Source organism: Lepisma saccharinum, chromosome 25 (assembly GCF_977018435.1).
Source record: "Lepisma saccharinum chromosome 25, izLepSacc3.1, whole genome shotgun sequence".
In the NCBI taxonomy this organism is placed as follows: domain Eukaryota; kingdom Metazoa; phylum Arthropoda; class Insecta; order Zygentoma; family Lepismatidae; genus Lepisma; species Lepisma saccharinum.
This window is the reverse complement of record NC_139253.1, coordinates 18,671,959-18,816,137: the sequence shown is the minus strand read 5'-3', so window position 1 is coordinate 18,816,137 and position 144,179 is coordinate 18,671,959. Positions and strand designations below refer to the sequence as shown.

General features: G+C 39.0%; 1 protein-coding gene across 1 annotated transcript; it reads right to left on the bottom strand.

Moving 5' to 3' along the window:
- Positions 1-36,045: 36,045 nt before the first annotated feature.
- LOC145978608 (uncharacterized) lies at positions 36,046-120,642 on the bottom strand. Its single transcript, XM_083111330.1, has 8 exons — positions 120,335-120,642; positions 86,498-86,554; positions 70,139-70,213; positions 58,135-58,347; positions 48,527-48,736; positions 47,231-47,434; positions 44,563-44,869; positions 36,046-38,909 (listed from the first exon to the last, which is right to left on the bottom strand). Exons 1-8 carry the CDS (start codon positions 120,455-120,457, stop codon positions 38,695-38,697), a joined length of 1,404 nt encoding a protein of 467 aa, XP_082967456.1. The 5' UTR covers positions 120,458-120,642; the 3' UTR covers positions 36,046-38,694.
- Positions 120,643-144,179: the final 23,537 nt, after the last annotated feature.

Sequence of the window (144,179 nt, the reverse complement as noted above, 5' to 3'; positions counted from 1 at the left end):
TCCGCGAAAATGTAATGCGGCATTTTTGCGGACCTCGTGAAAAACCAATATGCCGGAAAAGTATCGGCTGGTATCGGTAGATGAATTCCAACCGATACTTTCCCACACCGATACCACTGGTATCGGCTCAGCTCTAGTTTTCATCAGTTTGAGATTTCGTGATCAAGTGGTCAGTGTTCCGCTACGAAACGATGGGGTCTTCGGTTCGAGTCTTTTCTAAGGTATGGAGATTTCATTGCATTTGTTGCCTTGTCTATTTCATCAGGTCATCATTGATCCTGGAAGATTTTTCATTGTTGCGATTAAGCTAGAGTGCAATAAAAGAGATAAAATAACAATAAACGAGAAAAACAATTAGTTTCATATTGATACAGTTTTTTTATATATAATTGCAACTGAACCACAACTGACCGGTGAAAATTTCTAAAAGAGCTATAAGATTCAAATAGTCTTAATATGAAGAGCTCTCTCGTCATAATTATAATACTTATGTAAAGATGATAATAATTTTACTAGTACTATTTTATTACAATAGAAATTGATATGAGTGACTCACTTATCGTGGAAATTTAAGATTTAATTTCTTTAGATGACCTGATTGCAATGGAAAATATTTATTAATTATTTCATTAATCATATTATTATTTTTTGTGCAGAATATACGTAGGTTGTAAATTTAATAGTGGCAACTATTTATTCTCAAATGTTACAAAAGAGATACCTCTGTGAAACTTTTACAGCCCTTCGATGTAGTCACCTGCATTGTATACAAGCGTTGCCAGCAATGTGCAAGGCATAGTATTTCTGTAGCAGTGCCTGTTGATGGTTTGAATGGAGCGGTCTATTGCCTGTTGAATCTCTGGAACAATTCGGAAGCTTCAACTTAGGGATCAAATCAAAGTCACAGGGACTGGTAGAGCATCTGCGAGCCCCATCAAGCTAACAAATCAGCCACAGGTTGCGCTACATGCGCGAGCATTGTCCTGCAAAATGATGGGAGGACTCAGCAGAAAGCGTCCCCTCTTCTTTTGCAACGTAGGTCGCAGATTATGTTCTAAAAATGAACAGTAATACTGCGAATTTACGGTCTATCCTGGAGGTACGGCGAGAATCACAAGAACTTGAACATTAGTGGAGTCCTGACCTGACTACACAACTTTAGACCGCCAACTTCAACGATACTCTATTCCTCTAGTCACTGCGCATGCGCCTAGTGTTGGAAGGAAGAGTCCATTTACTGGGAGGTAGCTTAGGTATCAAACTAACGTGTGGTATAAGTGAGAAGCACCAGTTCTGTTTCATGGCGCATATACAGCAGTTTGGCACTATTAAATTTCCAACCCATATTATTTAGCGTCCTGCGCCATTTTTGGCTAATCGTGACTGTAAGGTCGAGTGACGATTAGGTGAAATTGCTGAAGGGACACTCACAAAGAACACCGATGTCCAACTTCAGGGGGCAAGATCAAAGATCGACAGCATAACTTTATTAGTTTTGACATGGAAGTTTATACTGCATAATAATTAAGAATTTAAGATTCTGGGTACTACTTTGAGTAACGTTTGATGCAACTTAAGATAGATAAGAACACTAGTGAATGCCAGAACCTGCATTATAATGATTGGATCATAGAGACTTCTTTGTCTCTCTGTGTTCCTCTCTTTTCGTTTTAACTTTATTTCTCTCGATCTCCCTCTTTACTATGACCACCCATATGTATCAGATACATCACAGTTACGTATGAGTAACGTAAATTGTAATATTACAGACAAATTGCGTGTGGTATGAATCTTATTACCTTTGAATTTCTTGTTTATTTTCTATTTGATCTTTTCTTCTGTCTTTTTTTACCATTATTCACTTTCCCGCCTCCATTGCATTCATCTTTTTCTTGTTCTCTTGAACCTACGAAGTAAATAGAAGACTTTACGTCTCCTTTGTTTTCTTTCTTCTTCCTTTCCTTTATTTATCTAGTTTCCTTTCCCTCCTTTATTGAAGCCTCTTGCACTATAATACCACTCTTAACTGACAAATAACCAACAGTGTAAGATATGATTGACTCATCAGGGACAATCTTTGACGGGGTGGGTCGAGAATATAAAAAGAATCCTCCCCTCGCAATGATTCTTCTTCGTTCTACAAAGCTGATTCAGCCAGCAACCCCCCCCCCCCCTCTCAGTCCTTCCCATTTTGATCGATTCCCCAAGATCTTATCTAGAGTTGATGTGTGCACCTGTCCCCTGGCAGGGTACGACCTTACCCGAATCACTGAACACTTCTGCTGTGTTGGGGTGATGGTGGGGTAGCGGGGGGTGATGGGGACGGCCCTTACTGGCTCAAGGAAACTGATCGAATCTGAGATGAAACTCAATTTATCCACAAATGAAGCTCATCTGTGCCTGCTTCTACGCGACCTGCATCACTCATCGGGGTGTTTCATTAAAGTGAGGGGGAGCTCGTAGTATGCTATCAAGAAATTGCTTACAGAGGGAAAACTCTCACGCTAGAACTCTGCTGGCTATTACCGGATCTTTGATGTAATTGTAATCTCCCATATTTCTTGACTTCGACAATCGCCAGGGTGAATTTGTGCAGGTGAGTCCATCAGAGATATTCAACGAAAGCGCATAGATGACATCATCACGTGTAGGCTTTGCAATCAAAGGTCCGTCAGAATTCAAGAAGTTGTTTTTTGTAGAATAAACACGCAGAGAAATAAAGGGAGAGATAGGAATAGAAATCGAGAAAGGCAACAAGGTGAGAGAAGAAAGGAAGAAATAAAGTGAATAACAGAGACAGAAAGAGAAAAAACAGCGAGAGAAAGAATAGGCAATACAGTGAGAGGGAGGTAGAGAATGAGATAAAAACAACAGAAATGGAAATGAAAGAACCTCGAGAACAAAGAGAAAGAAGGAAACAAATTAGAGAGAGAAATAAGAACATAAAGAGAGAGAGAGAGAGAGACAATCAAAAAATGGGGAAGTATTAATAAGATTAGAAAGAATCAACAAGAGAGGGCATGAGTAAAATGGAATAGGGAAAGAAATAATACAAATACCAACAAAATATACACAGAAAAAGAGAAGTGATACAAATAAAATAAAGAATAAGTAAACTTTTTTTCTTACTCTAAGGGAGGGGGGTCCACTCACCCTCTCTCTTGATTCTCCTTGAGGATGTCGATGAGAATAATGATACAATAATACTGTTTGATGTACCATAATCTCCACACATGTTTTGATCTACATTGAATTGTGTTTGGAAAAAACCTTAGTTGGGAAAGACAGTCACTCCAGGATACTTGTTTTGCACAAATCTATTTGTATTTCTCGTATATTTTGTCACTCTTCTGTCACTTTTGTGGCGAAACGTGGCGATGAGAATTAGTGGTATCGCCTCGATAGCCGATCATGTTAGATTCATCGTCGATGTTAACGGAAGTGACAGAGAAGCTAAATAAGAAAAATACGAGAATGGGTGGTGATTATATTATATTGGTGGACACTCAGAAAGTAACACCCGCATGTCTAGGGCACTCACGATTAGTTGATGCCACAGTTTCTTCAGGGATTGAAGTGTAATGCTAATGAAGAACGCGGACTGCAGAGAAGACGCTCTAGTGCGATTGACCTGCCATCTACAATTAAAGTAAGAGTGACATTAGCTCTGGGAAGCTCGGAAGCCATTCAGACTGACCTACTGGATATCTTGAGAAAATAAACCGAACAAATACAAAAGGTTAATTCAGAATATAACTTATAATACTGGAACTGAAACAAAACAAGTATCTCACTCCCAATCTAAGACTTGTAAATGAGTGTCAGAAGGATTTATAATGGAGCGTCTTGTAGAAAACAATGCACGATTCTTTGTTATCTGGCGAAGCGGCGTGTAGACTTTTATCGTGCTTTCAATTACGGCTAACTAAAGAGATGTTCTTTTTTTGTTTTAAGAAAGAAGAAGGAACACATGTGTTTCGGTATAGCCATTGAAAGGAAACTGTAACTTACAGAAACTGTCAAAGTTTTCCTGAGAATTCGTGTAAAAGAGAAATTATACCCGCTGATTGGGAACAACTGAATGTTTCCGGGCAAGCGTACTGGGGTGAGTTTGGGAGAGGAAAAAATAACAGCTGGCAAGAACCAAACTGGATTGTTTCGTGGACTGCGTCTTCTGCAACATGGGCCTCCTTCCGTTTTGGTCTCCTGGGGGATAATCCAGGAACTTCCCTGTCGCTCCAGAAGCTCCGAGAGGTCAAGATCCAGATGGGATGAGCTTCCGGGACAAGGGAAACCTACGTCATCAAGTCTTTGCAGAATCCTTCCTGATCTTCTCCGAGACTTCGGGGACACGATTTGAGTTTCAGAGTTCTGTGAATCCTCCCTCCTGTACCTCTTCTTTCCAATGTTGGCAGGAGAAGCGATAGTATTTTAGGGCACTTTTATTCTCCGAATTGAAAAGTCTCTGGCTGCCCTTTGTCTGCTAGGGAGGGCCTCTACACATGCAGTAGGGATTCAGTTATTTTGTACTCCCATCTCTACTAAATTGATTGATAAAGTGATTGAACCCATACAGAAAGGATCTATGAGATTTTTATGTTTTAAAAAGCATCAAATATCGCCAATGATACTTACAGTACCATACCGGATTTGATTTTATAAGCCTTTCAAATAGGCGCGAAATTTTTCAGAAAATAAAGTTTCTGTACATGGCCGTATGTAAGTGGAGGGTTTAACAGGTCCTCAAACCCCTCTCACTATCTTAGAAAATATTTTGCTATAATTACATAATCAAATCAACAATTAAACATTTCATTATATTATCTGAAAGAATTTTGAAAAATGCAATTGTAGTGTATGTAACGGATGGTCATTGTTCATTCAGAACAAGTTGTTTTCTTCACAAACTAAGCATGTTTCAGAATTTGTCATGGGAAAAATATCCTGTAATTGACAATAAAAAAATGAAAATATAAGTATGAATGCACTCATCCAATAAACATAGTGAAGACGAAAAATGTTTTTAATATAATATCAGGTATTGGAGAAAGAGAGAGAGAGAGAGAGAGAGAGAGAGAGTTAGAAGGAGAGGAGAAGAACAATTGATAAATGTACAATGAGACACTTTGATAGGAAATATATTATTGATTGCAAACTGCTTCATGATAATAATAATGAGTAAACCATATACAAATATAATCCTTAATATCAACCCAATAGCTACATGTAATACTATTATTATTAACGGTCTATAACTATTAAAATTTTACTATCTTCGTGTTTGAGGGTGGAAGAAGAGAGAGATGGTGAGAGGGAGGGTGTTAGGTGTGTGCGTGGGTGTACAAGTTGTAAAGCGTGATTGGAGACTTGTCTCTGCTCAGGGTGAATAAATAACAACGGGGGATACGTCCCAATAATGGATGGATTGATTGATTGAGTTGGTGTTTTAAGTCCACTTTAAGGCTAATCGGGACTGGACCTACAGTTTAAAGTGAGATCCGAACCACTATGTGCCTCCACCTAGTATCGAACCCGAGACCCCACCCAATAATGGAAAGGAATTATATATACAGGGTTATCCATTTGGGTATGGATAAAATAAAACATTAATAGAAACGTAAATGTGATGGTAGGAAAATTTTCGTGTTGGTGTTTTCGTGCGTGAAACATGGGAGTTTTGCTGTAGTGTGTTGGCAACAATGAAGTTTGAACTGATTATTGTTAAAATGGCGTTTACGAACCAGCAACGGGCTAAATGTGTCCTTTGGTATGCTAAGTGTGAGAGTGGGGTTTTCGTTAAATACACTGTCTAATCACAGAAACCCACAGACATTGATGATTTGAAACTCAAAATCACACAGGCTTTCGACAGAATCATCCCAGAGATGTTACACCAGGCGTGGAATGAATTAAATCACCGTCATGAGTTGTGCAGAGTTCGTAATGGAGGCCATGTAGAAAACTGAAAACTGTACAAAACTGTTAGTAGTGTATACAAATAAAAACTCCCACCTTTCTGTTTTTTTTAATACAATATTTCAGGTAATTACATTTGACCAAAAAAAATTCACATCCATTTTATTTTATCTATACCCAAACGGATCACCTTGTATATTGTTGTATTATATAGAATGTCTCCCTCTCCCTCATTAATTGAAAGGTAACGACGCTTTTGTGACCTTCAGCACACTACGAATCAATTCTTTATGGCCACAAGATATAATTTTATCTAAACATTGACAAAATCGGTGAAGCGCTTGGTTGATTTTATCACTGCAAAGGCAAAGTCGAAGACTTTTTTTTATGTCCACTTTATACGGATAATAGGGCTACGGCGTAGCCAAATAGTTAGCTTTCTCGCCTTTGATGTAAGCGGTTCCGGGTTCTATTGCCGGTGGGAGTCTCCGATATGTCGGTGTTGGCCCAGCGTCGTGAGGGTAATTGGGGAGCTCCTTTAAAAAGAAGAAGTATCGAGCTGCGATGTGGATAGACAGAAAACCCGTAGCAAGTTCACATAAGAATGGTTGTGGCTCAGGTAAAATCGTAAATTCCAGACTATTTCACTCGCTGGCAACCTTGTTAATCCTCTGATGAGAGGAGATGAAGAGCAACAAATAAGTCGCGCGCCAACCCTGATTTACGACCCCCCTAGGGATGACAGAGAATTCCCCGAAGAGGTCAGTCGCTGGAAGAGATTCAGCCACACGCCTGCCTCTCATTCGTCACTGTCGGCCGGTCAAAGGTCAACGGCGTCGGGGAACATACCACAACTGGCGGGCAGGAAGCGAGGGATGCGGTCAATTTACTCGCCCCACCGAAAGGAAAACCTTCCCGGCTGCTTGTGGTGTGTTCATCACTTCCGCCTCTTTCCCTGGGTTTCCAGGTATACGTGTACACTTGAAAAAGTTTGAAGACACCAATTACGAGTGCAAGAAATGGTGGTGTGTTGAGGGGGCGAAGGTGAGAAAGTGAGAGTACCAGATCATCAATTTGTAATGTTCGTTAATATTTATTTGAACACAACATTCGAATGCCCAATTACAGTGTTCTATATTTTATGATAAACATAAAACATGTCAATGCTAAAGTACATTGTAAATGTGCACAACAGAAAGTATAGTTACTAAAAACAATACATTATAATAATAATACAAGTTGTATTGAAAGAGTAACATAAAATATCAGACTACCCAATACACGAATACAAAATTTCAAATATTACTTTGTACAAATTTTATCTTTACACTCAATGTTTCAGATCTGAACCACCACGTACAAAACAAATTAAGAAGATAAAGTAATATAATGCATTATAATTTACATAAAATATGAATTAATAGTAAAAATCAATGATGGAAGATATAACTTCAAGATATAACCTAGGGTCTTGTCTTGATTACATTATGAATCACAGTGAATTAAAATTAAAATTTCTTTCGAGACTGAAGACCCCCATTCGTTCTGAGTATTTGAATGAGTTAATATTTAAAACAAATCTTTCCATAAATTATTAATTAACATTAGCATAATTTTACAGTTCCTGTTTATTCATTTATATTCATATCTAAGAGCAAGAATTTACAGTATTCAATATGTCAGGAAATACACTAATTTATGTTGTTGATAAAGTACCCGAAGTTTGTAAATAACTGATACTATTCAAAGTGGATATATTAAATTGAATAAAAACTACGAAATAAATAAATATATATTTACAAAAATTTGACTACATTTTCAGTCAACACTTATTCTTCCACACTTTGAATAGCTTTTTCTTTAGGCTTGGCAGGCATGTGGAATATGTCTATTTTGGTTCCCTTTCGGAGCATTTATTGTAAAGTTCACACATTCTCCCGATAGGTGATTTATTTATAATTAGAGCCCGGAAGTTTGGCAAAATGCCTCTTTTTATCTACTGCATATATTGATAAAATTTTTCCGGATATACGTTTCTTATGTTGTTTCGAATGTTTTAGAAGCCTTTTCATTTTGCCTATTTTGCTTATTTGGGACCCCACTGCCTATTTTTAATTATAATGCCTCTTTTTTTTGCCTTTTTCAATGAAATTTGACATTTTTTTTAAAAAAAATGTGTATATAAATTATTTTTCTCCCAAAAGACGTTGTTGGCATTTATTTTTCTTCCGTTTATTATGTGAATAATTTTCGCCTTATTTAAGTAATATTGAACTCATGCATGTTTCAACATTGCTGAAGGAGAAAAGTGTGAGAAAAATGTATTTCATGCTCAGTTAGGATATTGCCTTTCGGTTAACATTTCCTTGTGCATGATTGACTGCTGAAGTGGACAGGGTGATTTCGAACACAAAGAAGATATTTCTGAAATCTCCCTCTCGAACCCGAAAATTTAAGGAAGTTGCATCTGAGCTTAGTTTACCTCCGCAACCAGTCTTGACCAGATGGGGAACCTGGATATCAGAAGCTATATATTATGCTAACAACCTTGAAAAAAATAGTGAGGTGATAGATGCTCTTCCAGAAAATGAAGCGGCTTCATTTCGTGAAGTGAAAAAACTCCTGTGCTATTCAAGTTTATTTTTGCACATTATGGTGCATTGTCAGAGACAATTACAATTATAGCATCCATGAAAATCTTCGAGGAATCTATGCAGCAGATGATGGAAGTGCCAGGAGAAAAGGGGTCAGCTGTTGCGGAAAAGTGCAAACGGGTAGTGAGTGCAAATAAGGACTTGAAACAATTGAAACAATTTGTGATATTCTAAAAGGTGAAAATGCTGTTACCAAAATGAGTCCAGCTACATTAGCTTGTTTTATGTATGCTCCAATAACTTCTGTCGAAGTAGAAATATTATTTTCTATTATGAAAAACATTCTCTCTGATAGACGACTATCAATGAATGATGAGAACTTAAAAAAACACCTTGTAGTTATGTGCAAGCAAGACGGAGAAAATTGAAATGCTCTTCCCAATGTAGATCTTAACATTTTGCCAGAAATTATAGATAAAAGTAAGCGACTTCCAAATGTGCCTTTTTTCGGTTTATTTTGCCTTTTTTTTTCATTTTTTGTGCCTATTTTTCACATTATAAATGCCTTTTTGCCTGCCTATTTTAACGAAAATAAATGCCTGAACTTCCGGGCTCTATTTATAATGCTTGATATTGTGGTGCTGCAGTGGAAGGAGACCTCCTTTGGGGCTTGTCTTGGCGATAGGAACCCGCATGTGTATTTGCTCTAGTAAATGTTGTACCTGAATGCTATTGTTCATAATTTTGTACAAGAAACAGAGCAGCTGCATCTTCCTTATTTTGCTAAGAGAAGACAGGTTGCATAGGAAAGTGTATGATTCGTATCTATTTCTTTGTTTATTAAGGTTATTAATGTATCAACAGAAATTAATTAGCAATGTAAAGGTGATGGAATGGAAGCTGTAGGTTATTTACATTAAATATAACGTTAACTTCCAATAGAGAAAACGTATTTGCATATATAAATCGTCCTATGAGTTCAAGCCCAACGGTGGTTATCAGAAGGCCCTAATTCACACACACACACGCATATGTTGTTACGTACCCAATAGGACCAAGTAATGTAAATAGTTTGCCAAAGAGGAATAGAGATGGCAGCACCAGGCGTGAAAGATTAAGAATTAGCATAATATATGTGAATAACCTTATTAAATAAGAACAAAGCAAATTGGAAAGATGAAAACAATAGAATATATGATAAAAGGACAAAGAATAAGTATAAAAGAAATAAATTAATGTATATACTTGATAAATCAGGCTAGTTATCATATGTAAATTGATGAGAAAACTAAAGAAGTCAAAGCACTGCTACAAATTTGTGTCTAAATTAAACATTATCAGTGATCGGTTAGTTCGTATGTACTTTCCAGCCTGATCATTACCAGTGCGTACTTGGAGATCGGTTAGTTCATTGAACTCTCCAGCCTAATTATTGCCTATTTTTGTGGGAGCAGGAAAAGGTTTATTATCCATTTTGCCTTGACTCATCTCCCTCAACAGGTCGCTAGGTGCCGTGGCTTGCCGCGAGTTGATAACTTCCTGGAGATGAGGCCTTGCTCGAATAAAAGGTTTATTACCCTATTTTTTGTGTCTTTGAACATATATTGAATCTGTCTGATTTGATTTACCTTTCCAATAGTGGAAAGGAGACACACATTTGTAGCAGTGCTTTGACTTCTTTAGTTTTCTCATCAATTTACGTATGATCACTAGTCTGATTTATCAAGTATATACAATAATTTATTTCTTTTATATTTGTTCTTTGTCTTCTTATAATATATTCTATTGTTTGTCATCTTTCCAATTTGATTTGTTCTTATTTAATAAGGTTATTCACATATATTATGTTAATTCTTAATCTTTCACGCCTGGTGCTGCCATCTCTATTCCTCTTTGGCAAACTATTTACATTACTTGGTGCTATTGGGTACGTAACAATGTATGAAAATAGTTTATTATAATATTATTATGTAAAAATTGATGTCTTTAAACTATAAAATACTACAGGTGGTTTTATTAAGTATTGGTTAAATTTTTGTTTTCTATATTTATATCACTGAGATATTCATAGTAATATTTGTCTCGCATTCGGGTTTATTGCTATATAATGCTACGTACGTCTGTGTACACAATCAGAGATCAACATTCTTCTTTTGATTGATTGATTGGTTTAAAATTGGTGAGTGCGTCCGCACATACCCTATCTTAAAAAGCATTCTTTTTCCTGTGTGATCCGTTCAACATTATCATTATTAAAGTATATTTGAATGCAAAACTAATTGCTATCTTAGATGCCATAACAAAGGATATCTCTCCCCTCGGAAAATGTTAGTGTGTAGTAGGACAAGATCGGGGAGAGAAAACCGTATTCGTATGGCTTATCCGGATTTCAAATTACCCTATATCCTTTTTGAATGCAACGATTAATCCAGATTATCATAATATTCGCATATTCTGAACATTATCCGGACCCCAATATCCATTGTCTGTGATGGATATGTGTGAAAATATGTTTATCGGATGAACGAATCGTTCGGATAACAGAATCTTTGAGAATCAATACCTTCTATTTACGATCATTGAGGGTTATTCTAACCAATCAGGATATCCGGATTTCTGGAACCCGAATAAAGAATTGTCCGAAATTTTAATCGGATTTGGCCAACCCGGTGTGTCGATTGCAATGGGAGTGTTTACTTTCAAAAATGCCCGTGGAAGTGGAACGTCATTGAAAACGTTCTAAAATTCCTGTATTGTGTATTCCTTTGTTGGTGCACATGCCAGATGAAAGTAAAACTGAAGAGGCAATACAAGAAGCAAGATGTTGTTTTCAAGATAGGTTGCATGGCGTATATGGGAAGAGTTTAACGGATTGAAACACCTCTCACTGGTTTAGTAAACATTTTACACTAATTGTGTAGCCAAATGAACAACATCTCAAAACACCATTCGTTGAAAAGGTTCAGTGTTTGGAAGTAACTATATAGTTACAAGTAACTCAGTTACAAGTAACAGTTACTTTTTTGAGAAAATGTAACTGTAATTAGTTACTTTTAAAAGTGAGTTACTTTTTACGATAGAAGTAACGTTTTAACAGTTACTTTGACAGTTACTTTGCGACACTTAAATTGTTAATTTTGGACTCAAAGTGAGCCGGAATTTAGTTTCAGCTGTGATATAAAAACCCATTCTTTGATACATTAATTCTTGCAAACAATAGATGAAGAGGAAAAGAGAAAGTTGTTGTACTAAATATATCTCCTGGCGGTGGTCAGTCGGTAGGCTCCAGCCAGGTGCCAGGAATTTAAAGGTTTATCCTAATGTTTCATCTTTCGTTTGGTAGACCTGAATTCCAAAGCGATGTACACGCCTCGGAAGAGGGGTGGATTTCCCAAAAGCGAGAAGATAAGCCTCTAGGAGGAAAATTCTTTCCTATTGCTGACAGTTTGCAATTGTCAGTTGTGCGCTGTGAAGTGTCTCTTGTTTCTGTAGTTTGTTCCTCTGTGGTGTTCCTTTGTGATGACCTTATAACATCCCCCTTCTGTAAGCAGCATCCGATAGTTTTTTTCTTTGCTATAATTTCGGATTAAGCTGAAAAGGGACGTACTGCAATATTTCAGTGTTTTTACGATAGAATTCAACGATACTGGTAGTATGAACGAAACTGAAGACGACGAGAGCTAGCAAATGCGCATATGAATGGAAAACTGTTTCCACGTGATTTCATATATATCTCAGTTCCTAATAATTTAAAAATGGAAGTAAAAATATTTCCGGTTAGAATTCGCTTATTTATGATTTTGCAGCATTTCTGGACATTTTGAAAAAAGTCATATATTTTGGTAAGTGCTATTCGTTTAAGATTTAACTGAGAACCCATTTTCTTGCAAAACAGATACGACAGATCTCACCATTATTATTGATACAACAATGAATTACAACACTCAAGTGGCAAACGAAAGAATCAGGAAGACCCTAGCCATCATTCTCGCTTGTTTATGTAATCGTCTCAGAGAGAACTGAAGGGGTAAGTTTGAAATGCCATTTTCATCTTCATTGATAACGCACAATTATAGGCTACTACATTCTAGTTCATAAACATTTGAAATTGTACAACAAATTTATTTCTCTCTGGCATACCCTTTATGCGAAACAGACCTCCCTTCTTAGAATATATTCTACGTGAGTGATATCTATCTCTTTCTATACAGTTTCTAGAATTCCCCCACTCCAACCTCCGTGGCGGAGTTGTTAGCACAACGCACTATATGTCAGGAGTCCCGGATTCTAGTTCGCTTCGGACATGGATGTTTGTGTTTGTTCCAATGAGAATACAGAAAACAGAAAATTGACATACGTGAAAACTGAGAAAATGTTAGTAACGGGGGATATTACCGCATAGTGGTATTCTTTAAAAAAAATAATTAAAAAAGTCGTTTGGGTGCCTGACTACCATGCGAGAGACTCCGGGTTAGATCCTCGGCGGGGGAGAACAGAGATTTTTTCCACCTGTTGAAGCGGCTTCAGGGCCCACCCAAAATCGTATAAAGTGGGTACTGAAGGAAACTCTGGGGGTTAAAGGATATCAGGAACATGGTGCTCATCACATCACCCCCACCTTCGGCCATGATCAAGAAAGTGTGGGGCTCTAACTCTACACCCTCTATACGCCTTCATGGCGTCGCGCAAAGCACAGGAGAGCACTTTATTTTGTAATAAATATAAATATACCAAGACTTATATTATGTACCAGTAACGTAAGTAAAATACATGTTAGTCTTCACAAAATATTTTATTACATACGTACAATTAATGATCGATTTGCGTAAGTTTGTTGCAAGAATTTTTTCAGCAGAAAGTAACTTTAAAAGTAACTTACAGTTACTTTTGAAGTACGTATAACTGTAACTGAGTTACTTTTTAAAATGAATAACTGTAACTGTTACTTTTTTAACTTTCCGAACACTGCAAAAGTTATATTAATATCAGAACACACACACACATACAGACAAAAGGGCTTCCCCGGGCGATGGCGCAGTGGTATCGTCATTACCTTGTAATCAAGATATCCCGGGTTCGATAACCAGTGGAGGTTCATAGTGGCTCGACTTCGGATCCCACTTTAAACTGTAGGTCCAGTCCCGATTAGCCTATCTGTGCATAAAGTGGACTTAAAACAACTCAACTCACAGACAAAAGTAGGTTTTTAAAAGCCTAACTCTAATAAAGTTAAACGCAATAACAATATTGTTATGGTGTAATGTAGGCCTATGTGAAGTTAATATTTATATCAAAATTGTTTGAATTGAAAATTTTAATGGATATCAACTAAACTTATTTATTTTAAATACGCTACGACGTCAGGAGTCCTGGGTTCGAATCCCGACTTTGGGTAAACCCATGTTCCTTTATGAGTGTCCCTTCATCAATTTCATCATAGCGATCGTTACCCATCCTCATCGTCGCGAATAGCTGAAAGTGTCTGAAAAGCGACGTTAAATAATAAGAATGAATGAATCAATCAATCACTTTATTAATAAACAAATAGTTTCAAATAAATTTTTAACTATTAAACTGTACCATTTGTATGTACGGCCATGATAAATTTTAATTTTTTAGGGGTTTCAAGTTGAAACTGTGAATATGCTTTTCACTAAATCCCTAACAACAAATCCTGAATTTACAGTCTCTGCAATAAAAGGAAGACAACTAGATCCTGAAATCCTGGCTTCCCTGGAGGAAGTTTTCATTGAAAATTTGCTATTATAAATCACCTGCCGTAGGGTTAGGCAACACACACAACGCATTGCCGGAAGATAGTATTTCAGGGACTAAGGGCAACATTTTTTATTGCCGGTGACTCTACAAATATCGAAATATACATATATTTCCCAGCTCTTGGACTCTGAGCCAGTTCATTATTGAACAGAGCAGCAAAATAGAAAAGATTTAAAAACGGCAAATAAGTTTTAGGTAGAGAAGGAAATTTTAATCAAGACGTCGAACACTTCATCTTCCGAGTCCCTAAAGTTAATTGGCCGGCGAAGTTTTTCCCCCCTGACATTTTTTTGTGAAGGGCTAAGTCTGCCAAAGCTCTTCATCTGTTCTCCGTCAAGCGGGGCCCGTTGACGTATGGCGAGAAGTGCGGGGTTAGGGCCGGTGGGCGTCCCTGCACCAGGTCGACCATAAAATCCCCGAGAGCTAATTGGTTCCTCCGGAGATGGTCCAGATGGCGCGGATGCTGGGGAGGCAAAGGTCAAAACGTCCACGACCGCAATAAATTCCATCGTGGCATTACGAATGTGCTGCTTCATTTCTGATCTGGAGCGACCCGAAGCCGTTCAAAAGGAAATATTTGTTCTCTCCTTACTCAAATTTCACTCTCAAGGTCCATCTAGTTACTGCTCCATATTTACTGTCTTTCAATATGTTACTGTCCCTGAAGTATAAGCATTCCCACCTCCTGGTTTGTAAAAGTGGATATCACACAGGGAGGAGCAGGATACGCTATAAAATATTGCCAATTAACATTTGTAATTTTCATTTCAAAAGTTGTTCAATGATAAAAGATGGTACTTTTTTAATCATATCGTCACTCATCCTCATCATCACGATTAGCGAAAAAGGACAGAAAGGCGAAGTGAAGTAATCTAAATCAATTAATCAATCTTGTACGTTTCAAATCAAAATTAAATAAACAACCACCCTAATGCTTTACGTATATTTTTAGATTTTCGTGGCTCTACAGGAGCGACCTCATTAGAGAAAAGTTCATTTCTCTTGTTTCCAAACTGTTCGTTGTATCTTTATATCATTAGCAGAGACCGGATTTTAAAGGGAAAAAATCCTCTATAATGTACAAGAAAAAGGGAAAATTATTGCCAAAAAAAGGACCATAGTATTTTTTGCACAAATACTATTTTAAATGAAAGCGCAATATATATCATTCGTATATAAAAAGGGATACATTAAATTTCGTATTAATATATCCTTTTTTTATATATATTAATGGTATATATTGTGCTTTCATTTTAAATAATAGTTTTAGTGGAGTGCAAAAATATACTATAGTCCTTTTTCATTTAATTTTTTTAAGGTACCATCCGTTTCGATGAAATCTTCCTTGCAGCAGCTTACCACATTCCATAGTTTGCTGCCACTTGCACCCGACTTCGCCATTTCACTGACACTCAATACTGTCGCCACTGTCACACAGTTAAGTTAAAACTATTCTAAAATCCTTCACAATAAAAGTCTAAATCTAGCAGATAAGTACACTTTCAACCCAACAGGCGTGTCACTTACAATGCGTGCGTTTGTTGCTGCGTAAGCCCAGATTGGATTGTTGTAACAATCGCTGCAACGCACTACTAACACTCGTGGAGTGAAGGTAAGGTACTTGTAGAAGGCGCTTTTTCTTTCTTTCCTCAATACTGCACCAAATAGACAATTGTTGAATGTTTAGTTCAGGGATAAAACAGTCGTACAATATTTTTGATATCTTGTCAATAAAAGGGACCAAGGGAAATGTTTTTTTAAAAAAATCTAGTCAATAAAGGGATCAGAAAGGAAAATGTATTTAAAAAAGGGGGAATGTGGGCGGAAAAGGGAAAAAAAGAGAAATGAAAGGCATGTAATCTTGTTGGTGGAACATAATTATCAACACTGTTGTTATTTATTCCATGATCTGCGTTGAAAAATGAGAAAGGACTTCCCTTTAAAATCCGGTCTATAATCATTAGGTTTGTCACGACAATGGAAAGATATAATAATGATGGAAGAAAATAATAAACATCCTTTACCTGCTCGGCATTTGGACCTAGTATTCCATTTTCACCCTGTGCATGTTATTTCCTGTAGACCAAGGAGTAGTGGTATATATTGTTTATACACATAAAAACTATGTGAACATTGGTTAGAATTGACTTCCGCAGGAGAGTCGTCCCTGCATCCCTGGTCTCCTTCCGATATCTAAACTTCAGTCTGGTTCTCGTATCGGTTTCGGCGGGGAAGTCCGGATCTCGTCTTGATTGATTGATTGGTTTGGTGTTTTAAGTTCATTTTATGCACAGTAAGGCTAATTGAGACTGGACCTACAGTTTAAAGTGGAATCCGAACCACTACGTGCCTCCATCGGGTATCGAACCCGGGAGGCCTTGATTACAACGTGACGAATCTACCAGGATCTCGTCTTGGGTCTCATAAAGTCGCAGAATGCATGCTAATTTAATAAAAATTTGGACGAGAGGACACTCTTGGATAGAAAGGCTATAAGAGAGAGAGAGAGAGAGAGAGAGAGAGAGAGAGATAGCAAGAGCGTATATTCTAGGCTAGCTAGGCTCTCTGCAAAGCCTAGAGAATAAAATACAGGAGGAAAATCGATCAGAAATTGTAAATAAAATTATTCATATCAGTGAAATGATGACGGTGATTCTGGAGTTGGCAACTAGATTTCTTGTGAGTTGGTAACCTGATTTTTTATGACTTGGCAACCGATTTCCTATGAGTTGGCAACCTGATTTCCTATGAGTTGGCAACCTGATTTCCTATGAGTTGGCAACCTGATGTCCCATGAGTTTGTAACATGATTTCATATGAGTTGGTAACCTGATTTCATATGAGTTGGCAACCTGATTTCTTAGGAGTTGGTAAACTAATTTCTATTCATAGCCTAGGACCACGTGACATAGTGAGATTGCCCAGATCTTGGACTCAGTATACGCCACTGAGAGAGAGAGAGAGAGAGAGAGAGAAAAGGGGACGTGAGAGAGATATTTTATCTCTCTCTATTTCTCTCTCTCTCTATTTCTCTCTCTCTCTTTATTTCTCTCTCTCTCTCTCTATTTATTTCTCTCTATCGTTTTCCTTCTCTCTCTCTCTCTTTCTCCCCCTCCCCTCCCCTCAGTCTCATCCGGATTTTACTGAACTTCGTCTTGATTTTTATGTAGTAATATCTCGAAACCAAGCAGCGAAGGCGCCAGAAAAAGAATAAGGTTGAAAGCAAGTTGGTTTCTGTGTTGGTTTCTCAATGTTCGACTAAACATCATGCAAACTGTGCATTAAAAAGGCAATTAACCTTGTTTTTCTTGTTTGCCGTTGAGATCCCATCCCTTAAATCTGGGGGTGGAACAACGATTCGATTTCAGGTCTTTGGTTCAAATCACGAGTCGCTTTATTATCCAGACAGATAACTCTGAAGTAGTAGAGAAGTTTTAATCTGAAAAGAAGAAAGATGAGCAATGGAAGAGAGAAAAAAGGCAACGTTACCAAAACAGAAAACAGGAGAAAAGTGTTAAAAATCTTGGCACGAGCTCTTTCTTCCCCTTCAAGAGATTTCCACCGAGAGAGAGCAAAAGTTAACAGAGTAGAAAAAAAAAAATTCTTCCCCTCCAGGACAGATTGCAGAGCCCTCTTCTTTATTACTTTATGAATATTGGTTGTAGAACCCCCTACAAAGTTCGTGCTGTGGCGAAGGGAAAAGAGAGATGAGATGTTTAATCCGAATATTAACCAAAGGCAGAGAGTCCTTTGTCTTTCTTCTTGATCAGGTTAGGTATTTTGCTCCCCTTCTCTCTGCGCGGGGAGATTTTGCTTTGTCTATTGAAGCGAAAAACCAACAAAGAGGGAAGAATATAATTTCCCTCAAGAATTCTCCCGCTGCCGCTACCTCGAGGCACGAGTACGGAGGAAGATAAAGACTGGGCATCAAATTACGAAACAATTGGTTTTTCATCGATCAGACCTTTTCTTATTTCCGCTTTTGCAAGCGCGGAAAGTGCCTCGTTTCCAACTTTGAGTTATATTTGCGGGAGTGGAGTGGGTGTCGTGATTATGGGACGCATGGAAAGATTGAATTGAGAACAGTTTGGGGATATTGGAATTGCTGCTGGAAAGAAGAAAACACAATAAATGAGAGTAGCAGACGCACAGAAAAAAGGAAAACGTTGAAAAAAGTGAATAACGTCAAAGAGAGCATAAAAGGTAGAGTCGAATTACTTTCGGAACATCTCCAGCGGACTACGCGAGTCTGTCTAGTGAACCTAGTGGGCGTGTAGAGCCTGAGCAGGGGCTTAGCGATAGGTTCTGGGTTGAGATGACGTCAGTGGCTCGCTTCGTTCAATGGCTGCTTCGAGAGTTGAGACTCGTTCCGAAGCTTCAAATGCATAACAGCCAAAGATGTTATGGAAATAATCTCCCTCTAACGTAAGATTGCTTCAGTAACAAGAAATACTACAAGGGAGAGGAGAATTCAATAATAACAGGCTTCTCCGATTAAGTAGTGTGTAGTATCGTCGTCGCCTTGTAATCAAGGAGTCCCGGTTTTGATACCCGGTAGTTCGGATCCCACTTTAAACAGTAGGTCCATTCCCGATTAGCCTATCGGTGCATAAAGTTGACCTAAAACAAAACTCAATTTAAGAATAGAATAGCAGGCCTGAGGGACAATACGAGAAGAAGAAGGGTGTGACAAGCAGAATAGAAGAATCGCTGCACCGGAAGGACAATAATAAATGGTAGATGCGAGCAAGGCGAACAAAATCTAAACTTAACAGAAAGACAATTCCCTTCGGTAAAATCAAAGATAGAGAAATGAAGTAAATTTTGAAACAGCTGAACCCATTACATCTGGGACGATCCCCATAAGTTTCTCCATGCATTTTATAAAAAAATGGATCTCAGGTATTCAACGCAGTGTCGCACATATGAAAATTTTAATTTAAAATAGAAGTACTAATGCCAAAACGTTTGTTTTCGTTAAGTATAATTTATGTCAAAGTCGAGGATAAAAAAGAACGTCTTTCTGAAGGATTTTGTTACACCAAGAATGCAACGCGTAAGCGAAGGTTTAATAATACCCACCAATGAAATTGTTCCTTTACGTTGTGTTTTTAACCTCTTGTGACAAATGTTCAATTCTCCAATTTAGTCTTCCGGGTTTTTTACGGAGAAACTCTTGTATAATTTTGAATAATTTCGTTAAGTTACATCATGTCACTCACTCTCTAGCCTTCTTGAACCCGAAGGTTCATGGCTGCAGCAACACAAGCCTTCCATCTGTCCCTATCCTGAGCAAGATCTATATACTCTTATCCATCCCTACCGATTTCCTTTAGGTCCATCTCAACATTAACCCTCCATCTTCGTCTTGGTCTTCCTACTGGTCTCTTACCATCAGGTTTCCCAACAACAAGCCTATAAACTCTTCTTTCCTCTCCCATTTGTGCCACATGGCCTTCTCACCTAAGTCTTCTCGATTTAATCATCCTATTAATATTTGGACATGAATACAAATTATGTACTTCTAAATTATGTAACCTTCTCCACTCACCTGTCTCCTCATCCTTTTTAGGCACAAATATTCTCCTAAGGATCTTATTTTCAAATACTCTGAATTTATGTTCCTCTTTCAATGTAAGGGACCAAGTTTCGCATCCATGTAATGTTGCAGGCAAAATTACTGTTTTGTATATTTTAACTTTTAGTTTCTTAGATATTAAACGAGAAGATAAAAGTTTATGAAGAGAGAAGTAACATGCATTTCCTGAATTAGGCCTGCTTTTTATTTCCTTTTTAATATGATTTTCATTTGTTTGAATTTGGAAACTGGTTCAAACGAGTTGTTATCAATAATTAGATTTTGATTATTACCTAACACTTGGTTTCGGCCCGTAAGCATATATTTAGTTTTCTCTTTGCTAACTTCTAAACCTATCTCTTTAGCTGCTTTGAAAATTATTTTAGCATTATTCGTAATTGTATTTACATTATGTGCATATGCTAACAGCTGAGTCACACCATTTAATTTTAATCATTCGTTAGTTTCTTTTACCTTCCTAACAGCGTATTCTAAGGCAAATTAAAGAGCAATGGAGATCATGCATCTCTTTGTTTTAACCCATCATGAATTGTAAATTTGTCAGACATATTAATATCCACGCGAATTTTACTTGTTTCACTAGTGCATACTTTTTATCATATTAACAAGCTTCTTAGGTATTCCAAACTCGACTAATATATTATATAATTTATCTCTTTTGACTGAATCATATGCTTTTCTAAAATCAATGAATAGCTGATGTACATTTTGATTATATTCCCACTTTTTCTCAAGTGTCTGTCTGATGTAAAATATTTGATCTGTTGTTGATCTGTTACGTTTAAATCCACATTGATAATCACCTATAATTTCATTAGCATATGGGGTTAATCTTGCTAAAAGAATGTTAGATAATATTTTATATGTTGTTGAGAGTAGAGAAATTCCAAGGTAATTAAACACAGGAACAATTCTTTCCACTGTTGAGGGATTTCTTCTTTATTCCATATGAAACAAATTAATTTATGAATTTGACATATTAACGAATTCCCACCATATTCAATTAACTCAGCCGGTATTAAATCAATGCCAGGTGCTTTGTTATTCTTTAGCCTTTTAATAGCATCTTTAACTTCAGTTAAGTTAGATTTCTGGAACTAAAGGTTCCGCTGTGTGTATTTCATTTACTTCTGATTTATCTCCTACATGAACATTTAAAAGGTCATTAAAGTAGTTCTTCCATCTATTTAGAATATCGCTTTAGTCAGCCAAAAAAAAAAATGGAAGTTACATCATGTACGTTATTTAATCAGCGACAGTTGTGCGAGATTTTACCCTACGGGGGGGGGGGGGGGTTAGGGCACCCGCAATAGTCCATGAATTCGAACGGAAGGCTGTAGAAAAACTACAAAATGTCATAGAGTAGCTTACTTCAATAAGCAGAAATGTTTAAAATACCAGTTATTCTGACATCCGCTTGAAATATCTGCCCCCATTTTTAATCTAGTGATTCCCAGCTGTATTAAAAACATCCCTAAAATATACTTAGAATGATTCTTTGTATAGAGAAAACTTCTTTCATAACAACGAAGAAAGTTTTTGCATGCAGTAATTTCTTCTAATCAACATACTGAATGTTTTCTATATTACAGCACAAGTTCATTTTTTTCTTTCTTATATTAATTTTTAGACGTGCATTTGTAATTATTATGTATTTTAAACTTCAATATATGTTAAAGTTTATGTTCGATAACGTTTGTTTTCTGTCTATGTTAAATTGTATAACGTTTATGTGCTTTGCAACATTGGTAACCAAAGTAACAGTTGTGGAAGGTTGTGATAAAATATTGCTCTCAAAAAGTGATTTGCTGAATTTGCTTTCCTAGAAATATTCAGGTAACTGTAAAATTAGGTACATAATCAGCTAATAGAAGTTTAGCTTCACATTCACAAATCCTGGAAAGGAAATATCCTTCAGCGTAATAAAAGTACACGCATAATTAATCATGGACGATAACAGCACAGCATGTGCAAGGAAAATACACATTTCAAATTTCTGATTTTAATATCCAGCCAGCTAAACAAATCGAAATTCCCAGCTCAGGTTGTTTATAAAGTTCGACCGGGTGCCCAAGCTATGTGTGTGCATCTGGGTGATCCCAGTCTTCATCCAGTTGTGCATCTTTCTTCACGAATGTGCAGCATATTTCCTGTGCATTAAGATTCCATCAAGTTCATCCTTTAGAAGGAAAAAGCCTGGAGTCATCCGAGTTTCGGCAGATGTGCAAGGGCAGAGGAATTCTTGTGCGCGTTCAAATGAGACTCATTACTCACATTCTTTCTTCCTCGCCGGCTTTAATTGGACGTTTTAAGGCAGGAACTTTGCAGCTAGTGACATATTGATTGCTGGTGTTTCGTCTTTAATTGCTGCATTTCTTATCATCGTTTCCTATCTTCCACATTTCGCGGCGGGTCCATTATAGTGGTTGTTGAAAAATCTAGCTTTTGTGCGAGTGTTTAACGGTTTAGCAAATGCCATTGTCCGTAGAGGTTCAAACATGCATGTTAAGAATGATAATACTTAAGTACTGATCACAGTATAAATCCTAATGCAGCACTAAGTCAAATAAAAAAGTACAAAATTTCACAGATAAAATATTGAACACATGGAATAGTACACCTATAGTTAGCAAGAGCAACATATATTTCATTACACTTTCACATTGAACAATGTAGTTATAACTGATTGGTTCTCATGTTCCGTTTGGGTATTTTATAACTTGTGTTGCTTAATAAATACTCACTATACTGCATATGCCAAGACAATACCTTATGTGCAGTGGGATCCATGAGTATTACTGTGCAAATTGTCCATCACCATGTTCGTGCACTTTATTTGACCCAATAAGAGCTTCAAGAATTGAAAGAAAACTCAAAACAAGATGTTGACAAATTCTGCACCAGCATACATTAAAATGTGTCGCTTAAAAACACATAGGATGTAAGAGAAAAATTAATGAAAATAGTCATGGACAATTTGCACGGTAATACTCGTGGATCCCACTGTACTTTAAACTCTTCTTTCCTGTAAGTTGACAGATTTAACTGTGGTAGTGATATTTATAGTAATTATTTTTCAAGAAGTAAAAGAAGTTGTAGTGAAAATACAGTGTTTCTGAACACTTGAAAATTTAGGAGCTGTATTTAACTCTACATATTGTTGTATGATAGAGTTTACTCAGACCCGATTGGGTAAAATTGCTTTGAAAAGGGCCACAAAATGTTTTAATATTGTTCAAATCTTTGCTCAACAATATAGAAATTATACTCTGATATGACATGGCCTGTAAAAGTTATAACTGAAATTCTGTATGGGCTATGGGGGCCTAACTGTATAAATCGTGGTCTGAGTGTTTACTGTAGTCACTGAGAACCTTAGGTATTGTATGGTTGTGCTTCAAGTTCATTATATTAAGTTGAACTACCCCGCAATCAAAGGAAAAAGTTATTAAATTTTAAATCACATGAATGCAGTGGGTTTCATGCTATACTATGTTATTTTATCACGTGCTGTGTCTTCTCTCTTCTGTTTTCACGAGGAAAGATCGTTACAAATTTGAACCATTCTCTGTAAGACAAAAAAAAATCCATTGTAAGAAGGGAGGGAAGTTTCCCTCAATGTCTGTGTTTTCACTTGCGTCGTCTTGTATACTGCGAAGACAAGAGTATTAAAACAAAAAAAATATATATTTTAAAGAAATAAGTATAGCTCTGAGTTTCATTTCTCACTGATAGTTCACAGAAGTCTTTTTTCCCCACATAAATACTTCGTAAATTAAAACTTTACAGACTTTGTATTTATACCCTGATCGTTGTTCAATATATTGTATGTATAACCATATGCAAGGTTTTTTGAGTGAAAAAAGGGAAAGTTTAGTTGGTTTGCCACCAGATGGCTTTGGATAGGAAGAAGGTGCGTGGTTAGGAAGTACTGGAGGTCTGAGGAAAGCGAGCCTCCAGTGGGAACTTCACTTCCCTCTGATTAGCACGTTGAGTTCTTTTGAGTGTAAAAAAGGGACATACTCGGAATGGAACAAAGATCAGGGAGTAGCGGTTTTGTTTTTTAAGTTATTTTATGTAGTGTATTTAGTTGGGTTATTTTAGTTAAAGCACTGCACACTTGGTTCCATTCTGAGATAGGTCCTTTGAGGAAAAATGAATATTAAAATTGGTATTAAAATTAAATTACTATAATTCCTTTTGGTTAAATATATTATCGGGAAGTCGTTGGGACTTAGTAAGAAATACATCATAATGTAAAGATTTAATTGTATAATTTGCTTTCTGTAAATTCGTATTTTTGTTACTTCAATTATTGCATGTCAATTGGGGTTTATATTCTTTTCGTTACCATTTATGTTGTCTCAAGCCCTTCAGGCATAATGTTAAAACCTCTTTACAATCAAGCCATTACGTATTTTACCTCAAAACCTACAACTTTGTGGATTATGCCTTCCAGCTTACAACCAACTTTGGTTGTAAGCCTTGTGTCCTACTTTAAAGGACAATATTTCTAAAGTAAATAATTCTAAAGAACGTGCAATAAGAAGCTGGTCATACACGCAACCCCATGAATCTCATATTGGGTATACAGATTTTGGTCCTTAGAATTGTTTTGGATTTTAGCTTCATGATCAAGATTTGATCTCTTAGTTTAAAAAGACCTCTGAAAAGAGCCTCTTTCTCTCCGTCCCTTCTCCCAACATATTTTTGTTAGTGTGTTTGTTCAGTAATACAATGTAGCGCGTAGTTTTTCTTTATTAATTGCTGCATTCGATTTAAATAAAAGAGTTCCATGCATAGACTATTTTATGTGGGAATGCCTAAAGGGGAGTTTCGGTTGCCTTCCTGGAAAATGTCATCCCAATTGTTGTAACTTGATGTTCGTTTTTCACGGAAACTATTCGGTGTATGAAGATGAAATTAAGCATTACAGTCTCCGAGGGTTCGTTATCACTTTAGCGTAGGTTTTCGTATCATTGTGACAATAAGTGTGGAGGAACTCTGTGCGATTTATACAGTAAAAAGCATCTTATTTACTACGTGATTACTGATTATTATAGTAAACAATATCCCATTGTCTTAGTTGATTGATTGATTTGACTTTTATTTTTCTGCAACTTTTGGCTTACCGCGAAGATGGAGATGATATGATGAAATTGATGAGGAACACTAACACTCACAAAGATCTCCCGTCCCGGGATTCGAATCCGGGACCTCTGGCACCATAACGCTAAGCTGTCCGCCTCGGAAGTTGGCCTCGCATTAGAGAGAGTGGAGCATCTCAAATGAAATTAAATTCCTTACTTTTTAAACACGAATATTAATTTCATTTTGTGGTAGTTTCTACATTTTTAATTTTTTTTGACACTCTTGGTGCGCTGCGCAAGTAGTGTTGCCCACGTAACGAGACGGGACAGGCTTTTAAAAATTCGAGACGAGACGAGATTGACCATGTGTCATAAGACAAACGAATATTTTCGAGACGAGACAGCATTTCCACGAGACGAGACAGGCCAAAGTCTCGTCTCATGGGCATCACTATGCGCAAGCCTATTTTCCCATGTAGCATCAGGTTTTCTTTTCATATTAGGTGCGTTGTATTTAGAAAGTCTGTATTTTCTTAAGGATAAGAAAAGGAATTAAATAAAATGGTCAGTAAAAAGAGACGCACGGAAAGACATCAAAGAAACTCTCGGTTACGATCCGTAGCAAGACTAACATGGCGTTTCCTGCGCCATCTATTCACTCGGCGGAGGTCTAAAACAACACAGGAAATCGGCGTTGTCTTTGCCTTCTCGGTCTTCTATTTAAACCTGCACGCATACACAGAGATCGCATGGCAGACAAGGCTGCCTTCTGTATCCACACGGATTCGATTAGACATGCTCACATCAAATTGGCCGGTGAGGGGCTATATAAATGATTTGCTAACGAATATCTTGGCGCAGGGACTGGAAATTTTTTCCCTGATTATTCATGATCCAGCTTTACTCTGCTGTTTTTCATGCGTTATATGCTACAAATGTTGTTAAAGGGAACGAATATCCTACGTTCAATAAGCGATAGTCGTAGTGTAGGTTTTTAGCATATTTCTTCTCACTGCAACTTACCGTATTATTAATGTACAGTCACCAGCAATAAAATACTCGCTTCCATGCAAAGCGTTATGTGTGTTGCCTAACTCCAAGGCAACTTCTACCACCGCCGTAGATTTAGACAACGCATGGAACGCCTTGCAGGGAAGCGAGTAGGATGTCTTATTTCCATTGCTGTAGTCTGTACCTTGTAAATCAAAATAAACATCTTCCTTCTTATCTCCACAGTGCCATGAACAGGGGAAAACTTTACCTTTTTTACGATCTTTAACCAAGGTATGCTTACAATGGATGCCTGGCCACCTCCTAACGTGTCCTAAAAAAATGTAGAAACTACCATTAACATAATGGAAATAATAACCGTGTTAAAAGAGTAAAGAATTTCGTTTCATTTGAAATGTACCTAATAGTTTCTGTGAAAAACGAACATGAAGTTACGACAATTAGGCTAACATTGTTCAGATATGCAATTGAAACACCCCTTAACACCCCCCCCCAAATAAATTTGTCTGTGCAAGTCTGTAAGACATAGTAAAATTTATCAAGCTGATGTCACCGTGCTAAAAGTTCTCCGTGCCATGAAAGCACATTTAGGGGAGTGTAGTACATTCGGAAAGTTGGTAGAGAGGGAGTGGAGACTTGTTTAGTTTACCAGCGTTACCGGTATTTTTTCCTCTTTTCGTTTTTCTTTATTAATTATCAGTGCTTATTGTCTATATCTTTCTCATATATAACGCTGGATTTGAATGGTGAGGATACAGCTCCATATTAACATTGCATGATACATCGCAATATTTCTTATGACTAGCAATAATCTACAAGTTTCAAATCCATTCCAGTGAAATTATAGTTTATAAAGAGTTTGCACTGCTTCACGTATTGTCTTGTTTTAATAAGTTAATTTGGAATTATCCGCCTTTTAGCGAAGAAAAATTAAAAGGCATACTGTTGAGGAACCTGATGATGCGTCTCCTTCCGGCTTCTGACAGTGGAAAATCAGTGACTCATTTTACAGTCACAGTGACTACTATGAGAATTAAAGTAGTATATTGATATAAATAAATTAGATTTCATACTTATGTTTGTCATACATTATTGCTTTACTTTTATTGAGCATATATTGTTACTGGTGTAGATCTGTTTATTAATCATCTCTTGAAAGAAAAAGAGAGAGAGAGAGAGAGAGAGAGAGAGAGAGAGAGAGAGAGCATTCAGCACTCACAAACACACGCAGAAACAGACATTATCCTTCGTTCTTTGTGTGTTTTCTGTATTATCTTTAGTAAAGTAAGTTTTTATTATATTTTAAGTTAAAACTAATTACTTATGTTTGTTGTTATTACAAAAACTCTCCCTGCACTTGAAATTTTCATTGGAGGAATTTTTTAGAACACGATTGTTGTGGGTGTGAAATCCTCCTGTTCCCACAGGATTTCACACTCTGGGTTGGGGAGGGGGAGGTCTTTAGTATCAGTGATTCACCTCGTCAGTACAATAGAAACAAGCATAATAAAAATGCAATAGTATTTGGGTATTAGTTTTGTATAGAAAAGTAATAATGCCTTTTAAATTTCTTTCAATTTTTGGCCATGTTAAAATACAATTGAAATCGCCAGAACGAGTGTATAAAATAACCATCCTTATTATCAGCGTCGTTACCTTTCAATTGAGGGGTTGACATGCCGTGTAATTCACCAATACGTTACGTATACATAACATAATACATTTTTGGTAGTAATGTTACGGGCTGCTAATTTAATAACTAACTAATTAACTCAATTAACTCAACTGAACTGAGCTTAGCAACGCAACAACGAAGAATCGCTCGGCTCACCTGCTGGGCGAATTAAACATTACATGAAATATAATACGGTCAGGATAAGTGCCTAACAGTCGGAGTTACCGAGAATAAACCTAGGAGGATTTGATTTTAAATACCTGAAATGACGTTACAAAATACAACGGTGTTTCTGAATATACACATATATTAAAGCACAGATAAATAGACATTACATCTTGCCCTCTTTCACTCGATCTCACATTCATTCTCTCATTCTATGGCATATTGCGACAATATGACAAATACAAAGGTTAGATTACTTACTACTTTGACCATACTCTTGCTCTGTCTTGGCTACATTGCCTTTTACAATTTATCGTTTAGGATTTTAAGTATATAGTGAATAATTGTTCCTTGTGCGAACCCCTTCTATCTTTTCTGAAGGTATAAATATATTCAATGAACTATTGTTTGCTGTTAACATAAACTCTCATCTTTAAATTGACTATTCCGCCGGAAAACAGATGTCTAGGGTTGCCATAGCACTGATTTAAGTTATGCAATGATTTGATTCACGCAGATTCGCGGTAGATAGTCGTCATCTCTCTCACACACGCGCATGGTAGGATCTTACCTTCGCTGCATTCCCTCTGACCTGGGTTGGGTGAAAGTGGTCCTACAGTTCTGGAAGACATCCGCACTCCAGGGTTGCACTTCGCGGTTATCCTGGTTGGCGAAAGTGGATCAGTCGGCAGCTCCATCTGGCATCATCGGATCCTGGCTTCACTCGTTCACTTCGCAGGGACGTCCAGGACGGTACCCGTACACTGTCGACTCCATACGACAACTTGCGCAATAATAGGTCAGTTCTTCGCGGTCACTCGTAAGTACAGATACGTGACTTGGGCGACGAGACGAACATACGCGATTAGCCATTCGCGGTTTCACATGGATATCAAATGTTATCAACTTTCACTACTTTAGACGTTGTTTCGGACGATTGACACAGGTGGACGTGTCTGGCGTTATTCTCACATAACCACACGTATGTGCACGGATGCGTTGACGGCGAGGGGGAGAAGGACTCCCTGGTTCTACTTTGCTCTACTCCATGGCTCTGAAACACTCATGCCCGGTTCGCTCAACCATCTTTAAAACGTTCTTAACGAGTTGATAGTTAACGCATCACTAAAATCTTAGCAGCCTGTTAAACTTTTAATGTTCGCTCAAGCGATTTTACAGGCCCGTTAACTAACGACATGTTAGAGACATTTTGCTTTGATGCCTTGCTATTCTCATACTTTGATACAAGAAATGCAACGTTTTCATTGGTTGCACCGTGGACAGTAGACTGTGCGTAAGCGGAATTGGGCTTTTTTGTATGAAATCCCAGGAACAAAAATAAATAAAGTAACGTGTAACACATACATATATGTTTAAGAAATGAATGTTAGTTAGGTATTTACGTCCGCACACCGAAAATGTTATGTATTAGGATTAACAGTTACATTGTAATATCTTAAGTTAGATTTAAATGAGTGCCTACCGACTGGAAATACAAGATCATAAATATATAAATAAAAACTACTGTTCTAGGTTAGGGTTATCTGTTTGAAGTTTGATAAATTTAATTATATTAAAATGACATTGCAAAAGAGGCCTAAAGGTGGAAATGAACGTGTGTTTCCTATAATAATTTTCCTCAACAAAAGAGAACATTTCACGAAATGTACGCCATGCATAACTTAACTTACTGTGCCATGGCAATTAAATATGTAAATATTGCAACAAGTCACTTCTATTGGCATTGATGTGAATGTGGCATTGCAAACAAGAAATCTACTGTTTCCAAATATTCACTGACAAAAAAAGAAGGCACGTAAAATGTTTATCAGTATGATTACCGTTCATGCATATGCACAAGGGACGTTTCTGAATAGTTGTGTTTTTGTTTCGTACAAATATTTTTCAAAGAAAAAATATACGTATATAATACAATACGATATTTTATATTTTGATTTATCATAAATGGTAAAAAGGACAAGTACACTGTTAGACAGTATCCTCACCACTTATACGAACGTACCGTGCAAAGAATAATTTCCGAATGCGTGGTAGTGTGTTTTACAAACAAATATGCATACTTTTACAATGTCCATGCACGTACCTACATAACCAGAAACAGCTTAGGATTAAGCTTTTTTCTTAATGAAACATACATGTACTTTACATTATGTTTGGTTATTCATTATGTGATGAAATTGTAGTCATTCAGAAAATGTCCCTTGTACATGGAATGGTTGATTAATATGATATTTTACATTTGATTTATCATAACTGGTAAAAAAAAAAACAGTGCACTGTTAGACAGTACCATTACCACTTGTACGTATGTACAAGGAAAAATTTCCGAATGGATGGTAGTGTGTTTTTCAAACAAATATGTATACTCTTACAATTTCCATGCACGAAACGACAACACCTTTTAACTGCTTAGGACCTGAAGCTTTTTTCCTTAATGAAACATACATGTGTAGTACGGTTCTTTACAATATGTTCGGTTATTCATTATGTGATGAAATTGTAGTCATTTAGAAAATGTACCTTGTACATGGAACGGTTGATTAATATGATATTTTACATTTAATTTATCATTACTTGTAAAACATATAACAAGTGCACTGAGACAATATCATTACCACTTGTACGTATGTACAAGGAATAATTTCCGAATGGATGGTAGTGTGTTTTATGTCACTGCACAATGTCAAAATGTTACAATGTCCATGCACGAAACTATATACTTGAAACTGCTTAGGACCTCAAGCTTTTTTTCTTAATGAAACAACATATGTAAGCTATATTACGCGATGAGATGGTAGTCGTTCGTAAATGTACCTTGTACATGTAACGGTTATTTATTTTTTTTTCAATTTTTAAGTGCTCTTTCAGTTTGTTATGAATACGATTTAATTTCTATTTGCACCGTTATATGTCAGCCCATTTTCAATATACTGCATAATAATTGTTTTGATTTTGTGATTATATTAAGACTCACGTTATATTAAACAACATGTTTTATTCTACAGTACTTACGTACAGCTACGTGCTAAATAAGTAAATAGGTTAGGCAGGTTTTCTTTATTTCTGTACTTGGTTAGGTTAGGCTGGTGAGGTTTGGTGCTTTTAGCATCTCCAGTTTGCTACAGCTGTCCCTAGCCGCTTGTGATTTAGAATATAGAATGATGAACATTTACGTCGAGCATTCTCGTCACTGCAAAATCATTTTTTCCATTATGTTAATTGGAGTAGGTGGAAATTAATTTGAAAAGTTCGAAAGAACAATTCCCTACTACTTTGAAAGATTGCAGGCTACATTGTGTAATGTCACAAATTTATTTGACATTAAATGAGAGTACAGGACGTGTATTGTCTATTTCTAGGACAGTTGCTTCATTTTAATTTTATCTCTTACGTTTTCCAGTTTAAAAAGCAACATAAAATTGGAATGGTAGTTATAAGCAGACATAAGCATAACACAAGAAACCACGACTTTCTCCAGTTTCTATGTGATCCACTGGAAAACGGCGTGGACGACGACACCGAATATTTTGGTGAATGACTTCACCTTATACAAATTGAAATATGTAAAAGGAGGTTACATTATTTTAAAAAGTCATGCAATATTTTGTGTTTATGGTTACAGTGCATTGAAGGTGGAAGCCCAATATGCATTTTAAAAACATCAAGTTCGTATAATTAACTATAAGCATATATTTTTGGCTCGACAGGCAAAATTAATAAAATTTGAATAATGTGTGATGATCACGATGCCATTATTGACAAAACTTAAAAAGTACATTGATACGATATTTCTCATTTAACTTACATGTGATTTCTGATTTGCAGTACGAATTTATAATATGAAATACGAAATGGGAAAATTATTTTTGCTGTAGAAAGAAATCGAACTAGTGTGTTTTGCGACGGTATGCAAATAATGTGTTCAGATCGGTTTGGGACAACCTTTCAACACAACAGCTGGCATACGCAATTTCGCCATCTTATTTCCGACACAGCACAACGCGCTGTTAAACACTTTAATGAAGCAAAAGAGTGCCTTTAGATTTAACGACGACATTAGAGGTCTGTTAGCCTTAACGAAGGTTGGAAAAATGCCTCAATGTGCTAATGTAGCGTTAACTTGATTTAACGCTTCTTTAAAATTTAACGCGCGTTGAGCGAACCGGGCATCACTCGAGTAAAAACAAATCCAGACCTCGCAGCTAGGTCGCGCGTAGCTCACAGTCCGGTGGCGATTGTAGGCAAAACTGTGTCTCGCTATTCCAAATCATCCCTTTTATTCCAGATTTGAACGTGGTGACGCGCTACCCTCTATGATCAGGTGCTTGTTTATTGTTTCTGGTGCTTTGACCGTTGTCCTCCTATATTGGTCAATGCTCACTCCGGTCCTTAACCCCTGGTAGCAGCCCCTCGCGCAGAGATTAGGCTAACTCTTCCTCTTTTGTATTCGACACGTTCAGAGAGGCCAACTCAGTAGGGTTCCGTCTTTCTTTCAATTCAGCGATGAATCTTTAATAATTCATAACTCCCGTATTTCTGTTCTGATTAGGCTCAAATCTTGGAATCAGTACTTTCATGATGTGTTCTTCCGCTGGTTGAAATCTCATCCAATTCGGTCCATTGGTTTAGAAGTTGCATTTTTCTTGTTATTCCCATAAGAATGCATGTAAATCCGAATTCGGGCGAAAAACGGTGGTTGAGCAAGCTAGTGCTGGCTAAGACAGTTCGCTAGACACCTGTATTCGCGACGGATATTAATATTACCAATTGCAATTAATTCCTACTAACGGGCAATTAGATTAATTACTTGTCACTCAGTATTTGACCGTTATAGTAATTGCTGCTACAACTGTTTGAAGCATTGCCATTAGCTGGTAGCTTTTGGGGGTAGTAATAATCTGTGGTGGTTAGGTTAGGCTTGTTGGGTTTGGTTCTCTTAGAAGAAGAAGAAGAAGACGAAAATGGTTGTAGCAGCAATACCGACCTACATTTTTAGTATTGGGGAAGCGTCCCCCTGTCCGCCGGGTAACGACACCCTTGATCTTTGTTCTCTTAAAGTTAATTTATTTTGATTGATTGATTGATTGATTTAGTTTATTTTACTTCGCGTTTTGTGCCTCTTGGCTAATTTGCGAAGATGGGGATGAGTGATGAAATTGATGAATGGACATTCACAAACAACTAAGCCCGACCGGGATTCGAACCCGGGACCCTTGGCATCGCAGCGCGATGTGCTAACCACTCGGCCACAGGGTCGGGCTAATTTATTTTAGTTAAAAACATTGTTCATATTTATAGACGGGAATTCAATTCTGATAAGGTGATGAGTGCTCTACCAAATGTCATTTACGTGCCTATTTCTTGAATTCAAGATTTTCTGTTCGGATTTAGTAATATAAAAATACTATAAGAGCACAAAATCAGGAGTAAATTGTGTTAGTCGTAGTAGATGAACCTGAGTCCAGTAATATGTATTACGAAACTAATTGCTGTATTTCAAACTCCTTAAACCTAAATTTTTGTGTGTTTGTTTCTATGGAATAACTGCAATTTCAATTTTGCGGCTCTTGCTATCTTGTATTCGAATGCTTCTTTTTAAAAACAATCAAGTAAAATATTGATGCTTCACCGGGCCATTCGCTTTTCGTGAATTCTGGAGATTGTGGCCTTGACACCAAGGAAGCGTTAACTAATGCCACCTGGTGATCGGAATTGACTTTGATGGTTGTTGGTCTTGCTCACGTAATCTGTGAAGGTTGGAGGTTCGTGGTCGGACGTGAAACCTCTCCCGGGACACTAAAAAAATCGTTGTGAGGAAGAGGGGGAAGGAGTAGTGATCGTTTTCACAGGCGGCGTTTTTCTTACGTTTTTCGGCGGAGGAAAACCGCAACACGCAGTTGTCGATAATCACGCCATCTTGTGGCTTTTCCTTTCGTGGTTCCTGCCTTCTTTCCTTCAGTATTTCTTCACGAATGCTGCGAAACTTGTTCACTCTTCATTTCCCTTCCTTTTTGACGAAAGGTTTCACTGGTTTATCTGAAGAAGTGGCAGCCGAGACTGCAGGGTGTTACCAAAGTACTCTTCATTATTCGATGTTTGGCAAGAGAAATGTACATGTTTGTTGCTCATGCATCTTACGCGTCTCTGTTATGTTCAACGTGTAAGCAGAATCACAGTACGAATAGGATCAAGAAATGCTTTATTGTGAGATCCTTTCACAATGTTTGAATCCGAGATGATGACTTTTGTAGCAGTGAGTTGGTGCAAATGTAACAGAGTTTATTTCACCTGTGAAATTTGAAAAATACTGTTATGATTGAGCTGTATAATATGTATAATCATGATTTAATCAAGCTGTGAAGAAGAACAAATATGTTCATTAGTCCGTTGTTTGTCTGTTTGTCAAGACAGAGTTGAATTAGTTTTTCCTTGGGCGCCATGCTGTGTCAGTGTTGAAGAATTATTAAGCCACGTTTTGTGTTTATGCACAGTATGTATCACTTCGCCTATCCATGTTTCACTTGTACATCGGCTTCCCTAACCCTCGGGACGTTTCAAATACTTTCAACCAAGTTGCTTTGATTTCAAGTAACATTTTGAATATATGTCTTTCTTTTGACAGGCACCACTTAATTTTACTGGCTCCAGCCTCCTCTAGCGTCAGTTTAGAGAACTAATCTATAGCATGCATGCAAACAACCTTGGCCTTGCTCTCACCACCCAATTAACAACCAAATAGTTTTAATTACATTAAAGACACTTTGTAAATATACAAAAGAAATCGAATATAGTTCGTTTAAGTGGAGCCACGGGCTGAGTTTTTTCTTGCGGTGACAGATAGGCCATTTCAAAGCGAAACATTTCGGATGTGTAATGAGAAGCCATTAAGCACCTAGCGAAACCGTAACAGGAGTGGGAAGAAAGTGGCTCGTTACAGACTACATTATCGCTGGTTGACAGGAAACCTTAACCAAGAAATATGCAATAATACTTGAACTTGGCTCTTGCTAAAAGGCATATGCTATTGGAGTTGTTTTCGCAAGTAATTAAGACTGAGCGAAGCAGCTGAATCAACAAATATCGCTCCACACTCGCTACACCCGATGACAGCGCTCGCCGTGGTAAAGTTATAAACTAAATGAACAACGCCAAGTTTACAGTTAGATCTTAATAATGAGCCAGCCTTGCTTACTTATGGATCCTAACGTCTGCAGCCACCGCAGACATCTGTAATCAGAGTGGAGAAGTCCAGTGGCTTGTCTAGAATTTTCCATTTGAGGTGTGTAAATGAAGTTCGTATTTAGTTGGATGTAAAAGTATATTTAGCCCTATGTGAAAAAATTGAGGGGGGTGTTAAAGGAGTGAATGTGGATAAATCACTGGAGAAATATCTTTTTGTTATTGGTCAACTTGGAGGTATAGTCAGAAGCATTTAGCCTTGAGATGGAATTTTCGAAACAGGCTCTGAAATTATTTCGATTCACAGCCATTACTGGAAGATAACCCAAATAACGGTAAAACATCAAGGAGTGATACATCATGCTGGATGTATTTTTTAAAAGAAATTTCAGCACGTTTCAAGAATTCGCAACATTAAATTTCCCCTGAATGCAACATACAATGCTAAACATACTTTAGCGATGGAAATGTTAAATTATCGTCAATGGATCGTATATTTAAGGTCAAGCGAGAGGAACTTCACATAAATTCATGTACAGTGAGGGACATATCTAGGTTGTAACGAACACATTGACATTCAATTGATTCGATCCAATCAGAAGTGTCCATGACTACAAAGACCTGTCATCTCACTAGACTGCCATATTTCTATTATAAGGTTGTGAAAGCAAGATGATGGGTACAAGTATGTATCCATCTGTGAATTTTACATGTTCGACTCCTAGTAGCACTAAACGTGAAAGCTATTGGGCATGTATTACTTTAATATGCAGTGTTTTTCTCACATACGAAAATAGCAAATGGCTTAGACCATTCTAACTGATTCAGCATATCTTCTTGTCGTACTAGTACGGTTTATTCCTACCCTAAATATCCGGTGGACATTCTTTGTATGTTATCTCTAGTTTCTAGGTAAAAAATACTCAGAACTTCAAATCACGTGCTGTAAATATTCAACAGGACAGGACACAAGATAAGTGAATACCGAATAATGAAACAAACTACATATTATTATCATGACATTTAAGTTACCTTTATTTACAACTTAGTTTGATACAAAAATAACTTACACAATATTTATGTACAACTATATATAACATATTTACATAAATGTAATCAAGAGAGGCAATTGCGTTATAACCAATCACACATTTGGACACATACACAAACTCCCACATTTATACCAAATATTCATTCCAAGTTATTTCTACTAAATTACTAACGATTTTAATAGTTTGACTGTAATTTGATTTGTTAATATAATATTTCGTAGTCATATACAACAATAATGCCATCCACATAACAACAATTATATCATTCACATAACTACATCAAAATATTTTTTCAAACCAATTACTATCTGGCTAAGTACAACACATCTAAGCATTCTTGCTTGAGCAAGTCAGGAATTATGTTGACTGATTTTCTTTCAGCCTTCTTTTGAAAAATCTATTTTCGTAAAAGCAAGGCACAATTAAAATGACGCATTCAATTTTAGAAAATACTAAGAAACTTATATCACGTAAAAATTACCAACACTCATTCTAAGTTCTTTCATACTATAAAGGTCTAAACATAATCCTGCAGTAGTTCATAGAAATATCACACAACAGTACAATACAAAACCGAAGAGTAATGCTTGAGAATTTATTGTTATTAATACTGAAAAACCTTCTATTACATTCTCCTATCACTTTATCAAACATTAAACAACAATATGATAATGATGATTTCTGCAAATCTGTATGAATGAAAAATTATCTTTTCTTGACGTGTAACATTACAATTATTTAATGTTTAACATGAAAGTACTTGTATTAAAATTTTGACTTCAAATAACTTTTGGCAAACGAGGTACACATAATTTGAATAAGTTGTAAAGAATTTACAATACGACAAATAAGTTATATATTACATATTTTCAGAAAATGTTAAACCTCAAGTTAATTTTACAATGTAACAAACACATCAATATTGTAGAATAAATTTTAAGTGGTTGCACATATACTACCAGAAATGATTTATACAAGTAAAAAGAAATCACGATGTCTAAAACAATAATCTCTTAGTTCATATTCAATTTTGGTAATATATTAAAAAGGTTACAGTCAGTACTTTCTTTCATGAAGATTATATTTTGTGTGGTGTGAGGTAAATTTCTTTGCTTCGCTTTCAGCAAATGTGCTTGTAGGTATGAATGTTTGCCCATTGTTGATGGGTTTCTGAAAAATGGACGAGTCCTAATTTGACTATACATTCAGCAAAACAAGATGAAATGAAAATTTAGATAGGGGACAGAACCTACCATATTTCTGCAGAAGAATGAACAACAATTAATGCACAGCGTACTCTTCTTTCAAACCGAAATGCAATTATTCTTTGTACCTGTAATAAATAGCCAACCATTCAACTTCCGAATTCAACCCAAGAGTAGTCGAAAACAGTTTAATGTTTATTGTATTCCGTAACAATGGTCCAGGGTTAAGCTTGTATAACTTGGCCAAAATATTTTATGAAGGGCATCATTATATAGCAGCATGTCAATTCTTTGTATTTTAGTTTCAACGTGAAGTTCGATGGAGCTCCATTTCTGGGTCACTATATTTTAAATTTAAGCGACTATAAATAATATTTTCCCAGTTTAAGAGTTTCATCCAGTATGGTATTTTAATAATTTCCTGTGTGAGGACCTCGACATTACGAAGTTGTATATACATCCCGTCCCCCAAAATACCAATAATTAACAACCTGAGGGGTTATCCACACTTCAAATACCATGCTGGTTTTATCTGTCCCAGAGTGAGACAAACGAATTATCGCCACGTATCTCCAAGGCATCGACTAGCATTTACGTAGCCAGAACCGCCTGGCGGTTGTTTGTAGAGCAAGCTGACTCCATTCCTCGAACTTTATGAAAAGCCCCCGCAGAAGAATTGCAGATTGTGCTCTTGAATATGTGTCTGAACTAGTGCGTTTCAGACAAAGAGAATAGTGATCTGAAAGCAGGTTCTACCAGCTGTTGAATGAAATTATATGAAGTAATAACATAACCACTGATATTGTTTCGTATAGTTTAGCTGCCAGAGTGTAATAAAAGTATTACTTGATGCGAAGAAAGAACTATTGAAAGTCTGTCTGTAGGTGTATCGTGAATCACAATAGGCCTAGTATTATTATTCTTGCCTCTTTTTAACTCAACTTTAACACACCAACGCGAGCTTATAACATTACACACAAGCTATCTGTAAAGCTAGAGGTCAAATACACTTATGGAAGTGGTGGGATTGTTTTATATGACCTAGACAGGTCACGTGACGTATTTATATATATATATGTATAATACATGCATATGCGCCGCTCCTTTACAAGCAAAGGATTTTTACTCAATGTACCTCATAAACTTACTACATGACTTCAACACTATATTAGCAGCCTTGTTTATCACGTTGGTTGACATTGACTATACAACAGTCCTATTTACACACGTCATCAGTTCTGGAACACATGGTTTAGCAATGCTGACTACATTTCGCGCCACTGGTGCGGCGTGACCAATGTTCGAGTCCAGCGTGCGTGGACATTTCGCAGCTACGATGTCCTCCGTGGCATTGTAGGCGGCGACACTATCGCCGTGGGCTTAGGAACTTCGGGGGCTGACTTGTTGCGTCACACTTGAACCTCGTTCCTAGCGCCACGTTCGGCTTGTTTCAGAAACGACGCTGTGTATGCATCGGATTGGCTGAGTTCTTGAAATGCATTCGTGCGGCCGCCTATATCCGACACGCCTTCATCCGCTGTAAATGTCCTATTTATCCCACCAGATGAATTTCCGGCCGTCCCTCCGTTCTTGTCCGTCACAACCGTTACGATTGGCTGAAAACCTGCAACAAAAGACAAGCGAAATTACTCCGTGCACACAAAGGGTGGGAAACGGGTATGCAAATTTGTCCATCAGTGGGGAACGCAAGGTCGAGAAGCCTCGACTGTCTTAAACCTTTTGTTCACAACCTGTCATGAAGACACAATGAATAATTCAACAGCTTCCCAACACAACTCAGTTTGAAACGATAAGAAAAACAAACACATTAGCAACTGGATTGAATACCAGAAATACTGGTTGTCAGTCGAGGGATCAGGACCCATCTACATTCGAGATGCTTGGTCTGCCCCCGAACTGTGGATTTTTCAACTCAATCATTGCCTCTTCGTGTGACACCATATTAGACTCCTATAAAGTAGTGGGCACCGTGGAACCATGAAAGACTCTGAACACTGTTAATTCAATCATTCGATCATCACTGGAGTTTTATCGTTCTAGCATACATGCCAAGACACTTAAATGTTCAGTTAGCAGGGATGAAAAGTTGTTTATGGCCTCGTTACAAAACTACGTGCTACTGCTACAAGGATACGTGAGTGAAAAACCTATGACCTGATTTCATGATTAGGTTTAAGCCGTTCACTATACACTAAGGATATCAATGTGTTTCGGCCGTCGAGATTAGTCAAAGTAGGGTCCCGGGTTCTTTTGTGGCTGTCCCTTCATCATATCATCACTCATCCTCATCTTCGCGATCAGCTAAAACTGGCAGAAGTAGAATAAACCAAATCAAAAGTCAACGTAGGGACATAGTGTGAAAATATGGTATATTCCTGGGCATGTGAAATACTTGCTTCCATGCAAGGCGTTACGTGCGTTGCCTAACTGTACGGCGAAAAGTCGATTTTAATAGCAATTTTCAATGGAAACTTCTGACACCGCCGTAGAGTTAGGCAACATACCGGGTGACCAGAATTAAAGTTACCCAACTCAGAGCCCTCTGTAGCCTGTTTGAGGCATTGTAGAACTCTGAAATTTGGCGAATCCACTATGCAGACAATGGGGAAGAGGATGGCGATAAAAAAAGTTCAATTTTCGGCCACCAGGTTGAAATGTGGCGCCGTACTTCCATGATGGGTTGTAATAATGACGTAAACTGCTCCAATTGGTTATGGATTTGCCTTTACCTTGCAATCTTGCAATAAACGAGAGATTATTTTCTTGTCACTTCCAGCCACTTAGAAATGTCTTTCTAATTAATAACTCGGCTAAATCACTTAACGTGAGTGCTGAACAAAAGTTCGCAAGTGATCACCATGCCATCAAATAAGAAAGAACGTGCATTGCTGGTGAAGCTGTTTTATCAGAACGGTAGTAATAGTGCAGCTGCACTGCGAGTTTATCGTCATGCGAAAGGACTTCGAAAGGGGCCCATGACGACGCATGGGTTAAGAAAGATGATTAAGAAATTTGAAGAGACTGGAGATCTGCTGTGCTACGCTTCCAACAGGTCATTCACTTCTGGCACGCATATTGAACACTGCTGTACTGGCAGAAACCAACAATAAAGATTTGTACACCTGACTTATGTTTTTCAATATTCATTATTACAGCGCCACATTTCAACCTGGTGGCGGAAAATTGAACTATTTTATTTTCATCGCCATCCTCTTCCCCATGGTGTGCATAGTGGATTCACCAAATTTCAGAGTTCCACGATGCCTCAAACAGGCTACAGAGGGCTCTGAGTTTGGTAACTTTAATTCTGGCAACCCGGTACATAAAGTTTTGCAGGGAAGCTAGTGTTTCAGGATATTGGCGTCCCACTTTTATTGCCGGTGACTGTAGGCCTACATGTAATTGTACTCTTAGATAGGGATGGTATCACAACAAGACGAGACTTGTAAATGCCGATCGCATTCTCGGTCTAGTCTCGATTTACAAGAGGCGGCCTCCGTGGTGGTGGTTAGCGCAGCACGCTACGACGCTATGAGTACCGGGTTAGAATCCCGGCCTGGGTATGGGTGTTCTTTGTGAGTGTCCCTCACTAAATGACAAGTTGACAAAACACCTGCAAATAACAACAACGCTTGTCAACTTGTCATTTAGTTTTTCATCAGATATAAAAAATTCGTTATTTTATTTACAGGTGTCCCTCAACGTTTGTTCACACATTGCTGCGAGCAGGCATATTTTAATAACTATTGTTTGTTCAGCTGACCAGTTTCGTTTCCTGTTATTTCGACAGTGTGTCGTGTTGCTCGCGAATTGTATTACAACCCACAGTAAACAGAAAGTTAGGTTTGCTTTCAGGGCTCATTGTTTATGCTAATTGCGTTTTTTACCCTGCTGGTACCATAAAAGTTCTTCCGGGCATGTTCGCATGCGTCGAGGTGAAAAACTTTGGCGTGTTCTGAAACGTCTCTCTTTTTGGTCGCGTGATTTCTTTACGAAACGATGCCCCTTCTTGCCTGAGGCATCGCGCTGCTAAGGGTTGAGTGGTAGCTGCTGGACGGTACGGATTATACCACGAGCGCATGCAGCGTTGCCAAATTTCATTTTACTTTAAATTGTTTCACGTTTTTGATTGCTTATCGAAGTGAACTATAGTGTGTTTCCATTATGGACCCATAAAAGGGACGCTGTGAAACTCGTCCTGGGGTCGACAAATGATTGTGCATCTAAACTTTTCACGTAAAACTGAACAGGGATTCGAATCAAAGCTACCCGACCCGTTCTTGTTTAACGTTCGAAATATGTATGGAGGAAATATGGCGAATTCAGTAGAAATTAAGACAATTTATATATATTTTTAACGAAATTACATTGTACTGCTTATTTTTATAGACATCAAAAGAGTGGAATTTGAGACAGTTTTTTGCTTAAAAAATGCTAGGGGTTTTGTAATAAACTGCAAATGCTATTAATCTTACATTTTATGATTTAAATCACTACCAAACTGAAACATTTTAAATCACTGCCAAAGTGAAACATAACACGTAAGCTTATGTCTTTCCTGCAGTGTCATTTTCTCTTTGAACTGAGGTACAATTTGTCAAGTTCCTGTTTCGAGCACTGATTCGAAATAAGGAGTGTCTGCTTCGATTCATAGTGGTTCAGAATCTTCTAGTCATATCAAGTGAAGCTACCAAAAGAATGCCACGACGCATCTCAAATGTAGAGACATACATACAGTATATTTAATAGCGAAGAATCTAATTGCCTTTGCAAAGGTAACTGTGCACTCATGGTATATCGGCCACTTCATATTTTGAATACGTGCAAAAGTATTGTGTAGCTTAACGTAAGTGCTGCATCGGGAACGAGACTTTGCCGAGACTTCAGATTCACGAGTTAATGTTCCGAGCAAATAATTTTCCCGGAAATATATATTTGTTTCCAATAACAATTTAATTAATTTACACTTTTTATGTTGTCCAGGTATTTATTATCGAAAACTTACGGAGCAACGAAAACTACTAAATTAAAAATATCTGGAGCACAGAGAATTCTCTTCAGAATAGTGTAGGAGGATATCTGCGTGGTTTTTCGCATTTCCGAACGTTACTGCTGAAAAAATATCATCGTCTTGCATTGTATATAATTTCTACCACACGCAGTATATGAACACACCTGTATAAACCTGCCTTGGAGAAGCCTAAATTTTTCAGAGCCCCCACCCCCATCCCGTTCCCCCGGCAATAAATCTCGCAGACGATATTTTCACACTCATTAAGGGCTATAGGGCACCATAACCATATTTCATCTTTGTAGGCCTTCAAAGAGAACGACTGCTTGAAACTCCTCGCAGAATACCGAAAGAGATATGACAATTACTTCGTCCGAAAATGACATGTCCCGTAAAGGCCGAGGTCCCTTGTCGCCGTGCGTAAATTGCCTGCACGGGAAAAAGGGGACATTGTTTCGGTGCCGAACCGCTAGGTGGCATTGTTGCAGTTCGTCAAGTAAAGTGGACAGGGCACTCGGGGAATTAAATGCGAAAATTAGCTACCTCAAAATTGATTTGTGCACGCCCGTTTGAGTGGAAAAGGGTTGAAGGTCCATTGCTTTGTAAGTACTCTGACAGGTCGTCAGCAACACGGGCGACATCTGTTTTGGTAACGGGTGTTTCTGTGCGAATCGAAACGTAGAGGGCAGGCAGATCTCTCATATCAAGGCGCATCAGGTATTTGAGGGCTCGGGGAACCAAGTGCTCAGCAAAAACTAAGATACAGCTGCTGCAGATGAAATCTGCGGTAGTTCTAATGTCTGTGGGCGTACGCAGGGAGGGAGCTGATGGGGCTACAGCTCCTCCAGGAATTTTGATAAAATAAAACTTTTCGAATGAAAGCAGTAAAAATCTCATGCAAGCCAAAGCGATACAGACAAAAAAACATGTAACATAACCACAGATTACCATTTTTGTCTTTCAACGTATTTTCAAACAAAGGTTACAAGCGGTATAACGCAGCTTTACAATTCCGACCCCATCCAAAATAAAATATCGTGCATATCCTAGTGTTTGCATGTAATAATAACGAACTGGATTTTAGTTGAAGAATCTGATTCGTACACGTGTAATATTTCTATGAATGCGAAAATTAATGTGATATTTGGTACAGTGATCGCTAAGATACTAATGAGGATATTGAACTAACTGGAATTTCCTAAGATTTTGATTTTGTTGAGTAATCATCAGTAAAAGCTCATTATAGCGCTTAGAAAGGTTGTACTGCAATACTGCAGTGTGCCTATCTTTCTCTTCCTTTCTTTCAAGGAAAAGAGCTATTACAACGAAAGTTATTTTTATAATCATTGAAAGTGAGGATGGTATCGAGAGGGAACAGTGTCTCGGTGTTGTCTCGTTCTTAGTGTCGTTTTGATTTATAAACACCCGTCTAGGTGTGGAAGAGCAAGTCTCGTCACTTGTAAAAATATTGGCCTGTAAAAATCGAGACGGACACGAGACTTATCGTGACGGATATCGGATAATTTTTCATCCGTATTTCAGATATTCGGATATCGGATAATTTTTCTATGCGGATTGTCCGAGTGTGCGTATATCCAAATATACACATTTACGGATTATCCGAGTATCCGTTATCCATTGCACTGGAAATGGATAATTTGAAATCTGGATATCCGTTATGGCCATCCATACATCTACTAACGCCAGCGCTGCTGAGGGTTTCACCGCACAATAGAACCTGCAGTAAAAGCAGCTGTCTATGCGAGTGCCACTACGTTTATTTCAGTCGCTCTAGCCTGCTTGGCGGTCAAGTAATCTTTGTCTCTTCGCTGAGCACAGCAACGTTTTGTTAAATGAAAGCCCATTGCAATCACTAAACGCACGGCCATGAAAACAGACGGCTGGGCAGAATCGCGCTGTTGCCACATATGTGAAAAGCAAAGCGAGAGCGGGACAAAAGTTGCTGGTTCCGCGCACTGTGTGGCAACGTCAACCGGGCTGCGTTGCCTAGTTCGAGCGTCAGACCGACCTCTCTCCGGGCACTTTTGTGCCATCTCGGACCCTTTCGAGCAAATACTGTCAGTTTGTATCGCATGGATTACAAAGACCAACTCTGCAACGAGATCTTTCATTCTCTTAAACCTTCGAACACACGGAGTTCTGCTCCGACGTGGCAACAGCGCGAACTTCTGCCACGCGCCTAATTTCATGGTCGTGCGTTTAGTCAAGGCAGAAATGTACTCACCTGCTGTATTGGAGTTATCGACTAGCTTCTTGACCGAGGTGACCGTTCCCCTGAGTAGGGACGAGTGCCTTGTGATGATCGACTTCCGGCAGTGCCAGGCGATGGCCCCTGCGAGGACCACGAAGAGCATGATGGCCGCCCCCGTCCCGGCCAGGAAGTCCACCTTCTGCCCCCTCTGGTAACTCCCCACCACGGAGCTCGCGGGGGACATCCTGGCCTCGAACGCGACCTGCGGGGCCTTGTGGGTGTCCAGGATCAGGGGCACGCTCCTTTCCGGGGGGCCTGGGGTCCTCGATACCAGCTCCACCTGTAGAGAAAAAATAGAATCGTTAGCAGTGTCGGATATCATTCACATGTAAAGATTGGGAACATTTGTTTAGAAGTACCAAATAATTTAGTGGAAGTTACCAAAATATGGTAGAGGCTACCATGTATTTTTGTTATTGTTTAACCATACGTTTTTAATAACTTTTTTGTGTTCACTCTTTTAGTCTTTCAGCTTTGTATTTGTATATTAGTTCTTCCAGTGGCTGCCCAACGATTATTTATTGTTTTAGCGTTTACTATTTTTTTCAAACTTGTTGGCGGAATAGTTAGGTGAAGGAAATGGAAAGGAGAATTCCTATTGTGAGAGTCAATAAGAATATTATCTTTTTGGGCTTGTGAGCATTAGAAAGAGAAGGATATGTGAGATATGAGCCCACTAGCTTAATTAGCTTATCAGTTTGTATTTTGGTGTGGAGCAAGTTTTATTTCTTTCAAACACAGTGTAATAAGAACGTGTTAATTTTCATTTATGTTTTACCATATCTTAGTAGCCGATTTTCAGGCATCTTATTTATATGTAAGTTATAATTGTGGATTAATATTCGTATTACTTTATACTGCTATGGTGCTCTATAATTAAGACCTCTTTTTAAAACAATATAAAATATTTCAACATTGTCTTTAATCCTATTTAATTTTGGAAGTATTTGTCTCTAACTTAAAGTAATTGCCTTCCTTAATATGCAATTTTAATAGTCTACTTATTGAGTGCAGAAAGAATAGAAGTAAATATATATTATAGAGAGTCTTATTAGGGAGAAAATTTTCGTGTAACTATTTCTAATTATAGTTTAATTTTATTATAATAAATTTTGTACCTCTCTTTTTAAGTATAATTAAGGCGCGGTATGGCGTCCGGGGTTCTGGGATAGAATCCCGACCTGGGCATGTGTGTTCTTTGTGAGTGTCCCTTTATGAATTCCATCATATCATCGCTCATCCTCATCGTCGCCAGTAGCCAAAAGTGGCACAAAAGTAACGTCAAATAACACAAATGAAAGCAAAGCAACTCGCGACAGACAGAGGACCTATGACTCGTTGCGCTACCAAACCTACAGAGCACTATGTCGGTAGATCCACATCCCAAAACAGACAAAACCAAGAAGAGAGATATGTTACCAGCATCAGCTAGATAGCAAGAACGCAGATGGGAGATTTACGTTTAGCAAATGAGAAACGTAAGCCTAAACCGCCGAAGGTGGAAAACTTCTGCACGTCATTTCGACCGAAAAAGCCTCCCCCCTCCACCACGGCTGATAGAATCCTCGGCCCACCTTTCCCTCCACCCCGTCCCGGCAACAATTTTTCTATTTCGAAAAGTTCGGTTCACCGCGGAAATCCCTCCCTAATCTTGGTCCGCTTCAGTGGCACCAAACGAACTGGAAAATCGTTCCACTTGGGACCTGGAGCTAGCAGAAGTCTTCACGGCGCTACGTGACGGCTGGAAAAAGCCTTCCTTCCCTTTTCCAAGAAAAGTTCAACAATGTTCAGAAGATGTTGAGATACTGTGTTCATATGGTCCGATATCGGCACCTTCACGCAAGGGAAATTTAGTAAAAATATCCGAGCAACGCCTTTCTACATTTCAACACAACCGATCACATGACACAGAAGAAAAAATCGTACCAGACATCATGCAAAATGCCCACGATCAACCGCAACATTTCTTATATATATACATTTAAGGCAGTGAATATAAAAAATGATGTCATTAACATGAACAAAACTTACAACATAACGGAAAAGAAAAATTAAATTAATTGTATTAGGCAAAAAGGCATATTCCAATAAAATCGAAGGTAAATTGTAGAATGAATGTATCAAAGCAAAACACAGAAATACAATGAAAACAAAAACAGAAGAAAATGTGGATGTTACATGAAAAAAGAAAAGTGAAAATATGTTTAAAATTGCGAAGAGAAAGGAAAACAGGTAACACAAAAGTACATTAAGACAATATAAATGAACCATTCTTTGTGAAAACTATTCAACGCGATATTTGTTTGGGTTTGAGGATAATTCCTGCTCTGGGTACTGTATGATTTCATTCTTTTAGGACTTGGGGGGGGGGGGGCTGTTTGCCGATATTTCGAAAGATATTCTCCTTTCCCCACTGGAAGTGTTGCAAATACCACACTGACAAGAAATCATTACAATTTTAGATCTGAGTATTAGGTGCACTGTCCTCCTCCGTGGCCGTCTTCAGTCTCCGGGTTCCCGGGAGATAGGCCTGTACGGGCTGTAGAGCCACGGGTTATATTATTATTTATTACGATTAGGTGTACTACTTGTGCACTACTCAATTTATAACTAAACTATTAAGAAGCAATGCGTCACCTACCTGTATGTGGTAGATGGTGTCTGGCCACAGCGAGAGGGTAACGCTGGTTGAGTCTGTGAAGAGGTTTCCTTTGAGGCCTCCTCCGTCCACCTCCCACGTGACCAGATACACGCCCCTGTGCACCCGGGGTTCCCACGCGACCTCCGCTATCACCAGCACTCTTTGGTGAATCAGGGAGACTTCTCTGAGCCGCCACGGATCATCCTGCAAGCAGAAACAACAAACTATAAGCAGAAATATACACACAAAGCTTGGAATTAAACTTACACAACTACCCTTTCATGGTGAGCAAGTTTGTTCCGGGATTCAAATCAATGATGTCTGATTCTATAACACGAGCAACGTTTTAGGCACTTTATAAGACTAATCAAGACTGGCTATCGGTTGAAGAGGCGTCCGAAACTCCAAATCTCTGAAGTGAAGCTCCGATAACCATAAGACCGTAAGGAACAACGTGGAGTATCATTCGCCTTATTTAATAGTCATTATTATTATTACCCGGGCTTCATTTCTAAACGCTGAGAATTTACATGCAGGTGTGTTTCAAATACGTCACAAACTGTTGCATTGTGGCTGCGGATGGGACTAACACAGACATTCTTGATTTAAAACAAACGCGCAGTTGGTGCAGATGTAAAACAGTATTTGCAAACGACAGATAAAATTGGCCGCAAACATGGCGGCTGTGCGCATTCTGACGTCACATGAAACACACCTATTGACACTTCATGTATAACTCTCATGTTCCTAACAATATCCTCTTTCAATTTAAATTTTATTTTTTAATTACAAAAGATTATGAATGAAAATATTCCAACAATGTATCCGCGAGAGTATGGAGAAATCTGCTGCACTAGAAACAAAAAGAAGCTATTTTTTTTATATAATTATTTAACTTGAGAGGGTGCAAATATAAATGTATCATCGCGATGATTGTAAATTAACTGCGTTTGGAAGATACTACATATATCTGTTCGTGTCTATCTGTAAGTAACGTATTTGACAAATGCATAACATTTTCAAAGCTCTTTTAATCATTGTGGGGTTTTGTATAATTTTTGTGTTCATGATTATTAAATTATAAAATTAGTGGGAAGTGCTAAATAGAGTAATAGAAGAGGTTTGGAAAACTCGTAAGATGAAGGAAAGCATGACGTGGAAAGTGATTGTGAAAAACGATGAGAAGAAACTTAAAAAAACTGGAGCAATGGCTAAGTGTTCCTTCCAACTTGTCCCGCACCTTTGATAGATACTTGTCCAAAACGTATATTAGGCTAATTTTCTACCCAGACTCACCTGTGATGGAGGCTTCCCAGTCGTAGCGATGCCCTGACTTGGCTCCTGAGGGACTCGCTGCCCTTTAGCTTCGTTCCTTTTGACGTCGGTGAGCGAGGGCTTCTGGAGGGGGCTGTAGATGGTGACAAGCCCTGAAGGGTCGACGACCAAGACACGGATATCCGAGAGCCCTATGAGTTTATCCTGCAGCCGAGCCTCCAGGTCTACAGTCTGAAAGAAGAAAACATCCCTTTAGAACCTATGCCAAACGATAAAAAGACCTAGTTACCAACTCCGATACCATTACACATGAATGTTCATTGCGATACAACGCAAACCTTAATGCTGCTTTAGCTGCACTCTTAGGTCGTCCTAATATTAATTTATGGAGAAAGAGGAGACGTGTTTGGCCCTTTACGGGCAGGGCTGTAGTCAGGTATCGTATACCTTCTGCTCAACAAAAACAAATAAATAATCAAATTGTTGCTTTTTCTGTTAATTTTTTCGCTTTTTAATACAAGTATTTCCCCCAAGGTTTTTTTTTTATTTTTAGTGCAATTAGCAGTTTTATTATTACATTTATTAGCAGTATACAAACTGTAATTCACAAAAACATTATCAACAAGAAAATAAAATACAATAACATGATGTGCTATATCCCTTATGTTTAAATGCAATCATAAAAATGCACGTTTCAATTTTTTTAATTTTAAAAACAATTATGTAATTATTCTTTTATGACAATTATGGGTACATCATCATCATCAACATCAATATTCTACCAAAAATGACATGTTTTGTAGAAGTTAACACATTTAATAGTAACATAATCCAAAGTTAATGGAAACATAGCCTCCACTTAATGTTTCATGATCTGAAAATTTTGGGACTATAACACTGGTTACGAGAAACACGCCATAGAAGGTGCTTGGAACAGCCAATCAGACAAATATGACAAAACTAAAGAAATCCGAACAAAATCTCACATCAGAGGCTACATACACCCTGTCTCGGAAATCTTTGGAGCAAGGCAGCGCATAACGATAGAGAAGAGGAGAAATCGAGTGGGTGTAGCAGAGAAGTGCGCGATGCCGCAAACTGTTGGTAACTTCAGCCGTAGCCGCTGTTTGCTCTCCATGCACTGACCCCTTTTCGCGCGTTCATTTGTCGAACCCTCTCGACTATTGCGCAAATTGTTTCCGTTCGCTTGCTCCGGAGGTTCCCGGGACAGAATGTAGTAAACGCAAAGAGAGTAGCTAAACATAATGCCAACCAATCGAAAATTAAAAATACTCGTACCTAAGGTACCAATCATTCGATTTTGAAAATATATTTATTGATTGATTGGTTTGCTTTATTATACTTCGCTTTTTGTGCCACTTTTGGCAAATTTGCGAAGATGGGAATGAGTGATGAAATTGATGAATGGACACTTACAAACAGCCATGCCCAGGCCGGTATTCGAACCCGGGACCCCTAGCGTCGTGGCGCTGAAAATGTATTTCTTTGAATTCAAGCTTCAGTTTATCGTATCGTGACTTCATAATATAATGTGACAACAGTACATGACTCATTTGCTATGTACGTAACTTCATATATGAGATCGGCCAGTTTTTTAAGAAGATTCATAGCAGTTTAGTTCCGAAAGTTTAGTTTTTAAAGTAAACAACCAAATTCTTGTTTCGACGGCTGCCAGTAATTCTCGAGATATTGGCATTTATGCACGAACACTATGTATTCCGTACATTAATGTGGTACATTTGGTTGTACGTTTTGATGATTATGAGTAATTCGCACATTGCAGACATCAAAGACGGAACATTTAGCAAGCTATTCCCTAGTTTGAAATCGCTCCCTAGATGTCACTCTTGTTCCTCCAACATCTTGGGACTAAATTGTTAGTCTCATTAGAGCTGCAATTCTCAGAACAGTTTGAAGAAAGTAGCTGTAAGACGAACCAAGGTGTGAAGTCGCTTGCATACATTTTAAGTGCTTAATCACCCTCTCATGGCGGACGAAATTGCTTGACTTGGCTCACGCCTGTGCTCTAATATCTTAATCTTCATTGCCTGAAGACAGGCGAAGCTGCTATTCTGCACGGAAGATGAAAACCAGTGGCGACGCCGGACTTCTCGATATGAGGTAGGTCACGTCTGCAAATAAAATTTTACATATTTACATTGTTGACACGTGATCCAAACAAATATTCATCGTTATGTATGACATTCGGTTTATTTTTATCGTGAAATTTGCCTATTTTGACATGGTACGATTTCGACGCCGCTCCTAATAGAGACGAAAATGTGTCACGTGCTCAGATCAATTAGGGAGTAACTTAATACGTTGCTGAAATTATATGTTTAATCTTTACGGTATTTCTTTACTTCGCGTAAACTAGATAAATCTGAACTGGACGACTTATTTACGAGAACAAAAAAAAAGTGCTTTGTTGTGTTGTTTTTTAAAACTTGTGCACTGGAAAACACAGATGTGGTAATTGTGTAAGAGTAGCGGTAACATAACTCGTTACTTTTGTAAAATTGTAACATAGTTACTTTTCAGATAACAACTAACGAAATAAAGTTAGTTTTCTGTACGTTTTTATAATAATAACAACAGAAACATGATGATAATTTTCATACATACATTTGCTGCGAGCAAATGTTTTCCGTGACGCAATTTTTTCAGGTAGGTAAAAAGAAAAGTTTACTTTGGGTGTTGAGTGTATTGAAAGTGTGAGCTTTCATACGAATTCTGTACCACGTATATTCGTTTATCGAGAGTACAGACACATACGATCTCTACCAGAAAACCGTGCAGCTGATTGTTACGATGGCAGCGCCTCTAGCGTCAATTTTGTACTGTGCAAAGGGAAAAAAATACATGTGGATTTATTCCCTATGCGTGCAGCATGATAAATAAACAAAACTTGATTCGCACACGAGCAGCACCTGGGCAAGATTCACCTGCAACCACCTGTTTCTCTCCCACGTGCCCCCAAGCGGAGCTCCCCGTTTCAATCCCCTTGCACCCTGCAATCTCGGATGTTTGTGAACTGCAGCATTGATTTTGCCACTTGAACTGTCCATCTGCGCAATGCGTAGCAAAAAATTACTCCCTTTGCGCACGGTAACCGACGTATGGCCTCATGCAAGGCATCAGCGTTTCCGACCGAGATAATGTTTACTTGGCTCAAGCTTTGAAAATGATTTGCAAGTAAATATCGGGGTAACTCCATATACATTGAGTGTAAGAAGAATAATATTTATTTATTTATTCCTTGTTTTGGATGGCGAAGTTAAGGCACAAGCCTTTTCTTCCACTTACCATCTCTACTTTACATTTTTATGAATTGATTTTTATAGCTAACTGTTTGTGAAATATATAAAAACTAAAAACATTAAGATACCAGAAAAAATAAAAAATAAAAACAGAAAAATATATACACACTAAGAAAAGTAAAAAAAAAAATACACGTAAAACATAAACACACACATAACAAACATACTGAAATTACAGGAAAAAGTCAGTGGGTGTTGGTCCTGCAAGTTTACAGGAAGGTTTCATTTTATTTCCCTGTCTTCATTTCAGTACTGGTAAGGTGACTCCAGAAGATGATTTCTTAATTTTGATTTGAATTGGCCGAGGGAAGAAGAGTTTCTTATGTCATTTGGGGAGGTCGTTCCACGCTCTGGTGGCAGTGACCGTGAAGGATTTTCCATAAAACGTTGTCCTGTGGGAGGAGATGGTCAGCAGAGAGTTGTCTCGCGAACGGGTGGCAAAGTTGTGTGCTCCGGTTAGCGGTTGAAATCGGGATAGGAGGGCTCTCGTGAGTTTACTACTGTGTGGAGCGCTGTAAGAGCGTGGAAGCGGCGCCAAGTTGAAAGGCCGAACCAGCCTAGGTCCTTGAAAGCCGCGGTAAGGTGATCAAAATATTTCATATTATAATTATAGCGCACGCATGCATTTTGTATTCGCTGCAGACGTCTTGCTAGTTCACCGTTGAGGTCAATATACGTCAAGTCGCAGTAGTCACAATACGGCTTTTAATCTATTTAACTTGCAGTTTCAGTTGTGAGTTTAGAGGTTCGTAATGCCAAATTTTGCAAAGAAAAAGTCGAAAAAAGCCTAACCAAAAAGGCCGCGTAATTATTTTTTCTCCCATTTTCCCCAGACCATTTATGACACAATTTTCTGAAAAGTGGCTAAAGAAGGACCCTGTGGTGCAACGTATCATGTATACATCGAAATGTATGAGCCTACTCGAATGGTAACTAGCGATGGAAGATATCGGAAATTTGATATCGCAATATATCGTCACAGACGATACGATATTTTTTCGTGACATCGGCGATATATCGTCTCCATGGTATATATCTCCAAATATCGTGAAGATATATCGCTGACACGGTATATATAGCTTAAATATCGTGACGATTCATCGTCTCCACGATATATATCGCCAAATATCGTGACGACATATGGCAGTTGTTATTGCCTGGACGATATTTATTCATTCAATCGCCGAACCCTATAATGGTAACTCAGTCGTACTCGTACAGACCTCCGTTGCACTCATGCCCAAAATTTGAAAATGTAAACAAGAAAGTTATGACGTTCCCTTCCTTCCCCCCTTACTTCCGATTTTCTTCAACTCGAACACTGCCGCCTATAATAGGAAAAAAAGGAACAGAGAGAGAGTGAGAGAGTGTGTGTCTTTTCTTCCCCTTCCCTTTGCCTCTCTGTCTCCCCTTATCAGTTTCCCCTCTCTCTCTCGCTCTCTCTCTATTATCCCTTTATCTTTTTCTTCTTTCTCCCCACTCCCTCCCGTTCTCTCTCCTTTCTGTCTTTCTTCCTTCCTCCCTTTCTCTCTCCGAAAGTCAGTCTTACAACGACGAACAAAATATAACACTCATTATTTTAAAAAGAACACACAGACCCACAAGCGACCACAATGTACGGTTGCAACAGGAAATCACATGTAATGATTGCGATAATTTCCCCCACGTGATCTTCAAAGGTAAAAAAACGTGCATGTGAACTTTCACACGCGTGGCACATGAAACATATCGGGCCGAGGCAATAAAAATTTCCGCCAGGCTGCACGGAGGGACCTTCATCTTTGAAGAAAATACGCTATTTTGTCCCGAGTTCCCGAGACTGGCGCGGCATGTACGAAAGATCGCCAGCGATATGCGCAGTTTTTCCAAATTTCTAATTTATATGCAAATATACCACATTAATGGCAGTTCTTCTAATAAGCTTTCAGTTGGTTAGCATGAAATTAAAAGCTAAATGGGATTTAGTGAACGTGACAGGAACTTGCTCCCTACATTCCCATGAGTGTTCTTTACCTTCTTAAAATTTTCATATTACAATTAATTGAAGAATAGTTCACTCCAAATACACATCGTGATATAAAATATATGTATATATATATATATATGGGCCGTTATGTTTATTGTAAATCACCCACGTTGTTTGCAACCTAAAAGATTGAAAATAATAACTGTGCTATTTTTTTAACATTTTAATATTATATAGAACACTATTTCTGTCAATGAATATATGAACTTTGTTATTAGCACCGTCAGACACATTGCAGACAACAAAGACGAGTTCCCGCAAAGGAAGGACCAGAGGGAGCACTTGCTCCCCTCCCCCTGAGACATCTGGGAAACGTTCGCGTAATTCGAATGGTGAAATTATAGCGATATTTTATTACAAATAATATTGTTTTCTATGCACTTCTGGAATTTAAACGGTTCATTTTAAGAAATTTCAGACACTTGCAGTGCAGAAAATACCTAGAAATTACTGTGTAATTTCTCAAGTGTTCAGGATCCTTAAAAGTCAAGAAATCATTTTGGGACGTCGGGATCTGACCTTCACGCGCCGTCATTTTAAATTACTTTATTTTTAATTTATTTATTTTTACAATATCTACTCTTCGGCGCGTAAAACTACAAATTAGAGGTACAGTCAACAGCAAAGATAATGGTATGCAAATTGTCCACTGCTATTTTCATTACTTTTTTATTCTACATCCTGTGTTGTTTTAAGGAATGAAACTATGTTGGTTCGAAGCAGGCATTGTTCTCTGCTTATTGTAGTCGTTATTTCAATTCATTGTCATCACATTGTGTAATACAGACCGAATGAAAATGGTGGTGGACAATTCGCCTACTGTTTCTTTCGACGTTGGGTGTACCACGAAGGAGAGCAGATTAAGTGGTCTCTGTTTGATATCTGTTCATCGTGAAGAAGTACAATAAACAAACAACTGTTAATCAACAAAGCGAAGCTGTTTACAGAAAGGAAGCAAGGGAATCCAGTTTCTATTTAAATAGTGGACTCAATCAGAACGTATTAACAGCGCCAAAGTACTTTCAATTGAATTTCAGTTTTATTAATTGCAAAATAATAAAAGCTATAACTGAATGGAAGGATGTGGAATCTTACTCTGACCCTTAGGAAAAATTCTGCGGGTATCCTTGATTACAAAACACACCTTCATCTTTCGTATTGTATTTAATTCGTGTCTATTACTTATCTGTTGGAGTCGTGTAGTAATAGACGGACTTGTGAATTTTGTAAATGTGAGAAAATACGTAACAGAATCAAATTACACTGTTAGTAACACGATCGGGTACCTTTTGGCAGCGAAGTCAAGTTAATTGAAAAGATTTACAGTAGCCTTTCAAACGATCAAGTCATGAAGAGGAGCAGTTTTGCCATCTATGCAAATAAAGGTGGAAATTCGTTCCTCCAGGGAAGATACGCAGTGAGGGCATTCCAGCGTCACACATGAAATGTAAGATTCTAGATATGAGGTTAGATTAAAATATTATATTCATTATGAACTGATGTCATAGAATTATGAAGTAATGTTTGCTAAACATGAGTATGATAACAGCCTTAATGCATGAAAAGCATTAAGGGGTGTAAGGGGTACCTTCCACGTAGGCGCCCAAAGGTCAACCTCACTTCCACGTAGTGCACCCTGGACAAGAGACTAACGAGGCTCTGGCGACTGGCACTATGGCCAGTATAATTTTGTGTGTGTTGTCCTGTTTTATGTCCTTGTGTGTGCTGAGTGCGCGTTTACAGCCTCAGCTTTTAACAGAAGTCAGAACATTTTAAGGTTTTATAATTTTTAGTTATGCAACGTTAGAGTTGTTATTTGTAATGGTAAGGGGCTGGACCCCGTATAATGTGACGGGAGCAAAATAGCCTAAGTGCTGACGCTCCCAAAATTTAAAATTCAAATGAAAAGCATTAACGAAAATGTGTTACCTGTGTGACGCTTTAATATGCACCAAAGTTTCACTTCATTTGTCTGTGAAGCATACAGGGTACAGATTCTAATAATTCTTGTTGGTGAACAATGCAAATTATATGATTCACAAACATTTAAACCTTAATGCAATTTTAAAAAAATAATAATAATTTTCAGATTAATTCATTATGTTATTTACATGGAGTAGAACCACTTTTCGTAGAATGAGTAACCAAAAATATGAGACAATAGCTCGTGAAGATAATGTTTTCTCAGTGCTCAGGTAGAAGTGCATAATCCTTTCTGCATTAGTTCATTAGGTAAACGTGATGCGTGATCAAATAAGCCCATCAGATTTACAATGACTTGAAAAACAGACGACTTTAAGTCAACATCACTTCAATGGCTACATTTTCATGAACAAGAGCAAATCCCTAATGTACAGACACGACAAATTTAATAGTAATAATCATAATAATAGCGGGGGAAGGAATTGTAACGTTTCTGGAACTGAAATGTTGGCAGTTCCAAAGGAATAATTGCCGAACGCCAAAGCGAACAGAGGACCTCGTCTTAACTGCATATTGAAATGCGTTCTTCAGCCCCAGCTATCAAACAGAGCATTCCAGCGCCTAGGCTTTAATGGCCTCCATGAGAACTCAGCAGAAAGATAAAATTTTCAATTAACTCTGCCCAGGAGACATCGAGCCGCTTGTCCCGGTCGTAATTAAACTGTAATTAAACATTCCCATTGCAGGGAGCTCGACAGTGACGCACTGCGGAGACCGATTCGCATGGCAGCCTCGGGCGAAGAGTCCTTTTTTTATGGCAATACCTGGAAAAACTCCAAATGGGGAAAAGTTTCTACTCGGAAAAGTGCAAGATCTATTCCAACCCCTGCTAGGACGATGCAGAGGAAGACGAACGGGTGAACTGGTTCATGCGAACTGTTCGTGAATGGTTCACAATAAAGAACTGGAAACTAGGAACGGTCACAAAATCCGGATAACGGATATCCATTATCCGGACAATTCGGATATCCGAATATCTGGATAATTTAGATAATTCGGATATCGGGATATTTGAAATCCCGATAAAATTTTATCCGGATTTGGTCATATATACTGGGAACTACAACTAGTTTCAATTATTTTTAAAGTTTCGCTTTGCCAGTTCTTCTCGGTAATCCTTGAAATGCCGTCCCAACCCATCCGAAACCCTTGCGCGGGAGCAGTGGCGCTAGTATCGCTAGTTAAAGTTACGGGGAAGCCTGTAGTTCGCATATTTTTCGAGGTTTCTGAAAGCTTGGTGGATCTATAATCGTAATAGAAGAGAATTAATCCGACCTCCGTGGAAGAGTGGTTAGCACAGTGCTCTACGACGTCAGAAGTCCAGGGTTCGAATCCCGTCATGGGCATGGGTGTTCTTTTTTAATGTGCCTTCATCAATTTCATCATATCACCATCACCCATCCTCTTCGTTGCGATTATCCAAAAGTATAAGAACTGCGACGCTAGATAATAAAAATCAAGTCTAATCAAACGTTCATCCGCTTCGCTTGTTCTGCACTCTGTCCGGGGAGTATGTGCAGCAAGCGAACGAAAGGAAGTCCTCTGCTCAAGTAGTGACTCGAGAGGGCTCGACCAACGAACGCGTGAGGGTGAGTGAGTGCATGGAGGGGAAAACGTGGATGCAGCTAAAGTTCACGCGTTTACTTGCTTAACGTCCAAGAACTGAAGAAATGCGCCGCCACAAACGTGGGTGGGGATAAACAGCGGGCGACTTGTTTTCGTCCAGTCACACTCAACCTTCAGCCAATGGGCGCTGCTGTCATTCTGCTCGTCTACTCCACGTGGAGTCCTTGAGCCAATGGGCGGAGCTATCATTCTGTTCGTCTACTCCACGTGGAGTCCTTGAGCCAATGGGCGCAGCTGTCATTTTGCTCGTCTACTCCACGTGGAGTCTCAGTCACATAACTGCGGATACGCTGTTCCCGTACTTTGCAACTTCAATGTGGATATCGTGGAAAGATGCTTGTGCGCGGAGGGACAAGGTGGTGTAGAGTAGATGTGTGGCAACACTGTGGGTTGAATGTGATTGTTGCAGCTGTGGGCGCGCTCCGTTGACTTCAAAGCCAGCCGGTCGTTAACGTAGCTAGCGTGTCGACTATACGAGCCGTTTGCATCAGCGCACTGCTTTGCTCCGCCCACTCCCTTTTCCCCCTTCTCTACCGTTATGCGCGGCCTTGCTCCGTAGATTCCCGAGCAAGAGTCTAGCATCAGCGCACTTCAGTCCGGACATGAGAATTAATAATAGGAAAGTAGAAACTTGCGACGTGAACTAGGCCTACCTGCGTAATCTGACTCCATCTGGAGGCGCCCTGCCTCTTCATGACCACGTAGACCACGTTGTGGGTGCGGGGAGGGGGCGGCTTCTGCCATTTCGCCACCCCGTTGTTCAAGGTGAGGACCTCCTCGCCCCGCGTGTGGATCACGGGCTCCGACTGTTGCTGCCTTCCAGAGGTCTCTCGGTGGAAGCGGCACGCCAGTTGACATCCAGGGAACTGCAAAAGATATTGAGAGGTTGAAGAACTGGCTGTTACTACTGCCAAAACATTAATGTGATTAGTGAAAAGGTCTAAATTGAAAAGCGAGCCTTTTCATTCTCCATTAACAATACATGGGAGTCGGAACGGAACACATTTATTGATGGTATTTTAAATAATATTTAACTCACTTAATGATCGTTTTCCTTTACAAATACAACATGATAGCGTCGTTGCCATGTAATCAAGGGATCCGGGGTTCGATACCCGGTGGAGGCACAAGTGGTTTGGATTCCACCTTAAACTGTAGGTCCAGTCCCGATTAGCCTTTCTGTGCATAAAGTGGACTTAAAACACCAAGTCAACCAAACAAATACAACATGATAACTCTGTAACGTAGAAATCGATGTTCTACTGTTTCTAATAATAGTGTACATTTTGACACAATGCAAATAAATGTGAACCTTATCGAAAATGTACCTCGTCTCTATTATTTCGAGTCCAGACTAGACCGAGGCTGGGGTTTGGATACGGAGGCGAAACCGAGAACGAGATGAGACGAGACTTCATATATACACCAGACTTCGTAGCGAAGTAGTAGGGAGTAGTCAGCACAACGCATTATGATGCTAGTTTCCATCTTAAAACACTGCGTTAGGCATAGGTGTATCATTGTGTTTGTCATAATCGTTTCATCTATTCATCATGCATCCTCCCCAGATACGTAAAAAGGCACAGACTGTTCATATTGTATCATCTCCATACCTTACCTGCCGTTTAGTAACCCTATTACACAGAATGATGGTGATTTTGGAGTTGGCAACCTGATTTCTTATGGGTTTGCAACCTGGCTAACGTTGCTTCCTTGAAGACGCCAAGAACGAGCAAAATGGGTGTGTCTACCACTAATACACGGCTTTTACGAGGGCCTATACTTTTCTCCCTTCCTCCATAGCGTAGGACCACGTGTCGTAGTGATCTCATCATACGCCAATGATATAGATCTACTTTAACGAGGGAGAATGTTGTGCGAATTGAAAACCAACAAATCTCTTTGAAGCCCAGCGCAACGTCCACGCGTATAATCCTCTCAAACAGAATAGTTGTTCGGTTGTCGATCGGATTAATTGACGCTGAAATCAAATGGTGCGGTCGGATGGACACGCTAAGCGAATCCTAAATTTAACAAACGTGTCATTAGGATCGTAGACGGAAAAAAAGGGGGAGGAGTGCCTCGCACATAACAATGTGTTACTGTGCTCCTCTCTCGCACGCACAGTGAACGGAAGTGTGAGGTGGATCATATGCATGCACGCACAAATATGTGTGTACGTGCACGCGAGTTTTGAACAAAGGATTTGAAGCTTGGTATGCTTTTGAAGAAAGGGAGCAGCACAGAGAAGGCAACGTATATAAAAAGGCAAAAAAGTTGTTTGTAAATAATGTATTAACTTGTCACTGAAAGACAAAATGTTAACTTCAACATTATTTATTCCTGCAATTCCATATCTTGCCTTCACAATACAACTCCATCGTACAACCTCAAACACAACAAAATATTCCAAATTATGGTGTTAAGTAACACTAATATCTATGGGTTTCTCATGGCTTTTGGCCATAAAAAAGTTCAAGCATATTTCTAACCTTACAACGTCTCAGTTAATCGAGGTGAAACTTTCGTGGGTGCTGCAAATGTTATGTAACTAATAGACATGTGGAAGATGACATTAGGGTCGAAAACTGTTTTAATCACAAAAAAAGGTGAGGATGCCCAAATATTTTTATGTTCGGTCTGGGTGACAATGGAGTCACTAGCACAATTCATTTTAGTAAAACTAATCAAATCCTTTGAAACAAACATTCTTTGTAATTCCGTTGATTTAAAAGCTGGACCAAACCTTTCTCGTTAACTCGGAAGCTGGACCAAACGCTTTTGGTTAATCAAAAGCTGGACCAAACTTTTTTGGTTAACTCAAAAGCTGAACCAAACTTTTTTGGTTAACTCAAAAGCTGGACCAAACTCTTTTGGTTAACTCAAAAGTTGGACCAAACTTTTTTGGTTAACTCAAAAGCTAAACCAAACATTTTTGTTTATAATTCCAACGAATTCGATGTTTCCCTATAGCAGGTGTTCATTTTAAACTGCTTTCTCTGCTATGATAAACGTACCATTCATTTTATATATATATATATATATATATATATATATATATATATATATATATATATGTGTGTGTGTGTGTGTGTGGGTGTGTGTGTGTGTGTGTGTGTGTGTGTGTGTGTGTGTAGAGTGAAAACCTTGTTTACTGGTAATCGTAAAATATGAATGATTTGAGAGAAAGGGTTAAGAAGGGAGGAGGGAGAGAGGGAGAGGAGAAAGAAGTGAACCTCGAGATGAGAGAGAGAGAAAGAAAAGAAGTAAGAGAGGGAAACAGAATAAGAAAGAAAGGGAAACAATAAGAAAGAAAGATAAGGAATATAAAGGAGAAAACATAGCCGAATGGGGAAAGTAAGGAAATACACAGTAAGCAAACCATTCGAATAGATTCGAAGACATAGCAACGGGGGAGAAAACATAGAAAAAAGGACAAGAAAGGTTGGGAGGAGTACAAAAAAATGAAGAATTTGTCCTCATGGACGCCAACGTCTACATTGTATTGTCTGAAGTTGCAAGTGCAATGAAGAATAGTAGAGCAAGCTTCCCTTCACCTGCAGAATACCACCAAGGAAACACTGCTACAGATAATTTACAAGGAATTATGAAGTCGGGGGACAGGCAGTAATTACTATGCCGAGTACGCCACGGGGCCACGAGAGTGATGGGCCATTTGGCTGCTCCAATTGGATGATTCAACAGAAGTCAAGGAAGACATAATTGCAGATTCGGGGCTGACAACGCCTCCAGATAGAAACGATTTACCGGCTGTAATTAAAGCGGCCGCTGGAAGGGTCTACCTGCATCCCCTCGACTCCTGTACTCGAATTACGTGCCTGGGACATCCGGAGCCCCTTATTACAAAAAAATGTATTGTGGCTTCCTTGAAATATTGCTCCCTGGCACCCTCCGTGAATAAGTTACAAGGGGGATTGGCCATATCAGGAATTCTATATCGTAAGGGTCGAGGATAGGGTGTGTGGAGCGTCCTGCTCTTAGGATCGGAGTCATGGAAGAATTGGATAAATGTAATCGAGAAGTATACTCGTAGTTACAAACTTAAAAGTGCAGTTTATTTGCTTTCCTGACCTCCCGACTGTACACATTATTCTTTTTATGATAGTTATGTAACAAAAACTGGGGGTTTCTGTGTAGCATGTTGGGGGTTGAACTTTTATTTAAAGTCCACTTTATGCGAAGATATTCTAATAGCGACTGAAGCTGCAGTTTAAAGTAAGATCCGAAACACTATGTCCCTACACCGAGTATCGAACAAGGAACCCCTATTTAGAAGGCGACGACGTTACCACCAAGCCATCGCGTAAGCAGGTACACACACGCTCACACAAAAAATATATACATGTGTATATGTGTGTACAGTATGTATGTGGTCTCTCTGATGGTGTAGTGGTAACGTCGTCGCCTTGTAAACAGGGGGTCCCGGGTTCGATACCCGGTGTAGGGACACAGTGGTTCGGATCCCACTTTTAACTATATATCCAGTCCCAATTAGTCTATCTGTACATAAAGAGGATTTTAAAAATCTTTAAAAGAGCACAAATATTCAGTGGCCTGCGCAGAAAGTTTGTAAAAACTAAGCATCCGTAACGTCTGTTCTTCAGAGCCACTTCTATATTTTACCACTTATTTTTGCATCCATCATTATGTAACTTCTTGGGCCGAAGAGGGGAGTTACGGTCCACACCTGGTACGCCACTACAAATATTGGATGTCCCACTTCACTTTGTCAGTGGAGGCGATTGGGGGGAGGGGCGTGGGGGGGCAGTTGCACCCCCACTTTTTGCAACTTTTCCACCGCACTATGCTAAACCTTAACTACCAAGGGAAAGTAAACTGTCCTTGCCCCCCTCCCCCCAGTTTTGGAACCCAAACGCCGCCACTGCATGAAGTAGATGAAAAATAATGCTAAAGAGATATAGGGTTCCTGAAAGACAAACCTTTTCGGATGTCTTGCCTAAAAACTGAAATGCGCTCCAAGTGCGCGTAACCACTGCTGGTGGAGGATGAACTAGGTAAATCTCCGAACGTTGTGCTCACTTCCTCACGTGGAAGCAGCAATGGCGCTTTGATCGGCTGGCATTATTTACCCGCGTGGAGCTGCTGACATGAATCCGTTTCTCTTCTGTCAACAGTTCCACTGAATAGGCGGCCACAGCACGCAGCATTACACGGCCAGCGGGTGATGGATGATCGCGCCATCTTGAGAGAAAAATGGATATTTGGAACGTGAATTGAAAGCCATTATTAAGAATGATTATGTAATCTTACACCGCTAGACATTGCTGATGTCAAGGGCAGGAATCTCGGTTTGTGATCTTTTGAAACCCGTTCCCCACGCGTGACTCGAGGGTAGGCGTTCAAAACATAGGATTTGGGAAGGGTGAACGATCGGATGTGTGTGTGTCCGTGACGTGTTGGGGAGTCTTAGATTTCTTTCCATCTCGCTGGCAGGCGGTTAACTGTACTACGTGTTGTGGCAGCTACGCGATTCCGCAAAAGAATGCGAGCATTTTTTTGTTCTCATGATAAATGGCCAATTGTGTACAAGTTATTTACTCGAATTGTACTCCGACCGTGGAATTTAATAGCTTTCACGTGTTTTTTTTCTTCTTCCATTAACCCCGCAACGGGTTTGTAAACCGTGCAGCATTGTCCGCCATTCTGCTTTGCATGTGGATCGAGATATAATCTAAGGTAGTCTTGAAAAGTTTCATCTCTTTGGTTCTATTCAGTTAACATTGTAGCCACTTTCCTCTGGCTGAAGTTAAACCACAAACCCTCTCAAGTTTTTTAATAACTGATCAGATAAGGTTTTCGCTTGGCACTCGTGTAGTAACGGTTGCTATTCATAGCCCTGTAACGGTATGTTCGTTGAAAAATCCTTGCGTTAGGCGACAAATTAAGGAAACGGTAGAAGAAATAGCGTTGATGTGCATCTGCCAGGTAAGGATCTCCCTTATCGCACAACGCTAGGACAATCTTGTGGTCTGACGCCACCGGGAAATGCTTTCATTTTAGGCTAAAAGCCTAAGTTGTTAGGTTTAGTTCTCTTAGCATAAATAATACATTTGCTGTGTATTTATGCTACGAGAACCAGACCTAACCTATCAACGTAGACATTCCTCGTCTGACGTCGGAACACAAGGTTGTCCTAGCGTTGTGCGATAAGGGAGACCCGCCAGGGTATTCCAGGAGAGGAAAGGCTAAAGAACGAGACACTGAGCAACGAATATTAAACATTATGACGTAGTAATGCTAATTTATAACAAATGTTGCTCTAATTTTTTATATGTGTGTTTCTGTCCGATTGGATTCATTGTGAAGGCCCACTTTTCCCCCCTTGATGCACCACTGTGAGGGCTCGTTTTTAGAACGCCGGAAGTGACGATGAAACTTGCATCTTAGTAACGACTTATCACCTTAGGGAATCACCGTGATTGCGAATTCCACAATTTATCTTTAGAATTACTCCTAAATAATTCAGAATCGTGTATATCTCACGCGCTATTCACTAAAGAATTCTGACGATTCTAAACCGTTACAAGATAATATTGCGTGGGTCTTAGAATTGGGACGTGAGATAGTCTTAGCCACACTCTTGTCTACCCAAAATTACCTACATTATTTTTTCTGAAATATTTGTAGCAGAACAAGAATCTCAAACACACTAGAGACGGATAGAAAACAAACTGAATTTAAGAGTTAAAGAATTATTGAGAAGCAGGATTAAAGAAAGCTCCAGAGAAGAAAGTGATAAACAAACACAGGATGAGAGAGAAAGAAAGTAATAAACAAACACAGGATGAAACAGAGAAAGAAAATGATAAACACACGGATAAAAGAGAGAAAGAAAGTGATAAACAAACACAGGATGAAATAGAGAAAGAAAGTAATAAACAAACACAGGATGAAACAGAGAAAGAAAATGATAAACACACGGATAAAAGAGAGAAAGAAATTGATAAACAAACACAGGATGACAGAAAGAAAGAAAGTGATAAACAAACGCAGATGAAAGAGAGAGAGTGAAAGTGAAAAAGAAACAGAATAAAAGAAAGAAGAGAAACAGGAAAGGGAAGATAGAAAGAAGGGAAACGGAAAAAGAAATATAGAAAAAGGAAAAGATAAAGAAAAGAAGATAGAAATGAGGGAAGAGAGAAAGAAAATAAACAGAAAAAGGGAGAGAGAGAGAAGAGAAACAGAAAAAGAAATATAGAAAGAAGGGAAAGAAGATAGAAAGAAGGGAAAGAAAAAGAAAAGAAGATAGAAAGAAGGTAAAGAAAGAGAGAAGAGAAACAGAAAAAGAATATAGAAAGAAGGGAGAGTGAAAGGAAGAAAATGAGAAAGACAGACGAATAGGGGTAGAGAATAAAAAATGTAGAAAGGAAGAGGTACAGGAACTGAGCAAGAGAGAGATTTTCTAGAATCTCATTGCTAAGACAACCCCAAGATGTAGCAGTAGCACATTATATTCAAATAAAATCAGAGCATTCTGTTTTCAAGCAAAAATGTTTAAAATTTCAAAGAACCGTGAGACACAACAAAAATAATGTCATCTTACTTCGAAACTGCACGTAGAAGGTAGACCTACAAATTTGTTGACTGCTTGTCAAAGGCTATTCTTGTAACATTAAAGGGTTAAAATGCCTCGATCGCCAAAGCCAAATACATTCTTGGGCTCTTTTGTGGAGAGTTCTTTCAGCGCAGCAAGCACGTCGTCAATCCCTTCCATCTCCACCAAGGAAGCGAAAGACAAACGGCCGGGTGCAATCACGCCTTCACGGGAATGTAAAAGGATCACTGCTAACTCGTGCATTACTTTGCCTGCTCCGTGACCCTTGCACAATGAAGAATTCCTGCGCTCTGTGCCTTCCCTCGTAAAACACCCCGAGCACCGGTGAGCGTGGAATGAGCCCATGTCAAATACCGTGGCCGATGCGGCGTTTCTTTGGCCGGGCTTTCCGTCGTCTGGAAGACATGTCTCAACTCTACCACTAGAAACCGGAGGTCCCGGGTTCGGATCCCGGGGTAGAAAGAACTAAAAGTATTTCGTTCTTCTCAGAACTCTTCTTCCTTGGCAAATATGGTCTAGGAAATGTATGAATCGAACTAAGATGAAGCTATACATTTTCAAAAATATGGCCTTGAAACAATTTATTTCTTGAAGGGTTCGGGTGTAAAACATGGTAAGTGACATTTTGGTAATTTTTTAGTAAAATGTGCTATCCTTCAATTTTCGAGTGAAATTGCCATGTCATACATTTTGCATTGGACACAGTGAAGCCTTGTGAAATTGGTAAACACAACACAAAAACAATTTAACTACAGTATAGCTTCTAATAACATTTTTTTCTTAATGAACTCACAAATGATCAAAATGTCACTTACCACGTTTTACACCCGAAGTCTTGAATTAATAAAAGATGATATTAAAAGTAATTAGTTACAAGGGTTGATCAAATGAAAAGGTACAAAATGACACTGTCGGTGTAAATGAATACTTTATTCAAAGTATCCTCCATAGGCCTGAGCACATTGATCCAATTGATGAACGAGCCGAATGATTCCTTTTTCCCAGAATTCCTTTGGCCGTGACGCGACCCAGTCCTTCACAGCGTCCTTGAGTTCATCGTCCGAGGTGAAGCGCTTTCCTTTGAGATGCTTTTTCAGGGAACCAAACACATGGAAGTCACAGAGGGATAAGTCCGGACTGTAGGGCGGATGGTCTAGCTGCTCCCACTTGAACCTGGCCAGTTCCGCGTGTGTGACCCTGCAGACGTGTGGACGTGCGTTATCATGGAGCAGAACCACACCCTCCGTGAGCAGCCCCGGTCGTTCGTCTTCCCCGTAAACGTTCACCATCCGGCGATGAATATCGGCCGGTTTAACACCTTTCGCTGTCAGAAAACGGATAACGCCTCGCTGCTCCTCAACAGTCGAATTTGCTAATGTTAACGCCATCCTGTCCGAACACGCACTGCCGCGTCACCTACATATCACGCTACGTTCTCCCATCGCGGCATCTGTATTATGTAAACGATTCCGTTGTTACGACGTTTCGTACCTTTTCATTTGATCAACCCTTGTATTTCGCCAGAGTGGTGTTCCTAAACAAGACTCAACTGGTAGCAGCTTGATAACTATGTAATACATTTTAACATATGGCCGATCCAACCCTACCGCCGCAGATTTAACATTTCGCTAGCAACAGTGAAAAAGTTTATAATGGCATGTTTATTATTCTGATTTAAAGATGCAGGAGATGCAGAAAACACACAGATATTGAAAAACACATACTGTACTCATTATTTTTACAAAAAGTAATGGAAACTTCTATAAACGAACTGGAAATATTTAAAATACACACACACACACACACACACACACACACATATATATATATATATATATATATATATATATATATATATATATATATATATATATATATACAGGGTGTTGCAAAATACCTGTTACAACGCTTGGGAGGTGATTCGACAAGTAAAAACAAGGAAAAAATGCCATGTGAAAAAATGTCGAAATCGGCACCGTTTTCGAGTGACAGGCGTGCGAAAATCGCCTCACACCATGTTTATGGCACAATAACTCAAGAAGGAAGAAAGATATCAATGTCGGAATAAAATAATACAAACAAAATCGTACCTGGCGAATACAATGGTGCATCAATTGAGGCCCAGTGTAAATTGCGCAAGGGTACTCTCAAAGAAAGTGGAGAATCCCCTGATGGAAAATACAAGAAATTTACTACTATCTTCAACATAATGTTGAGATCGGAATGTAGCCAGTAAAAAATGGCGACGTATGTCCACATTGCGGTACGAAGGAGAAAAGAAACCGATTTGTCGCATGTCTCACTACTGCTGGGACACCATCCCAAATGGAAAAAAATACGGGAAAATTATAAAAAAACGTTTTCAATCCCTTAATGTTGACACACTACTTTGCAGTACGAAAAACAAAAGCAGACTGTACATACGTATACTACAAGAGAGCTCCCCAAAGAAAGTGGGTAATCCTCGAAGGAATGAAGACGGAGAATGGCGAGAAAACGCACACAATGGCATGTAACATTTCCAGGCACAGCATCTGGAAGGGATTACATTGAGAAGCGCACAACCTCCGCACATGCAGATCAAGGGTATGACGTACAGCGATATCCAGCATCTTCACTCGCACGTTTCACTAAAGGACACTATGCGGTGCTAATAGGGGCTCACAAACACCGGTATACTCAGAGACTTTGTTGAAAATGTCCGCCATTGACTTCAAGACAAAGATGACATCGGCGAAGCACTGATTGTCTGGTACGCGCAAATTCCTCTTTCATGTCAACAATTGTCCCAGCAGCGGCACTAACACGAGCGACGAGATCCTCAGCACTTTCCAAGGGGGTTTCATACACGAGCCTTTTCATTTCTCCCCACACTAAGAAATCCAGTGGTGTGGGGTCGGGGGAACGAGGTGGCCACTGTAAAGGTCCACCCCTGCCAATCCAACGATCGCCGAAAATATCGTTGAGTAAGGCCCTGGCTCCCCGGTCGAAATGTGCGGGGCCGCCGTCGTGTTGAAACCAGTTATGTTGTCTACCTGCCAGTGGCACGTTTTCCAAAAGTTCAGGCAATACGTCATGTAGAAACACCCGATAATTCCCACCACACAAAGTAAAGGGCAAAATGTACGGGCCTATCAAGTGGTCACCTACTATGCCACACCACACATTCACTGCGAACCTATGTTGATGATGGCGCACAATGATTGCATGCGGATTGTCCATATCCCAGACGTGGCTGTTGTGGCTATTGAACATGCCGTCCCTGGTGAATATTGCCTCAACGGTCCACAAAACTCTTGTTGGGAAATCTGGAATGGCAAGAGTTTGTTGCACGTACCATTGGCAGAAATCCAAGCGTAGGGGAAAGTCCGTGGGCAGTATGTGGTGCACCTTATGCAATTTGTATGGGTGCAATCCCTCCGCCTGAAGAACGCGGAACACGTTGCTATGGTGGGTTTGTTGAGTACGAGCAATGACACGTGTGCTGGTGTCAGGACGGTCTCGTATCGCGTCCAACACGTCCTCTTCAAATTGCACAGTGCGGGGTCTTCCACAATCCCACCTATGGGGTACAGTTTCACGCAGTCGAGCATCAAGTCTTTGAAAGAGTGCATGTGCTGGTAACCGCCTATTGGAAAAACGTTCGTGATACGAACGCCGTGCTTCACGGCTGTTTCGGTTTGCCTCTCCATAAACGAGATGCATATCAGCAAGCTCGTGGGTAGAGTACTCCACCATTGTCCTGTTCGAGAATTGCCCAGCAACAGGGTCACTTTCCCCCCGAGTGACGGATCACAACTACCGTGATTAGCACCCACGTAATGTCACACAGGTATCCACGCAGTTGTTGCAAACAGACAAAGAACACGGGAATACGTACTCTACGTACAATATTCCTTGGCGCAATTCAACCATACACACACGCCAGACTAAACTCCACGCTGCGAGACGCAGAACAAGACAGGAAAAACAACGGTCGACTACACTCTCTACGTAGTATCCACCAACACTAATACATAACAGGTGACCTACACTCACAGCGCCTCTAGTGGGGCTTTCTGTATCAATTAGCTGAAATCAATCTGAGCGAAATTTGATGGCATAGCGTCATTTTCGAGTAAATTTCCTATTTCCCGAGTGTGGGACGGTGTCCCAGCAGTAGTGGGACATGTGGACATACGTCGGCATTTTTTACTGTCTACATTTCGATCTCAACATTATGTAGAAAATAGTAGTAAATTTCTTGTATTTCCATCAGGGGATTCCCCACTTTCTTTGAGAGTCCCCTTGCGCAATTTACACTGGGCCTCAATTCATGCACCATTGTATTCGTCAGGCACGACTTTCTTTGTATTCTTTTAATCCGACATTGATATATTTCTTCCTTCTTGAGTTATTGTACTTTACACATGGTGTGAGGCGATTTTCGCACGCCTGTCACTCGCAAACGGTGCCGATTTCGACATTTTTTCACATGGCATTTTTTCCTTGTTTTTACTTGTCGAATCACCTCCCAAGCGTTGTAACAGGTATTTTGCAACACCCTGTATATATTTGTAGCACTGAATTCGAAAAATCAGGCGCCTTGTATTTTTCTACCCCCTGGGCATGGGTGTTCTTTGTGACCATCACTTCATACATTTCACCACATCATCACTCATCGCCATCTTCGTGATTAGCCAAAAGTGGCAGAAAAGCGAAATAAAATCAATCAATAACCCTTAATATAGCTCAAAGTGAAATAAAATGAAAGAATACAAATTTCGAAGTTACTGCACACACTGTTTTATATTATTATTTACATTGTTCATATTTGAAATGTGTATTTTAGGGATGTTCTTTTCTGGAAGCACCCAGGCGTCAACTTAAGATACATTTTTGGGGGTAAGATCGGCATAAACAAAAAAACAATACTTTCTATATGTACATATACATAAAATATGTCCTTCTGCGTGAATTGGGGGGCAGAAAGTTACTTCCCCCCCCCAAAGTCTGCGCCTATGTTATCAATACTATTTTTCTCACACAAACACTCAACACACACGAAAGAGTATACTTACACAAATTCCCTTTTCAGAGCACATGGCACCCCATACGGCGAAGTTGGACTGAAGCAGCTCGCAGTTCTCCCAACACTGAGAAAGAAAGCAAGAAAAACAAGATAAGTGTTCATCATTCTCATCATCATTATTGTATTTTATAGTTCTTATTTTTGACATTTAATTAACAGTTATAACTATACCTGAAAGGACTTTATTTTTTGCACAAAAATCCATATGCTTTTAACATATAAATTCAACTGTACATGCCACTTCAGTGAAGCTTTATAGGTAAATAATGCACAAGTGTTTCTGTCGCGAAAAATGAGGGGGGGGGATTTATACTGGCATCGTATTAAAATTAGAAGGAAAGAAAAATAACTTATTAGAGAAATTCAAGAACCTAATCAGAACCATGTGCGTCGCCAGAAATTTTTGCAAGGGGGGTTGGGCAAATGATAAAAGTTGAATAGTAGAAAAATAATTACCACGGTTATAAATGTTATTATACACGTATAATAATAAAAATAAATATTATAAATAACAAAAATAAATTTCATTCCAAATTATAAAAATAATAATTATTATTATTATGTAAATGGGGAGACTCGATCCACCAAACGAGTGAATACCAGTTAACTATTTTCCATTATTTATTTTGCACTTTTTATGCAGTTAGAATTTGAAATGCATTTTGATATTAACTTTTGCACGTCTCGTTCAAGAAAAGGCTTTACATGTTAGGGTGAAGTTTTTGTTTCATAAAGTTTGTTGTGTGACCTCTCACCTACAACTGTAATTATCAGAATTTTGAAAACTGTGGAATCATTTGTTCTTTGGATGAAATGGTAGAATATAACCTTGTTCATGTGTTTTTCAATCAATGCTTTCGATCCAATGGATTTTTACACTGATTATTCTGTTTGAATACTAACTAAATGAACTTTATTTCTGTTCTTAAGAATAAGAGTAACAAACCTTCGGCTTTCTTGTATCTTTAAATGAACGATGTTAATTTCCAGGGGGGTCCACCGACCCGTTCGACCCCCCCCCCCTCCCGACGCCCATGATCAGAACATCTTCCTTTCATATTGTACCACTTAATCCTAATGGTTCCATAAGTTTTCAAAAGTCAACATAAGTTTCATTCAACAAATTTACCCCTCATTTCTAAGCAATTTTTTTGATTGGTGCGTGTAAAAGATAACAAAATATAAGAACTAGCGTATCAGTTATTTAATGTTCGGCTAGATCGTTTACCGAGGCCAGCGAAACCGTTTTCGAAATTTCCTCTCATGTCCAACTTCTTATGTTTCACCGTGTATACACAGTAGCAGCCCATAAGGTTCCTTCGCAGCTATGGCTTTCTCGCTTACATAATTAAGAATCCGCGGACTCTGTAAGCCACGCCCACTTTCTCGTCCTTGTCTCGCCTTCCTCCCGTCCCAAGGTCAGGGTCGGCAAAGGTGAGGGGGAGCTATCTCCTTTCACCAGTTGATCCCAGGAAGGCAGCGTGAAAAATCGGGCTCACCCCCTCCTGACCTTCCATCATTCCTGGCCAACAAGATCATGGGCAGGCCTGCTGTGCCAATGCCTTCTTATAATAAGGCCGGGGCAGGGACGCTTTGTTTACATGAGACGTCATCATCGGTAGATCATGGGTCGCGGCACGATATCAGCGTCAGAGTCGCAAATGTGTGTTCAATAGACAGAAAGACTGACGTGGATAGAGTGTAATAAATGCAATATGCTGATAGTGCTGTTCACGAGACGAGACTTTGGTCTGCCCTGTCTGGTCTAGCGGAAGTGCCGTCTCGCTCCGTCTCTCACCTCGAAAATATTAGTTTGCGTCTCGTTTCATGAGCAACACTGCCGGACCCTGTGGTCGAGTGGTTAGCACATCGCGCTGCGACGCCAAGGGTCCCGGGTTCGAATCCCGCTCGGGCTTGGTTGTTTGTGAATGTCCATTCATCAATTTCATAATTTCATCACTCATCCCCATCTTCGCAAATTAGCCAAGAGGCACAAAACGCGAAGTAAAATAAACTAAATCAATCAATCATGAGCAACACTAACCTTGTTGTGACATATTACCTACCAATGATGACGCTGCATGTAAACACGTAGTCTACACAGGCCTTGTTATAAAGAGGACATTGACTGTTTAGCAACTCTCGCGTTTACAAACGCGCGAAGGAGAAAATTTTGCACTTACAGTAGGTTCGGCAACATGGCGTGTCTCAGATTCTCGTTTGTTTGGTGCAGCGAGCGTCGTTCGGCACCTTAAAACACGAAAATAAACGATGTCTACAGTGCGTCTCAACCTTAAAAGTCAGTATGGGTTAAATGGAGCGTAGCGTTGCCAGATCAACAAACGGAGGTGCATCGAGTCGTTGTTAATCGCTAATGATTCCGACAAATTTACTTCCTTAATATCGTATATAGCAAATCTTCAAAATCTATGTATTTGATGCATTTTCGGAAAAACGATAGTTACCTGAAGATTTGCATGCAAAAGTGTATATTTCGACGTAACTATTTACTATTTTACATTTGCATTATATGTTTAATACACGCAACTATTGTCACTTCTCTCGTTGAATGTTGTATCCTTTACATAAACAGAATTTAAAAAATGCAAAAACAAACATTAAGATATATTTTTTACGGAAAATAAAGTATTCTGTATATAAGACTTTCAGAACACTCCGTAACATCAGCAGTTGTCTTAACCGCCTTTCTGATATTCATTGACTGTAAAAAGCGACTGAACACGCGCATAACTATTATGCGTTCTTTACCTCGAAGTTTACCAATACTGTATCGTTTTCCAGCTTCTCTATCCATTATTAAACGAAATATGTAACTTACACGCAATCCACAATTATCACACAGCACACTACACTTCCTACGAAACTGAACTGCAACTGAATTGTAACCTCGGTGGCGCAGCGCGCAATGAATTTGATACGCGAGAAAGCTCGCGTAAATAAACTACGGTTGTGCAAAAAATAACAGTGCTGTGAAGTAACAATGCATTCTAAAAATAACTTAAAACAATGGTCAACACTTTTCTCGCTCGGTCTGCACGTGTATCGCGACAAACCGAAAAGTTTCTCGCTAACCAACTTTTTCGTGTTACAGTCTGATTATTTATACAAAATATCGGATGTAAATATATATGTATAACTCTCTTCGTAAGCAAATTAGTTCACTCAGGCGAAGTTGCTCAAGCGGTTTGGTATTTATGGTTTTTGAAGTATTTACTAGAAAAAATTTAAGCGTTTTGCAAAATTGCATAATTATGGAAATTTCAGATCATATGAATTTATGACAGGTTATATAATGTCGTCAGTAAATAGAGCATAAAAACTCTACAGGATAAAGATTTCACTGTTTGAAATTAATGACTTTTACATTTTGTAAATTTTGTAACATCTCGCAACGCAGCGGTCGTAGAGAAGGACAGAGCTATTGGCAAAACGCATGTATTAGAGAGAGAGGGAAGTAATCCATTTACTTTCATACTGACTTTTAAGGTTTATAGCTTAAGGCTCGGATGGACCTTCGGCATGCAAATGGGCGAATTTTTTAAAATTTTCCTCTCCATTCGAAAAACTTCTTGGATATTTCAAAATATGAAACATTACATCGGCTTAGAATTCCTTCTAGAGCATTGACGTAAATTTTCATGTAGTTTTCTTTCACTGTTGACTAGATATTATCAATATTAGTTTTGTGATTACATAAGTCTATTAAACTATTGATAATATCTAGACAACAATGAAAGAAAACTACATGAAAATTTACGTCAATGCTCTAGAAGGAATTCTAAGCCGATGTAATGTTTCATATTTTGAAATATCCAAGAAGTTTTTCGAATGGAGAGGAAAATTTGAAAAAAATCGCTCATTTGCATTCCGAAGGTCCAGCCGAGCCTTAACGTAACTGAACTGATCGCAGATACGTTGCTCCCCAGCCGCCAGTTAAAAAGGTGGGCATTGTGATGGGTAGAAATACACATCAAAGACGCCCTGTTATTGTCAATTACACGGTCAAGCAGGTAGGACAGTAGTGAAAGCGAATATTAATATAAGCTAGTGTTCATGTTGGCTTGAACAGCTTTTGTAGTTCGGGAGATATGTTAATTGCAACTGAATAAAAGATTACGTCTTCAGATTTACTGAAACTATATGAAACTTCTGAAGTTTCTAGATAATGAAGGAACGTTTGCGGCTAAGTGAACCAATTCGCTTTCTGTTGGCGTCTACCTCCACACCCAGGTAATTGAAGCCGCACGATCGCTTTGGTTTGTTTACCTTCCACAACCCTCGCTGTTAGCTTAATTTCACCACCGTGCTGCCTGCAAATTAGGTCCCCGGGAGCGATTATAACAGCAGTGACATCTGTGTTTTATCAATTACGCCTTGGTGGTCGAATTTCAAGCCATCCGCCAGGGGGCAGGCGAGGCTCAAGGCTGCAATTAAGCTAATAATTGTCCCGGCTGACTGCGGCGACTGGAATCACGTCAGTCCACTTCAGAAAATGACTTCGGTTGAAGGGTTCAACGTGGATCGAGCTCGGAGGTGACAATTTCGTCCCTCAGTGTTGCCAAGTGCAGTGTTTGTAGTATCGCGGAAGTTCCTCAAACCGAGGGAGTAATATCTACAAAAATCCCCCAGCCCCAGCGTTGAAAATTAAATAAAATAAACCAAATTAATCATTTAATCAAACCAAGAGATATAAAGATGATGTAAATATCCGGAAAAAGAAAGAAAGCGTGAATAGCGCGCTTGTGGTTTCTAAAAATCAGAGATCACTCTCAGAGGGCTTGCACCGAATATGATCTCACTTGGCTCGTACTAGCCATGAGCTTATTGGACAGAAAGGTTCTGTATCTGCAAACGGACTGGATACGTATCCCAATCGATTCTCGACATCCTCAGTTGGCAACTCTGACAGTTAAGAACTTATTTTAGGGATCTTTTGTTTCAAACAGAGCTTCTTGCTAAACCATGTTGTTGCTACTAATAACGCGATGCACATCAGACCTCGTAACTCATCTTGCTGGCAACACTGCTTCTGCTTTTTTTTTTAATCACTCGCTTTTCTTCCAGCAGCAGGCCTTGATCAAAACGCCGCACCCTCCCCTCCAAGAGAGACCACACAAGAACTCTCGGAGGAAGGAAAGATGCTCGGTGCTTCTCCGTAGAGCTACGCAGGGACCCCTGAAGGAAAGTGTGTGCGAGTGACAAGAAGCAAGCGATCTTCCAGCACTGCAAGAAGCATTTTCGCAGAACGCCAGTGGCGACGTAGAGACGTGTCCCCTCCCCCCGCCTCCCTCCCCAGTTCAGACAGAATTACTGTCGATACTGTATTTCCAAATGGCACGAGTTCTCGATGTGAGAGAGTATTGCGATTATTATTTTTAGCTGCTTGATTTTGATTTTAATATTATAGACACATCACCACAGAGGCCATCTTTGCCCTCTCCTTAAGGTGAGGTGTGACAATTTCGCACCAGGCATGCATTTATTTCAATATCGTGGGAATGGGCACTGCTACTAAAGAAAATCCACGCATAATTTGAGAGTATGGATTTCTCCCTATGTAGCAAGTAAGTTTCTAAAGTTGATTATTAAGCTAGATACCGTATTTGAAAACTATGATGAATAAGTACTTACAGAATCCCATGAATTCCTTATGGACAAATTCAAGTTACGGCTAAACAAATGGGAGTTTCAACTCTTTCTAGCGCAAATATCTTCTTCAATCGATCCTCTACCCGATCATATGTTTATTTCCGCCATCGGAAGTTTGATATCCCCAAGAAATCGAATAAAATAATTCTCCCATAAGCGTAATGCATTTCTCCTCGCCTCCTACGGCCATCCCGACACTGTTGCCAAATCTGATGCGCATAAAAGAGCTAAATTTGACCTTAAATTGAGCTAATGTTGACTTTCAAGGAGCTAGATTTACGAAGGCTGGATAAAGTGCCTCCCATGGTAATTTTAGTTGTCGATGGGCGCTGCTATTACCGGTAACTTTAAAGTGACGACAATCTATTCTTAGTTTTCACCATGTAAATCTGACGCCATCACCCATCTCAATAATCCACCGATGGTTGTATGAAATCTAAAATAAGGGATTAGCGGATACCAATACTGTCATCTTCATCTCAGCCAAGGCGCTATGTAGAAGTAGCTGGGGATGTAAGAGGGGGTGGGACGACGCAGCCAATATCACGTCACGTGCAAAATGTATACGCATGGCAAAAGTTGGTCTATGTGGGCCGGGGCTGGTGGGACAGGGAGCGGGTGCTACAGTTCACAGCCAAACGAGTGCACGAAAGAGCCAGATCTGGCCCCAAAAGAGCTAAGTTGGCAACAGTGCTCCCAGCTGCCTCAGAGGGAAGAACCTAGGGGAAATTGTCCCTCTCCCCCTTAACTAAAACAAAATTGAAAGCAGGAACTAAAACTATACTGTCTCTGAAGATTAAATTTCCATACCCTAAGTTAGAATCTGAGGTTATAAAGGGGTACTCGGCACACAGAACAAGCACAGGACAAGACGAACCCAGAGAGGATTATCCTGGCCGTGGGTCCATAAGCCAGAGCGTTGACTTTTGTTTGCCTTACCAGAAGGTTACCCCATACACCCTCGTTATATGTAGTGAATAACAGTAATGAACGTCCATTTTCTTCTAATCTGTTTGCTCGTGTACCAGCAAAGCGCGAGTTCTAGCTGTGAGGGTTTACATTCTTTCATAACTTAGGAACTCGCGACGATCCGGTCTTGTTTGATACAAATATGACCTTTATACGATTTGAGTCATAACATATAGCCGACCTCCGTAGAGTGGTTTGTAGAGCGCCCTATGACGTCACGGGTTCCGAATCCCAGTTTGGGTATGGTTTTTGAGTGTCGCTTCATCAATTTCATCATTCATCCTCATCGTGAAAGAAAAGCGCCACGATGAGAATGGGTGATGTTGTGATAAAATTGGTGAATGGGCACAAACAAGCAATACCCATGCCCAGGCCGGGATTCGAACCCGGAACCCCTGGCGTCGTCACCGAGAGCAAGTCGAGTGTTATGAGAAAAAACCATGTAAAAACTTCATTAGAAAGTGTACATATTAAATACTGCTGAATCAATACAAGTGGATATGTTTGTTTTGGTATAATACGTCTGCTATTAACTGTCTCCTTCTCACTCAAAGAATCGCTAGGTGCCCAGGCTTACCTACTGTTGATTGTTTTCCCGATAATGAGGTCTGCTCTAAAAGTTTCAAGTTATCAGATTCATCGTCTTGGGATGTTGTTTATGCTGAGCCTTGGGTGATTGGTTTATTTGCATAATTTCAGCTTCATTGGCGGAATTTTATGTTGATTTTAATTGGTCAGGGGCAATATTGTTGTTCGGTCCTCTCTCTTTCTCTCCACATTCTTCCAGCTTTTTCCGTGGTTTATGCTTCGGTCCAGCATTGTCAGCATTTGGGGCTGGTTTAGAAAGTCTTTAGGGTATTCCACCCCCACCCCCTCCCCTCAGAAGAAGGCAGATTCTTGAATCCAGTTGAGGAGGAAACTCAATTTTACCAGGTAGATGGACGTTCCATGTATTTAAAAAAAACAGGGAGGCAACTGGGAATAGGGATTCCAGCCATACAATCAATTTGTCGGTGGGACCACCGAGCCCCTTGCTTCAACTGACAAGTGCTCCCCCGTTCGTGGGGTTTCAGAAGCAAACTTACCCCCCCCCTCCCGACCCCAGGGCTTTCACGAGAGCGAGAAAAACCTCGGAGTCACTCAGCAACAACAATAGGCCATACCTAAAGCGCTGACCCGAAAGAGAGGAATCCACAAGCCGTAGGAAAAAGTGACGTATCGTAAATCTATTTTGCGTCCCTGTGGAGGTGTGAGGCAGAGACCTCTAGCGGTGGCGTCGTGAACAATAAATACTGGGTCGTTTGTCCCTTTACGATATCACCCCGCGGGGAGAATGCGCTGTGTAAAATAGACAAGAGCAACGACTGCAGATTCCGGTTGTCGACAAAGGTCGACGACGTCCATGGCGGATACTAAACAGCTGACAAACAATGACAACAATGCGTTCAGAAGCGCTTTAAAGGTGGCGATTTCCAGAAAATTTGTCATCGCGATGAATAGCACGGGTACAAACGCTCGTTCCAAATGAGAGGGGATATAGGCACAGGGTGGACCTTGCCAAAGTTTCTCTTTTTTTTTCTTTCTGGAAAACATGGTCGTGTCACCGAATAAAAGATTCAACCGGAAGAGGGAGGCGCTTTTGTGCGCGGAGGAAACGAATTTTACGGTTGGGTTCCAAAGACTAAGTTTTTCAATGGCGATCCTCTCTTTTGAAACTTCTACATCGACACCCACACAGCTTATCCAGGGGCCCAGTCGGATTTCCAATTGTCATAATGTAAATGGAATTTCGGCCAAGGGGGAGCCTGCGAGATTGTGGACATTGCAAGCTCTCCGCGGTTATAGCTTAGCGTTTGGTGCTAACACACTTTGAAGCATTTGTCAGTAAAGAATTGCAAACACTTTTCAAATTAATTAAGATGATTACGTAAAGAGACTTTAAAATTGCACTGACGTGTCAGCCAATCGCGTCTGCAGAGAATTTTGTTCGGGTGGCCGAAATATTTTTTTCAGGCATCTCTCCTCATGGGCGTAACTTGGTGTCTAATCATAATCGAAATTGGGGCTTAACTTTGGGGAAGGGGGCGAAAGTTGTCCAGTGGCGGCGATTAGGGGGGCAGTTGCCCCCCACACTTTTCGCTACTTTTGCCCCCGCATTATGCTAAACCTTATCTACAAATGGAAATAAATTGTCTTTGCACCCCAGTTTTGGCACCTTGCCCCCCCCCCCCCGGTTTTGGATCCCAATCGCCGCCACTGAAGTTGTTAAATAACAGTCACATTTGCGAAATCATAACAATTATCCTTTGTTAGTACTTTGCTCTTCAGGTTCCACACAGAAGAAGATTTGTTTGATTTTTTTAAATAACACGTTTGGTTCAAGTTTTTGGTAACCATAAAAAAATTGTCACCCTTTATTAAAGTTTGTAATTTTGACCAAATCTTTTGGTAACTCTCTATCTAAACAGTGAAAAGATTATCTCGCGCTATCGACCAGGTAAGTCGATTGAATGCAGTTTCTGTAATAATTCATATAATTTGTGAAATGATTCCAAGCTTTCGTGAGCTAACCTCCCTCTCATCTGCAGAGTTTTGGTGAATAGTCATTTGTTTCTCGCGTATTTAAACAAACGTTCGGTTGCCAGAAAGATTTTTGCGTTATTGCAAACTTTACTCTGTGTAGGAGATTAATAAAAATACCCCAATTTTAATAAAGTTGAAAATTTGGGGGGCAAGTGTCGCCTTTTGTCCCCAGCAAGTTACGATTATGGCTCTTTTTTGAGGGTTACTGACTACTGAAGCTCTCTCTTTCCCTCATTCTCATTTTCGTTTCTTCTTTCTCCCTCTCTTTTTGTTCTTTTCTCTATTTCTCCCTTTGTATCTTCCTTCTTTTCTTCACCTTCTCGTACTTCTGTCTTCCTCGGTTTCTCCCTTTCTTCATCGCTCTATATTTCTCTCTCCCACTTTAAACTGTAGGTCCAGTCCCGATTAGCCTTACTGTGCATAAAGTGTACTTATAACACCAAATAAAAAAAAACAATATACAGGGTGTCCGAATTGAAACGCCCTAATTTCACATACATACATTAAACATAATATACAGGCAAGAACAATGTGGTAGGTGGTAGCTTAGCTGTGGAAATTTTAAATAGGTAATGAATAGTAAGGATTCGTTAATTTTGTATCGTTCCAGGGGGTGAAAAGTGAAAATGACAACCAATGCTGAAAAAGCTCAAACTGTGTGGTGGTACGCAGAATTGGGATCCATTATTGTAGTTCAACGACGGTTTCGTGCAGAGTATCACAGAGACCCTCCCGATGCCAAGAGAATCAAGGCGTGGAAAGCAGAGTTTCTAGAGACAGGATCTGTCTCTACGAGGCATGGTGGTGGCCGATCACCAACATCAGAGGAAAACGTTCAGCGGATTCCAGATGCATTTGCACATGCATTTGCACGAAGTCCCAAGAAATCCGTTCGTACGGCGTCACGTGAGATTGCTCTCCCAAATTTTGTATACGAACGGATTTCTTGCAATAATGGATCCCAATTCTGCGTACCACCACACAGTTTGAGCTTTTTCAGCATTGGTTGTCATTTTCACTATTCACCCCCTGGAACGATACAAAATAAACGAATCCTTACTATTCATTACCTATTTAAAATTTCCACAGCTATGCTACCATATACCACCTACCACACTGTTCTTGCCTGTATAAGTATTTGAAATTAGGGCGTTTCAATTCGGACACCCGGTATTTCTCTCTCTACCCTCTTTCACTCTGTCACACTATATTTATCTGTTTCGTACTTCCTCTTTTCTCTATATCGCAATCTTTCTTTCTCCCTTTGTTTCCTCCTGTGTTTAATCACCCATTCTCTTTATTTCTCTCTGCTTACATGACTTTCTTCATTTCTGTTTTTGGTGTGTTTGTGTGGGGGGGGGGTGAGTATTGCTTCATTAAATGATTTTAAAATTAGTCCACTCAAATAAGCTTACGTAGGTAATTTGAGTGGACTAATTTCACAGTTAGCTACAACCTACTCTTTCCCCTCCCCCGTTTCCCTCTTACACATAAGACGAGGTGGTCGCGTGTGGCCGCGATACGCCACTTGCAAGGAACCTCGGCCCATTTCAGGCATTCCCCTACCTGCTCCAAAAAGGCGGCGGCCCCGAGCACCACAAGACAAGAGAATCCTCGCCTAATTATCACGATCGCTCCCGTACAGGTGTTTTCGTACAAAAATCACAACCCACGATTAGAGCTACCAAAAACGACGGAGAGATGGAGCCACCGCAGCGGCGGAACATCTACTTGGGTGTCCAAACGCTCGGCTCCAGTCCTCCCGGTATTAATTTTTAATTCCAGAAAGTCGTAGGACCAGCTGCACGAATTAATATGGCTTTCGGAAAATTGCGGTGCTCAGCGATTATTACCTGTTGTTGGTCCTCGAGCGATTAAGCCTGTTTTCTCATTACCCTATTTTAAACAATGGCTATTTCAGGGACTGCATCTTAATGTCCGCGCGGACGCCATCTTGAAGAAAAAATTAACAACAGTACTACAATGTCTAGCATTACCATTAGTCGTATGGTTTCCGATTTTCAACTTCTAAGTAATAATTTTATTGATTTCTTTCTTGTTTTCGATAGTGAAAAGCCTCATCGATGAAGTGTAGAGGTGACGTCGATGCCTTGTAATGAAGGAGTTCCGCGTTCGATACTCTGTGTAGGCACATACTGGTTCGGATATCGATATCGACGTATCAAATATCGACATACCGAATATCGATATCGACGTATCAAATATCGACATACCGAATATCAATATCGACATATCGAAAATTAATATCGATATTTTTGCGATATCGACACTTCGATACTTTGAAAATAACGACTCGATATCGATTTATTGAAATATCGCACAGCCCTAGTTAGGATTTCATTTTAAATTTAGGGTTCAGTCCGGATTAGCTTATATCAATGCATAAAGTGGACTTATGAGAAAGTATATATAAATTTTTAAAAAGTAAAATGCACTGAGGAAAAAAAAAACACGAACGCAGTAAGAATAAGTAACAAATTTACGTAAACATAAACACACACATGCACAAATAATCAATACACAGAAAAGACAACGAGTGCTGTTCCTACAAGTATGCATCTAAATAAAGCCTTATTTTATTATAGTATTTTCCTGTTTTCAGTACTGGTAAGTTAGTTCTTGAAGATGGTTTCAAAATTCTGATTTAAAGTGGACGAGAGAAGAAATTGCCAAGTGCGTCACTCTTTCATATGTTTCACGTTTGCCGGAAATAATGCATGTTGAACATTTACTTCGTACTCTATAGAGTATACATGTAACAAAAGAGCAGATCCGAAATTTCCGATAACTCAAGATAAGATTAACATTTTATGTTCGAAAAGAATTACTTAATTCTTAATTGTTCTTGTAGATCAAAACAACAATTTCTTGTCTAAGATAAATGGTTGTAAGTAACACCATTATGACACCCCTGAGGTTTACCATATCGGAATGTAGTGTGGATTGGACCTCTTGGAACCGCCGTCAGTGTCGCTAAATTGTGGATTGGTATTTCCTTGTTTAATATTTAAAGTTTTTTATAACACATTTGTGTGTCAATTTGAAATAATTACAACTTTCTTTTTTCGAAATTATATTGTAAATTTTTAAATGTATTCGTAAGTATTATTGGACAATAAACAAGAAAATTATTGTGGTTGTTAACGCAGTCATTCGATTTTCGCCGTGTTTCCACAGGGCTTGTGCGAAACGTGGTAATATTTGCGAGAAACACTAAAAATAACGTTAAATGCTAAATTTGCATTATTTCTCGACTTAGTATGAATGAAAAGTGTTTGGCGTGTCATTTTATCCAGTCATAAGCAAATACGGGCAACGGTTAATGTTTTTCGGTCTTATCGCCATTGGAAAAATTAAGGTACCTGCATATAGACCTTGTTTGTCTCGTTCCCTTGCATAACATGAAAGCAAGCAAGAACTGATCAACAACAGTAATGCCGTTTTCGAAATCAGAATCCCAAAATCTACAGAAAAGGGGGGAAGCGACTTTTGTTTTGTAGCAGAACAAATTGGCAAAATTTCTGGAGGGGGCTCGGATCCCGTAAACCCACGCTTGGCTACGCCAATGCTACTGCATACGAATGATTTTGTACAGTGACATTTTGGTGTTGAAACACTGGGCCTTTCACGGAAAATTTCCCGGTAAACTACGGTTGGTCACCATCAACAACAGTTTTCTTTATTTTGTCTAATTTTGCACTTCCTCAGTAAAAATATGATCTTTCCGCCACACCTAAATACATGTTCTCTTCGGTAGTGCATCAGGCAAGTGTTGATGCTTCTTTGTTTACGATGAGCGCGTGCCTCCATACACGACTCACGAGATAAGAGAAAAGGCAGGAACAAAACGTCCAGATCGGCACGATGGACGTGACAGCCAAAGACATGCAATGGATGAAAAACAAATAAGGAAAAATATCTCCCCGTCCACTTTTTACATTGACTTCTCGTCAGTGCAACATGAAGGTGCGATGGTCAGATGCTGGAGTTAGCAGAGCCGGCCAACCGCAGATATGTTTTACGTAGATCTAACAGTCGCTCCTCGAAGTGTAGGTAGGGATTTTCGTGTTGTCTTTCTCGCTTCCCTCTTTTTTCAATCTCTTTCTGCCTCTGTTACATGTATGTTTTTCACCTTCTCTTCCTTCCTCTAACTTTTCTATCTCTCTCTGTCTGTCTCATTTCCCTTCTTCCTGTTTATATTTCTCTCCTCTTCTTCCTACTTTATCTTTCTTCTTGTCATTTTATTTCCCTTCTTTCTACTGTTCCTTCTTTTTGTATTTTCATTTACCTTCTTCTTTCTGTTTGCCTTCTTCTTTCTTTCTGTTTCTTTTTATTTCTCTTCTATCTTCCTGTTTCTTTCTGTTTTCTCTATCATTCTTCCTATTTTCCACTTCTCTCTTCTCTTTTTAGTCTATCTTTTCTTTTCTATTGTCCAATCTTTCCCTTTTCCCCCTCTGTTTATTCTTTCATGCTCTTTTTATCAACATTTTCTATTGTCCAGCGAAAAGAATAGACTGTTGCTTCAAATGGGCTTTTACTTTCCCTACATCCTCCCTCTTTTTAAATATTGTTTTCACTACTGAGCGCAAAGGTGAACACACTTGCTTTTCTTTCGAATGTAAAACGCTATTCTGGAACTGGTTAAGCTTTCAGACCAGCAAAAGTTCCTTCCAGCAGCGCGTGTTTTTAATTTTGTTTTTGCAGGGGCACGTGAACGGAGGGGAACGGCGAGCCCAGCGTTGTCGACTGCTTTCCACCCCACCCCCTCAGCCAGTACTGCGGTAGACAAAATTTCTCGGAAGGAGAGGGTGACTGGCCGTTGGTTTCGACGAGGAATGACTGTGGCGGATCTGTGCGTTGTGTTGTGTTGTGATGTAAAAAAACCGTTGGTTTTAATACTGAAATATGAGCGAAAGTAGTGTAAAGAAGAGAAGGCGTGGTGAGGTTCTCAAAAGTAAAGAAAGGCAAATAGTAATGAATATTTTTGTTTATTTAAAACAGAAAAATCCGGATCGCAGTGTAAGTTGGTTAGCCAGCGAGACGGCGAAAGCAACTGGAGTTTCTCGGGCTACTGTGTATAAAATTCGGGGCAAGGTTTCTCAAGGTCCTCTTGAAACACCAGGTAAGAAACGACCCAGGAAAAGATCGCCAATTACAAGTAGAAATGTAAAATATAATGATTTTGTCAGAAGTGCTGTGCGACGTAAAGTTCACGAATTCTTTTTTAAAAACAAACCCCCAACACTTAATTCTGTTCTTGTTGCTGTTAATTCTGACTCCACATTACCGAATTTTAAAAGATCAACGTTTCATGTCTTTCTCAAAGAACTTGGCTTTTCGTATGAGAAAAGGGGCAACAAATCCATGTTAATGGAAAGAGAAGATTTAATTTCTCTTCGCCATAAATATTTAAGAGAGATTAGGAAGTTTGGGCGTGAAAATAGAAATATTGTTTACACTGATGAATCCTGGGTAAACACCGGAACCTCAGTCAATTATGAATGGAAAGACAAGACAATTACAACTGCAAAACAAGCGTTTCTGGCAGGTCTTTCCACTGGTTTAAAAAATCCAACATCTCGCGGAGCGCGATACGCTTTAGTGATTGCGGGTAACGAACGCGGTTTTCTGCAAAACGCTCAACTTGTGTTTCAGTGCAAAAAGAATACAGCAGATGCCCATGATGAAATGGATGGAGAAACGTATGAGATGTATTTTCGGGAACAGTTGCTCGCCAATCTCTCTCCGGGATCTGTTATTGTTGTTGACAATGCCTCTTATCATAGCCGCAAGCAAGAGCCAATGCCGACAACCTCGTGGAAGAAGAATGATTTAAGAGAATGGTTGAAATCTCATGGCATTCGTTATGATGACGACATGTTACGGAGAGATCTTCTGGAACTTACAAATATTCATAAAATTAAGTACGATAAGTATAAGATCGATGAGATGGCAAAACACATGGGGCATACGGTGCTTCGTTTGCCCCATATCATTGCGAACTGAACCCGATTGAACTTGTGTGGTCACAGGTTAAGCATTATGTGCGGTGTAACAACACTACATTCAAAACTAAAGACATTGAAAATTTAATCACTGAATCATTTAAGACAGTAACAGTTGAAAACTGGCAAAATTACGTAAAACATGTCATGGACATAGAGAAGGAAATGTGGAATGCAGATGAATTGCAGGATGACGTTGATCAGATAATAATACACTTGGGTGAAGATTCCAGCGAGAGTGATGATCTGACAGAAGAAAATGATTCTGGTGATGATTCTGCAATGGAAGGAATTAACCCCCTGGAGTGACATGTGAGAGAAAAGTAAGTTCATTAAGAATTATTCTTTCAGTTTATGTAATTTTGTGAATTTGTTTCTTGCTTTTAATAATAGCTCACCGTGAACTTATTTCTTCAATTTGTACGTACCCGCGATTCAAGCGCCATGCACGTTTGTTTGGTCTTGTACTTTCACTGCCAGCAGGTCCGTTACTCGCCCCTGCGGCAAGCGGCAACGCTGTTCTCATATACCCAACAGTCTATTCTTTTCGCTGGACAACCAATATTCCTCTCTCCCTCTCTTTTACCTTCTTTATCTGTTTCCCAATTTTTCTTCCTACTTTTCCTTGTTTCCTATTTTTCTGTTTCTCTCTTTTCCTACTTTTATTTCGCTCTTGTTCCCTTCTTTCTTTCTCTGCTTCTCCATTTTTCTTTCACTCTCTCTTCTTGTTTTGGACAAACAACCTCTCCTATATTTTACCCCCAGCGTGTTCGCTTAGCTCACCGAAGAAGCGATCAAAACAGACTCGCTCTTAAAGGTTTTGTGTCCTTGCACCGTGATGTCACGTAAAGTTATAACGACCTGTACATTTTGCATTGCATTTGCATAATTGTCCGCCATACTTTCACGGTCTCAATTACATGGAGACATTTGCATATGGAGGAAACAAAAAAACTTGAAATGTATTCTTCCGCCCCCTTTCGTGCAGTTTCGGCGGTGGCTCAGGGGCAAAAGTAGAACCGAACATGCGAGCCCAGGAGCGAACGGTAAACTTAAAAAAAGAAGCTTTAAAAGAAAATAGCATTTGCAGTAAAACTTACCATAAAGCAATCGGGTCCCTGTAGGCAGCTACTCTCCCTGTCTTCTCCGCTCGAAAACTGGAAGAAGAAAAAAGAGCATCGTTTAGTTTCAGTTCAAAGGAACTGTAGCATCCAGCAAATCTTAAATGTCATCACGATCAAAAGCTACGGAAATCATATTGTAAAATGTTGCTGGGGTTGACTTCCAGTCGTAAATAAGTAGGGAGAGGTGTAAAGTGTCCTCTTTGTAAGGCTCCAAAATGTCGACATCTCTTCGACGGAGCGCACAATGGACTGAGCTCATTTAAACTAACGAGCCTCTGGTACCTGGGACCACAGCCAGTATAATTTTCGGTGAGGCTTTAGTGTTCTGTCCATGTGTGTTTGTCCTTTCTTCATTTTGATCTTATAATCTTCAATCCACATCTTCGCGATTAGCCAAATGGCAGAATAACTGAGTAAAATAAATCAAACCAACATCAGTAATGTAACACGTGTGTGTGTGTGTGTGTGTGTCTATATATATATATATATATATATATATATATATATATATATATAATAACAACGTATATGTCACAATAGTGTGTGGTACTTGAAAAAATCCATTCACTACTCTTCGAGCATCAAAGTAATTTATTGTATAAAATATATAAATAATTCCCTACCCGCCAATAGCCAGAAATTTGCGACCCGAGTGAGGAATTCCCCCTCATCCCTCTTCAAATGGCACCCTGTCATCCTGTACAAACGTGTGTGTGTGTGATAAAATCTTGTAAAGGTCTCGTACATGATAATACAGGAATGGGAGAGTGAGAAAACAAAGAAAGGGAGAAGAAATAAATAGGGATAACGAATATGGATATAAGAGAAGAACAATAATGAGAAATGTTCCCTATTCCAGTGGGCTAAAGCTCCCCTACTCTCCGCGTTGAATGCCCATTGATGCGTTATTTTTTATGTGATTGCGTTACTATGGCGATGCCAAAACTATAGGCCTAGTATAAGTAACTGTAAAAGTAATGTGACTTTATAGAAGTAACGTTAGTTTACGTTACTCGCTACGACTCCAGGGGTCGCGGTTTCGAATCCGTGTGAGTGTCCCTTCATCAATTTCATCATATCATCACTCATCATCATCTTCGCAATTAGTCAAAAGTGTCCGAAAAGAGAAATAAAATAAAGCAAATGAATCAATCGTTACTTGCGGTGCCTTGCTAAAATCAGAAATGATGAATTAATTAGTCCTAAGAGTAAAGCCTGATGTTATTACGAATTAAGAAATACCGTCTCAGAAACCACTGAGATCGTTGATTGACAATGATGTGAACTGAACATATGAGTATGTTTCTGTACCGAGATGTATTATTATCTGTCTGAGTTGTACGAAAGAGTAACGCGTTACATTCTTTGAGTTGCATCTCCAACCCTGGATGGATGTAGATCACAGCAGAAAATATGAGTTGTTTTTTTCCTTCATTCCTTTCGTTCCTGCTGGGGTGCGTGACGCAGGCAAGGAACACTACGCGTTCATTTCAGAAACGCACAAATTCTGTCGGCATCCACGACCCCTTCTAGTCGCCATGGCAACAGCTAGGTCACTTAGCAGAGTTGCCAATTCATTTCTTTCAGTTTTCACGCGCCGGAAGAGGAGAGAAATGTCATCGAATTGAAGTCTATAATTAGACTAGAGATTACGTTCCTTGGACGTCCAAAAGTCTCTCTGGATCCTTCTAAGACCCTCCTGCATGGAGAGTAATGCTCCCAAGCAGGCTATACCCTTTAGAACATCAAATGTTTTGCATTCCCTAGTTCACATTCCTAAAACGCAACTCTGTTTATTGCCTAAAGCCAGTCTCACACGGCAGTTAGGTACGTCCTCACTTCGCCATCGACTTCTAGCTTCGTTACTTAACGATCGTGTGAGAGCTCTCTCTTATTCAGTTCCCGACAGAATTAGAAACCGTCTCTAAATCCATCGTTAATACCATAGAACTACCAATCAGACTTGAGGAGCACACTGGCCAGCTGAAGTGGGAAGTAGAAGAAGAAGAAGAAAGGCAATAGATGCTCGACTGTTTACTCAAGGCAGCAAAGAAGAAAAGATTGGGGCGAATGTTTTATTTGTTGAGTGAAGAGTCTACTAATTATTAGACTATTGTTTTAAATAAATAGTTCGTATGTCTAAATTTCCTACTGTGATACTGTTATTTTACTTTCACAACCGACGCGAATACTATTTTGAAGTAAAGAGTAAACACTGAACAGCCATATGCGTATGTATTTGGCTGTAACAAATAGACTGTGCTGTGTGTAACACCGCAGTAAATTAATCTTCTGCTAGTGTTGTAATGATTGGTATAAACAAAGTTATTAATTGTAATTAGTTCTTCATGGGCGTCAAAGTAAATTTTACAATAAGTATTTTAGGACCAAAGAAGTGTCAATGAAATATAAATATAATTTGGTAACTTAATGTAAACACCACAATTTTCGCACTTTGAATGTTGTGAATTTTATACAATTTAATTTACTAGTTCGTATTGGGGAATATATTTCAAAACCGTACGAAGAAGGGTTTCATTAGAATATACAACTTCTCGTAATATAAGGGTAATGCAACTTTATGCTAGTGTGTCCGTAAAGTGGTATATCAACTTTCAACAGTGCCAATGTTGTTCTCTTATTCTTTTAAGAGAAAATATTATTTTCCCAAATCTTCAGCAGTTAGAAGCATCTAAACTTGCGAAGTGGTATACCGTGTTTGTGCAGTCGCCATTTTTAAAGATGCGATTTTGAGGATCGTGTGAGACCCCTTTTGCTGCCTTCGCGAACTGAAGACGTAAGAAATGTTATGGTAGTTTCGAGTCGGAGGTAGGTGGGAAAGTGGGGATCTACTTAACCACCGTGTGAGACTGGCTTAAATCTCAGTTTGGTTGACGACAAAGGAACATTAAGTTAACTATGTAATATCAACCATTTCGAATATGCTCTATAGATAGGCTTACCATACATCTGGGATTAACCCGGACAGTCCTTTTTTTTAGTACTGTCCGGGATGGCAAAATGTCCGGGGTTTTGAGAATCTGAACATGAAAATAGCTATCGGTATTAAATATTCACGACCAATTTTTAAGGTGTTTCAAAAGACTGATATTTCATGTACCAACATTTCTAAAATGGTCGAGTTTGCTATGTGTTTGCCTGGAACATCTGCTCCAGTTGAGAGAGTATTTTCAAATATGGGGAATATTTGGTCAGCAGAAAGAGGTAGACTTGTAGTATCCAGTGTTAAACATCTGCTGAATGTTAAAATTAATTCAGAACTTTCATGTTGTGAATTTTATAATGTTATTAAAACAAACAAGCCATTTCTGAAAAAAGTCATGTCTAGTGAAAAGTTCAACTGAGTCAACTAACAGAACAGAGAACAGAGAGGCTTCCTAAATATCAGAAAATGTATTATTCAATTATATATTTGAAAATTAATTGATTGATTTTAGAAAATAATGTTAATATTTTATCTTGCAAAATTTATAGTTTAATGTTCCAATAAAATGCTAAGGCTTTTAAGTAATTTCAATTTATTTTTGTAAAGAAAACTGAAATTCAGCAGTAACGAGTTGATCGCAAATATGTCCTGGGTTGGACCCCAAAAAATATGGTAAACCTATCTATAGCGTGACTGAGAAGTGTTAAAATAATATGTTTTGGCTGCCATGGTATGAACGCTGAAACACCCAAGTTACATACGAACCCATGTTAATTGCGACTACATAAACCCACCCACCCTCCTCATGTAGCTATATTTCTTTTTTACTCTCTTTTCTTCTATCTCTCTCTCATTTCTTTTATTTCCTCTAACTTATTCTCCTTATCTTTTTTCTCATCTGCCTTAGTTTCTCTCATTCCGTTTCGCTTAGTGTTTCTCCATCTCGCCCTTTTATCTCTCTTTAGGTTCTCTTGCTCTAAGGGCAGAAAAGGGTAGAGAAACCTAAAACTAATTCAGGCACCAGCCCTTTTTTTTCTCAGGAGCCAGCATTTTCTTTCAAATACGAGCTAAGAAAGCCATGAATCCAACTAAGATAAAGCCACACATTTTGAAATATATTAAAACATTTAATTTATTAATTGATACAAGACTTTTCTTGCGCGGGAGTGGCATTCCTAAACAGGGCTCAATCGGTAACAGCATGAATAACTGTGCAATACATGGCCGACTATACAATATCGCCGCAGCTTTTAAAATTCGGCTAGCAAGAGTGAAAAAAATAATAATGACATGTTTATTATTTTGATTTAATGATACAAACAAACATTAAAATACACATACTGTAGCCTACTCGTTATTTTAAAAAATATTTTTTTAGAACTGAATTTGAAAATTCAAGCGCCATCGCGATCCTCTGTATTTTTCTACCCCTGTCTTGCTCTGTTTCGCTTTTTTCACTTCACTTCGGGTTTTATCTCGTGTCCGCTTGTGTCATCCCGCTTAGTTCTCTCTGCCCTTTCTTATTTCGCTAATTTTTTTCTCTGCACGCAAAACACGATCTCGCCATGTCCCAGAAAAAAATCTACAAGCACGCAGGAAAAATGTCTGGAAACACAAATGTTTGCTCATAAAATTCCATGCAGTAGGACCGGGCGTGTGGAAATCAAGAACGAAACACCGTTTCGTATGGCGACATTACGCTGAGAGAATCGGCAGGAATTTTCGGGAAACAAAAACAGAAGGAGGAAAGCTACTATTTTGTCTCCAAAAGAAGAATGCCGGTGCGACCTTGCAACTCTTGGGACCGGCGGACATCATAAATTAACATGCTTCAGATTTCTATCTGGCAGAAATCGTATCTCAATTGTGGATCAGAATGGCCCAGGAGTCGATGGAAACAGGTTCCGCGTTACGATGCCATCTCCGAGGGAGGCGGCATCGCATCAAACGACACTTCCCACGGCTGGGAATAATTAAACTTTAATGATGTCATTTTTATTTGTGGACTGCGACAGAGTAATAGCTTCTCCCCCCGCCCTTTCCCTTCTGAAAATGACTTTACAGCAAAAAGGGTTCGTGGTGGTCACTTTTTTTGCCTACCTAAGAGTAGGCACGCACAAGGATTTCGCGGTGAATTATCTAAGCGTCTTTCCTTTACAAAGTGCACCGTGAAATAAACATTTTTTTCAAGCCCTTAAGAGTAATTGGAAAATTACTTTTGGAAAGTAACGGATTACTTGCTACTAATTTTACAGTGTTACTCAGGTAGACGTCTGAGTCCTGTCTAGGTCGAGAATTTTAAAAAAAAAAGTGTGTGTGTGGCTTGTCCGGACATACCAAAAGTTGGTATATGATTTTATAGATAGGTCAAATATATTATTTACTGTGCAAAACTTACTGTTTTAGGTTTGTTTTAATAAGTAAATTAATGCACTTTTACATCTTATTTAGAGATTCGAGACGAGACCTAGGAGATAGGCTCCCTTTTCACGAGGAGAGAATGAGTTGTGCCTAGCCTTGGTCATTTCTACTCTAGTAAATCCTCGCACAAGTGAATTTTACGCACCCTTGGCGTGCCCCAAGTTACTCCCTTGGGAGATTTAATCAATCCAATTTGAATAATAACAATATTAGCACCGCGTCTTGCCGAGAAAATAACATTAGGCACTCGTGCACTTTAAAAGGATATTTTCTGCATTCATAGCTGAAGTTTTAACCTCTTGGTTGAACAGTTATTAAGGCCCGAAATCGCGAAGCGGCACATTACTCTTCCCACGCAGCCGCCATTTCACCAAATGCAGTGATCGCTTCTGATTGGTTACGTTCTGCGGGAAAGTCAAGATATTTGTAAGCGGTCTTTTACACTAGATGTGGTGTAGATGTCATAGCACAAGAAAGATATATATATTTTTTTCAGTTTTATGTGGTGGTATTCTAAGTTTAACAGAATCCCTATGAAAGTTATTATCATCTAATGAAAATTAATTGTCACACGATTTGTTTAGGTAAATCTCAGCCGTGCCATCTGTTGGCTCCAAAGGTAATATCCAGCAATGATTTCAATGGCAAGTGTGGAAATTGCTGTGAAATGTGATCTCGCCCCCAAGCGGAGAACATAAAGAGCCGAGACAACGGCACAAAATGGTGTCGGCCAGGAAAGCAAGCACGAAAATAACACAGAGTGAACAATTTACGGCGTCCGTAATGAAAGCCGTAATGAGATCCTTCCCCGCTTGAAGGTTTTTGGCTTTTATTAAGCCTCAGGGATTGGCCTCACTTTGCTTAACTCCGGAATTGAATTGGGGCGCCCTCATTTGCAGCCACTGTTGTGCAGATAATACAGTTTGCCACGGAGGCTCTCGCTGCGTCGACTGTCTTTTGTTGCTCTGTCTCATTTATCAAATGCAGCAACAGTGTTGCCAATACTCGGCGATGGAAACGAGCTAGATGGTACCTGAATGGGGACTAAATCACTTTTATTAGGATGGAAACACGGTATTTTCGATTCATTCAATTAACTCTGAATAGGTTCGATCTTATCTTGGAGCATAATCTCTGGTACAGGTAAATTAGAGAAAACTAGCTGAAAATCACAAAGAGATGAAATTTCGTACGTAGCTTTCGTGAAGCACCGTACTTATGAATCCAACATATTGGAAAATGGCCTCCAGTACCGGGAAATTAAACTAAGTAGTTTTAAAAAGTTCCTAACGAGATAAAACTCGGTAGTTGTAAAACACATTTTCACAGCGTGTAGAGGGCATGCAAGTCGAATAGCTTTTTTTATTCTTTATGTACCCCGCAACGTGACCGTCAGGTTTTGGGCCCCGGCTACGAGTCTCCTGGGGAAAGTGCAACAGGTGGGCACCCACCATCGTGACGAAATTGGGGAGCTACGGATGAGCAGCGTAACCCGCTCATCGAAACCTACAACAACCACTGGAGGTTCGTCGTGCCGACCACACGCCACCCCGTAACTGATTGGATGATCTCCCACCTCGGCAGATGGGAGTGAGGTCAGCAGTTGACAGATAGGCCATGGCCCTCACGGGCTGTTACGCAATGGCTTTATTTTTATTCTTTATGTCCCTTTACCATTCTACGAAACGTTTGAAAAATGGTGGACCTCTCCAAAAGTGTTTTTGTAATTAACGGGTCTCAGATTCGATTCCCAGTAAAGGTACAAGCCACAGTGTTTCGGATCTCACTTGATTTGAGCACACGCGCAGGAAAATAAATGCATCGGTTGAAACAAAAAAATGCATCTAGTCCAAATATTTTAAGTGCATCATTGAGGAAAATGCAGGAAGGTGCATCAAAAAAACACATCAATTGATGCATTCGAGATAGAAACACTCATTTACTCTGTGGCGGAGTCTTCATCAATTTCACCAAATCATCACTCATCTTCATCTTCGCTATTAGCCAAAAGTGGCAGAAATACGACGTAAAATAAATCCTATCAATCGCACCATATGGCACACTTTGACGTTACCTTTACAGACAATATATAGAAAAATGCGTAAGAATGCAAACCTGCTTATTGGCGAAGGCCAAAAAACATACTTTAGTGCATCAGTTTCTGCATCATCAAATAAATTTTATGCATTTAGTTTTGTGTATGGTAACTGAAGTCGCTCTTCCCTCCACGCAATCCCGTTCCTTCTCACGTCACTACTTATTTTCGTTCGCTTGCTCCAGAGATAACCGGGACGGAGTGTAGAGGGGACTTCAAATAAGTTAAACTGAAAACAATATACAGTAAAACCTCGTTAATCCGGACTAATGAGGGGGATAGGTTGATCGGATTAACTGAAATAACGTAAAAGAACAGTAGAAAGTGCATTAAAACTCCGTTTATAGCAACAAAACACGTTAATTATGGTGTATTTATAGAGCATAGGGCCTAGTCCTAAATACACTATACAGTACAGTACAAAGTCTTCGGGAAACAGAATTTCATCAGTGGTTGACTGCCTTTTCTTTGGGAAGTTCTCTTGTTGACACCTTGCGTTCTGCTTTTCTTTGCCTGTCCTGATTAAGCGAAGGTTATCGGGGTCCGGATTAACGAGGATATACTGTATGTTTTTTTTCATCCTGCGTATACGCAATCCAACGATACTAATCCAAGATTTTGAGCGATAACCTAAACATTGTCTTTCACTGTCCAACATTATTCAAATTTCTCCTCTTCAGTTTTCTGCGGTGCCTTTTGCGTTTGCAATGAGCCATATTTGGCTCCAAAAGACCTCGGTTGGCGACACTGCTTATGGGAAAGTGAGGGAGCGAATGAAGCGTAGAAGGAAGAGGGGGAGAAAGTCTATTCAAAGTCTTCGTCAGATTTCAGTGTTCGCTGAATCCCAGCGGATGATTGACGCGATTGGATTCGGAAGGGGAGAGAAGGGCAAACAATTGACGCCGGCGGATGGTGACAGCGACGGAATGTTCCCGACGGGACTAGAAAAACTGATATCCAAAAGTAACAATAAAGGGGCGTGGATCGATAAATCATGAACAAATAAAGCTAGGGACGATTAATGCTAAGTTAAACACCAAACTTCACTTTGTCAAAGATGCTGATGTAAGTTCCAATTTTGAAATTTAATCCTAAATTCACAAAAACACCGGCGTTTAGTGTTATTTCCTTTAAAAATAATAATAATAATGTATATTATGCTACCTACGCAGTTCAATGTTTACAAAAGGGGCGATGAAATGCCTCCCCGATGGCGTAGTGATAACGCGGGCTAGAATTTTTTTTACCAATAAATGCCCTATGTATGTATGTATGACGTAAAGAAATTTCAAGAACTATGCTAGGAATGAAGAATTTGAAGCAGCAAGTTCATAATTTACGACCTAAAGAAAAATCTCAAAATAAAATGATTCCTTTGTTGCCACTTCAGATACAATAAGTTCTAACCAAGCCTACCATCTGAGTTCAGTGTTTGAGTTAAAGCGCGTTACAAAGATTTCCTGCAAGTTTAATGAGAGACAATGAACAGTGGACTTTCATTTTCAGGAAGGTCAGCCCATTAGGCTAAAGGTAAGGTAAGATAAATTCCCCGTACATGCACCGTACCATGAAGTCACATTAGGTGATGTGATCAGCAACACGCTCCGGCCGCCTTTACCTCTCAGGGTTGCCCTCAGGAACCCATTGATTTGAGGCTGGGTGAGCCGCTTTATGCGGGGACAAGGCCGGAAAAATTTCGACGTTAGATCATCCACCCCGGGAATCGAACCAGGGTCTCCCGAGTGGCAGTCAGACGCCCTACCGACAAGACTACCTCGAAAATTCAATATTTTAATAAATCGTTAAATATAACAAATATGTAAGCTCCAGAAAGTAAAGAAATTAGCACAAAATGGCATAAACTGCCAAACGATGTCCTATTGGACGCTAAAAAATGAACAAAAATTATCCAATAAATGATTCTTGAAAACCTGTATTTTATTCAACAATATATGTAAGTACTATAGTGGCACCAATCTTTCTGAATCCTCGGAAAATATGCAAACTACAGGCTTTCTTATGACTTAATAAATTAGCGACACTGCTCCCACGCCAGGGTTTCAAATACGTTGGTGGATCTATAAAGTTGGTACGTTTCTGGATTACCAGAAAGAATATGCAAAGTTACCAAAAACTTATCTCTTTTATCATGGGGTACCGGGTTCGACCAGTGGACGTATTACTGCATAGTGGTTCGGATCCGTAGGTCCAGTCCCGATTTGCCTATCTGTTCATAAAGTACTTTCTTCTTTCTCTGTCTCGCTTCTTTGTCTACTTGTTCCTTCTCATTGTTGCTTCTTTTATTTTACTACTCTGAATATTAATGACAATAAAATATTAGCTGGGCATTTCCCATTGTCTAGTGCTTCTAGTTTTACTAATTTAATAGTTCAACGTAGAAGCACTAAATATTTCGGCAATGGATTTTGATTGATTTGACGTTTTAAGTCCACTTTATGCACAGTAAGGCTAATCGGGACTGGACATACAGTTTAAAGTGGGATCCGAACCACTACGTGCCTCCACCAGGTATCGAACCCGAGACCCCTTGATTACAAGGCGACGACGCTACCACTACGCCATAGGGGGAGGAAAATTTAGGCAATGGACAATGTCCAATTAACATTCTCTTCCCCTTTCTCTGATGTCGCCCAAGGACCAAAAGGACTGCAGTGCATCTGCACGAATATTTATAGCAGCACGCTGGCCGGATTTTCAACCAAAGTATCAGATATTTCCCCGCTGAAGTCCGTGGGTGTTCTCGGCGGTCGTGCTCCAGCGCAGTGAGTAACGGGGCCTCTGGAAGCGGCGGTGGGACTCCCGAGGAGGCTGCCAGCGCGGACCCCGCAACGCCCAGAGCCTTTTACGGCCCCTAACTTTGGACGCGAGACAAGGAAGATGGCGCCCTAAATTTCCGCGGCCGTGTTCCAGAAGAGAGACGGCGAGAGAGATTCAATCCTTGCAAGACAGCGAAACCCGGAGAGAAACAAAAGGAAGGGAGAGGACAGACGAGACAGGAAATGCTGCAGAGAACGGGAATAATTTTACGCTAGAAAGAACTGAAAGAAAACACTGCGAGGCTGGAGTTTCTTGGAAATCAAGAAAGACATCGTCTTCTCTGCAGTGGCTTTGTTGCCTCTTCTCAGTCCCATAAAATGTTTAAGTTGCATTCTTGGTTACTCTGCATCGCTTGTCTACCTCTTCAGATTGATGGCAACAATGAGGATGAGTCAAGATTTATGCCATACATTGCAATTTGATACCTGTGAACGCTTTCGTAGGCTGTCAGTACATAAATTAGTCCCAGGGTATAACAATCAGTATTTGATTTGATTTGGTTTATTGTACTATTTTATTCCTTTTCTGCCACTTTTGGCTAATCGCGAAGATGAGGATGAGTGCCGATATGAAGAATTGGATACTTTCAAAGAACTCCCTGGTCGGGAATCGAACTCGGGAACCCCGGCGTTGTTGCATGCTTCGCTAACAACTGCACCATGGATGTCGTCAAGTCTTCATAGCTTGTTGTAATGCGCAGAACAGTCCTATAGAAATTTCTGAACTATGTCCCAATTTATATTGTTCCGGAGTTCAGCTTTTTTTTTCTGAATATAAAAATATTTTCTAAAAAAAAATATGTAACTGCTGATTTGGTGTGATTTATTTTATATTTCGTCGCATTTCTGTCACTGTTTGATAATCGCGAAGAAGAGGATGAATGGTTAAGGTGAAATTAATGGAAAGCCAATCACAACAACCGGAAATAGATCGTGCTGCACAGAGAATTATACTGGCTGTGAGTCCAGACGCCAGAGCCTCGTTAGTCTGCAAAATGCAGTCCAGGGTGTACTACGTGGAAGAGAGGTTGAAATTTTGGTGTCTTTAGAAAGGGTCGCTCCTTACATCCTTAAAACTAGGGAGCGGAAGTTGATGAAATGTCATCTTTTTTCATATATTTCGGACACGATGCCCATTAAATATACACAATATTACACATCGTCTAGAACCCAAAAAAAGGTAATTTTAAAGTGCATTTTTTTTTTTTTTGCCAATTTTCAGGTTTTAGGTGATTTTCCCCGATTTTCGGCATTTTCCCGTCATTTTTCGTAATATTCGGTGTATTGTTTCGTCATATTTTGTCACTTCTTTCATTTTGGCAATATTCTTGAGTCTTTTCACCAAGGTGAACATAGGCCTATATACGCGTATATCTCGCAGAACTTGTTTTTCTTTACAGTGCCACAGAAACACACCACACACATCACCAGGCAAAACTGCGAGAAATTAATGCAGTTTCCACCAATTCATTCAGTGTATACGACTTTTTCATAAAATTGTTTTAAAATTATTCGGTTGTTTCCATTGGAAATCCTCGTTGCATATTTTAATTGAATGTGCATGTGGTATCATTTGGTGCATTTTTTTAAAAGCAAGATTGGATTTTGTTTAATTTCCTTTTCATTTCAATTTTTAACCTGAAACTAACAAATTTAATGGTAATTTTTTGCATTTTTTACGTCATCTTTTCCCATTTTTAGGACATTCTATAGGTCATATACCTATATTTTTTAGGTCATCAACTTCCGCTCCCTACTTATAACTGCGGAGTACCCAACACTGATATACACTACAAGTCTTTTATTATTATATAAATAACAGAATAATAGTTGTTGTACTAACTAATTTGAGTACTAATTTGGTACCTATTCCAGAGGCTAGATGAGCGTTACTTCTGTAGGAGACTGGCTTAAAATTAGATGAACTTAAAAAGCTAATAAATGCTACATCATTGCGATTGGAACTCTTTGGATTGTAACGTGCATAATGGGAATTAACAATATTTATTGAGAGTACTGTAGATAATGGGGCTGTAAACAGAACTCCAACTTGATTCTCTCCGAGCTACGCTCACTCAAACAAGTTGCGTCGCTTTAACCCATTACCGGAGCTGCTAACCATTCCTCCAATGCAGGACAAACACGCACAACCCGAGAAGGCTCAATGAACATAAAAAAGTCTTCATCCAAGCCACACTCGCCTTATTAAGGCTGCATTAGAAGACACCGAATCGGAAAATTAAACTGCTCAACATGGATGCGGGGGAATAAAAAAGCAAATGACGATTCCTTGCATTAATGAATAGCCGTTCCGCCTTAATGCTATGGCCAGGATTTGTTCCATCTCTGTGCTATCTTGAAATCTTACCTTTCCGGCGCTTCAGCTCGTGGTAAGAAACATAATTTCCTCCCGCATGAGAAATCGGCGAGTACGCCCAGCGGTCACGAGCAGCGAATGAAGACGTCATTAAATGACCCGCCGATTCATCATTGGCAATGATGGACCCTGCACGCTCATGAGGACAATGGACCGTCCGCTTAAAATTAAACTCGGGGTTTCTTTACAGAAGTTATAGTCGAATTAAAGCCAAATGTTCACTCTTGTGTATCTGGACAACAAAATTAAACCCGAATTTCCACTCCCGGGTTTATGAGAAACAAAATTAAAGCCAAATTTTCACTCTTGTGTTTCTGGAAAACCAAATTAATCCAGCATTTTCACTCCTGTGTTTCAGGACAACCAAATTAGACCGGAATTTTCGCTCCGCCTTTAATGGAAAACAAAATTAAACCCAGGATTTCACTCCTTGCGTTTCTTGAAAACCAAATTAAACCTAAATTTTCACTCCTGCGTTTCTGAAAACCAAACTGAACCTAAATTTTCACTCCCACTTTTCTGGAAAACCAAATTGAACCTAAATTTTCACTCCTGCGTTTCTGGAAAACGAAATTCAACCCAATTCTTTATTCCTGTGTTCTTGGAATACTTAATTAAAACCAAATTTTCAGTCCTGTGTTTCCCGGTAGTAGATTTTTACTCCTGTTGTTTTAGAAAGTCAATTTACACCCAAATTTCATTCCTGTGTTTATGCAGAGTGCAATTCAACCAAAACTTTCACTCTTCCAGTTTTGGAAAACTAATTTATTCTTCATTGACACCAACAGTTTGAAGTACCGCTAAAATTTGTATTTTGGAAAAATGAACAAATGAACAATTGCAACTTTTTACTTGTGTTTGATTTACATGGAGTACCAGTGTCGGTTCGTCGTGCTAATCACACGTCATCCTGTAACTGGTTGGATGAACACCCACCTCTGCTGAGGCATGTAGGAGTGAGGCCGGCAGACAGACCTTGGCACTAATGGGATGTTGCGCGACGGACTATTATTTGTTACATTTAAACAGTAACTTCTTGAAGTAAGGAAGTATAACCCAGTTAGGTTTTGAAGTAGCTCGCCACTTTGTTCAACTTCCATTGCGAAATGATGGCGCATTGTGGCAAGTGCATTCACGACTGTCTTAACATGTGAGGTTTATAGTACATGTTTCAAATTTTTAGAACACACCGTCGTTAAGATCTTTTTGTCATTATTGTAATACGACACATGTCAAAAAGAGTCACGTACATGTGACTTTTATCTCGGAGTATGCGTTGAGGAAAAAAACCAAGTGCGAGAAACATGTTTTACAAGCAGCCACCGCTTCGTGTTACGAAGCCAGGGGTCCTAGGTTCAAATCCATTCTCATCGTCGCGATTAGTCTTGAGGTGTGAAAGTGACGTAAAAACAAACAAACAAAACTAGTTTAGTGCAGTGTGAAGGTTAATCGAACCCACAATATACCCTTTAAAGCTTGCAAAAGAGCCGACAGCTGGAATGCAAACACATTCGACCCTGCCTCAGTGGAAGGAGACATCCATCCATCAGGGCTTTAATTCGCCCCACCACAAATCACATCCTTGTTACCCTCCATTGTGCGGTGGGAGGGGGTTCGACCCGAACGTCAATCACGGACGGGGGGGAAGAGGGGGGGGCCTTCTCGCCGCAATTACCCGGTGGACACAGACTGACTGAAATTTTGGCCCCAGATCAGAAAGCATTAGTTGTCCCTCCCGTGTTTCCTCTAATCGCCTGCTCGCATCACGTGTGAAGTGCCACTCTGTGCTTGCATAAGCTTAATGCAGACGCATCTACCATTAGTGGCTTAACGGCATGGATCAAGGAAACGACTTTGCCACCCTTACGTCTGAGACATCTGGTGGTGAAACTTCCGAATTACTAGCAACCACCGACGATAGTTTCGCGAGCGGGTCCAACGCAAGACTGTGGCTTATTCCACGACTGAATATAGTTCCCTGTTTGATTTGCATTTTCCTCCTTCGCTGCAGTTCTTCCTCTACAATTTACCTGTACTTAGTGCAACACACGAGACGTAGATGTACTTTGGCTGTATGTTATGCATTAGAATAGACAAGATGAGAAAGGTTGTTTTATATTTCGATTTAATTTAGCTAAAAAAAAATAAAAGATGTAGTTGAATGTTTGCAAACTACTGCAAGGAAGTGTTATGGTGTTCTCTGTGTACAATGTTACCATTTGATTCCTTTCCTACAATATAAGTTAATTACTCTGTATTTTACTTACAAACAGCGAAAAATAGTATACGCTAAAATAAAACTTTCACCCACAAAATACGAAACACGTGCCGACCCTCGTTCAAGCTCCCCTCCCCAAACTTCCGGTACTGTAAATTCCTTCCTCGCAGAACATTCAACCAACACCCTCCGACTGCTTTTGTTTTGATTTTGTCTGTCCCCGAGGCAAGGTTGACCACTGAACTGAAGCCCTTAGCCAGCGACTCAGATTGGGTTGGAATTTCCTATGTGCGATTGTTTTGGTTTTGGTGATAGCAGGGGTGGAAACTATTCAAGTGGTAAAAAAAACTGACCAAATACTGACCACTTACTCACTTATTTATTGTAACGAACCAGTCTCGTTACAAATTGTATGGGATCCACCTTTATGTGAATAAGCTTTCTTAGAATCTAAGTATTGAAAATTTAATTTTTGTATTATAGTTAATATTCAGGATTGAATACACTCTTTATAGTTCTTATTTCCTCCACTCGTCTACGCCACTTTTCAGGCCGCCTCGAAAGCGTAGGGGATTATGTTGTGGGATTGTGATCAAGGGCTCGGAAACTCCACTACTCCAGTTCCGATTTGCCTATCTGAGCAACTAGTGAACCAAAAACTTCGTCACTTTCCACGGCAAGGATAAATGGTGATCCTATGATACAGGGAATAGAACAAATGCCCTAAAATATGTAAACCATGGCCATAATTCGAACCTAGAGCCTTTAGAACAGAAGTCAGTTAGTTTTGCGCCACCGAGGTAGCAGCTTTGGAATAATAAACTCCATGGTGAAAATTTCGTCTGAGGTTCAATACCTACCGAATGGCTGCTTATCTTTGGAGTACACCTGCTCAGCGCAACGAGTCCAATTGTTTTTATCGTGCCGACCTTCGTCGCCGAATTGTTGGCACAGCGCGCTACGACGACAGAGTTCCCGGGTTCGAATCCAGGCTTGGTTATGGGCTTCCATGTAAGCGTCGTTTCATCAATTTCATAATATCATATCACTTGTTCTCATCTTCGAGATTAGCAGAAAGTGGCAGAAAAACGAAGAAATATAAACCAAAATAAATCGATCAAACCAATTGTTGCTGTTATTTGGCTTTCCAGGCGAAGCTTAATTGGCTTTCCTTTTCAAGGAACTCATCATTATCCTCACGATGCTTGGCCAACACCAGACAGTTCACACCGAAAGCAACATTTGGCTACCTGGGATTGCATATGAATTAATAATTCATTTCGTAATATTGGTATGAATATTATAAACACGCTCACACATAAAAGATCGTTATTAAAAATCGTAATTAAAATTATGTTTCAATCTGAAAAAAATTGACATAAAAATATATTAAAGGCCCACATAAATACAACGTCAAAGCAAAAGCAAAATATCTCACCAGGAAATACTGTTCTTTTTGCGAACAACAGAATAAATTACGGTATTTCAAGAACCAAGAACAGTAAAATAATACTAATAATATTAAATAATACAACCTCAGAAAGTGGAATATATCTGACTTCACTGATTCACTCATTCTGTCGTTTATGTAACGAGTAGCTACTTTCCTACTTTTTGTTTACAAGACGGTTCGCGAATAGGAACTCGGATCTTTCCAAGGTTTCTGATTGTCTCGCCTGAGAGTCAACCTCCGTGGCGGAGATGTCCCCTGGCGCCTCGCCCCCTAACACCCAACGGAAGTTAATGAAATATCGAATAATAAGATAGTTCATTTCTAAGAGTATGACAATTTTCACAGTTTTCTAAGTGGTGTATTCTGTATGCTATCACTTTTCCTGCTTATAATACCAACACCACTATAACAAAAAGTAATTTTGTTTAGTATATATATGTGTGTGTGACTTTCGTTCAAGATTCCAGCGCCGACCTGGGCATAGGTGATATTCATTTATGTCCTGTAATTTTCGCAAATAATCTCAGTTTTAACCAGTTTTAAGAACTGGAAAAAGTGTTGAATTGTTGCAATCTACACTCCCTTCCATTTTATAAGGGGTGGTCACGGACTAACGTAACGTATAGGGTGTGTCTTACTGAGTTTATGTTTGCGTAGCGCAACTGTAAGTGTTGCAAAACTTACCTCAAGTTCTCCAAAAATTAACTTTTCCCCATATTTTCTTATTTTCTTCTTCTTCTTCTACAAATTGGGCGTGATGGAACCTAAATGTACTTCGTTGGAATCTGAGTTCCATAAGCTTTCCAACGAGGTATCATTTGTGATTCTGGGATGATAGCCCCGTCTAGTTGGCTGCACTTTATGACTCGCTTTGACTCTCTTTGCACCGAAGCATCTAGTTGGTTGAACGGTGCAACACCGAGTCCTCTAGTTCGTTGATTTCGAGTCAAGTAGTATATTTGGTGTCTGCACCGTCTGCAGTACCTTCCGGACCGGTGCAAGTGTGGTGTATGGTGACGTGGTGCGTGCTAACTAATCAAATGACCGTTTAAAGAAGCAGACAGGCATTTGTTGAATCTTTTGAACTTGAACACCGCTTTCCGTTTAGTTGGTTGAACGCAAGACTTCTAGTAGTCTTGGGTTGAACGTCATTTCCTTGCACCACCCTGACACTGGATACACCTGCACTGCACCGAGTGTTAAAAAGTGCACCCAAGTAGACGGGGCTAATTAGTAGAGGGGTACAAGGGCCGCCAACATGAAGCTCTGCAATTTCCTTCAAATTTTGGCCGGTGTCTAAAGGTTGATACTATAACTGGCATTAATTCTAAATCTGAGGGTGCAGAACAAAAACCAAGTTCAGATTCGTCTTCAGCAGCTCGAAAAAAAAATCACTGTCGACCAGTGTTATCATTCATCCTCGTTGTCGCGATTAGTCAAAAGTGGCGTAGAAGAGACGTTAAATAAGAAAAAATAGAGTTTCGTCTGAATAAGAAAATTCTCAAAAGTATTTCTTTTTTAATCACTGTCAATGCAAGTAATTGTGGAACAACTTCTACTTCATCAAATTCTTCTAACGCTGGCGCCTTTCCTTTCCCGTATAATCAAGGGTCCCGGGTTCGGATTTGGTGAGATGTAAAAGTGGATGTAAAAGAAAAACAGTTGTTTCATCCTTGCATTTGTCTTGGAATCTTGTGTCTGCCCATAATCTTCTCAATATTACATCCTGTCGTATCTTTACGGCATATTTTGTGACCCTCCCAGGAAAATTTTATGCATCCACCTATGCTTGCAGTCAGTCTATTTCGTATCTCCTTTGTCTACAATTATTTTTGTAGGATACCGTACATAAGAAGTACGGATGTCGTGAGAATACGTAAACTATCATTTGTGAAATTATTCAAGGGAAGCATCTAGGTGAAAGAAAATACTTTTACACAATAATAGAATATGCAGCTTATCGTGCAATCAAAACAATAATTATTCGCACATTTTGTGGAAACCCTTTCCCAATGGAAAGACGTAACGGTTTCCAAAAAGAGGAAATGTTTCTGGTTGTATCGCCTAATCACTGGGATCTGTTGTATCGTAAATAAACACACCGTTGTGTCATTCCGAAAAGTTGACCTTGACCACTCTCAAGTGAAGTGACAAACATTTGGAGCTCGCTCCTACCGAGGGACGGAAAAACCATAGCGGTATCCCTCCCTCAGGCAATTTCTAGCCTAGGCTTCAGACCAGCAAGGTTTTCTATGTCCCATGAATTTGCGGACAAAATTGTTCGCGTGACGACTGCGCAGTTTTAAATTATCTACATTACAGGAAGTAATATAAATACATATTTACATTTATCTATATTGTTTTTGTTATTCTCGCCAAATTTTCAAGTTAATTGCTCGCCTCGTCTTTCTTTTCCCTGACCTGATAGAGACAATCTTCTCAATTTTTTGGCGATTGTGTTGGTTGACAGCACTCGACGAACGTGAAGCTGCCCAACTCAAATATCCCTCCGCCTCCTGGAAGTTCCAGGAGTAATGGTAGGTGGCAGCACAATATGCTGCGAAAAAAATACGCTGCAGACTTCGAATATTATAGTAATTGCATTAAAATACGCAAAGTTCCCAGTGACAAGTATACATCAATCGCAGCATAAATGTTTCCTCTAGTGAACTATTATGTTGGATTTATAATATTCTTCTTGTGAAATAAGAAAATTAAGTGGAAAGGCATGTCAGCTGCATTTTGTCAGTTTTTTATTATTTTGCTCTCAATATAATTATAAAATTTATGCTTCGAAGTATTAGAACACAGGGGACGGTTCCGAAGAACAAGGCCCTACAAGCAGATGGTCGAAGTTCCATTTCAGAGCAACGCAATTATGGTAACAATTTACCATGTAAATGAATGGGACGAATTTTCAAGATGGCGGCCGTAGTCCATCCCGTTAAAGTACGGATAACGCCGGGACGAGAACGGCGGACCCTTAGGGACGAGACCGAGAACGAGACAAGCGTCTCGATAGTCGCAACGAGACCGAGGTGTCCCGTCTCTGTAAGCCTGCGAACGTGAAATTTTGGGTGAACCTGGGACGCTTCGAGCATTTAAGGAAAATAGACTGTAAATTATTCAATAAGCCGAATTTTCAAAAATTGTGTTCCACACCTCCTTAAAGATAAAAATAGACAATGTTTTCATTAATATTGCAGATTGTTTAAAAGTTAATGAGATTCAAATCCACTGTTGCAGATCGTCAAGATAAAGGTCCTTCCGAACTTCTGGGCTCGCAAGATTTTCAGGAAGAAAAGGGCTCTGAAAATATTGTTTTCTTTAGTAACGACATACTCGGGCTGTAAGTTTCAGCTATTAGGCTGAATTATTATTATTATTAATATTACCGCAACAAAACTATGACCATTATAATAGAGTGCATTTTATTATTGTGAGCAACAGTGGTGTACTTCAAGACTCCAAATGTTGGGTTAATTCATGTGGGTCTCCAAAAGATATTTACATGGAGTTAAGAACCTCTAATTTAGTAATTCTAAATAGATTTAATATATTTTTTTATAAGCGTCATTTTGAGGTAAAGTATTGATTTACGTACCTTTCCGATCACTGAAAGTAATGATCATGTTTAATGTACATATGTGTGTGGGAATCCGGCCGGATACTTGCAAGTGTTATTAGATGGTTCTTACTGTTTTCATTCTATGCATTTCTTTGTCGCCTGGTGATAACGTGTACTTTTTAAGAAATCTGACGTTTTTTACGGTTGGGGAGCTGTTTTCCCCAAGCTGGCCGAGGAGAAATGGCTTTTTTTTTTTTTACTGTGGAAAAGATGTAGGGGTCGTCGGAAAGTTGTAAAGAAAGTTGATGTCGGGAGGAAACCGCGCATTGTGATTGGCCACTACAAGGAAATTAGAGCAATGATTGAGCCTTTCTGGTGTTTCTCGGAGAAAAAACAAAAAGAAACAAAAAACAAACGAGATATGACACAGGAGGTTCCTCCTGGCCAAGCTGTGCGAGGATAACGCATTAGTGACTCATTAAATAATCTTTCATCGTCACAAACAAATGTTAATGCAGGGCATGAAATTTCAAGTTTGAAGTCAGTCACCGGACTAAAATCTTTGGTCGCCAGTATTTTATATTGATAAATAATAAAAATATGAGCAATTATTAAAAAGTTAGGAATTAATGTTTGTGTAGCGCTGTCGTTCTGCACTGAAGTACCACTTATCAATCGCAGCTGCTGGGTCAAACTCTGACAGGGAGGATGGGGGGGGGGTCCGTTTACGAAAACTTTGAGCAAATCATCCAGTGTCTCAGTCTTCAGAGAGTTCCTGTAAGTAGTCTTGAGTCTGTTGTGACAGTTGAAACCTCCCTCACATGAGGCTGTGCTCATTGGTAGAACAGCACAAAATGTCAAAATCTGGAGCAAATTGGGGAATCTTGCTGAACACTCCGTACTGTGGATCTTCTCCAGCGTCTGATTCAAAGCTGGAGAAGGAAGCAAAAGTTTGTATTCTGTCCACTCTGCTGACAAAACATCCATTTTCTCATTATAAAGGCTCGGGTTCAAGTATATATAGAGCTTCTTTATTTCTTCTATCCCAAACTGAAGAATATTTTCTTTGGGAGGCCAACCCAAGGTGTCGAAAACATGCAGAGATGCAATCGCATCTGTTGACATAGACGGCAATGTTTCTGTGATGTACACCTTCGCATTGTTAATTAAGTTTCCTCCAACAGTCTGAAACTCTTGCACATCCCTGATCTTCCCTGAAATGGATACATGGTCCAAGAAATCTTGTTCGCTTGGTCCAACATTAGATTCCAGGTCAGCCAAAACTGAAATACGGTGTTCAATTCTTATTTTCAGAGATGAAATCAAAAGATTCTTATTTTGTAGTGCCACGCTTAAAGGGTTAAATTTCCTGTAAAAATCCAAAAGGAAGTACAGAAGCTTAACAAATTTAAATTGCTTCAAACGTTTCAGCAAATCCTTAGCTTTAGCGCCATCATTGTCTCTTCTATGGGCCACCTGTTCAAGATGGGTCACAACAGCTTTCCATGATTGCAAGAGAGCTCTTATTGCACGTTCTTTGCTGGTTAACCACCTAATAGTGTGGATATCACTCAGTTTTAGAATTTCTTCTATACCTTCTGCCGTTTCTCTCAAGAGGTGAAGTCTTGAAGCGTGTTTGACACACATTTGAATAAACGAAATTTTAGTCGCCAGCCCAAAACTTTTGGTCGCCAATGGCGACCGGAAATTTCGCGCCCTGTGTTAATGTCAAGAAACATTACTCGCTCTAAAGAATCTGTAAATAAAGGGTGTACACGTATATCCCACATCCAGAAGTTTAAATTTACCTTTCTGGTTACCAAATCTTTCTTTAAAGTACGTGATAAACAAATGTTTGTTTACTAGAACCAAATTCTTTTAGTAACTGTGCACGTTTGTTTAGTTACCGAACAGTTTGGCAAAAATTACCAATTTTGGTAAAAGCTACCAAATTTCTTGTTTCTGGTTACCAAGAAGCTCACACAAACGTGTTTTGATTAATTCAAACAAATTACTATTTTTGTGTGTGTAATGGTCTGTTGCGGTAACTTAGACCTATTTACCCCTGGACAAACGATATAGCGTAAAAATTAACCAAGAAGCTCTGTCGAACAGACACAGGCCTAAGGTCACTTTAAAAGAAGTTTAAAACTCTTGAACCTCAGATAATGACTTTGAAACACCGCGAATTATGATGAACACGAAAAATAACTGACGATTGACAAAGCGGAATAAGTAAGTTTGAAACTGTGAATTGTATGAAGTTAGTTAGTTACCCGTACCTGCGCATCTACCAAAAATAACACAGAAGAGTTGAGAAAAATAAAACTATAAATGTGTTTCGGTGGTTCAAGCACGTATGTTTACGGTTTTTCGGATCACCGACGTAACACGAATTTTGCAGTTTTGTCAGAATAACCCCGAATCATAGACAGTAACGTGAAAAATGCAAGACGAATGTCTCAAATGTGATTCTTGAAAGATTTTGTGAACTATAATAGCGCAGTTACAGCGAGAAGACAAAATATTTTCGAAGAAAATATGAAGGTACTAGCACTGTTGTCATTGGAGAATTGTGCTTTAAATAAATGTGTGTAAAAAGTGTCAACATGTAAGAACGACAACTACAAAATGATCAACCTTATCGTTGTGGAACTGAAAAGAAGTGAATTAGAAAACAGTAAATTTCTGCGCTCATGCGTATGAGTTCCGTGACGATCTTAAATTTTTTGCGTGCGATGAAAAATATATCCAAAATCAAGGAAGATGTTAGGAAGATAGTTCATTTTCCACCGAGGTAAACTCAAAGTTTATTTTGTTGTCTGTACTTTCATTTCATTTCAAAATTTGTATTTCCAGTATTAAAAAACAGATGAGTTGAAAATTAATGGAAAATTTCCCCTACCAACGTGAAATCGCCGAAAATACCTACGTACTGATCGCATCATCTAGACTTAACATGGTATCCCTTATATACTACGAAAGCTCGATAGCAGCGCAGGAACACAAATGGTTGTTTCCAGAAAATATAACTTATTTAGGAGCTTGAAAATCAAGATCCAAACCCTCCCAAGACGCCAGGATCCTGTTCATCGTCCTGGAGAGCTGGCTGGGGAGTTCCCTGGTAAAGGAAAAAGGATTTAATTTATGTCCACTGTGACCGCCGCTGCCCCTGGTGCAACTTCTTATCTCTTGTCTCTTCGATTTCTCGGTGGCAAATAGAGATAACACGAGAGCTCGCAGGCGCCTTGGCACTGGGGACGATACAATCGCCACAATTCATTACCATATGAATCCCCCAAGTCTCATCTTCCAACGCTCCCAAGGCAGGCGGTTCCAAATATAGACACTCGTTTTGTCGCGTTTCAACAATGAACAAATTGCACTTTTATTCTTAGGATCGTATTGCCAGTACTATAATGAAAATGTGAGAAATCTTATACAGTTTCTGGGTACGCGACTTTACCACTGAAATACCAATACACCTGGAGTTTAAAGAAAATAAGGTAGCGTGTGCTTCATTTTATGCCACTGAGCGTTTCCTTCCAGCCGATAGTCGGCGCTGCTGACATATCTTCTAACACCCTAGACATGCCACCGAGAAAGGTGACTATCGGCTAGATGGAAAGTTTGAAACACTCCCTGACAAAAAATTGTTGACTTTTTGAATAACTTCTCATGAACTTTTAGCACAACATTCATTAATTTCATTGCACTTTTTTTTTTTTAGAAAATAGTAACAAAAACTTTAAATTCTGTTAATTATTTCGAGTTGAGTACATTCTGTTGTTTATTGCCTTGTATTGTATTGTCAACGATTTCACAGATGACGCTTGAAACCGGGAAACGATAATTTAGGGACGGATTAGCAAATAATGGAAATAGTTCTTCTGTTTCGGTTATTTTGCATTGCTCTTCTAGCTCTTGGATTAATCTTCACGATCAGGACGAACTGATGAAGGCCATGTTCGAACCTGGGAGCTACCCTACCTCTAACAACTCTGCCACGGAGGCTGACACGCAAATATCTGTGTTACAAACGTTACCATCATTCTGTGATGCAGAAGTAAATCATCCCCGATATGAACTACAATTTACCTGTATTATCAGGAGTACTGTAGCAGAGCGAACACAAGGAAAAGAGCCTTCGGCCAAAGTTTCCGCGCACCTCCCCCTACATCGGTTCAACTCAGGCCATAAGGAAGCATGCTTCACTCTGCCCCTCCCCTCCATGCGAGAGGACGATGCACAGATTCCGTAGCGTTTCGTCCGAGCCTGGCTGATGATGAGCTATTGAAGCAATCAAACATATCTTTCCAAGAGCTAAAGAACAAGGTTGTTTTTTCCTTTTTTCACAGAGTCAATGGAAGAAGGTACAGAACATTGGGCTTACAAGTATGTACAAATCCAATCAGGAAGTTCGGAACTCCATCAGGATGTGTGCTGCCTTAGCATACTTAAAGCCAACGGAAGTGGAGGAAGGATTCATATCTACAGTCCGACAGAAAAAAAATGAAAAATTGACTGAACTTTTCGACTACATTGTGGACCAGTTGTTGGAAAATCCACAGGTTTCAATTGGCATGTGGAACTGCCACCAAAGGAGACACAGGACACATAACGCGGTTAAAGTGTAGAGCCACCGATTGAACTCAGTCGTGGGTAAACCACGCCCCCAAGTGAAAGATTTGATTATGTATTTGAAGAAAGAAGCAGAACATTCAGATGCTAAGATTGTAAGAATGGAGCTGAATTTAAAAGGGGTGAAAAGAAAGAAGAAATATGTCTCGATGGACAACAGAATTTTAAGAGCCACTGAAGCTATGGAGCAGCCAGGAGACATAGCCAAATTTTTAAGAAATGTTTCTTTTTTATCCAAATGGATTAAAATACCTTGAGATTATAGTTTATTATTAAGATGTTATCTATATTTATATCAACTAACTGACAAAGCGACAGCTGCTAAAATTGAAGTATATAATTATATCAAGCATTTTGTGTAACACATTATAAATGACAAAGCGCAAGCTGCAATTTAATTTTTGGACTAGGCCTTAAATTTTTATGACATTTAAAGCCAAGTGCGGTAAGAGCTGTTAAGCATTCTAAAAATAAATTAAAATATCCATGGATTATCCGTGGCTCTTTTGCTTGTGGTTCCGCTATAGTACGTTGAATAAGCTTACACAGGAATTTTAAAGACAGTTCAACTACTGAAAGGAACATTTTGAATGCAACTGTGAACAGGATGGAGAGAATTTAAGGAAAATTTGGTCCGAAGGGGTTTTTACGTCGGTACGTCCCTCTTCCTGTCATTTTCACATACCCGCCCTGTTATAGAGTAAAAAGTTGGATAAAACTACGTAAATCCAAAAGGGATTGTGGTATACTGTTATCAACATCTGTCCAACCAATAGTGCACCAGCTGACCACTCAAGCGAAGAGACTTGGCTCCTGGCCTGTTTTCTCCGGTTGTTCTCGCGGCACAGGGAAGTGCTCGACAAAGTAAACACTTCTGCAGGACCGAAATCGTGACGCGTGGAGGGTCGCAAACAATGCACTCGCGGAACCGAAGATAGCTTGAAGGGTCCTCTCGGTGGTGCTCTGGGAACTCTGAATGAGCCCGTCTTCACAAGGAGTTATGGTATGTTGCTCAACACCTCCCCGTCCGTAGCACTTATTGTTGTTGGTTTCTATCACACGTACGCTCAATTCTGGGAAAGGACATCTTAATTTAAAAGATGGCGTCAGCAATTTATTCCGGTAAATTGAAAAAAGCTCCATGTCCCAGCATTATTTTCTTTACATTTTTCGGAAGTATAGTGCTACTGTTTATTTCTGATAGTATACCTTTTTTCGTGCAAAACATGGGCTTTAAATGAATATGTGAAATTTAGCACAAGCATATTGATTAATCTTTGATTTCGAATTGTAGTAAGATCGTATTCATGACCACCATTCCAGTGTTCAAATTTGGCATCATGCAAGGAAAGTGGACAACAATACTTATTTTTTGTTGATAGAAAAAAGAACGAGGGCTGATATTTTCTGAAAAACCTATTTTGAATTCTAGCAGGTCAAACTTTACAAGTCGATCTCCGCTCGGAGTGGTTAGCACAGGGTGCTACGGCGCCAGGGGTCCCGATTTCGAATTATGAATTGTTGTTCTTTGTGAATGTTTCTTCATCAACTTCATCACATTATCGCTCATCCGCCTCTTCGCAATTAGCCAAAAGTTACAGAGCAGCGAGGTAAAATAAATAAATCAATAACATTTTACAACTTTACCTTAAGATGGTACAAACTGCACTGATCACCTTGTGTACAGAGAAGCATGATGAAAGACTGTAAAGATGGAGGAGTATTCATGAAGTTCATTACCAGAGGTCAACTAATTACAATTTAGTTCTATTAGGTTAGCAAGCAAAATGATTTTACTCGCAAAGAGTAAATGTTGCACTAATAATGCAGATCAAACGGTAAACATATAGTTTCAGATTTGTATAAATTGATGAGAATGACGAAGAATGAGTTGAAAAGTAAAGAATTGACAGGATTGGAGATATGAAAGCGACATGAAAGTAAGAATAATGGTGGTGAAGGTTTTGGTCCACAATAGACCTCGTGCTCAAGGTCCCGGGTTCGATCCCCGGCCGGTTCAAATCCGGGAACTTTTCTAACGTTGGAAGCGGCCCCGGCGTCCACCCAGCGTCGAATAACATGGGTACCTGGGGAAAACCCTGGGGGGTAAAGGCGGTCAGGGGCGTGATGCTGATCACATCACCCCCACTCACGACCGGATCAAGAAAGTGTGGGGCGTTACCCCCACACCCCCTATACGCCTTCATGGCGTGGTGCTAAGCACAGGGGAACACTTTTTTTTTTTTTTTATAGACCTCGTGCTTAGAGAGGAAGAAGATCATGGGGACATGAGATGGTGCTGTGAAGAACAGTATGTAGGATTAGAAGTGAGAAAATGCTCAAAAGAACTGGTGTGTGATGCAAAGGGATACAAGAACAACAATGAATTAAAATACAGGGTTATTTGGAAGAAAAGTGGTTTGAAAATTTGTGAAGAACTTCCAGATTAAAATCCTAAATATCCTAATTTAACGAATAGATCTTGAAGCTGCTCGACACGGTCAGCAAAAGTGCCTGGACGCGATTTCCACTTCGAGTCCCTAGAATCTATGGCTCTGCACATTGCGTTATCTTGGACAATTCTTCATTGGCTCTACAAGAGGGAAAGACTTACTTTATGTCTCCCTACGTCTCCCTACGAAAGATGGGAAGAGAGATAACTGTTGGTGGAGCTGTCCACTTTGTTCGGTGTTTCTTCCAGCGAAGGAACCACACGACATTACAAAGCCAAGTTACTCTTTATGAAGAAGAGAAATAACATTGCAGTTTTTGAGACAGATTAGAGTATACGCATAGAAAAAATGCTGAGAGAATGATATACAAGAACTAAAGATAGAGGCAAACCTACAGAAAGCACCACCTGTTCAGTGGTGTGCCAAAGAATTTTGTTAATGAGGTACTTAAACCGAAAAGTTGTTTTTAAGTATCCAGTGCTAGCTTTTACCATCTTTTCATGTATTTGACTTTTACGTTTTAGGAAAGTTGGCCCAAAAGGGAGATTGGAGATAAACCTTACCAACACCCTCATCCAATCTGTTGGGCTATTTCTTATTCAAACACCCTTGAAAACGTGAAATCTTTATGGTCTGTGTTTAGACAGGATTATCTTACGCTTCCTCGCTGGTTTATATAATAAAATTGTCGGTTTGAAAAAATCGTAAATTGTACCGTTTCTGACTGTAATTTGCATCTGATCAACAACAACTAACTTATCTTTGTATTTGAAGAGAGATCATCTTTTGAGAAGATTTTTGTGAAAACCATTAACGAAATATGTCTCATTTTAAGAAATTTTGGTCATTTGTGGAAATTCAATTCTTAGTTTTTAACTATGAAATTTGAAAATAGTATTTTTGTTTTTAGAAAAAATCATTATGGATTAATATATCAATTTACATACACGGAAAGATATGTTTGCTTGGAATATCTTAGATGATGGCCAAACTATTGCACCAACAACAGCATAAATTGTTCTAGTAATTCTCATCGAGTAGGGCTTTCTTTGTATAATTACCAAATAATTTAGTCGAGATTACCAAGTTTAGTAAAATCTATCACGCATTTTTGTTTGTGGTTATGAAAATTCTCATTCAGGCGGGGATTCCAGCTTTACTTGTGTGACATTTTACACAAAAAATGTAAGGTTCTAGACATAACTTTGAATTAAAATATTCATAATGAACTAATTTCATAGAATTACGAAGTACTTTGTTGTGTCAGCTAAGAATTGAAAAAAACTTGAGAATGTGGCAGGCAAAGTCTCAATGCATGAAAAGTGTTAACGAAAATGTGTTACGTGTGTGAGGCTATCAAAATTTAGCAAAATCGACTTCATTTGTCTTTGAAACACATCTACAGATGCTAATAATTTTTGTTGCTGAAATATGCAAAGTGCCGTACATGCATTCACAAACATTTAAACCTTAATGCAATTAAAAACAATAATTTCCAGATTAATTCATTGCTATTTACATGGAATATGACCACTTTTCGTGGAAATCCCCTTCACATGTTTTGGAAAATTTAAGCAAATCAACTTTTTCTGTGAAATGGATAGAGAGATTTTAAATATGTAAGTGAAAAGCTAATGTGAGCTTTTTATTCGAAATTTTATGACAAAATAACTTCAGTTCTTCCCTTGTCTAAATACTCAAGTTATATCCAGTAGGATCTCCATTACGATTATTGCAGTTAAACCCAAGTCTTTAGTGCATCTACCAGTGGGGTTATATATACCTGCGTATGTATGTGAAGTGGCTGAAGGTAGCTTGTTATTTTTAGTAATTGTATCTGCGTGTGTAAACATTTGCATGTAAGAATTGTAAAAGCAAAGTTGGTTCAATGTTTACTGTAAAAATACTAAAGCTAACAGCTCTTGAACAATTCTGGCGCCTCGTCTTCTCAACCTTTAGACGCTGTCAAGGACAGTGAACTTACTTGTCATGGTCTTCGATGCTGTATTCGACGATTAAATTTCTGGAGATACTGAAAAATGGATCATTACAGTTTTGTTTTCGCATTATGCATTCATTGTCTTTACAGATCTCTTTCAATCTTACTGCATTCGAACTTCTAGGTTTCTAAAGGAGCGTACATGACAATTTTCAAGTTTTCCATGTCGCACGAATAGCAATGTAGATTTACTCTTCAAGAGTCGGGTCGGTGAGGCCATAAACCCCTCTTTTTGGCCTGGCAATGTTTAATAATAAAAAAATAAAAAAATAAATAAAAAAAAGGCGAAATGTAGAAGAAGATGGTAAAATATGGACTGATCACTAAAAAAAAAAGAAAACCTACCGCCTTCCAAAAATTCTTCGCGCGCCAATAATCGAAACACATGTTATAGAACTCTGCCAGTTTCCCTGGTGGAGAGGTTAGAGTGGCACACAACGAAACCAGCGGTCCTAGTTTCCGAACCCTAGGTAAAGCATTGTGTTTTTTTTTCCAGTTTCATCAGTTCATCAAAATTTATTCACCAGTTCGCCAATCATCCTTATTACATTGTAAATAAATGACTGTAATTTTACTGTGAAATCACCAGCAGCTGTGGTATCACCATAAAAATTACATGGCTCTAAAGAAAGAAAAAAACTACAGATACAACAACAAACATTGCAATAACAGGACAATCAATGCAACAACGTTCTCCGAGTTTCAATAAACGCATTATTATTTGCATCTTGTATGTACTTATACTTATTACATATTTTTTTAGTAATGTACACCGTCAGAATAAAGTTGCGGAATTGTTTTAGCAGTGTAGTCAGTGCAGATAAATCTGACATCTATTTACACACTGTTCTCGGAAATTTTGTGATACGAAGATCGGCGTGCTGATTTCAGATCACGTAATCAGTGAATATTTTTAAGCGGCACAAAATATTGCATGAGAAATGTTAAAGTCGCACTTGTTGTAAGTTAAGAAAATTGATCAGTGCCAAATATCCTTATTTCACTCTAAAAACGTCCAGTTTTTGTATGGTGGCTGTCGAACTTTAACGACCTGTCGTTACAAAAACTGGACTTTTTAGAGTGAAATAAGGATATAGAATATTGTCAATTTCACTGCACTTTTCTAACAGCGTGAATTTCGTGATTTTCTCAACAATTTTCAGGTTTATTCACAATGTTTCACGCGTTTCTACACAAAATTTATTACATCCGTAACTACAAGCTACCAAAAGTACACTATTCTTATCTTTAACATTAATTTTGTCGTGTTCAGTATGTCCGTCCGCCGTGTTAAAAATGTTTCTCGCCCGTTTGGGGTCACGGAGGACGAGAAAAGATGTCTCCTGCCCATTTCCTTCCAGGAAAAGTTTTCCCCGCTTGAATTATGGACCGAAACAAAACCCAAAGGTCACCGGGTGCACTCTTAATAAAAAGCCGAAGAAATTCTTGTTCCTGGCGCTTTGAATAATCTGATCAGTTTCTCACGAAAGGCACGAAAACCGTTCCGCCGTGCTCGAAGGCTGCACACTTGCTTATCAAGTTGGTTTTGTTGCAAATGGCAAGGAAAACTCCCCGCACACTTTCCTTCCTACGGTTTTCCCAACTTTCACATCATTTCGCGCCCTTTTTGTCGGAATAATATTGTCTATACCCTGATCTCAGTGTTTCAATGCAACGTTTTGCCGATTTTGGTTAATCGCAACGACGAGTATGAAATGGGTGATTATAGGCTACATGGAATCGATGGAGGAGATGTCGAGGAACACGGAATCTTTGGAGGGATGTCCACTGCTTGGCGAGTAGGAGAGTCCTGATTTGATAATTCCTTGTCTTTTGAACATTATAATTTACCTGAACACTGTTGCAGTTTAATTCGTGCAGGAAAATACGTTATAGTCGTCTTCCATTGCCCTTCCTTGTAAACAAGGAGTAGATGTATAGAAGAAGAGTTATTTAATAAATGAACAGGATTTGCTCCTGCACCGACTTAATTGTACACCAAACATACGTACATAGTACTGTCAAAAGCAAAAATTTATTGAAAAGCGTGGTAAATATTTATGACAGGATTACGTTGTTATTCGCCTTGCAGGGCCAACGAGAAGGACCTGGAAATAAAGGTTATCTTCATCCCTGATTTTTTTATCTTCCCCAAAGCAATATAATCTTAGTGACATTTGAAAAACAAAAATTTCCCAAATACAAACCTGGTCACGAAGCAAGTACGACTGCTAACATCTAACTGCTGAAAAACTGACAATATGTGTACTGTATCCAACTTATCAAGATGTATCTAACAGTATGTTACATACTTGTTATTAACTTTCCAAAAAGGGTAAAATAATGAATTTATTGCAGTCCATAGGGTAAAGGTTGTCAACGCTTGCACAAAAAGAATGAGTAGATGAACTGTTTTCAGAAGATAAATATACTGAATTGGGGCAAATTTTCAATAAATCTAAAATATTACCTCCATTAAAAATATTTAATTTCGATTTATAAAGAAGACTTGTAAACTAAAAAATGTTTCAAAATGCAATAATTGATGAAAAATCAAAAATCAGTAGAGCAAGCAGAGGATATTGGTGAAAAAGATTAATGTGACGAAAAGAACGAGCCATTATGTAGTAATTAATTATCTTAATGTTTCCTCTACTTTTTGTTGTTGATAATAATGATAATAATTCAGCTGCAGCTGCTAATAATAATAATAATAATAATAATGTGGGTTCTCATCTTCGACAAAATCAGAGCTGATTTCCTTGCACATCCGCACCAAAGTAAAAAGTTTAATTCGCACACTGATTTGCTCGAACTTGTTTGTTACGATTACCGAGTGTTAAAATGGTGTGGAGTTTGGTAATTGCGATAATGTTTGTTTAAACAGAAATGTTCGATCAAATCTTGTACAATAAAAGTAATAATGCCTTTAGGAAGTTTGGTTGATTAAAATCCACACATGTGCAAGTACTATATACAGAAAAGGAGAGTACAGAATACAAACCAGATCAGAACTTGACTTTCTTCACACTACTGCTTATTTAAAAGAATAACTCGTTTCATGAGTACGTTTTCCAAATTCAGAAAGCGAGACTTGACACACAACATGAACTTCATGACTATATTTCACCCGACCATTCGAAGATTTTTCCTTGCTTCAGGGGGTTAAAGCAATAACAAAATACGATAGTGTAATTGCTGCAAAGTCTCCTCAAGGGTACAATAATAATAATTGTGTTTGCTATTAGTTTCTTTTTAATTATAATTATGAAATATATTATTTTTTATTATTGTTACTTAATTTTATTTCAGTGACTGACCCTCTAGAAAAATTCATGTAATGAAAATAATGGTGATTCATGTGAAAATCGTTGTTACGGAGAATTGAAAACATTGCAAATAGGCCTACCCATTCATGGAATTAAACCTAAAGCTGCTTTTTCATTCTCAATTATTTTTAGCCACGGCTGATTAACTGTAGGAACGTGGGTTGCAGCCAATAAAAATAACCTGACTGCAACATATGTGTTGAGAACTTTTATCCCTCCAGAAGAAATAGAGCATCGAAAAGACAGATGCATCCAGCAGAGAGGATCCACTAAGCTGAAAAAAATGTACGATAAACGGTAGATACATTTCATCCGTCATATCATTTTCAGTTAGTCTCTTACATATGTCCCATCAAGTGCATTAACAACCATTTTGCGTCTGCGTTTCACATTTGAGATTGTTTTTGCAACAGATCATGCTGGACTCCTTCCCGAAACATTGATGAAGGATGAGACACTTCAGTGGGGAAAAAAGGCATCTTGAACGACCGTGCTGCCTCTATCCGTTGGTATCGACAGCACCCAAGTGGTTTACCAGGCGAGGGAGTGTGCCTTGCAATAAATCTAAACCAACCTTGTAGACTTCTCGTTGGCCCCGCAAGGCGAATAACAACCTGATCGTGTCATCAAAATTTACTTCACGCTCTTCAGAAAAGGCTTGCTTTTGACATTACGTATGTATGCTGCTGAATGTACAATTAAGCTGGCACAGGAACAAATAATGTTAATTTCATAATTGTTTTACACCTACTCTTTGGCAGTATTTTAAAATATTATCCATGCAACGAATAAGTAGTGTTATAATAATTATCACGTATGTGTAAAGTGTTATTTACGTATGAATGTAAGCTTTCTAATTTGTAATTTTTTTTCTTCAACCTTGGCGTCATGATAGTGAATTTCATTTCATGTTAATATTTATATTATCTGTATTACCATGGCACTTAAAAGGTATGTCATTATGCTACCTGCTGGTATTTTAAGCGGATAGACAAAAAGTTACATGAAGAGAACTTCGAAATATCTGATGCTTGTCAGAATTCTGATTACTGTAACTGCGCATGGTGTAGACCTAAGTTTGTCAGTCATAATATGTACTTTTAACACCCTTTTTTCAAAAGTTTGGTATAAACAAAGCTCAACAGTTGAAAACATGTATAGAAAATTTATTTTCAGTACAAATTTTCTTATTTTTACAACAAATATTTGTACGTTACGAACAGTACAGTAATGAGATTTATTCCATCCTCATGATCACGAGCTTCAGAAGAGATGACAGAAGGGGTGTTCAATAGTCAAGAAAAGTGTGCTCTTGTGTGTGTATCATATTAGTGTATTACAATACACTTCCCAATAAATTCAAGGAATCGGCACATATGAATGGGATGGTAAATTAAGCTTTGTCTCGACTTTTTTGGCTTTGATTTTGAAAGGCTCTTACACAAGTGATACTACAGTTGGATTGAGGTACTTACGTTCTTCAAACATTGGGCACGGCATTGAGCCACACGAAGCGGTGAACCAATTTCTTCCGCAGCGTCCACCGCAGCCAAAGAGACCGCCACAAATGCAAGGGCAAGGTTATACCACAAGGCCATCTTCTTCACCCACACCAACAATTCCCGAACGGCACTCTCGGCTCCCAACAATCCAAGTGTTCACTCGCACAGCTCTTCCCTTCTGTTTCCGCCCGGCCAAATTGACACACACTACCGGCGGCGCGACACGTTCATTGCCGAAGCGATCCACAGACTGCGAGAATAGAGGACCGGTCCGTTCCACTGCGGCTCGACTATGATGGTGGCAGCGGTGGCTCCGCCTCCTTTATGGGTTTTGCATTTTCGGCCTCCCCTCTTGCTTCGACGCCGCCAGTTGGTTGGTGTGCGCCGCTGCTTCTTCACTTGTTCACACGCCGCCCAGCGACTCTTGCGGCAAAAACTGGAACTACCTGATGCGGTAAGAATGCGCACGATATTTGAATTCGTCTAACGATGTCGTTCGGGGCGTTGGGTTCGATTCGCGGTGGGAGCACACACCGCACCCTGGATTTTGCATTCTTGCAGGCTAACGAAGCTATGTCGTCTGAAACTAATGCCAGTATACAGTACCGTACGCAGGATTTTATCAAGGAGGGGGTTATTTCTAAAACTCTCTCCAAATCCACACTACCATTGTTTTATTATACTTTAATTAAATAACAACACTCATAATTAAGAACGAAATTACTTTCTCTGTAGTCAACAAGGTGAGACATTTTAAAGAGAGACATTCAAACGTGATGCGGTAAACCATGGGAAGGCGGACTGGTGACTCTATTCTTGTCCGCGTAGCGTTTGTCTATAGGCTACATTAGCCACTTACAACGAACCAAGAACTTTATTTAGTTAATTCTCATTGTTCACACAAAAAAATACATGTTCATTGAACACTGGCGTACGTAGAGGGGTGGCTGCTGGGGTTGCAGCCCCTACCGAAATTTTGAGAAAATCAGAATTTTCAAATAAAAATCCGTTAAGAACTTTAAAATATCAAAATGTATAAATGCGAAACCTCTTTTACCATTTTTGTCTTTGAATACAATTTTAATCGACTGTAAAGCTCCAAAAATACGAAATATTTTATTATGCATCCTGCCCTCCAAAACGAAGCCATGTATACTATCCACAGTTACAATACCAGCGCCCCCGAAAAAAAATCCTGCGTACGCCAGTGTATTGAACATTGTTGCAACTGAGATACAGAACAACTTTTTTTCTATTTGAAATCATAGTTGCCCTCATATTTTATTTTCAAGAATTCGTGTTTATTTTCAAGGCATTCACTCTGAAAGACGTGTGTTTGGAATGCTGTGCTTTTCTATGTGTTGCATGGAAATAATAATTAAAATTATTATTATTATTATTAGTAGTAGTAGTAGTAGTAGTATTAGTAATAGTAATAGTATTGTCCAAGATCTTTGGCTGTGATAAATTGGCCATTTTGAATTTTTTCCACAGCATTTCTCATTATATTTTACAAACTCAAGGGGGGTTTAAACCCCGTAACCCCCCCTTGCGTACGCCACTGCCAGTATAGTCCCCTGGCGCGGGAAATTGTCTGCTGTGTACGAATGAAGAAAATAACTTCAAAGGCTGGAAAAGATAGCAAAATGAGGGCAGACTACTATCCTTTCGAGAATCTTGGGCACGCCACTGGATATCGAGTTGTAAATACCTGCTTAGTTCTCGTCCCGATTTCTAAACTTCGCCAGTGTCTCGGTCTCATCTGAAGTCTCTATTTGATTTGATTTTTGTTATTTAGCGTCGCTTTTCTTCCACTTTTTGCTAATTGCGACGATGAGGATGACATTGATGAAAGGACACTCACAAGGAACACACATGCTCTGGCCTGGATTTGAACCTGTATAACTGGCGACGTAGAGCGCTGCGCTAACCACTCCGCCACAGAGGTCAGCGTCTGAAGTCTCGAAATTTTGACTTCACGATATGAAAATTCTGTTCGGTGACTGTAATGCACAGATTGGCAAAGAAGAGACATTTAAACCCACGATTGGTAAAGAAAGTCTTCATGAATTAAGTAATGATAATGGTATAAGATTAATTACTTTTGCAACCTCAAAGAATTTAATTGTGAAAAGTACCACTTTTAAACATAAAGATATCCATAAATATACCTGGTCTTCTCCAGATGGTAAAACTCATAATCAGATAGATCATATTCTCATTGATAAGAGAAGGCATACTAGTATAATTGACGTTCGTACACATAGAGGTGCTGACTGTGCCAGTGACCATTATTTAGTAATTGCTAAATTAAGAGAAAGACTCTCAGTGATAAATCATAAACAACAAAATGTAAAAGTTATAAAATTTGATACAGGAAAGTTTACTGATGAAAGAATTAAGAAAGATTACCAAATTAAACTGTCAAATAGATTTGATGTTTTGCAGGATTTAAATGATGATGAAAATATAAATGAAACGGACGTAAATAAGAATTGGGAGCACATACGTAATGCAATAGAATCAGCAGCTAAAGAAAGTATAGGATACCATAAACCGAGAAAAAGTAAGCTATGGTTTGATAATGAATGTCATAATCTAATAGAAATAAGAAATCAGGCTAGACTTAGGTGGATAAATAACTCTGATTATACAAATCTAAACAATTATAATAGAGTAAAGCGAGAAGTTAACCGCACGTTTAGAAGTAAAAAAAGAGATTACTTGAAAAGCAAAATTAACGAAATTGAAACAAACAGCAAAAATAAAAATATCAGAGATTTATATAAAGGTGTAAATGAGTTTCGAAAGGGGTGGCAACCTAAAGTAAACTTGATAAAAGATAAAGACGGTGATTTTCTAGCTGACCCAAGCGATATTCTAAATAGATGGAAGAACTACTTTAATGACCTTTTAAATGTTCATGTAGGAGATAAATCAGAAGTAAATGAAGTCCACACAGCAGAACCTTTAGTTCCAGAACCTAACTTGACTGAAGTTAGAGATGCTATTAAAAGGCTAAAGAATAACAAAGCACCTGGCATTGATTTAATACCAGCTGAGTTAATTAAATATGGTGGAAATTCATTAATATGTGAAATTCATAAATTAATTTGTTTAATATGGAATAAAGAAGAAATCCCTCAACAGTGGAAAGAATCTATAATTGTTCCTGTGTTTAAAAAAAGGTGATAAAATGAACTGCAATAATTACCGTGGAATTTCTCTACTCTCAACAACATATAAAATATTATCAAACATTCTTTTAACAAGACTAACCCCATATGCTAACGAAATTATAGGTGATTATCAATGTGGATTTAAACGTAACAGATCAACTACAGATCAAATTTTTCACATCAGACAGACACTTGAGAAAAAGTGGGAATATAATCAAAATGTCCATCAGCTATTCATTGATTTCAAAAAAGAATATGATTCGGTCAAAAGAGATAAATTATATAATATATTAGTAGAGTTTGGAATACCTAAGAAGCTTGTTAGTATGATAAAAATATGCACCAGTGAAACAGAAGGTGAAATTCGTGTGGGTATTAATATGTCTGACAAATTTACAATTCATGATGGGTTAAAACAAGGAGATGCATTATCTCCATTGCTCTTTAATTTTGCCTTAGAATATACTGTTAGGAAGGTAAAAGAAACTAAAGAAGGACTAAAATTAAATGGTGTGACTCAGTTGTTAGCATATGCAGACGATGTAGACTTACTGGGGGATGCTGTGAATACAATAAAGAATAATGCTAAAAAAAATTTCAAAACTGCTAAAGAGATAGGTTTGGAAGTTAACAAAGAGAAAACTAAATATATGCTTACAGGCCGAAACCAAGTGTTAGGTAATAATCAAAATCTAATTATTGATAACAACTTGTTTGAACCAGTTTCCAAATTCAAATACTTAGGAGTAATATTAACAAATGAAAATTATATTAATGAGGAAATAAAAAGTAGGCTTAATTCAGGAAATGCATGTTGCTTCTCTCTTCATAAACTTTTGTCTTCTCGTTTAATATCTAAGAAACTAAAAGTTAAAATATACAAAACAGTAATTTTGCCTTTAGTATTATATGGATGTGAAACTTGGTCCCTTACATTGAAAGAGGAACATAAATTGAGAGTATTTGAAAATAAGATCCTTAGGAAAATCTTTGGACCTAAAAGGGATGAGGAGACAGGTGAGTGGAGAAGGTTACATAATCTAGAACTACATAATTTGTATTCATGTCCAGATATTATTAGAATAATTACATCAAGAAGACTTAGGTGGGCAGGCCATGTGGCACGAATGGGAGAGGAAAGAGGAGTTTACAGGATTCTTGTTGGGAAACCTGATGGTAAGAGACCTGTAGGAAGGCCAAGACGAAGATGGAGGGACAACGTTGAGATGGACCTAAGGGAAATCGGTAGGGATGGAAAAGAGTATATAGAACTTGCTCAAGATAGGGAAAGATGGAAGGCCTGTGTTGCTGCAGCCATGAACCTTCGGGTTTAAGAAGGCTAGGGAGTTAGTTAGCAACACATACAATGTGTCACCATGCATAGTTTCACAATGTGTAAAGGGCATCGCTGTAAATACTTTTCTTAATATAATTTCTCTTGAACGCTATGAACCATCGATAAATGAAAATGTTATCCTTCATGTATACAACCACGTTGAAGATTATCTTTGCAATTACGATAAACAATATACATGGCATATCCATAAACAGTAGAGATCTGTTTGGTTTTATAATCTGAATGCGCAAGGCAAGTGTTGCCTTGTACCGCAACTTCAAGCCCTTTTTTTTAAACCACTAAATTCTAATTTTGTACTCCAGTTAAAGAAAGATGAAATTTGAGGAAGCGATAATATTATATATAGCCGGCCGACAACCTATTCAATGCACATGTGCAGCAGGATACCCCAAATATAATCGCCTTTGTGCAGACCTTTTAACAAAATCATTTAAAAATAAAATGAGAAATACCAAACTGCAATATGTTTGCAATAAAATGTCACCCATATTAACTTCCCATGACGATTGATTTATTTTACCTCGCTTCTCTGCCACTTTTGTCTAATCGTGAAGTTGAGGAGTGATGGTGTGACGAAATCAAAGAAGGGACACGCATGCCCAAGCCTGGATTCGAACCCAGGATCCCTGGAGTACTAGTAGTGCGCTGTGAAAACCACTCCGCCACGGAGGACGGCACTTCATTCCTTGACGGCAGTAGCGTACACAGGATTTTAACAAGGGGGGGGGTTATTTCTAAAACTTTATCCATATTTACATTACCATTGTTTTTTATACTTTAGTTAAATAATAATATATAATAAATAATACTTATAATTAATTAATTAGCTAAATTACTACTAATAATCCTACTAATACCACTACTACTTTTAAGTAGTAGAGATCTACATAAATATAGTATTTATGAAAGCAATAGGACGAAATTACTTTCTAGTCATTCGATTTTTATCAAATTCTGGGAGCATTTCTTTGTATCTTCCTTACGAAATAATTATGTGGTCAACGAGGTGAGACATTTTAAGTGTGAAGAAAATCCACAAAAACAAGAAAATATATTAAAATAAATTGAAATAATGAAGGTATGGAACTCATCCAAGGAGCTGCGATGGTCTGGTCGGTAGAGCATCTGACAACCACGCGGGAGATCCGGGTTCGATTCCTAGAATACGTTGGAATTTTTCCGGTTTCTTCCCCGCATAAATGTTTCCGATAATTCACATCTGGATTGTCTCGCTGTTCTTACCAACAAATCATTTTGCAATAGTTAAGCTTATTGTCGTTTGAATAATTGTCTAGTCAACAAGGTGAGACATTTTAAAGAGAGACATTCGAACGTGCTGCGGTAAACAATGGGAAGGCGGACTGGTGACTTGATTCTTCTCCGCCTAGCAATTGTCTATACATTAGCCGCTTACAACGAACCAAGAACTTTCTTTAGTTAATTCTCATTGTTCACACACATACAAAAAATACATGTTCATTGAACACTGGCGTACGTAGAGGGGTGGCTGATGGAAGTACAGCACGTACCGAAATTTTGAGAAAATCAAAATTTTCAAATAAAAATCCGTTAAGAACTTTAAAAAATCAAGATGTGTAAATTGGAAACCTCATTTAAAGTGAGTTCCGATTAACATTTTTGTCTTTGAATACAATTTTAATCGACTGAAAAGCTCAAAAAATGCGAAATATTTTATTATGCGTCCTGCCCTCCAAAACGAATCCATGTACTTTCCATATTTACTATTCCAGCCCGAAAAATAAAATCCTGTGTACGCCAGTGTATTGAACATTGTTGCAAGTGAGATACAAAATAACTTTTCTCTCTTTTAAATCATAGTTGCTCATATATTACTTTCAAGAATTCGTGTCAATTTTCAAGCCATTCACTCTGAAAGACGAGTGTGTTTGGAATGATGTGCTTTTCTCCGTGCTGCATGGAAATAATAATTCAAATTATTATTATTATTAGTAGTAGTAGTAGTAATAGTAATAGTATTGTCCCATATCTTTTTCTGTGATAAATTGGCCATTTAATTTTTTTCTTCCCACAGCATTTTTCATAATATTTCACAAACTCAAGGGGGGTTTAAACGCCGTTACCCCCCCCCCTTGCGTACGTCACTGCCTTGACGACATACAAGAGAAATCCACACAATGTTGATTTTCTGAGTTTTAGACTGTTTTCTTAATCTAAATACAGACTTAAAAAGTGTATAAACACCTTTTTGTATCGCAAGCATAATCATAGGGCAAAAAGTACTGTGGCTGGGGTCAAAATAATAAGAATGACAAACACCTGGGTCCCAACGTTTTAGTTTCGGCACTGGACGAGAGTGACGGCCGTTTTAATAATAATAACACTAAAAACTCGCTTACCTCCATCTCAGCCATATTGAATGTGGTGTAATCAGCACCATGCTCCGGCAACCTTAACTCTGCATCTCCATGGTTGCTCCCAGATCCTCATACATTGGACGATGGGTGAGCCTCAGAGCTTAATGTTTATTGCAACATATCCACTGTAACATTTTAATGTAGATTACACCCTTAATGCAATATATTCCGGATTATCCGAAACGGGAGCGATCCCATCAACCGTGCGATGCGAAAAAAAACGCATCGCTTTCGCCCTATTTTCTGGGCGATTTGTGTCCATTACCACAGATAATACAATTTCCAAATTTTACGCTAGGCTCCCGCGGACTGAAATTCCTGTATCGTTCCTTCAGGAGCTGCCATAAAACGCCTCATTTCACCTCCTGCCTTCGGAAATGGGGGAGGGGGGTCCTTTCTGCATGGAAAGAAAGCGAGCTTTTCTGGCAGTGGAAGAATGGGGCCGTTGGAGTGAATAGGATTCTGTTACCAGCTGCTGCCTGATCAAGCAGAAAGCGACGGGGTGCAAAATGCCGAAATTTGTGCACCCACACGAGGTTTATTGTCGGGAGGACAAAGTAAAAGCAGTGGTGCCAGCTATGCCGTGATAATGCTGCAACTAGTATCATAATTTGGTTGTTTCGCAGTAACCAGAGCAAGCTTTACTCAGGTTTATATATCGATCCGAGGGCTTCTTGTGCATGTGCTGATACAAATTTCAAAATTATGTCGCTTCTTTGCGCCAGTTGTTATGTTAAGTGTCATTTGGAAAAGAGAATTTTAAAGATACCATCCCAACATTCTGGACTGAGTGAAGGAAACAACAGGAAGTTTTGAATAAAATGCGTTAGGCTTGCATGACATTAATTGTAATGCAAAATTGAAATATAAAATATGGTTTATTATTATTATTATTTTAAATACATGGAAGAACTACTTTATTGACCTTTTAAATGTTCATGTAGGAGATAAATCAGAAGTAAATGAAGTACACACAGCAGAACCTTTAGTTCCAAAACCTAACTTGACTGAAGTTAGAGATGCTATTAAAAGTCTAAAGAATAACAAAGCACCTGGCATTGATTTAATACCAGCTGAGTTAATTGAATATGGTGGGAATTCGTTAATATGTCAAATTCATAAATTAATTTGTTTCATATGGAATAAAGAAGAAATCACTCAACAGTCGAAAGAATTGTTCCTGTGTTTAATTACCTTGGAATTTCTCTACTCTAAACAACATATAAAATATTATCTAACATTCTTTTAGCATATGCTAATGAAATTATAGGTGATTATCAATGTGGATTTAAACTTAACAGATCAACAACAGATCAAATATTTTACATCAGACAGACACTTGAGAAAAAGTGGGAATATAATCAAAATGTCCATCAGCTATTCATTGATTTTAGAAAAGCATATGATTCAGTCAAAAGAGATAAATTATATAATATATTAGTCGAGTTTGGAATACCTAAGAAGCTTGTTAATATGATTCGTGTGGATATTAATATGCCTGGCAAATTTACAATTCATGATGTGTTAAAACAAGGAGATGCATTATCTCCATTGCTCTTTAATTTTGCCTTAGAATATGCTGTTAGGAAATTAAAAGAAACTAAAGAAGGACTAAAATTAAATGGTGTGACTCAGTTGTTAGCATATGCAGATGATGTAGACTTATTAGGGGATGATATAAATACAATTAAGAATAATGCTAAAATATTTTTCAAAGCAGCTGAAGATAGATTTGGAAGTTAGCAAAGAGAAAACTAAATATATGCTTACAGGCTGAAACCAAATGTTAGGTAATAATCAAAATCTAATTATTGATAACAACTCGTTTGAACCAGATTCCAAATTCAAGTACTTAGGAGTAATACTAACTAATGAACATGATATTAAAGAGGAAATAAAAAGCAGGCTTAATTCAAGAAATGCATGTTACTTCTCTCTTCATAAACTTTTGTCTTCTCGTTTAATATCTAAGAAACTAAATGTTAAAATATACAAAACAGTAATTTTGCCTGTAATATTATATGAATGCGAAACTTGGTCCCTTACATTGAAAGAGGAACATAAATTGAGAGTATTTGAAAATAAGATCCTTAGGAAAATATTTGGACCTAAAAGGGATGAGAAGACAGGTGAGTGGAGAAGGTTTCATAATTTAGAAGTACATAATTTGTATTCATGTCCAGATTTTATTAGAATGATTAAATCGAGAAGACTTAGGTGGGTAGGCCATGTGGCACGAATGTGAGAGGAAAGAGGAGTTTACAGGATTCTTCTTGGGAAACCTGATGGTAATAGACCAGTAGGAAGACCAAGAAGAAGATGGAGGGTTAATGTTGAGATGGACCTAAAGGAAATTGGTAGGGATGGGGGGAGTATATATCTTGCTGGGGATAGTGACAGATGGAAGGCCTGTGTTGCTGCAGCCATGATCCTTTGGGTTCGAGAAGGCTAGAGAGTTAGTTAGTTAGTTATTATTATTACTACTACCAAAACAACGCATTACCTAATTAAGCTATTTCATTTTACTGCATGAGCGAAGAGTGTAAATCAGCGTAATCAGTGTAATTTTGTATTATGTTTGCGATCTGTGGTATGTAAGTTCGATAAATCTTCATATGATGTTAAATCAATCATGGCATCAGAGTTAGGCAACACAGATTACACCTAAGCGAGTATTTCTGTGTCTGAAAAAAAGTGGCTTGCTTTATTGCGGGTGATTATATCTACACAGAAAGAAACTGATTTGTTTGAATAACAAAAACACGTTTGTTTAAAATTCGAACTTCTTGGTATTCATAAACAAAAAACAAAAATGATAATTTTGACCAAAATATGTTGTTACCTCTAAACATATGTGCACGATTTCTTTTATCACATCGAGCTACGACGCCAGGCGTCCCGGGTACGAATCCCGGCCTGGACATGCGTGTTCTTTGTGAGCGAGGTTCCCTTCATCAATTTCTTTACATCATCCTTCGCTAAGGGAAGGTAAGGTAAAGTTCCCGTGTATATATCACCGTGCCATGAAGACACATTTAGGCCCCACACATTATCGATCTCGGCAATTTTGGAGGTGATGTGATCAGCACCACGCTCCGGCCGCCTGGACCTCCCAGGGATGCCCCTAGGTACCCATTTATTTCAGGCTGGGTTAGCCCCGGAGCGGCTTTGTGCGGGGGCAAGGCCGGAAAAATTGCGACCTTACAACACCCACCCCGGAAATCGTACCCAGGTCTCTCGTATGGCAGTCAGACGCCCTACCGCGAAAAGTGTCAGAAAAGTGAATCAAAATAATGAAATTTGAAATGTTAAAAAAATTAACAATCTATCAATAAAAGCAAGGCTAGCAGTCATTTATCGAATGAGGATAGTGAAAATACATTTGACTATCTGTATCCTGTCTTTTATTATGTTTAAAGGCCTCTTCAAACTTTGTTTCACTGTGAAAGGTGAATGTTCCCACAATGCTGCACAACCATTTAATTCCATTTTCTTACCTCCTTATTCCTACCCTATCTTTCATGTGTGATCCGAGGTTGGTTATAGTGATTGATTGATTTGCTTTATTTTGCTTCGCTTTTGCGAAGATGGAGGAGATGAGTGATGATATGATGAAATTGATGAATGGACACTCACAAACATCCATGCCCAGGCCGGGATTCGAACCCGAGAGCCCTGGCATCATCGCGCGATGTGCTAACCACTCCGCCACGGGGGCCGGCGAGGTTGGTTATAGTGGTTGCTACTAAATTGGCATTCGTGGTGGATAATGAAGATCTGTTTTCACTTTCACCGCTGTCAACTTGGCTTCTATATCTGATTTAATGTTTTCTATATTCGTCGACTCTGAAACACTTTATCATCATTGCAGGGACCAAAAATCTGGGACTACAGATGGATATATCCATCTCCATTACAACGCCAATGTTGCTCAAATGTAAGTACATTACCATCTTATTTGATTATACTGTCACTTTCCTCATATAGCCCAGGAATACACATGTGCGACTTGATATGGTTTTGTATTATTAACAGTTCCGCTCATAGTTGTCCCTATACTACTCGTTCGGGAACAACGTTCGTGTCTGTTCATTATAATCATAATTATGAGGAACTCCCCCTGCTTAAATCTTTCGTGTACATAGTTTTTCAATTTTTTTAAAAAATTTCATTCTCTTCATTGTAATGAACCAAGTGTGTTAAAGTGTGAAGCAAAACAATACCTACGCTCTCGGATCTGTTTCCCCTCGATTGAATAATGAACAGTGATTAAATTGTCTTCGGAGAGTTCCGAATGAGCTTTATGCCCCATGGACTAATATGGCTTCACATCAGGGTTTTTCTTCCCGGTAAGGTTGGCAACACTGTGTAGTAGTTTATGGTAAAGTTGGCAGCAACTTGAGTAAGAGGCCATCAAAGGCGAGCGAATGTTTGGTTTGGCAAGATTGTTTGTCGGTGTCCCAGGGAGAAAAGGCATGAAAAGCAACGGAAACTGACGGGAGAATTGAGAGGACTAATTTACTTGTCCGTGAAAGTTTTCGAGGGACAGTGCATAAATAAAATAAAACATAAAGTGAATAAGAAGAATTCAATCGTGTAAGAACTGTCTCTGCATACCACATTGCTGTAATTGTGACCCACAAGTGGAACAAGATTACTCAATTGCTGATTTCAACCACGGATTCAATGCAAGGTACTTTCAGAGCTTGTCACAGTTACTGGCGTGTTTCGTGCATAATAGTGTCTGAGATCCGTACATTATTATGTACATATTCTTAAATTCCAATACTGGGCGTATTCACACAATAATGATGATATACTTGACTCCCTGGTTTATGTTTTCATATTCGTTGATTATATAATGAAGAGTAAGCAAGGCAAATCCAGAAAAAGCTTTTCAGGATGAGTTTCTGGTGGTTCGAACCTGTACGAGAGGACTTGTGGTAAAGACTGAATTGGAGTTGAAAAGGTTTTCTCGGGCAATCAGCCAGGTGATTTCCGGAAAGGCTTCCGAGCTTTCGAGAGCTAACGTTCACTCTCATCTTCAGGCAATGAAGTGAAGATGAGAGTGACGTTAGCTCTCGAAAGCTCGGAAGCCTTTCCGGAAATCACCTGGCTGATTGCCCGAGAAAACCTTTTCAATATTCGCCGCCAGGAAAGCTTCAAGAATTATTTGAATTGGAGTCATCTCCGCTTATCGTATCAGTAGACTATTACTTTGCAACAAGTAGATTTAAAGTCCTGTGAAGCAATTGAAGAAAGAGTATTAACGCACTTAAAATATGCACACACACACACACACACACACACACACACACACACATGACAACAACAAATTAATTTATAGTGACTTGATTGATTGAGTTGGTGTTTTAAGTCCACTTTATATACAGTAAAGCTAATGGGGACTGGATCTACAATTTAAGTGGGATCCGAACCACTACGTGCCTTCACCGGCTATCGAACCCGGGACCCCTTGATTACAAGGCGACGACGAACAAATAAATATGTAACCAGGCCTGTGTTGGCCACGATTAATCACGTCGGAGTGTTCCGTTTTCACGTACGTATTACTATACATTGAGACGCATAACCTAATTAACAAAGAAATACGTGTTGGAATTATCTAAAGCATTTGCCAAGTCTTCCTCAACTAAAAAAACGAGGGAAGAAAGCTTTTTTTCTTTCTTTGTGGATCAGATATGACGCTCCCTGATTATACAGGACGACATTTGTTGCGAAGAACGAATCTACGAAGCAGAAAACTGTTACTTTCCGCTCCTCTTTAAACGCAACTGGTTACTGCTGTAGTTATTAATTATATGCAACAAAACTTCTGGTAATTGGATAAAACTTCACGTATTTTGGCGGTTACGACCGCATCATAAATGACGTGTGTGTATTATTATAATTTCTAGAGACCTTGTCCATCGAGGATAACACCAGGGTACCTCACACGAAAGACAACTGTTGTGTCTCCGGGACACAACACGCCAGTGTCACCTCGGGGTTCGCGTGTGTATATCTTACACCTGCAGCAATGTAACAGGAGGAGCCTGTATGCTAATAAGAACCACCCCTGGCAGAGAGAATTCGTGTCTTTCTCCATTGTAGAAGACGCCACACAACAAAGTATTGCAGCCTCTGGGTTACATATCTAGAGCACGAGATGAACACAACATGCAGTTTCGGAAGTTTTACCATATGGACGCACCTGCTGCCATCTTTGGAGAATACAATGTACTATGCTCCAGGACAAACTGATTCGTGCTTATCTTGCTCTCGGAGAGGTCCGTGCCTTGAGGACCCACCAATCGCAGCTGCGATTCTGCTAGTTGCTCTGAGCTATTACAAATGCTGCAGATTTCGTAAAATATCAGATTACTTGTTACCTTTCTTGCCTAAGATGAACGAAAGCCGACTGTAGCTGATACATTGTTCTACAGATAAAACGAATTACAGTGGCAACCATTGTGTGGTAACATAGATGTAGGATAGAATATCGTTTTTTTTAAGCGACTGTAAAGTCAAACAAGGTCTCAACGAACAAGGGACTTGTTCGACTTGTCCTCTGCACACTGTAAACGTTTGGGTTGTACTGCGCAATCTTCATCTACAGTCACGAACACTGTGTTATAACGATTCCATTGATTTGATTTGCAATTCAGAAGTGTCCCCGGCTGTACGTGTATGTGTGTGTGTAAGTTATATACAAATAAAATATGAATTGACATACATAATCAAACATTCTAAGGTTCCAGGGGGCCAACTTTTGAAAAACATTGGGTGAGCTCAAACTACTTGACTTATAAGTTCACAGAAAAATCTCATAAATCCTCCTGATATTAATGTTCATAATATTGATATGACTACGGATAATATATAATATGTATATAATATGGAATGATAAAACTAATAAAATGGAGATATACGAACGATTTTGAAATGTATGTGGTTAGTAAGATCCGGGGCTTATGTTCCATTTACTTGTACGTAACTTTATTTTGGGTTTTTTGTAAACACCAATTGCGACCGCCAAACAAAAACGTCTCCATACTACTAACACCTTCTAGTAACTACATACACTGCGCTCCCTCACCCAAGAAGATCGACACTTTTTCATTGTTGCCACCGCGCCGAGCGCCTTATCAACTGGGCCGACAGTCTCAATTCTCGGTGGTGACCTCCGTGGTGGAGTAGTTAGCACACCACTCTACGACGCCAGGGGTTCCGGATTCGAATTCCGGCCTGGGCATGGGTGTTCTTTGTGAGTGTCCCTTCATCAATTTCATCACTCATTTTCGCAATTAGCCAAAAGGGGCAAAAAAACGAAGTAAAATAAAATAAAATCTATTCTCAGAAATGACGAACACAAAGTGCACGCCAATAACGCATCCTCACTTCTTTTTTTTAAATCCTGTTATTTACTGATTTCAATACACAATCCACCGTGAATTGTGGTAAGAAATATAATAATAATAATATGGCGAATTATTGGGTGGACTCAAGCCCCACGAGCCCATATAAGTTTCGTTAGCTACAGACGAGAATTGCTATTTTTCACATATCGGATCCCTAGCAATGTCTCTTCAGTCCACTGCTTCATAATTAGTTTAAGCAACGAATGCTGGGGTCCACAAATTACAGAAGTATTGCTCCGGCGTATGAAGAGGGAAAAGGAGCAACCGTCTCCCTTCTCCCTCCCTTTGCACAGTGAGCAGTGGGACCCACGCTTATATGAATACGAACACAGCGAGCGCATCGCCAACACCGGTCGCTAATTCGTATAAATATGGCCCGTTGCACCGTGGAAATAAAAATGGTGGCGAGTTCTCCCCCTTTGCACAGGTGCAGGGGAGCGAAAACCCTCTGGGAGTGATATATACAGCACTTGTCAGTGGGGAGGCGAGCTTCCACTAATGTACAAAGCCCATTTATTCTGCGCCTGATCGCGGATTGCACTGGCGTAGCAGAATGCACTTTCTCCACAGATGGGAGCTGGAAAATTTTAACACTGGATTATTAGATTATTATTATTATAGTATTAGTAGTAGTAGCGTGTGCGAGGTTGGTGTCCAGTCCACCGTGAGATAATCTTAGCCCATCTTTTAATAGTTTTAGCCCATCTTTAAATAATCATAGCCCACCTTTAAATAATTATAGCCCAGTTTTAAATAATCATACCTCACTTTTAAATAATCTTAGCCCACGTTGAAATAATCTCAGCTCACTTTTAAATAAACTTAGCCCACTCTTAATAATGTTACCTAAGCCCACCTTTAAATGATATTAGCCCACCAAAATGCTCTGCACCAGTGGGGTATACTGAGTCCAAGATCTGGGCTATCTCACTATGTCACGTGGTCCTAGTCTATGAATAGAAATAAATTTACTAACTCAAAAGAAATCAGGTTGCCAACTCATAGGAAATCAGGTTGCCAACTCATAGAAAATCAGGTTGCCAACTCATAAGAAATCAGGTTGCCAACTCATAGGAAATCAGGTTGCCAACTCATAGGAAATCAGGTTTGCCAACTCCTAAGAAATCAGTTTGCCAAATCATAAGAAATCAGGTTGCCAACCCATAAGAAATCAGGTTGCCAACCCATAAGAAATCAGGTTGCCAACTCATAGGAAATCAGGTTGCCAACTCATAGGAAATCAGGTTGCCAACTCATAGGAAATCAGGTTGCCAACTCATAAGAAATCAGGTTGCCAACTCATAGGAAATCAGGTTGCCAACTACAGAATCAGCATCATCATCTCGCTGATATGAATAATATTATTTTCAAGTTCTGATCGATTTTTCTCCTGTATTTTATTCTCTAGACTTCAGGTTTCGCATATAGGCTAGCTATCCCAGAATGTACGCTTCTGCTCTGCACTATAGATTTTCTGAATCGTCTGTAGTAGACCCAAAAATACACAAGGAAGGATAAAAAAAAATCCAAACTGTTGCGTATGTCTAGATAATATCTAGAAGGAATTTTAAGCGGATGTAATTTTTTTAAGATTTTGGAATATCATAGAGGAAATTTTGGAAACTGCTTCGCTAGCATTGACTAAAAGTCCTTAAAGGCCTTAAAACCTCTAATGTTGCCGCATTTATCGTGGTCACAAAATTGGGGATTCTGCCTATATTTCGAACCCTGTGCACCTCTGAAATCACGCATTGTAATAAAGAAGCGAGAAAGGGCTAGAGCATCGAGGTCGTATACACAGTCTCAAGAAACGTGGTTCCCGGGTTCGAATCCTGGCCTGGGGATAGGTGTTTGTGAGTGTCCATTCATCAATTTTATCATGTCATTACTCATCCTCATCTTCGCGATTAGCCAAACGTGGCAGAAAAGCGAAGTAAAATAAACTAAATCAATCAATCCAAGGACGTGGTCTTGGTTTTGTCTCGAATTTTAAACCACAATGTCGGAATCCCGGGCTCTGGACGGGCCCTGGGCTCTATACCCGTTGGAGGCATATAGTGGTTCGGATCCCATTTTAAACTGTAGTTACAATCCCAATTAGCCTATTTCTGCAGAAAATGGACTTAAAACCCCCAAAAATCGTCTGCTCTCTGTATGATTCCCGTTCTTGTGCAGAGGGAGGTGACTGGGCAATTTAGAATGAATCTGATCGCCTAAAGACAAGAAACAGAAGAACCCTTTTGGTTCAATTCTCATGATCCCCGGGACACGTGCATGGTCCATTTTGTTTTATCCTTTTTGCGAAAATGCGTGTTTTCGGTATGGCTATCAGACGATCTCTGCCTCTGAAAAGATCTTCGGCCACCTCTGCTGGGAGGCACACAGGAGGCTCGGCAGGTTCCCGAAGGTTCCAGGCGGCTGCGATGGAGGTTGGTTCGCATTTATTCAAATTACATGTTCAGCAACTCCTCCCGAGCCATACCTTGCAAGGGTACCCTTATTGAACTGTCACTGCCATGTTCACAATTGTCGCTGAAATTCCTATATTCATGAAAGTCGTGATTGTAACTTTGTACGTTTGGCCAGAATTGTCCAGCTGAGGAGAGGGATCGTATTTATGGTGGTGTACAGCTACATTTAGTGTCAAAGTACCCATGAATTGCGCCTTTGTGAAAACTTAAGGGGGGGGGGAGGGTGTCGAGGAAGTTTTAAGAGGATATTAGGAATGTGTGAAAAAACCTGAGTCTGAGGGAGACCTTGCCATAAGGTTGAATCGTTACGTTTATATTTTGTCATTTTACCATAAATTCTGGCTTGGTCAGCATTTTGAGTGTATTATTAACCCTAGCTTACCTGTGCTGTACGAGAAACTAACTTACCTGGGGGGCTTACAGCCCAACAATTTTTTTAATCACTAGAATTCAAGAAACCATTTTGTTATTGAATTGCTTCTTGCTTTCTTGTTTGTAGAAGTTTAGTTATTTATTTACAGAAATTACCATCATTCATAAAACAAAGTAACCAATTATTGCATGAGTGTCACACCCATATTTTACCATTCGCTAAAACTCACCAAAGCCATATATTTTTATTAATGCTTCTTTGTTTGTAGAGAGGCATTTGTTTATTAATTATAATAATTACAAAAAATACCATCATTACCAACCAATTGTACACTCTCACTAGCATGAGTGTCTCGAATAACATGCTTTTAAAGATGGCACCTGATAGGTCCTCCAAGTCCATTTTGCCTCCTATTTATATTACGTTTGTTTTTTTACGAACAATACTAATACAGAATATTCAGAACACCCTAGGGAACAATGTAATTTATTTTCATTTTTTTATAAAAAAAATTCACAGTTTAAAATTTGAAAAAATAGTGGCGGTGGGCCTGACAGCCCCCTCTCGGGTATGCTAGGGTTAAACATGGAAACAAGGCTTAATAGTGTTCTATTTTTAGTCTGTTTTAGTACGTTTTTCTTTATTTTTGTATCAAATACCTCGATCTTGAAAATGAGTTTTTGATATCGATACCAAAGCGAAAACAAGAAAGATCTTACTAACGAAAGAAGCCTCGTCTCCATTTCATCATGTTTCCGTTGTTCCCCTTTTTAGAGTGGCCATGTACTGCTAAGGTGTTTCTCTATATTTGTAAAGTATGTAGGAATGTTACTGTACCCGTGTATAATATATCCTTTGGGTTGCATGCCTGAAGTATCGAGCACACGTACCGAGTGAAGAAACGTGTGGTTGAGCGCAAGAAGGACCTCCTCTTGTGCTGCACTTTTCACCTCATTGTTGCCGCACACGAAAGCGTGCGACACTCTGTAAGACATTGAACTTGTGTGTTTTTTTCGGTGGGTATGCCTCAGGGTGACACTGAGCACATTTCACGCATGAGATGCCTTTGGTTTCTTCCCGGTCCGCACGTGTCGTTTGCAAGAAAACCGCTAATCAGAAGTTTCTGTATCTTCCTACCCTAGCCCAGAGGTACAGCGAGCAAAAAACCTGGGCAAAAACTGGAAGTTTTTTTCTACAGGAAAAAACGCGTGCTGAAGGTGAGGTTAACCGGTACAGGCAGAGCAATAAGGTTGTGTCGGTTACAGGAACTGTGTTCCAGTTTTGGCAGCATTGAACTTATCGGCAAAATGCAAGAAAAGAAGCGATATCCTTGGTTTATGCAATCTGCATAACAGGTATGAATGACGTGTTGCAGAACGTTGCGGGATATTTACTTCATGTAGCAGATTTGGCAGACAAAGATTCATACACGCAGTGAATGCAATATTAGCAACTCTTAGTGGATACCTTAGGTGACCACTAGGGCATTATGAAGAATAACTAAAACTAACTAACTCTCTAGCCTTCTTAAACCCGAAGGTTCATTGCTGCAGCAGCACAGGCCTTCCATCTGTCCCTATCTTGAGCAAGATCTATATACTCTTTTCCATCCCTACCGATTTCCTTTAGGCTCATCTCAACATTAACCCTCCATCTTCGTCTTGGCCTTCCTACAGGTCTCTTACCATCAGGTTTCCCAACAAGAATCCTGTAAACTCCTCTTTCCTCTACCATTCGTGACATATGGCCTGCCCACCTAAGTCTTCTTGATTTAATTATTCTAATAATATCTGGACATAAATACAAATTATGTAGTTCTAAACTATGTAACCTTCTCCACTCACCTGTCTCCTCATCCCTTTTAGGTCCAAATATTTTCCTAAGGATCTTATTTTCAAATACTCTCAATTTATGTTCCCTTTTGAATTTAAGGGACCACGTTTCACACCCATATAATACTACAGGCAAAATTACTGTTTTGTATATTTTAACTTTTAGTTTCTTAGATATTAAACAAGAAGACAAAAGTTTATGAAGAGAGAAGTAACATGCATTTCTTGAATTAAGCCTACTTTTTATTTCCTCTTTAATATCATTTTCATTTGTTAATATTACTCCTAAGTATTTGAATTTGGAAACTGGTTCAAACGAGTTGTTATCAATAATTAGATTTTGATTATTATCTAACACTTGGTTTCGGCCTGTAAGCATATATTTAGTTTTCTCTTTGTTAACTTCCAAACCTATCTCTTTAGCAGTTTTGAAAAGTATTTTAGCATTATTGTTAATTGTATGTATATCATCCCCTAATAAGTCTACATCATCTGCATATCCTAACAACTGAGTCACACCATTTAATTTTAGTCCTTCTTTAGTTTCTTTTACCTTCCTAACAGCATATTCTAAGGCAAAATTAAAGAGCAATGGAGATAATGCATCTCCTTGTTTTAACTCATCATGAATTGTAAATTTGTCAGACACATTAATACCCACACGAATTTTACTTTCTGTTTCACTGGTGCATACTTTTATCATACTAACAAGCTTCTTAGGTATTCCAAACTCGACTAATATATTATATAATTTATCTCTTTTGACCGAATCATATGCTTTTTTGAAATCAATGAATAGCTGATGGACATTTTGATTACGCGTATATTCCCACTTTTTTCAAGTGTCTGTCTCATGTGAAAAAATATGAAGAATGTTAAGACTTATTGATATCGACAGTCTGTATACGAGCAAATACAGTACATATTGAAAACTGTTTCCCAAAGAGTGTTCTAGAACAGAGAATGGGTCGGTAAAACGTAGGAAAAATGGCTTTTGAAAGGCGTAATTTGTTTTAAACCCCAGTTTATGCAGACTAATTGATATAGCATAGAATGTTTAAAGTGGGATCCATTCAAACCACTGTGCTTGCTCCCCCAGCGGGAATCAAATCTGAGACGCTTTGATTACAAGTCAACAGGGCTAGTAAGTGCGCTGACCGAAAGATCTTCAGATGTTGAAAGGAAAAAGGAAAATAGTAGAAAACTGATGATATTGGAAACAATCCTGTAGAGAATGACACGATCTGCTCGAATGTGTAATATGTTGATGAATAAACGTCGTGACGTATGGAGCACGGTAGAAAATGTGGATCATCCGTAACGGCGTTAGTGGCGAAGCGCGCTACGAAGCCAGGGATTCTTGCAACGAATTCTGGAGAAAATATATACATTGTATGTGTTTCATGAGATTGATTGAATTGTACTTCACTTTTCTGCCACTTTTCGCTAATCGAGAAGATGAGGATGAGTGGTGAAAAGATTAAATGGATGAGAGGACAATGGCAAACACATATGGACGAGACAACACGAGCCCCAAGGAGGATTATACTGGCCGTGAGTAAGACGCCAGAGCCTCGCTAGTCTGTAAAATGCAGACCAGGGTGTAAGCAGTGAAATTTGACGTCAATCATAAATGCACTACACAATTGCAGTGCTACCTCTGTTTTTCCTGGATCCCACTTTAAACTGTAGGTCCAGTCCCGATTAGCCTTACTGTTGCACAAAGTGGACTTAAAACACCAAATCAAACCAAACCTCTGTTTTTCCATTTCTAGTAGAGTATAAACGCCTGAAATATTGTATTTCGTTTCAATCTGTAATGAAGAGTGTAAATACTTTGATGTTATAATTACTTAAGATAAAGCAAATTTTATAAATTTGTCTAATAAAAAGGAATTAAGTGCATAGTAAAAGATTTATCTACCCCCAAAATTAATATACAAATTTCCCCCCCTTTTTTTGTGACACGCACCCGTAAAGTATTCACAAAAGACTAATCTGAAGCTAAATTTGCCTCAACACCCCCTAAAAGCATTCGTGCACCTTCCTTGATCCAAAGATCAAAATAAACAGCTAATAGGTGTTTTTCTTTACTATTTATTATGTGTGTGAAAAAGGAAATTTTAAGGTCGAAAAAGAGAATTTTTGGAATACGACAGGGAAATTACCCTCTGGGCCAGAAACATAATTGGGTGTACTAAATGGAAGGGAGATTGACATTTGTGTGTCTTCTTACACCCCTATATCATCAATTCGCCACTCATTCTTATCATAGCGATTAACCTAGAGAAGTGTAAAGTGATGCAAAATTGCAGATTCTATTTCCAATGCAAGTAGAAAAGAATCTGAAGTCAACGGTATCGTGCTCTCATATCGGGGCCTTTGTATCCCCAGCTGTTCCTTCCAGCAGGGAATACCGGGAGTGTTGCTGATCGGAAGCTTCTGATAGGATCAAAGGGTTTCTCTCCCCCGAACGGCTACCCTTCTGGGTGGTGACCTCCATTCCAGCGGACGTATCTGGGGGTGGCATGCGTCAGATGCAGGTGACATTCTCATGTTTCTGTCCAGCGGCGAGGAAAGGATCAAAGAATCAGCCGCCAGTGGGACTTTTCCTTATTACGGAGAGTTTCACACACGGGTTGGTCCTCTGATAACGCAACTTTAAACAGGGTAGCGGAAAGGGACTGAAGATACAAAGGAAATAACCAGAATTGATTGTCTGTAACTGAATCAATTAACATGTGGATTTTCTCCCTTTTGGAAGTGTGGAAACTGATCTTTATTTATTTATTTGAGAAATCCTGAATACAGAGAGAATCCATTTTATATCAGGATGTAACGAGTGCACTCACAGTCCCCGAAATGACGTGTCAATCATACCCCGGCACGGGGCCAAACGTCGTTATGTGTACGGGAAACCGGTCGTGACTCACGGTCCAGTTATCAAGTTCGGTACTGAGACGGTTGTTTATTGTCATACTATTGCGAGGCGGAGATTAATACCTTGAAAAGTTACACTGTTTTGTTTACCTTTGATATGTAGATTCGAACAATCATTAAACACTAATAGCATAATATCTGGTACCTGAAAAACGTCAAATAACAACACTTTCATTCATTCATTCATTCATTGTTTTCTGCCTAATTGGCAGGTTTTTCACTGCAATCTCCAGCTTTCCCTGTTCTCTGCCTTACGCTTCGTAATAGCATACGACCCAGTTAATTTAATATCATCCATAAGCTGATATCTCTTTCTTCCACGGACTTTTCTTCCTTCAACCATTCCCTCCAAGGCATCTCTTAGCAGGCAGTTCCTTCTTAGACAGTGTCCTAACCAGTTTCTTTTCCTCTTCTTGATGGTCTCCAGTATTGATCTTTTTTCACCAACTCTTTTCAGTACGGCTTCGTTTCTTACCTTGTCCGTCCATTTTACACGCTCCATTTTTCGCCATGTCCACATTTCAAAAGCTTCGAGTCGTTTCTCTTCATTTCTTCTCAATGTCCAGGTTTCTGCACCATATAGTGCTACACTCCACACAAAACATTTCACTAATCTCTTCCTTAGACCTATGTCCATGGGTCCACAAAAAACATTTTTTCTTCTATTGAAAGCTTCTTTTGCTATTGCGATTCTCATTTTCACTTCTTGGTTGCAGCTCATGTCACTGCTTATAGTGCATCCGAGGTACTTGAAGCTATCCACTTGCTGGATTCTTTCACTGTTTGCTCTCACATTAATATTCCTTGGTTTCCGTCCTATAACCATTGCCTTTGTCTTCTTTAGATTAATCTTCATTCCATACTGCTCGCAGCTGCTGTTTAACTCTTCTAACATACTATTTATGGTTATTTCATCCTCAGCGAATAATGCCATGTCATCAGCAAATCTTATGCAGTTTATTCTTCTTCCTCCCAATTTGACACCTCCTGTACCCTGGAAACAAGTTGTCACTATATCTTCTAAATAGATATTAAACAAAGTAGGCGATAGGCAGCATCCTTGTCGTACTCCTCTTCCAATTTCACAGCCTTCTGTCATTTCGTCTCCTGTTCTCACTTTAACTCGTTGATTCATGTATAAGTTGCTTAGAAGTCTTCTCTCTTTCCAATCTACACCAATTTTCTTCAGAATTTCTAAAAGTTTAACCCAATTCACTCTATCAAAGGCTTTCTCCAGGTCTACAAATACTACAAACACCTCCTTTCCTTTCTCTAAATATCTTTCCCCAATGGTCCTCAGTAAACCAATTGCATCCCTTGTACCTCTTCCTTTCCTGAAACCAAACTGTTCTTCCTCTAACTCGCCACTGACCTTCGAGTATAGGCGTCTGTTCAGAATTCTTAGAAGAATTTTTGCCGAGTGAGATATCAAGCTGATTGTCCTGTACTCAGAACATTTTCTGGCATTGCTTTTCTTCTGCAGAGGTATCAAAACAGTCTCCGTGAAATCTTGTGGCCAATCCCCTTTCTCATAGATTTCATTGCATAAGTGCAGTATTTCTCTTTTTCCATCTCCCAGGCATTTGATAAGTTCAACAGGAATTTCATCAGTGCCCGTTGCTTTCCCATTCCTCATTTCTTTGAGTGCTTGCTCAAATTCTTCATTCAGGATATAGTATCCTTTCTCATCATCAGGCACGTCGTCTTCATTTTCTACATTCAGACTGTCTGGGCGATTCTCTTTCTGGTAGAGCTCTTCAACGTACTTTCCCCACACATTCGATATTCCTTCTTTGTCTGTGATTTCACATCCTTCCTCGTCTTCTATCATCCACATTGTTTTCCATTT

Bases quoted from the DNA above. Each gene is read 5' to 3' on its own strand.
- LOC145978608 (XM_083111330.1), bottom strand. From the start codon at position 120,457: ATGGCCTTGTGGTATAACCTTGCCCTTGCATTTGTGGCGGTCTCTTTG. The intron at 70,214-86,497 runs GTAAGTTTTACT...TTTCTTTCTCAG, and splicing joins AGGGACCCGATTGCTTTATG to TGTTGGGAGAACTGCGAGCT. The intron at 58,348-70,138 runs GTAAGTATACTC...TATCTTTTGCAG, and splicing joins GCTCTGAAAAGGGAATTTGT to TTCCCTGGATGTCAACTGGC.